Genomic DNA, 138,006 nt, shown 5'->3' with positions numbered 1-138,006 from the left:
TGGGGAGAAGTGGACACGCCGGAGGGCAGGGAACAGCTGCAAGCAGACCTGGACAGGTTGGACAAGTGGGCAGAAAACAACAGAATGCAGTTCAACAAGGAGAAATGCAAAGTGCTGCACCTAGGGAGGAAAATGTCCAGCACACCTACTGCCTAGGGAATGACCTGCTGGGTGGCACGGAAGCAGAAAGGGATCTCGGAGTCCTAGTGGACTCCAAGATGAACATGAGTCGGCAGTGTGACAAAGCCATCAGAAAAGCCAATGGCACTTTATCGTGCATCAGCAGATGCATGACGAATAGGTCCAGGGAGGTAATACTTCCCCTCTATCGGGCGCTGGTCAGACCGCAGTTGGAGTACTGCGTGCAATTCTGGACACCGCACTTCAAGAGGGATGCGGATAACCTGGAGAGGGTCCAGAGAAGGGCCACTTGTATGGTTAAGAGCTTGCAGGCCAAGCCCTACGAGGAGAGACTAGAGAACCTGGACCTTTTCAGCCTCCGCAAGAGAAGGTTGAGAGGCGACCTTGTGGCTGCCTATAAGTTCATCACGGGGGCACAGAAGGGAATTAGTGAGGCTTTACTCACCAAGGTGCTCCCGGGGGTTACAACAAATAATGGCCACAAGCTAGCAGAGAGCAGATTTAGACTGGACATTAGGAAGAACTTCTTCACAGTTCGAGTGGCCAAGGTCTGGAATGGGCTCCCAAGGGAGGTGGTGCTCTCCCCTACCCTGGGGGTCTTCAAGAGGAGGTTGGATATGCATCTAGCTGGGGTCATCTAGACCCAGCACTCTTTCCTGCCTATGCAGGGGATCGGACTGGATGATCTATTGAGGCCCCTTCCGACCCTAACGTCTATGGATCTATGAATCTATGAATAGATATTGTCCAGAGGGGTTCACCAGCAAGGCCTCCAGGTAGATAGGTGGTGTGGTGCTGGCCCAGATGGAGAGGGCATCCCAAGGAGTCAGTCTTCACTACCCATTTTCTGGGGCAGACTACCTATGATGTCCTATGGGGAAGGTGTGTTCAGTCAAGGTCAGTCCTGTCCCAGAGGACTCCAGGTGTTCTTACTGAGCATGTGCAGCCTGGCACAATGGTGGGGTGCCTCATCTTTTGTTTCTGGAATGCTGCGGGTGGTTTCAATGGCTGGGTTGTTGGTCCAAGTATTGGTTTTGATGGTTCAGTCATTCAGAGGGAGTTATTTTTAGATCTACTGCCATTGTCTGTCAAGCACCCTCATTCATCCCCATTCATGCAGGAACCAAGTTAACACAGGACGGGTAGGTATGAGTCCTAGGTTACACAACAGGGCATTGGGACAAGATGGAAACTTGACAAACAAAATGGAAACTTGACATGACTTATGCTAATTTACATATGTAGGCCTAAATCATATAGCACCAGTAAAACAGTTATAAAGAACAGGCAAAATCAATAGAAACATAATAATTATACAATGTAAAGAAGGAGAAAAAACAACAAATACAACTTCCTACCAAAATAAAATGCTGATGGTTATCCTATGTCTTAGCTCACTTATACTTATCTATAGGGAATAGAGAGGGAGAGACTAAGTCAGAAATGGTTGGGGAAGGGGAGGGAACGCATTTTAAAAGAAAAAGAAACACTGGGGGGTTTGCTACACTAGAGCTGTGTGAAATTTTGCCAGCCATTTCATTTCACTAGATCAGGCTGGGGGCAGGGAGACAGCCCAGCTGGTCTGACCCCATCCCTGGCACTAGATCACCGGGGCCAGGAGTGCTAGATCACCAGGGCTGGGGCCCTGATCAAGTGCAGGGGATGGGAAGTCAGCCAAGCTGGGAAGACTCCCTCCCCCAGTCCGATCTAGCATTGGTGATGGGGAGTCAGCCCAGCTGCCCCCCGCCCTCCCAGCCTGATCTAGCAACACTTCAAAACAGCATTTGAAACAGCCTCACTGTTTCAATGAGGCAAAACACAACAGCGGTTTCAAATCGAAATGAAATTCAAAACGGAACGCTGTTCTGTGGAAACCTCGAAACTCAAGGCAAAACAGAACAGTGCCATTTCACACAGCCCTACTGGCTACACCGTGCAAGGCTTTGGTAGCAGAAAGCCCCCGTTGTACGCTTCCCTTCTGGACATGGATATAACAGAAGCCCCTTCTTGCCTGCACCCCCACCCCCATTTTGTGCATTTCTTTTCCTTCTAAGTATTGTCAGAAACCTAACACGCTCGCTGCATGGGTGTGGCAAGGCTCAGAGCAAGCCAGAAAGCTGAAGGGGCGTTCTGTAGGAGAAACCTAGAAACTGCATCTACATATCAGTTAAGCTCAGTGTCCCTAACAAAACAAAAGAACTAAAATATCCACAGCAACAACTAAACATATTCTGGTGCTAACTCACTCACTGTCCCCAGTAACCTTTGATCCTCACTACCTCACACTGATTTTTTATATATTGCTCACAATGCATTTTATATATTTCATCTGTCTTGTCTTTACCATGAAATTTTGTATTTTATACTTTTAAACCCTTAAGGAATGTCTCCATGTAGAATGAAGTTACCCCCTGGACCAATTGTTAAAACTGCATTGAAATTGTCATTGCCCTTGCTTCTCCCCAGACAAGGATATCTCACATTGGCCACCAGCTATGACAAACTATAGTCTTGTTTGTGATATTTCTGGGTCAAATGGAAAAAATACTGTTTTCAATAGGTAAAGTTCAGGAGCAGCACACACCTGCAATCCTCTCTGCACCCAAGGGAAGCTGCTTCATCGAGGGGCAGAGAGATTCCTCTACCACAGAATTAATTTTAGGGTGAAAGACTGATTAAATCCAAACCAACTCTACATTTAATTTTTCCTATATAGACAATGATCATTTAACACCAATGCAAATATAGTTGAATTCTATTAGAAATACACGAATAAAATCCCTCATCACATTGCTTGACACATCACAACCAAAGATAAGTTTCAATAAGTTTCCAAACCCTCCCCGAGTGCCCCTCTGATCTCTTTTCCTTACGCAATCTGCTGCTCTGCTTTCTGCTCCCTGCCCTATTTGCCACTTTGTCAAAGGTGATGCTCAGAGACTCAAAAGATTCTTCTGCAAATATGAATCCTGAATGAAAATCAATTGTTTAGCTTCACTTTTGTTAAAAGCCTACCATTGCCCAGTGTGTTCTCACGCTAACAGATATCTAGGGAGTGCAGACATTTACAGACCTTATGCACTGTTCACTTCCAACAGCCAACAAGACTTTAAGATGCATAAAAGTTATTAATTTCATGCCAGATATTTCATAGCCAATGTTTGTGCTCTTGGTCTCAGAAGTTTTACACTTAAAATGCAGAGAACAATGACCACGGTAACGCTCCTACAGCACAATGGATTTTCCTGTTCTTCTGCCTTCTCCCTTTTCTGGAGAGGTTGGCATCCTCTTTGGTGCCTTCAGGAAAGGCTGCTGTGCTCTGTCTCAGGCTGCAGCAAGTTGTGTCTATTTCTGTGAGCCTGAGATGCCCTTCTGCATTGACAATGCTGCACACCAGCTCTTGACCTCAGACTTTACTGGGCTGATCTGTGCTCTCACAACCTCTATGCTAGAACTTGTGCGGGCTGGGCCCCGATCCCGCCCTCGTCACCATGCGCGGTGGTGATTCCAATCCCATTCTGGCCGCCATGGGCAAGCCGGGGGTGAACCGGGGTCATACCGGACCCGTCTTCGGTGCACGCGGGCTGTGGCCAGCAGCCCGGGCACGCGGGGCTGGAGAGAACTGCGGGGCGGTTTAGCGCACGCAAGTTAGAATTAGTCACGGAGGCGTAATGGTTGATTGAAAAGATTGTTTACTTACACTCAAAGATGGTATTGGTGTAAGCTGGACAGGTTTCCAGGCACAGCTCCCGCTTGAACCCACGTTGGAGGACTCTGACAAATCGATTGCTCCCACGGAGTTTGCTAGGCTCCGCAGGTCCGGTTAAGTTGGATTCGAAAAGTTTCCCCGGAGTTATTCAGGCTCCGCGGGTCCAATAAGTTTTCCCCGGAGTTTGCTAGGCTCCGCGGGTCCGAAGTTATGGGAAAGGGATACGTCTAGGATTGCGCTCGGCGATGGGGAGAGGCGAGAAACGAAAGATCCGTAGGCTCGGTTCTATTGCCTCTCTTGCCTGCTTAGGGGAGGCGCGCCGGGTCCGCGAGGGTCCACAGCGCTTGGAGATCTTCACACAGAATCTCTCTCTTTTCCTCCCTCCTCCGGCTTGGGCGGAAACTACCCAAGCCTTATGTACGGCTAGCAAACCAATCGCTAGCCGCCACGTGTGCCTAAATTAGGAATCAGCCAATAACATGGCGCGGATCCTAATACAAATGGCAGGAACTTCTTTACAACGTGTATCACTACGGTGCAAGAAAGAGATGCACCCTGCAAAGAAGCTGCAATCCGGCGGGAAATCCCCCGTTGCACCAGAGCTCTCTCTAGCAGCAGAGAGCTCTACCGTGCAAAGAAAGCGACAAATTGGCGGGAAATAATTTAGCGGTGCCGAAGCACACACACAAACAAAAAATCACAACTTTGGGTTGTGACAGAACTCAGCAGCATCTTTGGTCATTAATATAGACCTTTCCGAGCCCCTTATCTGAGTGCTCTTTTCTTGCCATGGTCCCCTTTCATGGGACAGAATGACTCAAGGCTTTTGTCCTGATTATCAAATCCCATCATGGGACTGTCCTAATTTACGTAAGATAACTCCTCCACCTGTGTGACTGAAGTTTCCAGTGGAACCTGATAAGAAGCTACCAGAACCCCCAAGAGTTAGACTCCAGAGTAGAGGATGCAGAAGTTTCCCAGCAAGTGGCTCATGAATGTCCAACTCGTTCCAGAAAAGGTCAGGATGGCCCTAAATACAGAGAAACAGATGAGATGCATCCTTCTTTGACTGAGTGCTTCACACAATAGCACCACATTCAAATAAATTTTTTCTTATGTCCAGCCTGAAATGGTCTTGGAGGAGTTTGTGACCATTGGTCCTTGGTTCTCCTTGGGGCGCTCTGGTGAACAGATGTTCCCCCAGATCCTGATGTACACCCCTTATATACTTATAAGCAGCCACCAGGTCCCCCTTGAGCCTGCGCTTTTCCAGGCTGAAGAGTCCCATGGCTCTCAGCCTCTCTTCATAAGGCCTGTTTTCCTGACCTCTGATCATGAACATGGCTCCTCTGGACTCTCTCAAGCTTCTCCACATCCTTCCTGAATTGTGGAGCCCAGAGTTGGATGCAGTACTCCAGCTGCAGCCTCACCAAGGCCGAGTACAAGGGGAGGATGACATCCTGGGATTTGCTTGAGAAGCATCTATGGATGCAAGCTAGAGGTTTGTTTGTTTTACTAGCTGTGACATCGCACTGGGGGGCTCATGTTCATTTTGTGGTCAGTGATGACCCACAAGTCCCTTTCAGCCGTGGTGCTAGTGAGCGTAACACTGCCAAGCCTATAAGTATGCTATGGGGTTTTTTTCCCTGAGGTGGAGTACCTTACATTTATCAGTATTGAACATCATCAGGTTTGTATCCACCCACTTACTAAGTTTATCCAAGTCAGCCTGGTCACTAACCTGTCCTCAGGTGTGGACGCTATGCACCAAAGTTTAGTGTCATCGGTGAACTTAGCCAGTGTGCTTCTGACACCAATGTCCACATCCTTTATTAAGATGTTAAAAAGAATCGGTCCCAGGTCAGAGCCTCCGGGGACACCACTGGAAACAGAGCACCATAATGATTGCTACCGTCGACCACTACTCTCTGGGTCCAACCTTGGAGCCAATTTCCCAGCCATCAGACTGTGGTGTAGTCGAGGCCACAGTTGGCCAAATTTTCCATGAGGAGGTCATGGGACACCAGATCAAAAGCTTTTTTAAAGTCCAGATATATGATGTCAATCTCTTCTCCCTTGTCCAGGTGACATCACCTGGTCATAGAAGGAGATGAGATTGGTCAGGCCAGACCTACCCGCGACAAACCTGTGCCGGCTGTTCCTCAGGATGTTGCCCTCAGCCAGCTTATCCAGAAGGGTCTCCTTGATAATTTTCTCCAGAATCTTACCGGGGATCAAGGTCAAGCTGATTGGCCTGTAATTCCCGGGATCTACTTCCTGCCCTTTCTTAAAGATAGGTATCACATTGGCCTTCTTGCTGTCTTCAGGTACTTCATCTGAGCACCACGAGTTTTCTAATATTTTTGCCAATGGTTGGGCTATGACTCCTGCCAACTCCTTGAGTACTCTCAGGCAGGGGCGGGCAATTGTTTTGGGCAGAGAGCTGCTTAGCCAATTTTGGCAGACAGTTGAGGGTTGCATGGGTAGCCTCGCCCCTTGATAAGTGCCCTGCCTCTTAACAGGTGCCCCGCTCCCTGGTCACCAGCTTGGAACCAATGTCCCAATGTCTTGGGACCAATGTCACAGGGCCAGCACTGGTGGGGCCCAAAGCGGGGCACAGGCTGGCAGGGGTCTGTGTAGCCAGGCTGGGCTGCACCAGCAGGGAAGGGGGGAGCTGGCCTGGCTCCACAGAGCCCTTGCCAGCTGAGAACCTGGACTTCAGCGGGGACCCTGCTCTGGACAGCCAGGCGCGGGCTCTGAGCAGCTGCAACACAGGTCTCCGGGCACAGGGCAAGGGAGGGGCCGCTTTCCCCCCCACACTCAGCTTTTCCCCAGGCCACTTTTCCCCAGGCTCTTTCTCTGCCCAGGGTCCTCCCTGCCCTCCCCGCCTCCCCCTTACCTGCAGTTCTGGTGTGGGGCTCCCCCTGGGTCCTACTGCCCCTGGTTCCTGTCATTTTTTACAGGAATCAAGGGCAGAGAAATTTTAATTTTCTAAATTTTTTAGGGGCCCCATGGGCCGGATCCATCCCGTGGGCCATATTTTCCCACCCCTGCTCTAGGGTATAATCTGTCAGGACCAGGAAACTTGAAGGTGTCCTGCCTCTCAAGGTGAACTTTTCCTAGAACAATGCCAATGCTGGGTAGAAATATGCCCTCACCTTGGCTGTCCCGTGTCTTGCTAGTTGGGGTAGTTCCATTGGACTGATGAAAGACTGACATTATGGGTACCCATTAAGCAGATTGGACTTTTTATTAATTAGAATTAAAGGACCTGGACCTGGACCTGGACCTGGACCTGGACCTGGACCTGGACCTTACTTTTGTGTTTAATCTGGCAACAGAGGTCCTGAGCACCCACAGCCTGTAGTTTTGTCTATCTGGAAGCCAAATGGGCCCAAGTGTTGGGTAGCACAGGGAGTCATGATAGCTGCACCTTAACTGAGTAGCCACAAAAGTGAAAGAGACTGTCATTTCTGGGAAACAGTCTGAACAGAAAACACATGCTGCTTCTGGTGGCTGGGACTCGTCCACTTCTACCACATCCTGCTTGGGTAAAACACAACAACAAGGTCACCAGCAGCAGTGACTGCACTAGCAAAAAACTTTACTAGGGGTTGCATGGTGATGATAAAGTGCATCTTTATTTTCTTGACCTAAAGACACTAATATAGATACCAGGGTCATAGCACGGTGACTGATTAATATGGTGCTGCTGGTTTTAAAGGAAAGCAAAGTTCATTGTGCTAAGAAATAGGCCTGAGGGGAACGCACAGTATAAATTTCCACCTATCCCCACAAACAACGTAAGGGGGTGTGGAGCAGAGCAGTGGGAAGTGTGGCACCATCAGCAAGGGTTAATGCAGAGCACATCTAGACTGGTAAACCCAGGAGAGCTGCTGAGAAACTTACCCACCCCCACTGCTGCCTCTCAGCATGTCCTGGGACAAGGAACTAGGCCAGGCACAGCCAAGGCAGAAACATGGCCAGGACAGTGGAGGGATTTTGCAGGATGATTTCTTGCATTGGACCACCTGCACGGTTGGAACAAGGCTGGACAAGCTTTTGAATGCAAGACATTCTTCACCAACTGGTTGCAATGGAGCACATTAGGCCTGTGTGATTCAGCAGCGATCCAATCCGGCTTCAGATCCAACCTTTTCGGATGGCCGCGATCTGATCCGGAGCTGCAAATCGATTTGCTGCTTCAGAGCCGCTTCAGAGATCCCGCTATATGTTATAATGGGGGATGAATGAAATATCTATAACTTTGTTATTTTAGCTCTGATTTGGGTGCAACTTGCAGGAGTGATAGCCTCTGCTGAGAGCATGAAGCATGCCAGGTTTCCAGAAGATCAGTGCAGGGATTTGGGAGGAACTGCACCTCAAATTCTTGAAAGCAAAACTTCTGCCACATCTATAAGTGACACCACAGGGGGATGAAAACTGCAGGGGTAGTGGTGCCTGGTGAGGCCGTAAAGCCTGCTGGGTTACAAGAAGATCAGTGCAAGGGTTTGGGGGGAACTGCACCCCAAGCTGCTGACGGGCAAAACTCGTGATGTGGGTGGGTGACACTGTGTGTGTTAAGGTGCACCCTTCCTCACGCTGGGGCCTCTGCACAACACGGCAGTGTGCCCCACTGAGGCCTCCTTCTCCCCTACAGCCTCACCCCTGGTCCTCCACTTTACGTGACAACAGGTACAATAACTTAGCTGGCTCAGCACCAGCAGCATCAGCATCAAAGGTACCCACACGGAGCTGTCACAGAGCCTGGCGTTTTATAAAGGAGTTGACAGGAAGAAGTAAAGATCTTGTGTTGTGTTGTGTTGGACATATGATGTTATTCATGGTGTGTGATGGCTTATCTTGTGTTTTTATGTCTGTGTGTGTATTATGAAAAAAAGGAGTACTTAAAAAGAATGTATCTTTGGAAGCTTTAGGGTTGACAACCCCTTTGTCAGGCTGAGGAAGCACCTGCAGTTGGTGTGTCTGCTGGTCCTGGATGGAAGGAATAGTAAAGAAGCCAGAGGCTGGCCTGACCTGCAATGCAGGCAAGAAAGCCAGTCAGGGAAAATGGAAATGGAGGCATCGGGGGGGAAGGGACAGGCTGGGGTGTAGGGTAGGGGGGAAGGGGGATGTAGCAGCTCAGGTAAAAGTGCAGAGGTGCCTGGGGTGTCCGATGTCTGGCAGGTCACAGCGTGCCAGATTTTCACTGTGTATATTGAGTCCATGAATTTCTGTGCCTACTACCGAGGAGGCTGATGAAGTGCAGTTCATAGGCCCGGCTCTGAAAAGTGGTTTGTACATTCAAACAAGCACCTAACCCGAGCACCAGAACTGAAGCCATCTTCCTACAGCTCAAAACACAAAACCTGCCAGCTATCTCCAGCACCCCACAAACTGCACACCAGAATCTAGCAAAGACAAGAAAAGCCAACTCCCTGTGGGGGCACTTTCCTCACCAAAAACACACTCTGCCTCCTGTCTCTGAGGCCTGGTCCTGAGAGGGAACAAATTACAATGCAAGCCAAGAAGGAAATAGGTGCAGACGGAGTGAGGAGGGTGGCACTGAGCCCGTGTGCAGGTGGAGCTTGGGGAACCCCAGCAGCGGGAGGTTCACCTTTAGGAACACCAGCCGCTCCACCAATGCTGGATCAAAGCAGGGGCGGGGGGGTGTGACAACACCCCCAGCAATGCTGAACACCCCCTCGCTTGAAACACTGGTTGGTGGACAAGACAGGTGTTGCCGGGCAACCGTGGCCAGATCCTGCCACATCTGCCTGCGGTTTGCCCAGTAAGTAGTCCAGTGGCTCCACATCCTCAGTGAGATAGGTAGCCAGCAAAGCTCGAGGCTGAGGTCTGGTGCGTTTGGACCCCAGCACTGAAGCCATGCCCACGGCCCACGTTGCCAGTGGCTGGCATGGAGGAGACTGGCTGGTGTTGGTGCTGGTGCCAGTGCCGGTGCTGGTGCTGGGAGTGCTGGCACAGGAAAGTGGATCCCCCTCTTCCACATCCCCTCGCCTCTGCACTTCCTGGCTTCCACGGGCAGCACTAATGTCATGGCTGCTCGGGAAGAGACTGCGTCTGTGTTTGGGGGGTCTTGCAGCTCTAGCTCTCCCCCTACCCCTTCTCTCTCCCCTGCCAGAAGACCTGGCACCTGCCTTTCCAGCACGCTTCATATTGACCTTTCCTGTGCTGCAAAAGGTGTGTGTGTGTGTGTGTGAGAGTGAATGCTTTTGTATTGTCCATTTTATTCCCTCTGTTGTGTGCGTGCACTGGCCTCTTCTTTGAATGTTTTTTTTTGGTGTTAAGGGTTATGTAAAAATCGTGTGCTGTCTGTCTGTCTGTCTGGCAGCCCCCTTGAAAATGGCCAAGGCTGGCAGCAGTGCTGAGCTGCTCATGAAGTCACCCCTGGGGGGGATTCAGATACCTCCAAAAATAGCTAGGGTCACAAGGGAACTAAGCTGGCAACGAGGTCCCTAAATCCCCTAGGCAAAGACAATCCTAGCTGTGTGCACTAGGAACCCCTGTCCAAAGCAGCATACAAGCTGGGATATACTTTGATCTTGGCATGAGCTGCTTTGTCCCCCTCCTGCCGTGTTGCTCAAGGTGCAGGAAGTGCACCAGGCCCATCACTGGCTCCCTGGGCATTCAGCTCACTGTCCCAACCCACGGGAACACAGCAATGGGGCTGTCAGCAGTGGGTCTAGTCTCATTAGTCTGATAGACTTTATGGACTGATGCCAGCAAAAGGAATGACACAAGGCAACGTCTTCAGGCATGTGGCAGTAATTTCAGTAGACACAGTCAGCAGAAGAGTGTTAGTTTACTAAATCAGGAGCAACCCCAGGACTGAGTACAACTGAATGACTGTACAGGAGTGAGTACAACCGAATGAACAACATGCTAGTTACGTGGGGAAAAGAAACCGTGGAGACATGGGTTTTATTATGGCAGCACCAATTTGTACAACTTTGTACAGATGAAAACAGGGAGATGCCAGAAAGTGGATGCTGCAAAGCCCATTGCAAAATGGTCAAGGTGCAACAGAGAAGCAAAACCCTCTGATCCAGCACCTCATCACCTACAGGATGTTACACCATTCTTTCCAAAAGGACTTCTCCTTTCCATACATAGCTTCAGTGTAACACGGTGCTGTGCCGTTTGCCTTCACAACATCGTCAATCATCTTAATCAGCTCAGAAACCTGATCTTTCTTTTCTTTTCCTTCTGCTTTATTGTTAAAGGCAATGTACCGGTTCTCACGATTTTCAACCAGAGTTTTAAACTCTTGACCACTCATCTGTAAGAAATCTTGTAGCGATTCTTCTAGTTCCTCTTTATGAGTGAATAAGAAGATCGTGTAATTCTTTGCAACAAGGTGGAAAGTGTCTTGTATAATCTTAGCTGTTGCCTTTTCCTCCCGGGTGAAACGATTTAGCTGCATAACAAAAATAATGGCATGAATCCCTGGTGAGAGGAGTTTCACACATTTTCCAATTTCATTGGCAGTATCTTTATTATCTCTGTCAGGGTCAAAAAGCCCAGGAGTATCAACAACTATGATGTGCCTCCCTTCAAACTCTGCCTGTGCTTTTTCACATCTCACGGTTACTGTACGTGGCTGAAGTCTGGACTTAAACTGATTCCTGCCGAGGATGGTGTTTCCAGTGGCACTCTTCCCATTCCCAGTTTTACCAACGAGGACAATTCTCAGTGGAGACTCTCCTAGGAGCAAATTCAAGACAGGAGGCTCTGTTATACATAGGGCTGCTGGAATAGTGAATGCATCCGTTCATGAATGCCTTGTCACATTACAACCCAGGGCTGAATCTGGCCTCATTTTCTATGCTGATTGCTTGTCATTCACAAACCAGATAAAGTAGAGCTCTAGAAAAGTTCAGAAATAGGTTTGGAAACAGAAGCTGTGCAAGGGGCATGTGTAACATTCATAGGATTGCAGAATCGTAGAAAAGTTGGGTTGAAAGGCTCCCGGGAGGTCATGGCTAGTCCAGCCTCCTGTGAAAATAGAATCACCCCTATTTAAACCATCCTAGGCAAGTGTCTGCATATCCTCTTCTTACAACTGCCTGAATAAACAACTCATGCAGCCACCAAGAGCCATGCCCCAGACATCAAAAACACCCTTTCACTTGCCCCAGGTAAAGCAAGGGGGTGAGGGCACTGCCGGTGTCCTTGCATTGCAGAGAGATCCAAGGGAGAGAACCGGGAAGCCACTACAAAGGCAGGCAAACCACTACCCCCCAGTCCATGCCAGTCTGACCAGGGGGGGAAATCCCTTCCTGCCCCCAGTGCAGCATTGGTCTTCCCCTGAGTGGTGAGGCAAGACCCTCTAGCCAGGATCCTCCGGCTTTGCTCCTAGCAGGATCATTGGCACAGCCCGGTTGACATCCTCAGCCTTAGCTGCAGGCAACACCTAGCACTTCTGAGGAAGAGGGAAAGAAGACACCCATAGCAATAAAAAGGGATAAATTTCTTTCCCAGCCCCATATGGTGACCATCAAAGTCCAAAAGCCTGGGTTAACTGGACCCCCTCCACTAGAGAAGTGTGCGCGACCTGATATTCAGCTTCTACCATTGCTGGCTGGTCGTAGGGGCGCTCAGTCCTTACTGCAGTCTGCATCTGAGATGCATGTGGACATTTTCATAAAAGAACTTGGTTTCAAAAAGCAGTCTCAATTCTGGCCTTCTTAGAGAGCCCTTGAATATCAGCTCTGTCACTCAGAGTGTACGTCTCCACACGCACTTTAATACTCATTTGCCTATTTTAATGCGCATTAAACCGTCACTAAAAACATGCTATTGAGTTAATGCACATTAAAATAGGCCAATGCACATGAAGTGTCACTTAACCGTGCTCTTTAGTTAATGCGCATTAAGACAGGCTAATGTGCATTTTCCTAGTACCTCACAATGGAGGGCATTTATACACTTGCTCGGTGAGGGGGCAGGGGAGCAGATTAATCAAGTCTGGTCCAACACACTGGAATTCCAGCATGTGGGGGCAGCCTTGGCACCCGTGTATAGGCACCAGAGGTACTAGATTTAATGCAAACTAACTAAAGCATGTTAATGCACATGTAGACACACCCACTGCATACACGTTTTAGGCACAGTGCCATTCAGAAACTCAGCACCAGCCTCTGCTCTTTGGCTATAGGACATGTCATGGAGCAGGCTATACTGAATCCTTGTTCTCTGCTGAGCAGCTATCAGGGGATCTGTTCCAAGCAGAAACACTGGCTACGTAGACTTGGGGGAGCCCCATTCTCAGAGGGAAGTGCTAAGCATGTGCACGGGGGGGAGAAAGTTAATTTAAAAACCCTCCATAGAAAATTGTTAAAAGGAACGAGAAATTATTGTTTCCCCAGATCTTTCACTGGCAAGAGTCCCTAAGTCCCTAAGGCCTAGCACTTTCTCGGAGAATCCACCGTCACCTGGCTAGTCATTCCAGGCCTGTGGCTCAGTAAAGGGATGCACAGGATCTTATAAACTCAGCATCACGGATGTAATCAAGTATCTGTGCAGACACCGCACACAGACTTTACACAGAGCCGGTGAGGACTGTACCTTGCAGAGAAGCAGAAGTACTCGCCATTGTAACCAGCACCGTGGTTTGGTTTTCAGCTCACAGACCTGCTGATGTGAAAGCACAAAGGAGACATGAGGATCATTCAGTAGTGTTGCCTTGTCCCTCATCCAACTAAATACCTTCACTAATACCTTCATTATCTGCCCCCAAGCAGATCGTGCATACACCATTCACCTAACCTCCTAAGTCAACCATAATATTTGCTGAGGTTGCAGGAAGGCTGTTCGCTGTAGCGTGAAAGAGACTGAGTGCAACGTATTTCTTTATCTGCTGGAGAAATTTCTGTGTCCCAGGGTCATTACACCTATAAATGTGAGGGGCAGTGGTAAGGTTTCTCTTAGACATCCAACAACTTGTTCCCAATTTTCCTTCTTTTGCCCTGAGCAGAAGTTGTATTTACCCATATTTTTATTATGCGTTGGTTTTGTACCACATTAATAGCTCATGTCCTTTCTTATTTTGCACGTTTATTTAAAAACATAGTAACCCACATTGTTTAAGACTCATTTACAGTTTTATCTGGTGTATCACAATCCCCTTCCTTTCCATTGTAAACATCCCATCACATTCAACAGGTGCGTAATGTCTGCCTTTTAATTCAGTATTTCATACAGAAATGAAAGAGACCTCAAGAGATCATGTAGTCTGCAGAATTGGCACCTATTTCACAATTTTAAAACAAATCTTTGTACTTTTAAAATAAAAGTTTACTCAATTTCCCTCTTAACTTCAAAATATTTTAGTCAAAGATATATTTTATTAGTAATTGGTGCAGATGTGCTATGATTGAATACCCAAAACTAAACTTGTAAATGCCCTATAAACTTTCACATCGATGTATAACATTGACAAAAACTATTCTAAAAAATTGGTTAACTCATTAAAATGTCTTCTGCCAGTCCCCACTCCCAGCCTGGGCTGCAGCCAACACCCAGTGCTTCTGAGATAGGCAAAAAGGCTTTCTGGTTCCTTGTCTCCCTGTGTCCTAGTACTTCATCTTATACTTCATCTTGTTGCTGCTTTGCAGCTTGGCCCCTGCTGCCTGCTTGACACCAAGTCCTTTAGCTCAGTTTCCAGTTCCCAGTCCCAGGATATCAGCTCCTGGCTCCTGGCTCTGGTCTCTAACCCCCAGCCCTTGACCCCTTGGCTCTTGACCTTCCATGTTCCTGAGTCCAGGCCCCTAAACACTGAGCCCACAACACCCACATCCCAATTGCAGCCATAACAGAGACCATCATCAGTGCCCAGAAGTGCGCAGAGGTGCCCGTCATCAGTGCCCAAAGGTGTTACAAAGAGAAGAAAATCTGCCTGCTACATGCCATTTCCACCCATCTCTCAGTTGAACATTAAATGGCGATGCTCTGTGCCAGAGTTGAAGATGCATAAATGAACAATACCTTTGTCCTGCCTTCTCAGCTCAGAGGACAAGCATGTCTTCTCCCTGAAGCTTCCTCAGGTCCCTGGAAGGGCTGTCACCCTCACGAGTGATATAGTTTAGTGCTAATGCACACACTTTTTCCTCTTAGGTGTTTCTGTGTCTCCGCTGGGGCACTGGCAGACAGCAAAACAGAAAGAAGGCTCTCAGTCTCTCCGAGTGCATGTGCAGCTCTGTGCACGGGGTGGAGCAGTTCTGCATGCAGTGGGCCTTGGAAATGGTACAGATCATGGGTCCGTGCCTATCTCCAATCAGCAGCTGCCGCCACAGAGGAAACATTTTGTGTGCAAAAGCACATAGCTGTGCTGCAGAAGCAGCTGTACCCAGCTGCGTCCCACACTGCCTGCACCCTGCTCCCCCATGGCCCCTCCCAGTCCCCCCTGGCCCCACAATACCCTGCACATTCCTCTACTCCACCCTATCTTCCTTCTTCCCGACAGTGGGAGGCTGCTGTCTGCCCAGGCTTCTTGGCATGGCCCAAACAGAGCCCAGGAGGGTTGAAAGAAAAGATCTGCAAAATTGGTACCACAGGAAGGAGGGTAGGAAAAAGAGAGATCTGCTGGGGGAGGCAGGGGGAGGGGAACTACAGCTGAGTAAGGCATGAGCAAAGAGAGGCAAAGGGAGAAATGATGTATTGGGGGCAGAATTCAGGGGTAGGCCTGCTGCCTCTGCCAATAGAGGGGTGGGTGGGCAACATCCTGGCACCCCCACCCTAACCCTTCCCTGCCCCACGTTGACTCAACCACCCCACTTCTCTTTGGCATCCCCTGGGTGGCACAGCACCTTCACCCCTTTCGAGAAGAGCACTTGGGGCCCAGGAGGGGTGGGAGAATGAGCCAGGTAGGAGCCCCCAGTCTGGGTCCCACCTATATCTACTGAAGTGAGGGTAGCAGAGGGTCTGCGAGCTCCCAGCTGTTGGCACTGGATTTATGACCCAGATACCTTGTTTCAGGTGGACCCAAAACCCTCAGGCCAACCATGACCTCTTCATTTGATAATGTGAATTTTATTGATACACAGTGTTAGCAGATAAGAATAATGCAAGCAATTCTATATCTACCTGTCCCAGGGTTCACAAAGTTAAAATACATCTGGCCAGCACATGAGCTTCACTCTGATGTTCTCTCTTGAATATCAGATGTCAGCAGCCTGAAGGGTGAGGGCTGAGGCTCACCCCCCACCATCCGTGGGGTCGGTGAGATGGGCTGGTGGTGTTCCTTCTGTCCATGGTGCCCTCGGGGTCCACTGTGCTGCCCTGAAATCCCTCCATTTGTATTCTTTCTCTCCTCTAATGACTCTTCATCTCTGGGCATTGCTGATTGGTCTCCCTGTGGTCACCATACTGTCCACGTTCTGACCGGTCAGTATATTTCTTTGTTTCACAAATCCATCACATGCACACATTTTAATTTGGTCTTTTCCCCATGTCTCCTATTTTGGTCCATCTACCAAAACCAGAAATCCCAGGGCCCTGCAGCTGGGCACTGTGACCTGGCCAATGCGGCAGAGTCCCCTATCTCTGTTATGAAGCAGTGTGGTACATGTCTTCAATTTCCCAGCTTGTGTGTCTGCTTGCTGCATGCCTGTGTCATCCACAGTGGGCCTTGAAGGAAACTTTTGTCACAAACAGGCTTTTAGAAATCAATTAACCCTTGCTGTTCCCCTGGACCATTATTCTAATGCATATCTACTTTACCTACAAGCCAATTACCAAAAGAAAACCTCTAGAATATCACTTTCTAGCCTTCAACAGCCACTCCTCACCCCTCCTCTCCTGTGAGCGATGGGTTTGGAGTGGCATAGGGGCATGGGAGAATGGGAGAAGGGAACAAAGCTGAAAGGCTTTGGGGTCACATTCTATTCCCTTCCGGTCATCTAAAGGGACTTTGTGGGATCATCTCAGGGGTACATACACACATACTAAGTTGACTTAAAATAAGGCAACTTAACTAAGTCATCTCAACTAAGTCGACTTAAGTTAAGCCATGTTGAAGCATACACACATATAGCTCCTTGACATGGTGGTAGCCATCTTATGAGCTAAGTCAACTTAACAAATGCAACTCAAGATAATACACCTTGGAGGGGTATTATCTTGTGCTTCATTTAAGTCAACTCTGCTTCACATACGTATCTACACTCTGACAGTTAAGTCAACTTTAAAAAGTTATTTAAGTGGCATAACTGTCAGAAAGTTAGTACATGTGTACACACCCCTGCACAGCATTTTGGCACTTACCACTGCAGGGAATTCTGTTTCTGGATGTGTGGATGACAATGGGCAACTGTGGACACACAAACTAGGGTGTATAGTAGTAGCCAGGATACCTACACCTGCCCCTTGAGGGGATGCAGAAGCTGTGGATGCTGAACATGCACTCAAGGAAAACACATGACTACCAAATTTAGACTTAGGAGTGGAGGAGGGCTGAAAGAGAGCCACCTCCTGTGTTCCCAACTGCTGGTAGTTGGGAAACTAACTTGGGAAGAAGGAGGTCCTGAGTTTTAAGTTCTCCTTTGCCCAGAGGAATTTGAGCCTAGATCACTTTGGCTTCCCAGCCCAGCACTCAGACCCCCACACTGCTTTACCCAAGCCCTTCTCTTTATCAGCAATTTGGATGACGGGGTGAAAAGTAACCTGTTTAAATTTGCTGATGATAACAAAATTTGGGGTGAGGTGGCCATATTAGCAGGGAGGGAAAGACTGCAGAAAGACCTAAATAGGTTGCAGGGGTGGGCTAACAAAAACAGGATGCGTTTCAATACTGACAAGTGCAGGGTGCTGTACTTGGGAAGTAGTAACCGGCAGCACACTAAAATGGGAGCATATAAAAAGTGGAAACAGGGAGAGATTACCAAAGAGGAGTATACCTCCTCTACTCGCACTTGTAGGGAGGCAGTCAGACGAGCCAAAGCTACCATGGAGCTGAGGATGGCAACCCAAGTAAAGGACAACAAGAAATTTTTTTTTAGATATATAGAGAGTAAAAGGAAGGCCCAGGGAGGAAAAGAACACCTACTAAATGGGCAGAAGCAAATGGTGACGGACAGGGGGGACAAGGCTGAACTCCTCAATGAGTTCTTTGCCTCAGTGTTCCTAAGCAAGGGGCACGACAAGTCTCTCACTGGGGTTGTAGAGAGGCAGCAGCAAGGCACCAGACTGCCATGCGTAGACCCTGAGATGGTGCAGAGTCACTTGGAAGACCTGGATGCCTTTAAGTCGGCAGGCCCGGATGGGCTCCATCCGAGGGTACTGAAGGCACTGGCCGACATCATTGCAGAGCCACTAGGGGGAATATTTGAACACTCGTGGCACACAGGCCAAGTCCCGGAGGACTGGAAAAGGGCCAATGTGGTCCCCATTTTCAAGAAGGGGAGGAAGGAGGACCCGGGCAACTATAGGCCAGTCAGTCTCACCTCCATCCTTGGCAAAGTCTTTGAAAAAATTATCAAGGCTCACATTTGCAAGAGCCCGGCAGGACAAATTATGCTGAGGGGAAACCAGCACGGGTTTGTAGCAGGCAGATCGTACCTGACTAATCTAGTCTCTTTTTATGACCAGGTTACAAAATGCCTGGACACAGGAGCAGGGGTGGATGTTGTATACTTAGACTTCAGGAAGGCCTTCGATACGGTACCCCACCCCATACTGGTGAACAAGTTAAGAGGTTGTGACTTGGATGACTACACAGTCCGGTGGGTGGTGAATTGGCTAGAGGGTCACACCCAGAGAGTCGTGGTGGATGGGTCGGCTTTGACCTGGGAGGGTGTGGGCAGTGGGGTCCCGCAGGGCTCGGTCCTTGGACCGATACTCTTCAATGTCTTCATCAGCGACTTGGACGAGGGAGTGAAATGTACTCTGTCCAAGTTTGCGGATGACACAAAGCTGTGGGGAGAAGTGGACACACCGGAGGGCAGGGAACAGCTGCAGGCAGACCTGGACAGGTTGGACAAGTGGGCAGAAAACAACAGAATGCAGTTCAACAAGGAGAAATGCAAAGTGCTGCACCTAGGGAGGAAAAATGTCCAGCACACCTACAGCCTAGGAAATGACCTGCTGGGTGGCACAGAGGTGGAAAGGGATCTTGGAGTCCTAGTGGACTCCAAGATGAGTCGGCAGTGTGGCGAAGCCATCAAAAAAGCCAATGGCACTTTATCGTGCATCAGCAGATGCATGACGAATAGGTCCAAGGAGGTGATACTTCCCCTCTATCAGGCGCTGGTCAGACCACAGTTGGAGTACTGCGTGCAATTCTCGGCGCCACACTTCAAGAGGGATGCGGATAACCTGGAGAGGGTCCAGAGAAGGGCCACTCTTACGGTTAAGGGCTTGCAGGCCAAGCCCTACAAGGAGAGACTAGAGAACCTGGACCTTTTCAGCCTGCCTATAAGTTCATCACGGGGGCACAGAAGGGAATTGGTGAGTACAGGTACTCCTCACTTAACAACCTACCTATTTAACGACCGCGCGGACTTACGACCAGCTCTCCGAGCAGTCGGTACTCTGAGCAGGAGGTCGTTAAGTGAGGAGTACCTGTATTGTGGAAATGGCATGCCGCAGGTTCAGCACCGCGGGGCGGACAGCTCCCGCGCTCGCAACCTGGTTCCTCGCTTATCGACCAATTCGCTTAACGACCGAGTTGCAGGAACGGAACTCGGTCGTTAAGTGAGGAGTACCTGTATTTATTCACCAAGGCACCCCTGGGGGTTACAAGAAATAATGGCCACAAGCTAGCAGAGAGCAGATTTAGATTGGACATTAGGAAGAAGTTCTTCACGGTTAGAGTGGCCAAGGTCTGGAACGGGCTCCCAAGGGAGGTGGTGCTCCCCCCTACCCTGGGGGTCTTCAAGAGGAGGTTAGATGGGCATCTAGCTGGGGTCATCTGAACCCAGCACCCTTTCCTGCCTATGCAGGGGGTCGGCCTCAGTGATCTATTGAGGTCTCTTCCGACCCTAACATCTATGAATCTATGAATCTATAAGATGGGAAACTCCCTTCTTGAGAGCACGGAGGCAGAAAGGGATCTTGGAGTCATTATTGAGCCCAGTTTTCCTCCTGCCCAGGCAGGGGGTTGGACTTGAAGATCTACAAGGTCCCTTCCCACCTGACTTCTATGATTCTATGATTCTCTGGCCCCGCTTTGGGGTGACTCCCTAGACAAACACAAGCCTGGGGCAATGTAGGAGTTATGGTGGCATAGGTGGAAGAAAGCAAGCAAGAAGGTGAATGGTTATGTGGTGGCTTCTGGTGTAGGATGACAGGGGCTCTGGGCTCCGACCTGCTGGCTGGTGAGGAGCTGCCAAAGGGCTTGTCTCTGGTGGCAACATATGACAGGTTTTCTTTGACTGGCTTCTCATTCTTAACTGAGGGAACTGTAGGAAAGTCAGCTGCCAGGGTCCCCAGGAGACCACATCTAATCCAGCCCCCAGCTCCAGGCAGGGTCCTCTTTATCTAAACCATCCCAGCCAAGTTGTCTTTATCTAAACCACTTTATCTAAACCATATTTATCTAAACCTCTTTATCTAAACCATCCCAGCCAAGTTGTCAAGGTTGTCTAACCTGCTCTCAAACATTTCTGAGAATGGAGATCCCGCAGCCTCTCCGCACAGCCTGCTCCAGTGCTGAACCCACCTCAGAAGGTGAAAAAGCTTCAGACTATCTAATCTGCAATTTCATGCCACTGCTCGTAGCCTTGGCCCCTTTAGCCTTAGAGACTAGTCTATCAGCATCATTCATATAACCACCCTTCAGGTATTTAAATACTTATTAAATCCACCCTCCGGCTTCCTTCTCCAAACTAACAGCCCAGGTCTTTCAATGTTTCCTCATCAGTCGTGTTTCCTAGACATGTAGTCAGTTCTGTCACTCTCCTCCTGACTCTTTCCAAGCTGTCCACGGCTTTCTGGAAATGTGGTGTCCAAAACTGGACACAGGACTCTGGACGATGGCTCACCATTGCTGAACAGAGCAGAAGAATCAGTGCCCATGAGCTGCAAGTGATGCTCCAGCTGACACAACCCCGGCTGAGAGAAGACCAAGATGGCAATACAAGGAGACCAGAGGGCCCCTGGAGCAGAGGGGCCATGTGAGTTATCATGAGGATGCGCCTAGCTCCCTTCCTTTGAACTGTGTAAATGAGGTTATGTGGGGCACGAGTCCCAGAGACACACATTTAGTGTTCTCATCGGTCCCAGAGACACCCCTCTTTTCCCCCAAGATCAGGGGAGTGCACATTCCCTGTGGGCCCATGAAGGAGAGTGAATATTTATTATACCACAAACATACTGGATTGATACAAAAGCAGCATCAAATTAACAAATGCTTAAAGGTCTCTCTGGTGTGCTGTGAAAAGCAAAACACAGGGATTGAATCTATTCACACTGTTTTTATTTATCTTATCCAACTGTGAGGTTCAAGGAGATGCTGTGATATAGGGCAGTGGAAGTCAGAGGGCTACAATGCAATGGTATTCTGTGCATGAATATTAATTAACTACATGCTGTTACAAGAATCCCATGAGCTAGGCTGATCACTCTTAACTGAACCAGGCATCATACCATGAAACAATCCCCCTCCATCCTCTCCTCACTATATTTAACATATATTTTACAACTGTTATACATTTTATAACAATCCATGTAAACATAAAACAGCAAGATGTCCACATACAACAGCACGCTACCCTTAGTGCTCTGCATACCCCATAAGGCAGAACTGCTGCCCTGTCCCTTTGTTTTCCCAGGTGCTCTTTCACCTCTTTCCCAAGGATTTGGCACTTCTCCTCCAGGCCTCCCATTTCAGAATGGAGGAGCAGCTCTGCCCTGGCATACAGCTTACTGGTGTAATGAGTGTTTCCGTTCTCCTGCACCATCCTCTCCACCATCTCGACCAGCTCTCTCACCTGCACGGCCTGCTCCGCTCCTGCTGCTTTGTTGTTGAAAGCGCAGTATCGGTCTCCACACTGTTGGATCAGGCTGCGCAGGTCCCTGTTCTCCGAGTAGCGCACGTACTCTGTCAGGGAGCTGCCCCCTAAGTCCTCCTTCCGGGTGAAGAGGACAATCATGAACTTCATGGCCTGGCCTCCAAAAATCTCTTGCACTCGCCTTGCAGCCGCCTGGTCCTCCTCCGTGTAGCGGCCCAGCTGGGTCACCAGCACCAGGGCGTGGGGGCCCGGGGCGGAGAGCAGGAGGCAGCGAGCGATTTCTCTGGAGGCCTCTGTGCTGCGGCCATCTAGATCGAAAATGTCCGCGGTGTCAGTGACAAGGAGATGCTTCCCATTCCAGGCTGCTCTGCCGTTCCTGCACGTCCTGGTCACGGTCTGTGCCCCCAGCTTGGACTCGAACACAATCCGGCCCAGGAGGGTGTTGCCTGTGGCACTTTTCCCTGCTCCGGTTTTGCCGACAAGGATGAACCTCAGCTCGGGCTGCTCACAGCTGCGCCAGCCTGCATAGGACAGGATTTCCAGCGTCACTTTGAGGATAACGGGGTGAAACCGAGGGTAAGGGATGGCTGTCCCATGGGAAAGGGATGCCCAGGCTGCAATCCAGCCTCATCCTGGCTTTGGGGTTCACTAAACTGTCTCCCCTCCCCATTTCTTACTGGCACTGTTACAGCAGAGCCACAGCTTCTGCTGTCATTCAGGCAGAAAGTCCCTTACTATTTAAGAGGTGGCTCGGTTTGCCTTCACTGGGCCAGACCGGAGTAACAGGCTCATGGTCCCTGCCTGGGTCATTCGAGCTGGGCTCCCCTAGGTACCATGCTATTCCTGGGGTGGTTGCAGGGCTGAGTCCAGCCTGACTGTTCTTGACTTTCCCCAAGAGCCTCCCAATTTCACTTGTCTCCCTGGGCTCCTGAGTGGATGCCTGGGTCCCTGCACACACACAAACTCTCTCCTGGTTCCTCTGAGCTCAGCAAGCTGCAGTCTGGGCCCAGCTGAGACCGCAGAGAACAGGCCTATCTGGGGCATCTCAGCCCAATGCCGCTTTGAAGGCTGCGTCTGCGGGAGAGGACCGTCAGGGACAAGGCACAAGCAACAGAGCCTGCAGACAGGGGTAGCAGAGGGCGTCCATGATCCCAGTTCCCGGAAGATGGCCCAAGCAGGTATGACAGCCTCCCTGGTGAGACAGAGCTGCTCCATCCTCCACCCACCGCAGGAACCAGCATCTGCACAGCCCTGGCCTCGTGCAGTGTCTGCGGTGTGTGTCATGAACAGAGTGAACTCAGCAGTTTCCTTCACTGCTGGATCCAGCACGTTTCTCCCACCCTCCCTGCCACGTTGTTGCTTCCTCCTCCCTCCATCCTAGTGTCTGGAGTCTCGACTGTTTAGAGAAGAAGGAGCACGTGGACCTTCCCCTACGTCACAGGAAACCTGGAATGAGAACTGTGGCAGAAGTAAGGGTACATAATACCAGATTTGCTCCTTACCACAGACGGCTTCTTCGTCTTCCATTTGGTCTCCAGGAGTATTTTGCTGAAATATTTGTAGAAAAACAGGGAGAGATAATTAGCCAGGATGCTTTGAAGTCAGGTGGAGTTGCAACTTATGTACTAACTGAATCAGAGATGCAGAAGCTTTCATAAACAACCATTTGCTTGAACAGACTCTAGCTCATGCATCACTGATTCAGTTAGAAAAACAGGATCAATTCTTCATCTAAAGGTAGAAAGTGGAGAAAATCAAAGACGATCTAAAACCAGCACACCCCACCATCTTGAATACCTGTGCGCAGTATAGGCTTTCCTTCTGCTCAGACATCAAGGAGGATTTTGTGGGAAGATCTGAAGGACTTCTCCATGAGTACGTCTACACAAGATGTATACTGAGCATTGGCCTAATAATACTGTGCAGTAGTGCGTCATGGCAAAAACCATGCTAATAGCCTCCTGTGCAGTGTTATTAGGCTAATGCTCAGTAAACATCACTGAATAACCATGTGCCAGTGCTAATGCACAGTAACTTTAGGTACTGCACATTTAGTGCTTCATTAAGAAAGTACTAAACTAAATGTGCAGTATCTAAGGCACATTAGTGAACGTGTAGATGCGCCCCATGTGTCTTTACCCTGGTTGCATGCTCAGCCTTCCTGCTTCGTGTCATTATTTAAATATGGAAGGCTTCCGGCATGCAAATACCTATTGAAGACCCAACGAGGACACTTCCCTGGCACTGGTTGAAATCAGAGGTACTGGATACATGGAGGCCCAGGGGCCTTGCCCCCCCTTGGGAAGATGGCTGTCACCTGAAGTGCATAAAACTTTCCATGCATCCATCATCTTGTGCCCTCCCACAGGAAAAATAAAAGTTGGCACCTATGGTTGAAATGGCCCCCAACTCAGAAGTGCCTGGATAACCGCTCTAACTGCATGGCAAATGGTAGCAGGCAGCCGTCACCACCGCCTTGAGCTGAGCTGGATGACAGCAGCATGAGTAAGGTATTTTGCAAATAAGGTGAGAAGGGTGGGACCCAAAAAGCTATAGAAACATGTCTGCACGTATCTATTCCAAACCTGCCTAATTCCGTACTGCTAATTCCATGCCTGGGACTGCGAATTAGTGCTGGGGACACCCAGGGGAGATCAGATCTCTTCTGGCTGCCTAAGTGCAACACTGACACTGGTGCCTTCTTCTGAAAAATGATATTTTAAGGTTTTTTTCCCCTGTTACCAGTAAAAAAAAAAAAAGGCTTTTACTGCTTCAGCAAATGTGCTATATGTCTTTAGTAAGTGGTATTCTTGTAGCCTTACTGTGCAGTTCTCTCCAGTGTCCAGTCACTTTCTTTGTGGCTATTGGGTATATTAGACCTGGCACAGACGGACCTTTTGCATTCCTGCCTGACAGGATCCATCTATGGTAGTGGTTCTCAACAGTTTTAGACTTCAGGGACTCCTCAGGAAGTGCCAGCTCTTCATTTTCACTGCAGTTTTGATTATGAGAAAATACTAAAGCAATTCTTTTGTTGCAACAAACTCAGAAAGACCGCAACAAGTCAGAATGCTGTTAACACGGGGGCTTCCTAGTGGAAATCCTGCACTCGCTGGAGTCAGGGGCTAAGCTCCCTTTTCTTCAACATGAAAGCTCAGGGCCAAATGAATGCACAAAACAGAGGCAAGTATTTACACAGGTCAGCTCTTTTAGCTCCTTTGGCCTCAAGCAGATATGAAAATATTTCTTGCATGGGAAAAAGGGTCAGACTGAAAGAGATACAGGTCTTATCCTACATGCCAGATCTGGAGTCCAGTGTGCAGTTTTGGGCCCCCACTACAGAAAGGATGTGAACACATTGGAGAGAGTCCAGCAGAGGGAAATGAAAATGGTTGGGGGCTGGGGGATATGACTGGTGAGGAGAGACTGAAGGAAATGGGCTGGTTTAGCCTGCAGAAGAGAAGAGTGAGGGGGATTGAATAGCAGCCTTCACCTCCCTGCAGGGGGGTTGCAAAGAGGATGGAGCTGAACTGATCTCAGTGGGGACAGATGGCAGGACAAGGAGCAATGGGCTCAAGCTGCGTCAAGGGAAGTTGAGGTTGGATATTAAAGAAAACTTTCTCACGAGGAGGGTGGTGAAGCACTGGGACAGGTTACCCAGGGAGGTGGTGGTGTCTCCATCCTTGGAGGTGGTTGAGACCAGACTAGACAAAGCCTTGGCTGGGATGATGTAGTTGGGGCTGGTCCTGCTTGGAGCAGGGGGTTGGACTAGATGTCACCTCCCAAGGTCCCTTCTAGCCCTCCTTTTCCCCAATTCTATGATTCCCCTATACTAGCACTAAAGCTGCCGTCGCGGTGGGTTATCAGCTGTTGTGTGCTGCCGGGCTCAACAGGAGCAGTGACAATGTTACCGATCAAAACAAGCTTCAGGAAACAGTGGCTACTAATCACCATCAGGTTTTTAATAATTGCACCTACTGGACTTCCACGTCCGCTCTGCCATCTACCACCTGCCTCATTCTCCTTTTCAGACATTTAGCAACTGCAAAATCCAGTATCTCTCATGCATTTTCTCAACGAAAGCCAGGAAAAAGCTCATAGAAAATTCTTGGTTCCACAAGCTTGTTTTAAGCATGGAAGCAAATGTAATCAAATGCACAAATGAATCTAAATACCTTTGCCAGGCTTTTCTAGCTCAGAATACAAGACTCTGCCTTCTTCCTTCACTGTCTTCTGCAGCCTCCCAGTTCTGCACTGTCCCCTACAGACGGCCGGCACGATAATATGCCTGACGTGAACTGAAATGGTGTCTCTTCATAAAACGGTCTCAGTTTAGCTCTGTATTGAGTTTCTGTGTGGAAAGAGAAAGAAAGATGCATCCGTTCAATTCTGTAGCAGTGTCACGTGGGCTGGAGGAGGGGAGGCAGAGAGGAGACACACCCCTTCACCAGCAAAAAACTGCCTGAGAAGTAAAGAGCCTTCAGGAAGTGTAACGAGAACTGGGGTTTTGGTTCTTCATTTTGGTTTCATGCTCAAAAGACCTGCCTCCCATTCCTGGAAGAGCTGCACATTGTGTATCATTTGGTGGCCCTGTGCCAGACCCCTATACACATAGTCTGGCTTCAGCTTGTACATTCAGTCCACGGATCGGTCACAGCTCACGAGGACGATGGGGTCAATGCCGTAGCAGAGCCTTAGCATGAACAGCATATGAGCTAATTGGTGCTTGGACTAACCAGGTCTCCAGCGAGACCCCCAAATTCTTCTCATCTTTATGGAGACCAAAATAAAGTGCGGGTTTTCTCCAGGATCCCTGTGCTCCCCTTGGCACAGCAGTTCCTGAAGCACTCGAACATCTCCCAGGGAAAAGCCAAACGAGGGAACATCACAGCTGCACACTAATGGACTGGGAATCACGTTTGGGAGCTTCTGATGCAGCGAAGGGTATGGACTGCTGCACTCAGCCTGGGCCTCGCTATCTTCCATCTCTCTGGTTTCCTGTTATTTCTTAGTTGGGGGTGGGAGGGTTTCCATTTCCTCCCCTATCTTTACAGCCCCCTCTCTTTCTTTTAACTGTTATTTCTTCAGACTCCTGTTGCATTGATAGTCTAAAAGGAGAAGTGGATTAGACTGCTGATTTATGGCTGTTATTCATGGATGTGGGCTTCTGCTGAGGCTTTCCAATGTGCTCTCAGGGTGTGCGTGCCCAGAGGCTGATGCCCAGCTGTGCCATAGGGAAGCATGAAAGAGACCTAGCATGGGGTGGGACCCTGGCCCACTATTTTGTTCAGGAGGGATGGAGCAGGCCTCACGGTCCAGTGCAGGGGGTGTTCAGTGAGGGAGTCCTGGGAGAAAGATTTTCTAAGCTATCACCATGCAAGGTTACACATGGAGCAAGGATACCTTGCTCTCATCCTCCTGGTCCCATGTACCTCCCGCTCTGGGCTGCCCAGGGGCCAGCTCAGCTTGTCAGTAGCTTGTTGGAGGATGACAAACACTAGCAGAGGTGAGGATTTCTTTGGAGGTATCATACATTGGACCAGCTGCAGAGCTGGGATAGAGTTCAACAAGCTTTTACACGTTCTTCTTCAGCTCTGCTTCTCCATGCACGGTGCATTTCCCACCCCAGGGTGCAATGTGGCTCTTGGAAAGTCCTATCTGGTGCTTCAACCACTCATGCTGGTTCTTGCTGTTCACAATTAAGCAGCAGAGACTTCAGTTTCATGCTGAACACACTTATCTTCTGCTGCCCTTTTGCACACCCCCCTCCCCTTCCTGTAGCATTCAGAGCAGCGCATGTAGCAAAGATTAGCGGCTGTTCGGTAGCAGCAGCCCAGCCCCTGTCTGTACATGGATGGGAGTTTCCAACACGACATCTATTTTTTTTTTCATTTTCATCCAGTTTAATCAACGGTTCATGTAAAGCTGTTGTTAAAAAGGAGAAGTAGAAGGAGAAGTCAGAAGAGCCTTGTGATTTCTGTGCAAGGCAAGCTGCTTGGAGCATGAGGAGGGAACTGGAAACACCTGAGAAGCTGAAGGTGAAGCACTGATCTGATCTCCCGGCTCGAGCAGCTCCCTAAAGGTAGCGTGAGGAAGGGGAGAGGGATTGTGGGGCAGAGGCAATGTATTGAACTGGCTAGAAAGCCAAATTGGATGAAAGTACAGCTGCATAACCAAGACTGTTTTGGGTCCCCACTACAGAAATTGGAGAGAGTCCAGCTGAGGGGAATGAAAAGGGTTAGGGGCCTGGGGCACGGGACTTGTGAGAAGAAGCTGAGGAAGCTGAGTGTATTGAGCCTGGAGATGGAGAAGACTGAGGGGGGATTTGATAGCAGCCTTCACCTTCCTGAAGGGGGGTTGCAAAGAGGATGGACAATTCAGGTGGGAAGGGAGCTCAGGAGGTCACATCTAGTCCAACCCCCTGCTCCAAACTGGACCAGCCCCAACTCCATCATCCCAGACAAGGCTTTGTCTAGCCAGGTCTTCAACACCTGCAAGGATGGAGATCCCAGCACCTCTCTGGGTAACCTGTTCCAGTGCTTCACCACCCTCCTCGGAAGAAAGTTTTTCCTAATATCCACCCTCAACTTCCCTTGCTGCAGCTTGAGCCCATTGCTCCTTGTCCTGCCATCTGCCCCCACTGAGAACAGCCCAGCTCCATCCTCTTTGCAACCCCCCGGCAGGGAGGTGAAGGCTGCTATTCAATCCCCCTCGGTCTTCTCTTCTGAAGACCAAATCAGCCCATTCCCCTCATCCTCTCCTCACTAGTCCTGTCCCCCAGCTCCACAACCATTGTCATTGCCCTCCACTAGACTCTTTTCAATGTGTCCACGTCCTTTCTGTAGCATGGGGAGTTCAAAACTGAAACAATTAATCCCATTTCTTTTCCAAACTTTTTTCATGGGTCATGATTTCTAGACTTCTAATAGTTTGTGTTGCTCTTTGTTGGGACCTTTACTCTTTGCCCTCATCCTTCTTGAAATAAAGTGCCTGGAACTGGATGCAGTTCTTAGGAGAGTCCTCAGCTGTACTGCTAATGGATTTAATGCAAACTATAAAAATATCAAAACAGGGTACTTTTATTCTGGAAGTAATGAGACCATACAGAGACCTGCAAAGAAGGGTGCTAAAGGCATACATAAATGACAATTTGGAGCAAAGAAGTAGAGAATGAAGGTATTGAACTGGCTAGAAACTCTCTTAAAAATGAAAGCACGGCTAAGGAGCAGGGAGGCTGCGAGCCAAACCCCCGATGGCTCGGGCTGTGGGACGCACAAAGGGACTGCAAAGCCATTCTTCTCTCAGGCCAGCCCTTGGTCAACTACAATGTGTATGCCATGGGAAAGGGAGATTTTGGGGGCTCACGGGAAGACAGGAACCAGCTCTCAGTCCTCGCTGTGCTGTCCCGATCCTGTGTAACACCATCAGCTCCTATCAGCAGCAAACCCCATAAAGAGCAACCAGCACTTACTAGCAACAGCAGACGGGTGTCTGGGGACTGTAATTTGTCCCCTTGGACCACCCAGTCCATATGATAGGCATTGCCAGCGCAGCCTCTGGTTTGTAGCCGAGCCTCCGTCTTCCCTCTCTCGTGCATTTGTCTCCCTTTGGAGCAGCCCAGCATCATTGGGGTTCCCATCTTGCCCCCGCAGGGACTTTATCCACTGTTGCATTCCCAGGAAGGCATCCTGCAAGCAGCTTTGCCTCGTGTTATGTCCTCAACTCAAACCACCCCCGGACCAAAACGAGACAAGGCAGGGGGAGGGCAGCAAAGGGGAGTGGGGCAAGGAGCCGAGCTTGCACGGACAGGTCACGTGCACAACTGAAGGTGCTTGTTCCACATGCAGGTAGGTGTGTTAGTGAGAAGTCCCCTAGAAGGCACGCAGATTTGCACCATGTTTTAAGACAACGTTTTGCTCTGTCCCTGCGGGTCACCTGCCTGGTGACTTTGAGCCGGCAGGCTGGCGCTGGCACTGGACTTGGGCTCTTTGCAGCAGAAACATGGGTTTATCATGACATATGTGCACCCAAAAACCCACAGTACACCCTAGCATGACACCTTCATGTAGACTTGGGAGGTCAGGGTCTAATTCTCCCCGGCATTCAGTGACGGGCAGATGTCTTATTTGTGCATTCAAAATCCCCATTGTCTTCTATCCTTCAGTAAAATGCCAGGCACTTCTATAAATATACACATGCAAGAATTGCTGGGAGATCTTTGAATGTGCTTTTGAGGATCTAAGGTGAAATTTTTTGTGGTTGAATCTGCTGTTCGCAGCTGATTTTATGCCCGCAATATAGTCTGTGCTGGCCAGCGTGGCATGACTCTGACCCATGCCAGCAGTTTGTACGTCCTGTGGTGAGAAAAAGGACATCCAAACTGCTGGCATGGGTCAGAGCCATGCCACACTGCAGCTGGGGATGAATTCAAGTGCCACAGCAATAAATCTCCCTGTCGCTTGCACAGACACAATGCAGCACATTGGGATTGGAACTAGCATTTAGCTGCCAGGTGCATTGACTAATTCTGTCCATTTTACAGGAGAAATCTCCGTAACGTCTTTTATCTTGGGAAAGAAATGTCCGCTTATGAGTCTCTGGGACAAACAGAGTGGGTAAGTCTCAGGAACAGGCACGCCCAGGAGGTCCTGAAGCTTGGCTTTTCCCTTTTGCCCCATCACCTGGTGGTTAGAGCATGTGTCCAAAATTGGAGCCACCACAGCTAATAGAGAGATCATTTCACATGTACCCCCATGCCAGGAAAGTGCCCTCCCCACCAACCAACAGGCTCGTCGGGGTGAGGATTGCCTCCCCTGCTCTGCTGGAGCTGAACTATTGGGTGGGCAGGAGCATAAGGTGCCTGTCACCAGAAGTAGCCAGCCCCTTGCAGGGCCCTGCTGCCAGGTGAGGAAAAAGCCACACAGCCATGCACCCACGTTCACCTGGGAAGCCGTTCAGCTCGTTTGCAGGCCCTCTGGCAATGCAGGGGTGGTGGAGGCACTGGATCCCCGGTGAAAGGATGGAGACAGCAGGAAAGGTGTTATAGCCCGGTGGGAAGGAAGATGTGGGTCGTGCATGGTTTTGCCTTCCTTTATCCAAGAGGCTGGATCTTCCTCCTGGATCTCTCCAATATACTATAACAAACTCCTTTCTGTCCTCACAATGGCAGGACACTGCTAGTGCCCTCGTTCCCCTGCGTCACCTGGGGCACATTAAAGGGCGTTTGTGATATGTTGGGCATTGGTAGCCGCGTGCGTGGGCTGTTCATGCAGGTTTCAGACATCTCAGATAAGAACTTGTCGAGCACGGTTTAGAGCAGGAAGGGGCTGCCCTGAGCAGGCGGCTGGATTAGATGTGACCTCCTGAGGTCCTTTCTCGTGCAGGTTTCCTCTGATTTTGCATGCACAATGGGAGACATCCCATCTGCGTGTACAAAACACAGCTCAGCCAGACTTATGCAGCTGTAGCAGGTGCCTCTGTAGCAAACTGGAGTTCAGTCCATGTCCTGGTGCAAAAGGTGTGTGAAAACACTAGGGAAGAACACACCGGGCAGGACCTAACAAGGTTAGCAGCAGCCGTGCTGCACAGTGATGGGTTGTATCGCTCTCCTTTGAAGGCCATGAGACTGCTCGGTTTCTAAATCCACCAGCAGTTCATTGCACAGGCCACATTTGCTCTGAAGCAACCAGGTTTAGGCCAGAGGAGAGGATCACCCCGATTGCATCTAGATAGATGACTTTGCGGCGCGATAACAAACTGTCACTTTATTATCTGTATTGCAGTAGTCAGGATCGGGGCCCCACTGTGCAGGGTGCACACACATAACTGGAGACAAGCCCTGCACCAAAGAGCCTGAGATAATTAAAGGCACAAGGCAACAAGTGAGTGACACACGGTGGGAGGGAAAGGGCAGAAGGGATGACGGTGACAACCGTGCCATCGTGTCCCCAGACAGCCCAGTGAGATGTGGCTCAGAGCTTCCTCTTAAACAAAGATGTGCCTAAGTAGCACAGCATGCCCCAGCGATCCCTGTCCAAAACGAGCCTGTCGTTGTGTACTCTAAGCATCAAGGACACGAATAACACTGTTTATTTCCTATATTTCAGGGCAAGATGGAAGGGAAGAAACCCAGAACAGAAGAAGGGACTGTCAGCGGTAAGACAGGCACCTGAAGCGCCACATTATCACTGCTGTATTTTGCTCACCTGGAGGAGGGATGGTCTGGCCAAGTTTAGAGTTTGAATGCCCCGTGGCTGCAAAAAACCCCAGCTCCCATACAGCATGAGGACGCAACGGTGGCATTGCAACCCATGCTACAACCCCAGCATGAGGACGCAACGGTGGCATTGCAACAGCTGGCATCTGTATCCCTCGATACCCATGCAGTTGTCGCATCTGCCTGTTCCAGTGATTCAAAACCAGGGACATGCAGTCTGTAGGGGTGCCAGGAGATCCTTCTGGGGTGCCCCGGGGTCCCACACAATAGCAGCACTGTGAGGTGTTCAAACATCTGCACACACTTCCCATGGTGAACCCAGGGCCAAACACCTCTTGCCCTGCTCTGGTTCTCCTGAGCTCTTTGCAACAGAAGACTTGCTCTAGTCATTTTGGGGGTAATTCAGACTTGTATAGCAATCCCACTCATCACTTCTGCCTGTGCCGAGAGGTTGTGACCATCAGGCTTGTTCCCATCCCTCAGGTGCCCACAGCAGCTCCGAGCTGAGAATCATCCTCGTTGGCAAAAGCGGCTCTGGGAAAAGTGCGACTGGAAACACCCTCCTTGGGAGGAACCAGTTCAGGTCCCAACTTGCGGCAAAGCCAGTAACCACCACGTGTGAAAAAGGGCAAGGTGAGCACAATGGACAGGCAATCGTGGTGATCGACACCCCGGACCTGTTCAACCCCCGTGCCTGCAATGCAGAAACCTACCGAGAAGTCAGGCGCTGCATCGCGCTCTCTCATCCGGGCCCCCACGCGGTGCTGCTGGTGACCCAGCTGGGCCGTTACACTAAGGAGGACAAGGAGGCCGTGAAGTGTGTCCAGGATGTGTTTGGGATGGAGGTCCTGAGGCACACGATCATCTTATTCACCCGGAAAGAAGACTTGGGGGGTGGCTCCCTGAGGGACTATCTGAGATACACAGAGAACAAAGACCTCCAGGCCCTGATCCATACATGCGGAGAGCGATACTGCGCCTTCAACAACAAAGCGACCAAGGCAGAACAGGACAAGCAGGTCACTGAGCTGATGAACAAGATCCAGAGGCTGGTCCAGGAGACTACAGAGGGCTATTATTTCAACGAGATGTATTTGGAGCCCAACTTAGCTGAAGAGAGAGTGAGATACCACATGAAAAGATATAGGACAGTCAGGGAACGAGCTAAGCAACGCATCTCTAAAAAATGTCTGGGGTTCATTTTGGCCACCGTGCTTGGCTTTCTTATTTTTGTCATTTTCCTTGTTTTAATCTGTACACATTAATCGTGTACCATCTCAGTTGTCCAGCCAGCATCGCCCCATCGTTACTATTGTTAATCGTGTTTATTGTGCTAATGCTTAGAGCCAACCAAACAGATGCCCGCTGTGCCTCATCACTGTAACACCTTTGTACCAAACACGATTACGGTAATAAAATATACTGCAGAACGGCTGAACTTTTCTGGGCCAGGTCCTCCCCTCCCTTCAGCTGGGTTTACAAAAGTTATATCTCCTTTGCAGAAAAGGAGGCTGCAGCGGGGTGGAGGGTGAGGTGATAGCAGATCTCCCCGGGTCTAAAGGCGGCCACAGCGATGAGGGGGAACAGCCGCTGTCCCTTGCCACAGAGGGCAGGCATGAGAGGGGGCTTGGTCAACAGCACAGGGAATTTTCTATGATTTTCTTTGAATTCAGATGAAGTCTTAGGAAAAAAATCCCATGTGTGTCAGAGCAGCAGGACAGTGGCACGAGCTGCTTCGGGAGCTGTGGAGGGTCCAAGGAGAGGCTGGACGGGCACCAGTCTGGGCTGGGTTCGGAGCAGGGGGCCGTGCATTTCTCCAGGGATTTGAACTGGGTGACCCTAACCATCCAGGGTCTTCAGTGACTTAAACAGAGTAATGCAGAGTCAATAGCGACATCAGTCGGTCTGTGTAGCAATGCATCTTAATTCACTTCTGGGCAGTACTCCGGATTTACAGCCAGGTGGCAGAAAGCAGAATTTGACCCTTTTAGAGAGCTGTGCAATGTCTTCACTCATCCCCTCACTTCACAACAGCTCTGCAACACCAAACACAGCCTCACTCACTAACAAAAAGACCCCGACACTGCCAAACCCCACCCAGGGGAGCTCCACAGACCTCACTGGGAACTAATGGGACCCTTGGCACATGGCTTCTTTTGATCGGCCAATGTAGGAGTTTTGGTCTGGCTAGGCTGTGGTCATGCTAGACTGTAGTAAAGCGAAGGCAATGCAAAGGACCTTGGGAGGTGCAGACTTCATTGACCGCTACATGTCCTGATAAAAAATGCAGTGAGCAAAAACACACTGATTCACAGCAAGAAACCGGAGCTGAGCAACTAGAGGAGTCACCAGCCAGGAGCACGCTTTCCTCTCCTCTGTGTCTCTTGTCTGTAGAGCTTGGTCCACCATCTGCTGGTCCATTATCAGCTGCTTCCTGCAGCCCTTTCCACGGGAAACACAAATAACTGCTGCCCCAGTGTTTGCACGGGCTCGGCATCACTAAGGAGTGGCGGTGCTCCTGCCACTAGTCACAGAACGGTACTAGCTGTGAGGCTGCAAAACCCACCTCGCTCTCCCAACCCTCCTTTCCGCCCCGGTACTCCAGTAACCATTTCCTCAGCTCCAACAGGCCACCAGCACAGCAAAGGCCAGTCTGTGGGACGCAGAGTCCTGGGCAGAGGCAGCCTGTGCTAGCTGCCACGGTGGTCTGGTGACACGAGCACCTGGTCCACCCAGAGCAGAGGTTCAATCTGCCACCATGTGCACGTGGTCTTGTGGGTCGAGGAGGAACATGGGAGCATTGCAGGGTGCAGGCCCAGATTCCCCCTGACCTGCGGTCTCTCGCCACCTCTGCCCTGCCATCAATGCTGGGGATAACCGAGGACACAGGGAGCCGTGGCCAGGCCCAGCCGGGAGCACTGCACCGGGTTGCACGGAGCAGTGCGTGTGCTGGCACTCTCCGGTCAGTCCACCCCTGCACCTGGACCGCATACACTCACCCGATGGGCTTGGCTCTTTCTCAACCTGATTTTATTGATGTGGCTTTGCAAAGCGCAGCAGATTAGCCTTGAGCACCAGACAGCAGCAAGTCTGGTCCCCGGGCCCCGGCACGGCTGCGCCCTCCTGCCTGCTGCCGTGAGGAACAAGGCAGTGGGGAGGCTGGCAGGACTCAGACAAAGATATTTGCTTCTGCTCCATCTCATGCCAGGAAACCAGGGCACGTCTGGAGGGGAATCTGGTTTCCTTTTTAACTGAGCCCCGAAGCTCAGCGGGTAGGGGAAGGCTCCTGTTTGGGCTGCTCCCTAGCTGCCCCGTGGGAGACACAGAGGCCCCGGTGGCAAGGCAGGAAGGGCAGCGATTAATGTTTGCTCGACCCCTTGCCCTCCTTCCCGTCGGGGGCAGCCGGGGGGCTTCGCAGCATGAGGTTGGAGTAGCAGCCGGCGCAGTAGCTTGCCATTTTCTCCCGCGCCTTGGCCTTGCGCTTCCCCGCTGCGGGCCGCCGGTCCTCCTTCCTGGCCCTGGCGCTCAGCAGCCCCTCTGCAGAGGTCTCTGCCTGCAGGGAGATGGAGAGGGGTGAGCTGTGGGGCCGCGGCACCTGCCACTCACTGCATGCCGGGGCAGGGTGGGGCGGGCAACAGCCTATGGCATTGGGACGTGGCACTTGGTGGGGAGGAAGGGGGTAGAGGCAGGTGGCAGGCACGTGAGCCTGGACCAGGCACTCTTGGCTTCTCACCTGGGCTCTACGGCATGACTTGTAACTGTTCCGTGCCTCAGTTTCCCCAGCTGTCTCCCCCCCACTCCCAGAAGCAGGCTCGGTGGCTATTCTTGGACAATCTTCAACCCTAAAAAGCTCTAACCAGTGCCGTGTTTACACTGCTACCTAGGGTTAGCCTCAAGCCCAGCGGCAGTGCAAACCTGAAAGCTGAATCTCTGGCTGTGGTCCATCCCGGCCCCCTAAATCTGTCTGCAGTGGGCTTGCGGCTCACCAGGAGCTGGTGGCAAGGCGTCTGGCAACAGCCACCTCCCAGCTCCCTGTTCCCAGGTCCAGCCCGTCTGCACCACCCTTCCTCCTCGGCGGCCGCAATGGCACGTGTGCAAGTCTCACTAATAGCAGAGGGTCACGGCCAGGTGGGAGCTAAGGAGCTGCTCCTACTGATGCCATCAGTGTGGCCTAGTGATGCTCCTGGTGCAGGAGGATGACAGGGGGAGGAAGACAACTGTGCCCCACTGGGAAGTGGAGGGGGAGCCAGCATGAGTGGGGGCAGGAACTGGTGGGGCACGAGGGCTATGGTGGAGGGCAGGGGCTGGCTGGCTATCAGTGGGGGGGAGGGAGTCAGGATATGGGCAAGCACGGAGCCAACTCCTGTCCCCTTCCAGCATTTCCCTTGAGTGTGTCCTCAGTCCCTCTCCCCGGGCTCATTCTCCGGCTGCCCGGCCTGGCTTGCCAAGAGCAGCCAGTGCATCAGGTCTTTTCTGATGCCCTCAATAAGGGACGGGGTTTCTTTGCCCGCTGGTTATTCTGCGGCTTGAGCTCCCACCCGCCTTGTCTCTCACCGTACCGAGCCTCTCACGGAGGATTCGGGCTTTCTCGTGGGTCTGGGTCGCTGAGACATCTGCACATCTCTCCTCTGGCGCTGGTCCTACAGGGAGAGAGGGACGTGCTGTGACCTGGGCGGGTCACATACTGTCCCTGCAAGGGGAGGATTTTCCAATATTGGCCACGTCTCCAAAGACCCTCACCCGATCCTTGAGTCGTGTTGTGACAGCCCTGAGCCCCCTCACAGAGCGCCGATGGGTCACTTAGGAGGTGGCTCTTTCATTTTGCCTCAAGAGAGCCCTAAAATCCTAGAAAACCACAGCTGGAAGAGGCCAATAGAGGCCATTGAGTCCAGCTCACCTGCTGCTCAGGACAGGATTATCCCTGTCCACCCATCCCGGGCAACGATGGAGACTCTACATCTACAACCTCTCTCAGTGTCTGGCCCAGTGCTGAACCACCCTCCGAGTGAGAAAGCTCTTCCCATCTCTAACCAAAACCCTCCCTTGTTGACAAGTTAGCCCACTATTTCTTGTGTCCCCTGTGGACACCTTCCTTGTATTGTCTGCCTCATCTCCCTTTCCGAACAGAACAGGTTTGGGTGGGGGGCATGTCGTATGGGTTTTCTAGTCCTCCCCATACAAGAAATCCCGCGTCGTCAGTGAGAAACACCCAGAGCTTTCTGGTGGAGATGTGAAGGATCCTGTAAGGGTATTCATTGACTCCTCTGCTCCCATAAACAGCAGGACTCGTTGTGCCCTGTGCTAATTATTAACCTTGGCTTCATGCGGGTCAATATTGACAGTGCATCGCCAGTCAATACGTTCTGAAGGTCACCTCTGCTGAAGTCCCGGCACAGATTCAGGCGCGAGTCACCAAGGTGCAAGCTGAGAAACTCTGCCACATGCTGCAGAGTGTGGCAGCGGGGCTCCCAAAGCGGCTTTTGTGCAGAGGTGTGGGTGCAGGGGTGGCTGTCACATAGACAACCGGCCCTGGCATGCAGTGCTCTATCTATGCCATTGCTGCAGCCAGGCGGCATGCTTAGGAACCCCTGGAGAGTCTCCAGCTGTCATGGGGTGACCCTGGGGGTGACACTCACCCCACGCCAGGCCTCTGCATGTCCCCACCCCGCTTCTTACCTTGGGGGTGCTCAGGGGGCCGTAGCAGCCGGAGCAGGGGACATGGGATCCGAGACCAGTTGGCTTTGCCCTCGTCACCTCCCTCCTGACTTTCAACGGGAGGTTGCGCTTCTGTGGAAGGAGAGCAGCGGAGCTGGGCCTCAGTCACGCGGCTCATGTCCTGCCCGCGAGGAGCCCTTGACGGGGGACCCACCGCTCCCCGGGTGCCCTGCAGCCTCGCACCCAGACCCAAAGCTTCCTGCTGGGTCCTCTCCAGGGTGCTGGCAGGTGAGACGTACCACACTCGTGTAGCACAGAGAACAGGTGGAGGAGAGGGGTCCTATAGCACGGCTGTAAGGCCCTATGGGAGCCAGCAGCAAGTGCAGCCCCCAAGCCCCCAGCATAGACGTGTGAGTGTTTCCTCCGAGTGTCTCTGACGTGGCCCTAGCCAGCGTCCACTCTCTTCCCCGCGCAGCCCCAGGCTGGGGTGCTCAGGGGGTGCCCGTGCCCTTCCTGCCGAGACACCCACCCTCCCAGGAGCACCCCTTCCCCTCTCCCTGCATCGCTGACCCAGCTTCCCAAGGGCTCCGGGTGCGTGTGCTCCCTCTGCACCCGATCGTGAAGGGAAGGGGCTTCGCTGCTCTCTTCTGGAGTCACGGCCCCCTCCTCCCGCCCCAGCACCAACTCTACCTGGAGGCGGTCGGCAGGTTTCAAGCTGAACATGTGCGTGGAGCCGGGCCTGAATGGCTTTCTGGTGGGTTTGGGTTTCCGACTCTCATCGAGTTCCCTCCTCTGTCTATGTAGTTCCTCCTGAAGCTCCAGAAAGAAACAATTAGAGACCCTGCTCCTCCCGGTGACACTAGCACTAGGGCTCAGGGGTGAGGGTGGGTGCTTGCAGAGGGGTGGGTTCATGAAGTCCGTATGTGCATCAGTAGTGACACATCTCTCCTCTGGCTAAACCCCTACACAGGCTAAATTATCAGTGAAACCAGGTCAGAATAGCAGGTTTTGAGGCTCCAGAAGTTTCTGCTGCTGTCTGATGTGATTTAATACATTTATTAGTGACCTGGGTGCCAGAAGAGAGGGCTTCCCAATCTAGTTTGCGGATGGCACAGGATTGGGAAGGACTGAAAACGCTTTGGAGGAAAGGAGTAGAATTCAAAAGGATCTGGACAGGTTGGAGAGCTGGACTAGATGAGACAGGATAAAGTTCAGGGCAGATAAATGCCAGGTGCTGCACCTCAGGAAGAACAGCCCAATGTGCAGAATGGGAGAGAACAGGCTCGGCTGACAATGCGCTTAACTCGCGATGGAGGACGGCCCTCCAAACCTGGGCAGCGTGTTGTAGGCAGAGATGCTGATTTGTCTTTGCTGGAATAGAAGCATGTAGACACTGTGCTCTAATGGCTGCCAAGTGTCTCTGCCCCAAGAAAGCAGAAGGGACAGAGTCCCGTGTTAGTCCTCTCACAGCTGCAGTGGCTTCTGGCTGGGCATGTATCCTGCAGAAGCAACCGAGCTGGCTTACAGCAAGTTTGCTGACTGCAATCTGTCGTACTTTAATGAGGTTTGTGGCGTGGAAACAGCGCTTGCTCATTTAAAGGGACTTCGATAAATAACTACGAACAGTGAAGAAGTAAAAATCTCAATACTGCCCTTGCAAGAGGCTGGGGCCTAGCCTTGTTTGCTACCCTGCCACACCAAGAAGTTTCGGCTGCCTCTCCCAGACTGCCTCCTTCCTGGGATCCCCTTGACGGGGGACCCACCGCTCCCCGGGTGCCCTGCAGCCTCGCACCCAGACCCAAAGCTTCCTGCTGGGTCCTCTCCAGGGTGCTGGCAGGTGAGACGTACCACACTCGTGTAGCACAGAGAACAGGTGGAGGAGAGGGGTCCTATAGCACGGCTGTAAGGCCCTATGGGAGCCAGCAGCAAGTGCAGCCCCCAAGCCCCCAGCATAGACGTGTGAGTGTTTCCTCCGAGTGTCTCTGACGTGGCCCTAGCCAGCGTCCACTCTCTTCCCCGCGCAGCCCCAGGCTGGGGTGCTCAGGGGGTGCCCGTGCCCTTCCTGCCGAGACACCCACCCTCCCAGGAGCACCCCTTCCCCTCTCCCTGCATCGCTGACCCAGCTTCCCAAGGGCTCCGGGTGCGTGTGCTCCCTCTGCACCCGATCGTGAAGGGAAGGGGCTTCGCTGCTCTCTTCTGGAGTCACGGCCCCCTCCTCCCGCCCCAGCACCAACTCTACCTGGAGGCAGTCGGCAGGTTTCAAGCTGAACATGTGCGTGGAGCCGGGCCTGAATGGCTTTCTGGTGGGTTTGGGTTTCCGACTCTCATCGAGTTCCCTCCTCTGTCGATGTAGTTCCTCCTGAAGCTCCAGAAAGAAACAATTAGAGACCCTGCTCCTCCCGGTGACACTAGCACTAGGGCTCAGGGGTGAGGGTGGGTGCTTGCAGAGGGGTGGGTTCATGAAGTCCGTATGTGCATCAGTAGTGACACATCTCTCCTCTGGCTAAACCCCTACACAGGCTAAATTATCAGTGAAACCAGGTCAGAATAGCAGGTTTTGAGGCTCCAGAAGTTTCTGCTGCTGTCTGATGTGATTTAATACATTTATTAGTGACCTGGGTGCCAGAAGAGAGGGCTTCCCAATCTAGTTTGCAGATGGCACAAGATTGGGAAGGACTGAAAAAATGATCCAGGTGTTGGAAGGCAGTTGTACGAGGAGAGCTTACGAAAACTGGGCACGATGAGCTTGCAGAAAAGGTCATTTTTCTGCAACAGGGCAGGGAGCATGACAGAAATCTTTGCATATCTGGATGACTGCCCTAAAGAAGAGGGAGAATAACTGTTCGCCCTTGCTGCAGAAGGCAGGATGTGAAACAGTGGCTTCAAACTGCAGCAGTGTAGATTTAGGGAAAAATGCCGTGCTGTTTGGGTGTCTGCAGGCTTTCAGGAGGTGGCTGGGCATGCTTTGAACAGGATAGGGTAGCAGTAGCTTTCATGCAAGGTGGGAGCAGTGACATGGCTTTTGGGGTCCCTTCCAAGCAGATGCTCCTATGAGAGGTTATGTTGTGGGGTGATGGCTATGGGGTGGGGCTGTCTCTGCTCTGTCCTTCTGCTATGCCAGCCTGGGCAGTACCAGGCTAAGAACTGGCGGCAGAAGGGTTTGTAGCACAGCTGACTCCCCCGTGCCCTTCCTCTCAAGACACCTCCCCATCCCCTGTCCCGCTGCACGTGCTGTAGCTGCATCGCTGCTGCAGCCTCCCAAGCGGGCCAGGCACTGGGCACTGCCGCTCTCTCTGCGCCCAGCACGCAGGGAAGGGGCTTCATCACATGGCTCTTATTCTGGCACTCGCCGTTTCCTCCCGCTCACCTCCTGCTGTGTGTTGAGGGGCTTAGTAGCCTTCTGAATGAAAGGGGTAAAGCGGCCACGGCTGCTTGTCCTATTAGTGGATTCAGCTGTGTAGAGTGTCCTCCTCTTTCGGACCGTGGCCTCTGAATCCTGCAGACGGAGACCATTGGAGACTGGACAGTCACCTCACTGGGGTTGCTTGACCCCACTTGTCTTCCTGCCTAGAGCGGGGGGGCTGGACCCGATGATCTGCATGGTCCCTTCCAACCCCTAATAAACTATGAAACTATAAAATTGGAGACCCATCACAGTGCGGTCACAGGGTAACCATGGGTGCAGGAGCAGTAGGGCTCTGGGGTGGGCTCATGGGGTGATCTTGAGCATCAGTGATAACACATCTCAGCCCTGCTCCCCTCCCATGCGCCCTGTCCCGGCAGGAGCCCCCGCGCCCTCTCTGGGAGCACAGGCTCTGGCTGCACCGTGGGCTCAGACTGGAAGGACGCTGGCCCCTCAGCTCTCCCTTCACGTTTCAGGTACAGAACAAGGTTTGCTGCCTGGTTGCTCATCTGGAGCTCACAGCTTTCTGTGCCCCTGCTGTGCTGTACCTTGGGGTCTTCAGGTGCTGGGGAAAGATCCTTGCTATACAGGGAGTGACAAGAACCAACCGACCCCAATTCCTTGGGTTGTGGGCTGGGTCCGCACCATCCCCGCCTTTCCCTCCTGGCTGGCTGCTGAGCCTCTGGCCCCTGCAAAGGACGAGGGGTGCAGGCTGCTGCAGGGCAGATCCCTAAGGAACCTCAGGGCCCCGAGGACAGCAAAGGGCACCTGGGGGTGGGGAGAGCTGGGGTGCAAGGACGCCGTGGTGGGGTGGCTCTACATCGGCATCTACTTGTGGCATCTGTGCTGCAGTCTGCAATCCAGCCCGTGGTTTTAGGTCTGTGTGAGACCAACCATGTAGCTGAAAGCTAGTGCAGCTGCTGTGCAAAGATAGCATCATGGACCGCTTACAAGGGAGGCCTCACACTTCCCAAGGAGGCACAACAGTCCAGGAGAGCCCTGATCTCGACAACAGGTCTGACCCGGACGGAAACCCCCGTAGGGAGGAGACTCCAGGAGGAATTCTCCGGTGCCTCTGAGCCTACCTTCACTAGTATTTATTTGCTTTTGTATGTATTTCATTCCTATGCCGCCCTTCCCAACGAGGGCTTAGGGCAGCTTGCAATAAGAAACGAGAGATCACTCACAAACAAGAGAGTGACAACAGCGCAAAACAACTGGAAAAGGAGCTAAAACATCCAGATAAGCAGAGGCAGCCTGAACAACATCTCATCCTAATTGTTTTGGTCAATGCCTGCCCACATAGGAAGGCCTTGCAGCACTTCTGAAAGTCATCCCGGCTCGGGTTCTGGCCAAGGACGTCCCAGAGCGGAGGGGCGACTGCAGCGAGGAGCCTCCCCTGTGTTTGCATCAAGCAAAAAATGATGCAATGAAGGGACGTGCCCGACCCAGGCGTGTGCAGCAGGGGAGCAAGCCTTTACCTGGGGGGTCCACGATAACCCAGATGCAGCCTGGGCTGAGCCTGTCATGGGCCACTTCTGCCCTCTCCCAGTCCCTGCAGCTTAGGGCTGGAGAAGCCCAGTGGGGGCTTTGGGGGGGGTTCACAAATGGGCTGGGCAGATATCTGTCTGGGGTGGTTTAGGGCTGGGACTAGAGGGCCCTCAGCATCCTTTCCAACCTCAGGGTCTAGGCTTATCTAAGCAAAGCCACCCTGAGCCTGGGCCGAGTCCTGTGGGAGCTCTGCACAAGGATGGCTTGTGAAGGGCTCGCCGCTTGGGATAGAGCTTGGGGACGGCTGTCTCCTTGCCAGGCTGTTTCATTCTTACTCAGGTTTGCACTGGCACCAGTTCGGTGGTTGTGTGTTGTTCACTTGCACCTCAAGTCTCCCATTTCCCAGACCCCCATCTAGAGTATCCAGCTTCTTTCTCGAAAGCCCCTGCTATACATTACATATCTCATGCTATTAACTGGTGAACCGCGCACTAAAGTTAGACTGGCCACATCTGCAAATGAATTATCACGGGATACAAATGACTCTCCAGCTATGAAAAGAGCCAACCCGCTATAATGTTAGTGCTTGAAAATGTGTAACAACTCTCTAGCTGGTTTCTACCAAGCTTTCATCTGAAGGTGTAGCCAGGCCCTAATCATTTGACGGTCAACCCCGTCTGAGGTGCACCCAGCACGTGGCCGCCTGCTCCGTCCTCTACTCACCGGTCTCAGAATAGAAAAGCAGCCAGAACAGGGCCTTCTGGGTTTGTGTTTTTCCGTGCTGCTGAGGCCCAGCTGTGAACGTTGACCCTGGGGATAGAAAGAATTTGGCATGAGGGACGGGCCTCACCGTTATCACCAGAGAGCAGCGTGAGCTCGTTAGTGCAGGACGTTTGTCATCCATGAGCCTCTTGTCTGCAGACGAGATAAGGCCGCCAAATGCTAAGGGGGTTGGGGAGCCTGCAGGACTCATCTTTGATTGTCCGGGTGGCGTGGGAGGTCAGGACAGTGTCCGAGGACTGTGCGCAGTGCCGGAGCAGGGGGATGAGACAGCGCTGAAACGGGGCTGGGGTGTTAGTCTGCAAAACTGTCCAGGAGCTAAAGCATGCCTGATCTCAGGACAGCAACAGGGGCAGGGTCCTGCAGGCCAGGACAGAGAGGTGTCAGTGGCAAATAAAACCTGCCAAGTGCAAACAGCTAAAGCCCCTTGGGGTGTGAGAAGGGGCTTGTTAAATCTGACCCCACTGCCTCCTCCCAAAGGCAGCGCTTGGCTGAGTCCACGAAGAAAGGTTTGCCTGTTGCACAAGTTTGGCAATAGACCCATGCCCTGCAAACACCCGGCCACTGCCAAGGGTCACACAAATCTGTGAGCAGAGCCCCCCAGCCCACCTGGGATGGCCCTGGGCGGGGACAGGGCGAGGCCAAGCTTCAGCCAATCGCTGGTGAAGCACTGGACAGCCCACGATCTGGAAGCCCGGTCAGCACCACCCTCCCTCGCCCAGCACCTCCGTCCCTCCACGGCCTGGGTGGACGTGTTGGGCATCTTGCAACCTGGGAAGCCACTCACATAGCAGGGAGCCGGATGGGGCCAAGCTGCAGATAAGAGGGCACTGTTTTGGGAGGGGCAGGGGTACTATCAGGCAGTCTGCAGGGAGGGGTGGAGAGGTGCCTTGTTTCCAAACAGGGCACCAGGCAGTCCTCCCTCTCCCTCCACTCTTCCCATAATCCTCTCACTGGCTGCAAACGTCCCCTCCGCTAAGAAAAACTCTGCTAGGCGCCTTCTCCCTGGCATCGGCCCGTCTCAAGGTCACGCAGAAGCCGGGGAGCAGGTTGGGTTTGGTGATCTCTCTTATTGGACCCACGCTGTAGTCGGGAGCTCAGTTGTCAGTGAAGCCGTGGGGGAATGGCAGGAGGTTTCAAGCAGGCTTCCACAGGTCAGGAGAGATTTTGGGCACAGTTGCAGGCACCAAATGCTCTTCCCCAGGCCTGGGACATAAGCAGGTACAGCCTCAGATCAATACCAGGTGACAAACTTGGGGATAACCCCACTGCAGCAGCGGAAGTGGTCGCTGGGACAGGGACAAGGCCAGCAAAGCCGTAGAGCAGAGAGGTGTCAGCAGAAGCAGAAATAGGACAGCACCCAGGCCAAGACCTGCAACGGGGGTAGGGGGCACGTGCAGCACTAGCCAGCTGGTATCAGAGTAACAGGGGCATAGGGCTGACGGCACAGGCGCACTCGCACAAACACTGCGAGGAGCAGCCGGGGCTTCACCTTTTCTTCGTATCAAAGCACCCTGCTCCCTGTGCCTGGTTCGGTATGGAAAGAGCACCCACCCTCCTCCCTCTGTCTGCCCCGTCTCCCCCTCCCCACCCACAAACCTCCTCCTTGACTTCACCAGGCGTCACCGGGGCATCCCTCCGATCGGTGTCAGCCACCACCACGAAGACCAATGCAGCCGCCAGCCCCCATAGCAGCCAGGGCCTCATCCTGCAGCGCTGGGGGTGCAGGGAGAGCAGGGGGTGATCGTGAAGAGGAGCTCAGGCTTCTCCTGCGGTCTCGCGGGCTGCTGTCCTGGGGAATGACAACACTGCTTGTGCAGCGCCGACCCCTGCGCAGACCTTGACTGCTGGCGTTAGCCCCCGGACATCACCGCAGGGCACGCCTCAGACTGTGCCTCTCGTTACACATTGACCTCCCACTCCCGATATGCGGCCGGATAGTCTGGCCTGCTAGAGAGATACAGGAGAGCTCTGCCGGCAGGAGATCCAGGGGGATTAGACTGAAAACCTGGCTGCTGTTAGAGGGGGTCAGGAAGGGAAACGGAGGCACAGGGTCCTGGGAGCAGGTGAAGCAGGGAGCCCTGGGGACCCCCCACCGTCCGAGTGAAGTGCTCCCCTCTCCCGCGAGGTGCCTGCCCGGGCCTCTTCCTGCAGCAATGACACAAGGATTGCTGCATGGAGGCAGCCGAACCTAGCTCAGCGCACGTCTCAGCCCTGGGCGGCCGGGAGTCGAACCCACGAGGTGAGCCGCAGGCAAGGTCCTGGAGGGTGTTGAACCTTTATGAGATGCCCAGGTCACCTTTACAGGCTTTTCTCTGCAGCCAGGCATGCTAGAAACAGTCTTTTAAAAACAAATGAACGCCGAGATCCCTTCCTATTCATGTGGCTCTGGGTCCTACAGCTTTAAGGAAGTCAAGTTAAAAAGTCACAAGAGTTAGCAACAGCACATTTGTTGCCAGGTCAAAACCCACCTTCACGCCAACACGCACAAGGAATCTCATGATAAATGGTGATGAAGGTGGGCAATAAGTTCAATGGCACAAGCACAGAGACCTCGTGCAAGGCGTTTCGCTTCAGGAGAGGACCCGTCAGCTCTGCCATGGCCTGCGCCAGGTCTGAGACCTGGAATTTAGGCACGGGTCAGGTTTGACATGGGTTTGCAGCACTGCTCAGCAAGAAGAGCTTAGCGATTTTATACACAGCAGGTCAGCTCAGTGCATTTCAGAGAAGCAATGATCGATTCCCTGAGCTCAGATGTGAGAAGTAACAGGGTTTGGTGATATTTTAGGTCATAAAATTTCCCCATGAAAATTTTCAAAAGCAGGTTGGACAGACACTGGGCTGAAATGGGTTAGTCAAAATGATCCTGCTTCACTAGATGGTCTCATGACATCCCTTCCAGCACTATTCTCCTATGATCTTTTATTGGACAAACTGTATAGTTGGGGGAGAAATTAAACAAGCTGTCAGGCACAAAGTGCCCTTCCTCAGGTCTTGGAAAGAAGCTGGTACAGTCTAAGTTAAATACCAGATAAAGCAATGCCTTGTATTTACATTGATTATGTAAATGAAACCAGTACTTAAATAAGTGGCAGAGGACTGTAAAAACACTGAAGAAAAAGAATATAACAGAAGTAGTTGTAAGGCAAGGGACAGATTTCAACTCTTATTAGTCCAATAAATATCACCAAAATACCGTTTTTCTCCCTTATTTCCGGGACCATCGTGGAGAGCTCTCTAACCCTGAGCTCACACGGCTATTTCCACAGGTTTTTAATAGTCATTGGAAACATCTCCCTTGTGGGGGCTAAAGACTGGATGTCTTTCAAAATATCTGCCCAAAGTCCTTAGCTAGTGCAAGAATTAGTGCAGGAAGTTGCCTAGACTGCATTGTGGGGAGGTCAAGCTAGATTACCTTAGTGGACCCTTCTGGCCTTAAAAATGTATTAATTTCCCCCGTTCGCTCATACAGGGGCAACAGCTGATGATGCTTCAGGACATACAGCACTTCATAAGTTCGTATGGACTTAACGTCCTCCATGCGGGTGGTGCGGTTACAAAGGTAAAGTCTTTGCCCGTGAAGAACCGCAGCTGAGTTCAAACCAGACACAAGAGTGGCCGTATGTCGAAGGTGTCTGGTGCCCTAGTACAGTGTTTCCCAACCTTTCCCAGCCCAAGGCACGCCTACATTAATACAAATTGTCGTGGCCCACCTGTTAAGGCGTTCCCCATCCTCACACCTATTGTCGCTCGTTGTAGCTCATTGCCGTGGCAATACTCCAGGGCACACCTATTCACTTCTGATGGCACACTGGTTAGGAAACACCGCCCTAATGCATCTAGGCTTTGCACAATACAGAACCAGGGCTTTGTGTCATCAGCTGAGGACCCTTTGGAGGAGGAGACTGCCATGCTGGGCAGCTGACTTTCCCATGCAGGGTGAAGCGGCTCTCACAAAGTTTTGTGTTGCTTCTGGGGCTGTCTGCAAGAGATCACAGTGTGCCTCTATCCAGGCCAGTGAAAGGCACTCCGATTCAGCTCCACAACCCCTGCCACGCAGGCAGGGAAGTGTTGTTACCCACGTATTTCTGACAGGGAAAGTGTGAAAGAAGCAGCTAAGTAACTCGCCCAAGGCTAGACGGCAAGTCAGAGGCAGACCTGGAAATCCACTTAAAAGGCCACATTGACATGGATTTAATCTGGTTTGCACCCAGAACAAGGTTTCACGTCACAGAATCGCCAGACTCAGGATTCACCTTGCTTTGTTCATGCAGGTTTGTTCTCAAATGCCACTGTCCTTCCAATTAGGAGAAAGCTTGTTTGGGAGACCAGGGATATCCCAGGGTTAATGACCCCCCGGGTGCCAAACTGTCTGTGAGAGGCTAGGCACAGACACGAGTACCAGATAGCTAGGCTATGGGACTGCACACAGTGAGGAAGTGCAGGACTGATCACAGGACAGGGCAGGGGGTCCTGGCACCCCAAGCCCAGCACCCTGCTACAGCAGGGAACTGCACCATAACATCTGTAGACCCTGGCAACACCCATCATAAAGGCAATTCAGTTGCTTAGCCCCTAGCTCAGGGTTTAAAGGGAGCACGGCACTGATGTTGAGCATGCATTTCGTGCTCCTGAGCTGTCTCCCTTCCCTGCAGGTTCCCCCCCGCCCCCATTACACTTCCTGGCTGGGTCACTGATGATCCTCTCTTTTCTGTGAGTTCAGCTATACCTCCCTGCTGCTCAGTCCCCTGCAAGGAGCTCAGACATGGCTCGTCAGCACCACCTGCTGCCACTCTAACCAAAAGGAAGTATCAGCTCTTTGCAAGAAAATAGACCTGCACCAAATGGAGTTGACTATTTAGATGGGTCTCAGCTGGCTCAGCAGCACCATGGTCCTGATCCAGAGCCCACTGACATCAAGGGAAGTGATTCTTCAGTGCTATGGAGGACCACTGGTGAGGCCTGTTGGCTACAAATGTCCAGCTCAGGATCCTTAAAATTCTGGTTTATTAGGTGGATTGAAACACTGTAATGAGTTAAATCGTAAACCTTGAGGCTGGTCCCCGCACACATACACACATGCACACATATACACACACACAGTAGCAGGCTACAGAGTCAGGTATACCTATCCTACAAGCGCTGGAGTCTGTCGCTGAAGCTTCTTTCAGCGTGGTGTTATCCTCCAGAAGGGCTTCGCTGGCTGGTCCTTCTGTCTGGACAGGTCTGGTCGAGTTGGAGATCAAGAGGGCACCACTGAGGGTCACTTTTCACTGCCTTTTATCTGTCCCTGGCAGACTTTGGTGACTCCCCAGTTTTCAGGCTTGCCCAATCCAGGGGTCATTGACCCTCGTGGGACTTCCCCCCTCAGTGGTTACTGGACAGTATCTGTCAGCCCCAAAGGTCATCCGCATGTACGTGAAGGTTTGGGAGTCCGTTGATGAATTAATAGGGCTCTAGGAGCGGTTGATCTGGAGATACTCAGCCCAAAAGTTGGTCCCCGGAGTTGATTAACTCAGGCCAGGGTTTCTAGCCCTTGATCAGTGACGTTTAGAGATTTCCCGGTTGTTACATTGTCTTCTGTTGAGTTCTTCCGTTGGCTGATCTGCAGTGTCCCAGGTGTTAATTGCTGTCTGCTGCTACCGTGTTACACATTCAATCACTGATTCACTCACTCTTTCAGGGGCCAGCCTGATACAGGGACGGACAGTTTGAATCCTGCCCTTGTAAACATTGTTACAATGTATAACTGACTTACGAAACTAAACACATTCAGTTGAAAGTTGAAAGGTGAGGAGTATAAAATATAAACAACACATGCCATGGCACACAAATAGATAAAAACACCAAACTGCAAGGGGAGATACAAAATGCACACATACAAATTTTAAAACACAATTCCTTATCTTAAAGTGAAAGAGAGAGGAAGGAAGAAAAGGTAGAAAAAGAGAAACATATCCAAAGAGAGGAGAGCAAATGCAGGCAAGAGGAACAGGGGGCTTTCTGCTACATCACCTGGAGTACTCTGTCCGATTCGGGGCACCATCATTCACAAAGATGTAGGCAAAGTGAAAAGAATCCAGCATAAAGGGACAAAAATGATTAGAGGTTTTGGAAACATGACTTACAAAGAAAGGCAGAAAGAATTAGAGTTATTCAGCGCGGAGAAGAGGAGTACCGTGACCAGTTTGGGGCACCATACGTCAGGAAAGATGTGGGCCAACGAGGGAGAGCCCGGCAAAGAAAAAGACAAGTAAACAGACCTAGAAAACGTGACCTATGAAGAAAGAGTAGAAGCACAGTGTTTGTTTGACCTAGAGGAACCAGGATATCATCATTCTTCAAAGGGGTAAAATTACTATATAGGGGAAGATTATAAATTATTCTGCAAGACCACTGCAGATAGGATACAAAGTAAAAGGTTCAAATTGCAGCAATATGCACTGTCCAGTGTGGTTTCAGTACAGATGAACCCGCTTTAGGATTACATGACTTCTTGAGCTCTCTTCCAGCCCTGCTTTCTATGATCTGGGGTGGACAGATCTAGGACATAAATGTAAAATAAAGTAAAGCAAAACAATTGTTCGCTGGTGCTGACTTTTTCCAACATCATCTTTTAATGGGCAGTCAGACAAATAACGAGCTAAGCAACTTTACAGCACAGCTCCAACCTGCCGTGCAGCTCCGGGTAAAACAGACACGTGGCAGTATCATTCCAGCATCTGTATAACACAGAAAAGCACGCACCTGCTCTAACTGATCCAGGTTTGTGGACAGGGTGAGGCAGACCCACTCCCATATAGTGAGATAATACAACAGCATTTGCGTTATTTGGACTGCAGTCAGCTAGGCCCTGACTATCCTAGGTAGCACTGGAGCACTGTAATAGGGAAAAAACCAAACAGTGACCACATAACAATTAACAAAGGGGGAATAGGTCACAGCTGGGAGTGATAGCCTTGAAAACAACAGGAAGGGTGAACACGTCCCCTTTCTCCTCTACTCACCACCACACCCAACCCAAGGAGAGAGTGTTGCTAAAAATGCAGGCTGGCATTTCCCTTTGTGCCCCACAGCCATGAAGCCACTTTTGCATTCAGCCACAAGATGTAGAGCAAACAACTTCCTCTACACAATCTCCCTAGAGTGCCCCAGGTTGTTTTGCAGCAGAAGAGACCGAGGGAAGCATCAACTAAAGTCCACCGGAAACCCGCGCCACTCTGTAAGTTTGCAATACATTTTTCCAGCACCCAAAGAGCCCACAATAGGGCAAGTGACTGCAGCTGGGCTGCAGAAGGGAACAGGTGACGTTGCTTCTGCTCTCCCAGCCGGTGCAGGGGGTGTCCCACTGCTAGGAGTGGAGTCCCGCATGGGTGGCCTGATGCCGCACCAGGCTGTGCCTGAACCAGAAGGTCTTTTTGCATCCAGGCAAGAATACAGCTTCTCCCTCACATGGACCGCCTGGTGCCTGTGCAGGTCCTTCCTTCGTCCAAAGCTCTTCTCGCACTCCTGGCACCCGCGAGATGTCTTTTCACAGAAAGGACCCTTCAGATTTCTTTTAAAAATCTTCCTCTTCTGGGACTCATCCTGGGTGAAGCATATGGGCACCTTCCCTCTGGCCAAGGCTCCCACCTTCCAAGAGGGCTCTGGAGGCTTCCCGAAGCTCCCATCGTGTTCCTGTTGATGATCTGGCTCCTCGGCTACAATTCTCCTTGTCTGCTGCAACTTGCGCTGCCTCTGGTAGGTTCCTCCTTGCCTCCTTGGCTGCAAAAAGCATCCGTCCCTTCCAGAGGCATCCGTGGGGTCACCTGGTTTTGAGGCTTTTCATTCATAGATTCATAGATGTTAGGGTCGGAAGGGACCTCAATAGATCATCAAGTCCGACCCCCTGCATAAGCAGGCGACCCCCTGCATAAGGGGGGCTGCTCCTCACTTCCAGTCATGTCCTCTGCCCAAATTCTCACTGGGTCTTCCCTCTCGCCTCCTTTCTGCTTCTCTTTCATTTTCTCCTAAACCGGGACAAGAACCCAAGAACAGACCACAAACTGAACATCCAAGTCCAATGCAAGACGCCCCGTGAGAGCCCATTGAAATGAGCTGCTGAGGTCCTGAGGCAGGAGTCTGAAACAATGGGACATCTTCAACCACAATGACGTTGGACCACTTTATGCTAGAGTGGGCCAGGTAAGAAGTGCAACCCATCGGTGTCGTAACACAAGTGGAGAACCAGCTGTTGCACCCAACCACAGGCCAAGTCCTTTCTACTACCCAGTGACCTTAAATACTACGTATGCGGAAGGATTCCCTGGAGATGCGAGGAATAAAAACCAGCAGCAGCACTAAGTGGGGCTTCAGCTAACGTGGGTTGAAGATCTGGGCACCAATTAGAAAAAAATAGTTTCTCCATGAATGGAGGGGGGAAAGCAACTAGACAGCCCCTCCTGCAACTTGACTCACCTCAATCTCCTGGTACAACCCAAGGAGATATTTTTGTGTGTGTGTGTGTGTGTGTGTGTGTGTGTGTGTGTGTGTGTGTGCACGTGTTGCAGTGGGGGGGGATTCATAGCTTTGGAAAGCACCCACTCAGAGCAGTTATCTAGAAAGGAAGAGCTTTGGTGAAAGAAGCACATTATCTAACCTTTCTATTCTTGCTGCACCATATCCCTAATACGCTGACCAGTTTCCAGGTTACAATGGGGAGATTTCCTACCCAAGTGATGTACAAATGTGCTCTCTCCAAGAGGCAGATCTCTAGGAAGGCTTATATAGCTCCAGATAACACCAAACCCCCAAAGGATGCCTGCAAGGGGGTTTAGTGGGTCATTTATTAGTAATCATTCAACTTACCTGAGAAGGCTACACAATTCAGCCCCAGAAGAGAGACTGGCTTGTGCATCTAGCATATCCAGATGCTAACACAGACACCTGGAATAAACTAGCAGTAGGGTGAAGATGCCAAGCAGGTAAAATAGTAAGAGTCACAGGTGTCCCTGCCTTAACAGAAAGCAGATGTAAAATAAGATGTTAAGGAAGTGGACTGATGGCCTCCATTCTTGGCTGCCTGCTAGGGGGAAGGGGCGAAGCAAAACCATCGCTGATGTTGCAACTCTCCTGCAACCCTGCTGCATCCCCAGATTCCAAACCATGGGGCAAGAGCCAGATTTGGCCCCGCAGCCCCCTCTATCCCATGCAAGCCAAGCCGCACAAGCTGCTAACCATGTCAGGGCCCAGTTATATGAAATGGGGACACCTGCCCCCCCAGATCCCCAAGGGCACATAGCAGCCCCTGTCCTGAATGGAGGTAGACAGTGACCCACAGCAGCCCCCTCCCCACTGCCTGGAGAAATGGGATCAAGCTGAAGGGTTCCTGTGACCCCCTCAGGGCAATCTCTGAACCTAAGGACAATTTAGCTTGCCAGCACGAGATGCCACCATACCAGTTGCCCTGGCTTCATGTGTGACGTACATGCACAAGCGCTTTGCTGAATCAGGGTCTTCGTTTCTTTTCTAATCACTCTCTTCTTCAGACCAGCCATGAGGGAGGGAGCAAAGTCTTAGTCCCCACGTGGGGCCACCATTGCTCTTACTGTGCACACTCCTTTAACGACGCATTCACACCATTAGGGCCACAAATGGCAACTCCTTTCAGGCCACTGCTGCCTTCCCTACAACCATATGTAGCCAAGAAGAAAGTGAGGTGAAAATTAAAATCAGTGTGTGCCGATCCCTTCCAAGATGTCCACCACCAAATCTCCTCCACGTCCGTCAGGCTGCCGGCACCTCCGGGCAGGAACCATGTTGTGTACATCATCGCAAAATAATCAAAGAAAGCATATATACGCTATTATTTGCCTATAATAATGTGTGTTGGGCAGGTGAGCCTAATTTAGACCATATTTCTCTAAGCCGATGCTATCTGCCAGACTGAGTTTGAATTCGGTTTTGACTCCTTGAGGCAGGGACCATGTCTTTTTTCCAGTATTGAACAAATAATAGTACACTGTTCACACTCAGTAAATAGTAAAGACCACTGCCTTTGGGAACAAACTGTATTTCAGATTTACCAGGGGAAAAAACAAAACACCAAAACAAAATGTTGCAGAGAGGTTAACGATAAATATGTGAAATGAGCAGAACACTCCTGGTCACCCAGTCATTTTAATCCTTTAAATTAAATTACATTTTAAATTAATCTTAGAGAATACTCAGGCAAAAAGAAACAAAACACAAAAACAATAATGTGGAGCAGCTGTGATCCAACACACAATCCCAAAGGCATTGTAACTCAAAGTGCCCCGGCCAAAAAGAGTCTGTAGTCCTAGAACATACATATATATGTGAAATCACATTAAAAAAATAATATTACACTGAAAGTATGCTCAGGTTGCAAAGTCCAGTATTTAAAAACCTAACACACGGCAGAGCTATTGTATCCTGTGCAGCTTTAATTCAAACTCCACTGCATGCCAGTCGGCCTGTGGCTTGGCCAAATGTGAGTGTTTTTTGGAGGAACAGTAAAAGGCACATCCATGACTATCTCCCTACCAGTTTCCAAGTCCCTGCTCCAAAGTATGGAGGCCCGAAAGCTTCTAACTTGAAAAGGCTATGCAAGTTTTGTTTTTTAAATATGGGCAAAGCGAAGCCTTTTCCCTAAATCTCATTCTTGAAACTGGATTTATTTTTTCTGCAACTTTCCCCAAATACTAATCTAAGGCAGATACCCAGTATTTAAAAAAAAAAAAAATTAGCCTAGATGGTTAACATCTGATAAAGACATAAGCAACTGATAACAGGGCCTTATAATGGAAAGGACTTATAAAAATCTGTTTATGTGCAGTGTAAAAAGCTCCAGTTCATTCTGACTTTACATTGCAACTTAAGAATTATGATACTGAATCGAAAGGGGGATCACAGAATCACAGAGGATGAGGGTTGGAAGGGACCTCAGGTCACAACCCCCTGCTCCAAGCAGGACCAGCCCCAACTCCACCATCCCAGCCAGGGCTTTGTCTACCTGGGTCTTAAACACCTGCAAGGATGGAGACTGCACCACCTCTCTGGGTGACCTGTTCCAGCGCTTCACCACCCTCCTGGTGAGAAAGTTTTTCCTAATATCCAACCTCAACTTTCTTTGTTGCAGCTTGAGCCCATTGCTCCTTGTCCTGTCATCTGCCCCGCCCTGAGGACAGCCCAGCTCCGTCCTCTTTGCAGCCCCCCTGCAGGGAGGTGAAGGCTGCTATTCAATCCCCTCGGTCTTCTCTTCTGCAGACTGAATCAGCCCATTTCCCTCAGCCTCTCCTCACCAGTCCTGTCCCCCAGCCCCACAACCATTTTCATTGCCCTCCACTGGACTCTCTCCAATGCGTCCACATCCTTTCTGTCGTGGGGGCCCTAAACTGGACACAGGACTCCAGATGTGGCCTCCCCAGTGCTGAACAGAGGGGAAGAATCACGTACCTCGATCTGCTGGCAATGCTCCTACCAATGCAGCCCAGGATGCCGGTAGCCTTCTTGGCACCAAGGGCACACTGTTGGCTCCTGTTCAGCTTCTTGTCCCCTGTCCCCCCAGGTCCTGTTCTGCAGAGCTGCTGCCCAGCCCATCAGTCCCCAGCCTGTCCTGGTGCATGGCATTGCTCCCTCCTAAGTGCAGGACTTTGCACTTGATCTTATTGACCCTCATGAGATTTCTTTGGTCCAAACCTCCAATTTCTCGAGGTCTCTCTGAATCCTAGCCCTACGCTCCAGCATATCTGCTACTCCCCCCAGCTTGGATCCATATAGATTGGTATCCTGGCTGCACAAAAGTGGCCCGTACCTGCTTGCTCACCTGTCGTGAGCAGTAATCTTGTTTAAAACTGGGTCGATTACTTCGGCTTCTCAATGCCTGACGGACAATTATAGAGTGGAGATTCTCTGTGGAAGTTCACAGTTCTCGGTGGCCATAGGGGACAGGACTAGGACTAAGCCTCAAGCTGCAACAGAGCACATTTAGGTTGGTGATAGAAGGAATTTTCTGACTATGAGGGTGGCCAGACATTACGCTACCTAGAGCAGTCATGGCATCTCCATCCTTGGAAATTTTCAAGAGCAGGATGAACAGACATCTAGCTGCGCTGGTTTAGTCAGGGATGATCCTGGCTTGAGCAGGGGACTGGCCAAGATGGCCTTGTGAGGTCCCTTCTAGCCCTACTTCCCCATCATCCTTTGATCTAATGCCAGTATGAGTCATTCCTACATGGACTCACTATTTCACCGCATTGGGATGTAATATAATTTTAGAGAACAGCAACCATGCAAGAATTAACACACAGGGTTAAAAAAAAAACCTGCTTCAAGCAGGTCACAAAATAATTGGGATTGCACAGGACTTGGGGGAGGGGGAATTAGAGACACACACACACACACACACACACACACACACACAAATACCCACTGGAGAACTCTTAGTCTTAGGTCCTTTTCCAGTGTACGACTGTAGGTTTTGCAACTACTTCTTAATACTCTCGCGCCACTGATAATAACCATATCTGAGCCCATGAAACGCCTTTTCTCTTAACACAGACTTGTTGCCATTTGGGCACCTGCACCTAATACTGTACCTGGGCGTGCACTTTGGGAAAACTGAGACACCCATCTCGTCATGCCCCATCAGGAGAGCCAGGAGTCCCTAGAGCCCCATGAGATCTAGGCCTCGTTATACAAGCACTCAGTGAAACAGTCCTGGCCTTGAAGAGTTTACAGTCTGAACAGAAAAGGTAAAGGGGTGTGTAGCAACCCACCATGAGGAGAGAGCGTACCGGAGAATTAGGTCTCGCTGGAAAACACAATCAGGGAGCAGCCGGACTGATTTTTCTACACCTATATTAATCTAACACCAACAACTCAGTCTCTGCACGGCTTTTCCCTCCCTCAGTCGAAACTTCTGCCTCCAGTACCAGAGTGCTTAAAAGAAAAGGAGGTAGAGCAAAGTATGGCCAACTGTGTGATGGATTCATTCATGACATTTAAGGCTAGAAGGAGCAAACAGATGATCCAGTCTGACCTCCGATACCACACAAGTCGAAGGATTTCACTCCTGCACCGAATCCAATACTATGCCCCTGTCGGCAGCATTATCTGCCAGGAAGACATCTAGTCTGGATCTGCAATCATCTGGAAAGTGAGATGCCGTAACTTCCCATGGGGTCTTGTGCCAATGTTTAATCAACCTTAGTGTTAACAGCTTGTACCGTGTCCCTAATTTGAATGCAACAGGCTTCAGCTTCCAGTTGTTGGCTCTCGTTCAGCAGCTCTCCGATGAGTTAAAGAGTGTTTTAGCGCCTGACAGTCTGTCTCCACAGAGGGAGATTCCCCAAAGGGTTTCCAAAAGCAACCCCAGTGTAGTTACCTAACAGTCACTAGAGACCCGATACCTCCCACCCCCTATAAACTACTACCCACACACGCTTCACAATCTGCACATGCTGGGACCAGACCCTATTCACTCACCTGAGCCATTTATTAGCCATATGCAAAGTAAGTACGACTTAGATAAATGGCTTTCAAACTTCCTGGAGTCACAAAGTCCTTTCATATCACTTCTCCCGCTGCAGAAACCCTGCCGAGGGCAGTGTGAGCTGACACAGAGCCAGGCAACCCCCCCACCATTACCCCTAGTCTCTTTGCAGAAGCCCTGGCGAGTCCTAAAATCCCATGGTTTTGCAGAATTTAGTTTGAAAGCCACTGAAGTCATCTCTCCAGTCAGGAGTCTGGCCCCCCATGCTGGGCACTGGATACACACATACTATATCCCGGTCCCTGTCCCAAAAAGTTTAGAGTCTCACTTAGAGCAGACACCATTTACCAGGGTGCCCAAGACAGAACAAGCAAGGCTCTAAGATAAAAATGGGTTATTCCTGGTTTGAACCTACAAAGAGCAGTGTGATGCCCCGTCTGAGAATAAGGAGACACGGGGCTGGAAACAGCCTCATCAATTCTATTCCCAGCTATCACCCCATCCAATTAAATAATCCTTTTCACAAACATATCCAGTTGCATCTTAAAAACAGGTAGACCTTTTGTCCCCGCTACTCCTAGCAGAGCCTCACTGCCCGGATAGTTAGAAACCTACTTATTTCTGGGCTACACTTGGTCACAGCCAGTTTATACCATTTATTTTTGTGCCAATGTTATCTTTTAGTTTAAACAGCTCATTTCCCCAAGCCCTGAGGTTTACCTTCTCATCAGAGAAAGTAAACAGGTAAAGATCTGGTCCTCATCTAGTAAAGGTGGAGTCCATAAGATCCTCCATCCATGCCACCAAGCAGTCTGGGAGATGAGCAGAGTCCCAGCACCGCTCAAGAGCTGGTAGACAGAAATTTCCAACAGGAGCTTATTTGGTTTCTAAGAATCACAAGGTGCAATTAAATTGTGTCACATCCAACGGTGCAATTAAATTATGTCACATGCATCACATCCAATGGTTTTAGGGCAGGGGTGACCAAGATACGGTCCACGGAGCCATGTCACCCAGCCCACGGGGCTCTCCCCGGGTTGTGACAATTCACCGCTGCCCCATGGGACCAGATGAGGAGGGCACCAGTGCCCTGGATGGCCTTTACAAGTTTGGAGAACGATCAGTAAATAGGTTTGAATACTTTCCCTGCCAGCCAAAAGAAACCCACACACCGACCAAGCTTTTGCCACCCATGAACTAAAAGAACAGCAGGATAATTCTTGGGACAGTCCCTGGATCTGTGCACCTGTGACAAAACACCGATCCCACTGGGCACAAATCTCAATAGCATTTAAAATACTACCTAATGTCCAATGAACAAGGAGTTGGTGGGGGCCAGGAGTACCAGGGAAAGAGACCATGGATACCTGGGCCGGATTCCTACATTTTTAAGTGCTTCAGCCAGGAGTGGGAAGCTGCTCTGTGGAAATCTAGATGACCATGCACACTGACTAATCCTTATTTATTCTCCTCTCCCATGCTACTTAAAAAACACTTGAAATGGCACAATTCATTGACCAAGTCAGCAGGGGCCCAGTCATCATTTCATCTCCTACAGCCAAATTCTGCTCAGACATAAGGAAGGGAGAGGGGAAAAGTCACAGTCAAACGGTGACCGGTGTCAATTCAAACAGAATAGGATGCTAATTCTGGAGTAACCACCAGCACTGCTTGGAAATTACAAAAGATTTAACTAAGCAGAATTTGGCCCTAGCAGATCCTGAGTGAAGGGATGGATGTCTTTTGTATCCCAGTGCTGCCCCATTCATTGCATTAAGATTGCCCATCTCAGCTTTCCTAGCATGCCTGCCACCATCGTTTCTAAGCCCCATCCAGGTCAAGAGAGCTCAGCACAGGCATGGGTCCCAGCTCAGGCAGTGGCACCAACAAGGGCAAGTTTCCCCTGGTGTGAGCTGCTCCACAGGCGTGCACAGCGGGGCTGCAGCGTACCATGCACAGAGCTGGCTCCTGCAGGGGAGCAGCACAAGCGAGACCTGGCACGATGCCCGAGACAGAACAGACCCTGGCATAGGTAGGTGCAGCTCCCGTTGAAGCCACGGGGATTTGGGATCCTAGGAGGTGCTAGCCAAAGACAGCATCTGGGCAGGTGTTACCCACTCTCATGGCATAGATGGGACACTCCTCTTGTACATCCTCCAGCCCTGGCAGTGCACAATTGTCGCTCCGCTGCAGCAAAATGGAGCAACTCCTGAATTATGCCAGCCTGAAGGAGACCCGACCTGTACATCCAGGGCCAGTTACACTCAGTGGCCAATTGCACCTATTTCCTGATGGGCTCACGCCCAAAAGGTGAGCTGCACCAGTGCCTCTATTGCACGCTTACTTCTGGCTGGGCTGGGCCAAGCCAGCGGCCTTCAGCTTCTGTGCCGTGTGTGTCCTCTGGTGGGCAAGGAGGTTGGACATGTTGCTGAAGGCCTTGCCGCACTGGCCACAGGGGTACGGGCGCTCCCCGGTGTGGATGCGCTGGTGCTTGGTGAGGTCGTGCTTCATGCTGAAGCTCTTCCCGCAGTGGGTGCAAGAGTAAGGGCGCTCGCCAGTGTGCGTGCGCCAGTGCGTGTACAAGTTGGAGAGCTGCCGGAAGCCCTTCCCACAGTCGCTGCACACGTATGGCTTCTCCCCCGTGTGCACCCGCTGGTGCGTCTTCAGCTGCTGGCTCTGCCCAAAGCTCTTCCCACACTCCCCGCACACGTACGGCCGCTCGCCGGTGTGGATGCGCTGGTGGATGACCAGCTTCTGCTTGTCCTTGAAGCTGCGGTCGCACTGGGTGCAGGCGAATGGGCGCTCCTCTGTGTGGATGCGCTGGTGCCGCACCATCACCTGCTTGACAGCAAAGCTGCGGCCACAGAGGTCACAGGCAAAGGGGCGCTCGCCGGTGTGGATGCGCTGGTGCTTGATGAGGTTAGAGACATGGGTGAAGCTCTGGGCACACTCTGGGCACTGATAGGGGCGCTCCCCGGTGTGCGTGCGCTGGTGCCTGGTCAGGTACTGCTTCTGCCGGAAGCCCTTCCCGCACTCCGGGCACCGGTGGGGCTTGTCATTCACGGGGTCTCTGCTTTCTGCTTCTGCCCCAGGCACCAGCCCCTTAGGGCTTGGCTCACACAGTGAGCACAGGATGGGTCCCACTCTGCCTCCAGGCCCCAGACGGGTGCTGGGGAGCTTCCCCGAGCACCGCGCGCACCACTGTGTGGGGGCTGGCTCACTTTCCTGCAACTCGTACAGGTTCGTGGAGACTCCCTGCAGCTCGGGGCTGGGGGCAGCGCACGCTTTCCACCCCTCCAGAAACACCTGGTGCATCTGCAGTGTCCTTGAAACTTCCTCGGGGTGCTGCCCTTCAGACTTGCTCCTGGAGCCACCATCTGCAGGAGACAACCAGAGGTCAGTGCTTGGGAAAGGGAACGCGCCGGACTCCCCCAGCAGCAGCGTGGGGCTAAACCTCCCCTTCCCCCCAGACGCCAGGTACGGCTTTCTGAAGGCACATGCTCCTAGATCCCCTACCAGGGAGTGGAGGATTTGGGGTCACAGCCAGGGAAACAAAACAGGCCATTCATCTTTGGGAAACACTACCACAAAGCAGGGGCTCACCCTGGTCTTATGAGAGTTGCTCCTCTCTGGTTATTGCCCCATACCCCTCATGTATTCCTGACCACCGCCAAATAAATGTGTTGTATGATTGGGGAGCAAACACCAGAGACCCCAAGGAAACCCTGTTAGGTTTATGGCCCAGCAGCTCCGCTCCCAAATCAGTAAGATAGTACTTTACGACCCCAGAGAGACAGAAGATGGAGGGGGAAAGGGAGCTTGGCTGGAAATGGGCTGGCAGGGGAAGGAAGCTGGACAGGCTCCTGATGATTACAAAAAAAACCCTGCTGGAGGGAGCTGAAGGCACAGGGAGGCGGGGATGGAGTTGCTGCCTTTGTGGGGCAGGGAGTGGAGGGAGCTGTTGTAGCATTGCTCACCTGGGCAGGGGCTCTCCCACACCACGGAGCACCGCTGGGGGCTGGCCCGTGGCTCACGGCGCTGCTCCTCCGATCTGCTCCTGTCCCCACTGTCCCCTGCGGGGAAAACAACCCAGATGCTTTTACCCAGAACAAGTGTTCGCTGGTCGTGCACAGCAGGATCACAAGAGAAGCTGGGAAGGAGACAGACAGACTGCTTACAATGGCCTTGGCCAAGACAACCCCGAAGCTCAGCAGTTAAAGACTGAACAGGCCGGTCTCCCCAAATTCACAGGTCTGAGTGCAAAGAGCAGTGTCCCTCCAACCTGGCAGGGGCAGCGCTACCCAGACACAGAGAAGGGGAGAACCGCATCCGAGTATCCAAGTGGTTTTGTGCCTCAGGGATGCGCAAAAGGGAGCAATTCAGTCAGCTTGCAGGGAGCAACATGGGCCACCCCCTGTCCTGACAGCCTCCAAGAGCAGCAGAGGGAAATCTTACCCCTGGTCACAAACCTCAGTGAAACAGGAGTGGACACCAGGGCCTGAAATGAAACAGGGAGGTGCTGGGAATGAACTTGCAAGGAGAGGAGGTAAAAGGGCTGCCAAGACACAACCATGGGCTGCTGGAGAGAGGGAGCCCAAAACTGCCGCCTGCGATGGGGTCGCTGCCCCCACGCCGCACTACGGAGGCTGGGCTGGAGCTGCTCACCTGGACAGGGCCCTTCAGGGCTCTCCCACACCATGGACCACTGCTGGACACTGCCCCACGGCTGGCGATGCTGCTCCCCAGATCCACTAGCAACCTCGTCACCTGGAAGACAGAAGAGAGAGTCCAGAGCGTGTGTTGCAAGCTGCTGACAACAGGGAACTGCTCTCATGCCCTGGCAGCAGGGATGGAGATGGTATCCCAAGTATATACCCCCAGGCAGCATGCGACTCTTGACCCCAGACCTCTGCCCAGCAGCGGAGCAGGAAAGTCCTGCCGGGGGAAGCAAGCAAGCAGCCAGAGGCAGAGCCAGGCTGGATGGATGGGTCGTGGGGTGGTGAAGGGATGCAGGTTTCCAACCTGACATCGGTGCCTTCCCTCCTCCAGTCGGGGATGTCAAGGAAGCCAAGCCCAGGGCACTTCCCTGCCTTAGCCCACCAGAACGAGGAGAGAACGGCCTACCCGCAAATGCCGAGTCCTAAAGGACTTGGCTCTCTAAGGAGCAAAAGAGACAAGACCCTTGCAAGTGTTTCTGGGGACCAATGACAGCAAACTTGGGCAGGATCAGTCCCCTCAGACCTGCTCTCTGGAGACTGCACAGCACCGAGGGCTTGTGGATGTTACCGTCACTCACCCAGGCAGGAGCTCCCGGGGCTCTCCCATCCCGCAGAGCACTGCCGGGGACTGGCCTCTGGCTCGCGGCACTGCTCCTCCGGCCCGCTCGTGTCCACTACATCCCCTGCAGGGAAAACAACCCAGATGCTCTCACCCAGGAAGGGGAAAGCTGTCTTCTTCCCTGCCGTGGGACCTGACCGAGACAGCTCCACGGCCCTCCCAGAGACGACGCTGCACCGTCCGGTCAGCACAGTGCGCAGGGACCAGGGGGGGATCCTACCCTGGGGAGTGAGCAGTCACCGAAAGGACAGCAGTGGGAGGAAAGAAACCCAAAAAACAAACTTTGTTGGGGCCCTGGCTAGCAGTACCATGAAGCCCCTCAGCTTCAAGAGACAAAGGGTCCTTTAAACGTTGCTCCAAGCGTGTTGAACAGCTTCCTAACATTACAAGGCTATTGCTACCCAAGGTGCAGGGGGACTGAGAAAACGCTGCGAAGTCACTTCACAGTTCATGGTCTCCATGGACTCTGAAAGCCGAGGGGAAGGGAAGGCAGACAGGCCCGCTGCGAAGCAAGAGACCCGCTGAAAGAAAGCAGGGAAGATGTGGGAGGCCTCGAGAGTACGACTGGTCTCCAGCCCTGCAGTAGACAACCTGGCAGTGCCAAGGGCAGAGGCCTTGTGACTCACCGGGGATGGGGCTGTCGGGCCTTTCCCAGACCACGGGCCCCCGCGGCGTGTAGATCCAGGGCTCTTCTCCACGCTCCATCCGGTATAAGATGTCAGGCTTTGGGCCAGGGTAGCCTGATAGTTGAGAGAGACAAGAAAACAGTGGGTGTGTTGCTGCACAAACATTTAGACATCATGCCGGTTCCTGACTATTACTGGAACGGTCCTGAGACATGGTCCAGCATCGCCAAGGGCAGTGACTAAGAGGACAGATGCTGGTGGACCGAAGACATCTGGGGAAAGCCTCACACGGAATAACACTGCACAGTGCCCGAGAAGGACCCTGGGCTGCTGTACAAGTATTGTCCTTAGTGATGAAGTGAATGCAAGCTCGTTAAGAAACCAGCATATGAAAGAAAACGTCGGGGTGAACACAACAGCCACTGCTCGGGCAGCAGATCTGCTCCATTCACCCTCCCAGCAGCTCCTGGGGCTCTCCCCTCGCCCCAGAGCTCTGCTGTGGGCTTTCCCCTTGATCCTCCAAACCTGCCGTGGAGCGACTGCACATTTATTTGCAGCCTCTGAACAACTGCTCCCATTAAGAGGACGCATTATCAGGCAGCCCCTCAGTGGGGCTGCTCCTTTCTAGTCGAGGCGGGGGGCACAGCGACATGGGGACATGTCGGGAAGGGAAAGCACGTCAGTTAAACTGCATTAATCTCCTGTGGGGACCTTAATTCTGAAGTACAGGGGAATTAGGTTGATTTAGGTCACTTCAGTTCTAAGCATATCGAGTGCGTGTGGTGCTACCAGCCCCGCTGGGGCCTGCATCTCCAGCTCCTTTTCCACCTTGGTGGCCTGCTACTCCAAAGGACACCCCATGCCCTCATTTCTGCTGCATCTATCCCCATGGCTCAGGAAGCAAGCTGCTCCCTATTTCCACTCAGCCCCGTAGCAGGCAGGGCAGTTTCTTGTCTGGCCAAGCAGGTACTCCAACTCCCAACACTTCTCTTCTACGTGGGAAATCTCTCCCAGCTCCTGCGTACCTGTGCTCCTTCACTAGGTAACTTCCAAGTGGTTCCTCTCGGCATCTTTCTGTTCCACCCCGGGACTGGGACTGGGACCCGAGACACGTCTGCAGCTTCTCTTCTTGCAGAACATCCCGAAACCTCTCCAGGAGTAATCCCTGTGCTGCCAAATTGCCCACTGGCTTAACCAATTGGTTCTCCAACCGGTGCGGCTGCCCTGACTGCTGTCACCGCCCTCCACGAGTGTGGACTGCTTCCTTGGCTAGTCAGGCCAGGTCTGCGTCCACCCAAATCCTTGGATCCACACCTTATAGCCTTCGTCTGGACCTCCGGCCAGAAAGCCTTCATCTGGGCTGTTGCACATAAGAATATAAGAATCGCCATGTACCGAGTCAGACCACAGGGTCATCTTGCCCCACACCCTGGGTCACACAGGGGCAGACAGTGAACCGGATATGACCAGGGGTTTTCCCTCTCACTGTCCCCCTCTCACTTGCAGCCTCCAGCATTTAAGATCTAGGAGCTTCTCATTCAGAGGCTGCAGCCCTAACTCCCGTGCTCAATAGCTACGGATGCTTTTTTCCTCCAAGCCACATCCAGCAGCAACGATTTCCACCCTTTAGTTGCACGCTGTGGGAGAAGGAACTTCCTGGTGCTAGTTTTAAACTGACTGCCTACTAGTTTCATTTTGTGACCTCTCGTTTTCATATTGCGAGAGAGTGAATAAGAAATCCCAAGTGACTTTCTCTTCACCGCTTAGTGTTTTTTAAATCCATCGCACATCCTCACTCAAACACCTTTTCTCTGAACTGAACGAACCTGGCTTCTTTAGTCTCCCCTCATGCATGGCTCAGCATCCTTGTTGCCCTTCTCTAGTTCTCCTATACCCCGCTGGAGGTGCGGGGACCCGACCTGGGCACAGGATTCAAGGATTTATAAAGGGGCGAGATGATACTTTCCATTTTGTTCACAGTGATGGTTCTTGCATCAGCATTTCCATGGGCTTCCAGGACCGTTTCTGCACTAGAAACTCAAATTCCCCAAGCTCTCATCTTCTAAAGCTGAAAATAAAGCCTGGGATTTCCCCGAGCTCAAAACTTAAATCTTCCCATGTTTAAGTTTGGTCCCTCCCTTGAGATGGTCTATGAACTACCCTACATTTGCTAATTCCTTTCGTCTCCAGCATGATGGTCCCCCCTCTACAAGAGATTGCGAGGAGGGGGGAAAAAAGTGCCCGGTGCAGGGGCGGGAAAAAAGGAAGGGCCGCAAAAAGGCAAGCTGAATTTTTAACATGCAAAGGAAGAAGACAGGAAGGAATCGTTTTTAGAACAGCCGAGCGGTATTTGTACCAGGAAACAGGTTTCCCTGCAGCACAAATTAGCTGTGAAAAATCCTACGCACTTCAAAGGGTTCAATCTAGAGAGCACAGATTTTTGCGGTCAGGAAAACTGACAGATTCTCAAGCAAAGAGGTTACCACCGGTTTTTAATTTTACTGGCTCGCAAACAAAAGATGTCAATCACTACTTAAACCATTTAAAAGACAGCAGGTTGGGGAGCTCTGAGAAAAGGGAGTATTTTCAAATTCACTAAGCCTATAGCATGCAGGCAACGTGCGACTCATACGCTTTAATGCCAAAAAGGCATTAATTAACTCATCTAGTCTGACCGCCTGCATTATGCACTCCGGGAATTTCATCCAGATACTCCAGCTGCAAGGCCAAGAGCCTGCATTTGGTTAAGGGCCCTCCCAAACGGGCAGCCAGCCTGGAGACGTCAGAGGATGGAGACTGCCCTTGCTCCTCGGGAGTTTGCTCCAGTAGCTAGTCACGGTCCTTGCATGAAAAGTGCGCCCAATTTCTGATTCGAGTTTGCCTGGCTTCAGCTCCCAGCAGTTAGCTTTTGCTCTGCACCTTTCCCTGCTGGATTATGACCCCCTTGAAATCGTGGCTTTGACTCTCCGAGATGGCACCTCGATGCTACGAATCAAACCGCCCCTCAGTCTTCGTTTTTGCTAGAGCAGGGTATTAGCTTGTCAGTCTCTTGCAACAGGGCATTTTTCTTTCGTTTTTAAATGTTTTCTCTGGGATTCTTTCCGAGTCCTCTCCAATTATCCCGTTACCCATTTTCCCGTCAAACAGGCGGCGGGCCTGCGTGTGCCATGCTCCCGTTCTAATCTCAACATTTTCTCTCCACGTGCATCACCAAGGCCATGTCTCTTCCTACTCTTCGCCTTTTATCTCCAAGGATCACATCAGCCTTTCCCCCTCTTCACAGCAGTATACAAGAATCTCTCATTCAGCGGCAATGACGGCTCAGTCCCTTGCACACCCACTGATTTCCAGGGCACAAGCCCCTATTTTGTAGGTTGAGCTCTGCTTTGGTCCCTCCTAGAGGTACAAGCCTGCATTTGGTCACATTAAGGTGCCTTTTGTGAGACGGGGACCAGTGAGATCCAGGCGGCTCCGCGCATTCCCCTGTCCTCCTCCTTTGCCACCCATTTCCCCGCCTCAAAAAACGTTCTCTGCAGTGGTTTCCTATTGACGCCCGCGTTGCTGATCAGCACGTTGAACAGGGCCGGAGGAAGGAAGTCACTTGGGCACGAAGTTACAGACAGCAGTTACAAATTTTGGGTGCTGAGCTTCTCGGAAATGCCGAACGTTGTCAGCGTAGACCCCTTGTTGCTCAGAGTTTCGAGGGCAGCCCCTCTCTTTGCTGCGGGTAGCAGAGGATCGGTCAACCCCAAGCGACCAGGCAAAGAGTTAGCCGCGGCCTGAGCAAAAGCAAGGGCTCCTTACCCAGAGAGAGCAGCATGTTGTAGGTCTCCGTCATCACCGCCCGGTAGAGCGCCTTCTGCCAGCCCGCAAACACGTCCCACTCCTCTCGGGAGAAGTAGACTGCCACGTCCTCAAAGGTCACCGGCACCTGCAAGCACAAGCGGTCACCGGCCAGCACCTGCGCTTGCAACCCACGGCACCGTGCCCCCAGCCCGGCTCCTGCAGAGCCAGCTGTGCCACCCCTGGAGCCGGCACCCAACCAGCTGTGCCAACCCTGCAGCCGGGCACCCAGCCCAGCTGTGCCGCCCCTGCAGCTGGCACCGAGGCGGCACCCAGCCCAGCTGTGCCTCCCCTGGAGCCGGCACCCAGCCCAGCTGTGCCGCCCCTGCAGCCGGGCACCCAGCCCAGCTGTGCCGCCCCTGCAGCTGGCACCAAGCCAGCTGTGCCGCCCCTGGAGGCGGCACCCAGCCCAGCTGTGCCGCCCCTGGAGCCGGCACCCAGCCCAGCTGTGCCGCCCCTGGAGCCGGCACCCAGCCCAGCTGTGGCATCCCTGGAGCCGGCACCCAGCCCAGCTGTGCCACCCTTGCAGCCAGGCACCCAGCCCAGCTGTGCCGCCCCTGCAGCCGGCACCAAGCCAGCTGTGCCGCCCCTGGAGCCAGCACCCAGCCCAGCTGTGGCATCCCTGGAGCCGGCACCCAGCCCAGCTGTGCCACCCCTGCAGCCGGGCACCCAGCCCAGCTGTGCCGCCCCTGCAGCCGGGCACCCAGCCCAGCTGTGCCGCCCCTGCAGCTGGCACCAAGCCAGCTGTGCCGCCCCTGGAGGCGGCACCCAGCCCAGCTGTGCTGCCCCTGGAGCCAGCACCCAGCCCAGCTGTGGCATCCCTGGAGCCGGCACCCAGCCCAGCTGTGCCGCCCCTGCAGCCGGGCACCCAGCCCAGCTGTGCCGCCCCTGCAGCTGGCACCAAGCCAGCTGTGCCGCCCCTGGAGGCAGCACCCAGCCCAGCTGTGCTGCCCCTGGAGCCGGCACCCAGCCCAGCTGTGGCATCCCTGGAGCCGGCACCCAGCCCAGCTGTGCCACTCTTGCAGCCGGGCACCCAGCCCAGCTGTGCCGCCCCTGGAGCCGGGCACCCAGCCCAGCTGTGCCGCCCCTGGAGCCGGCACCAAGCCAGCTGTGCCGCCCCTGGAGCCAGCACCCAGCCCATATGTGGCATCCCTGGAGCCGGCACCCAGCCAGCTGTGCCACCCCTGGAGCCGGCACCCAGCCAGCTGTGCCACCCCTGCAGCTGGGACCCGACCCGACCCGACCCAGCCCAGCCCGCGCCCAGCCCCCCGGCGCCGACCCCGGGCGCTCCTACCCGGGCCATGGGGCCGCGCTGCCGCCCGCTCCGGAGCGACTCCGGAGCAACCCCCCCCGGGCGCCGCTGCCCGCAGCAGCCGGATCCATTCATTGCACGGGCGCGGGGCATGCCGGGAGCCGGAGGCGGGCACACGAGCGTGCACACGGGCCGTGCAAAGCCGCCACCCCCCTGCCCGCGGGGTCCCGTCGGGCACAGAGCGAGCCCGGCTCAGCCCACGTGCCCGGGCGTGTGACACGGCCCCGCGGGTGTGCACGGGGAGCGCTGCATCCCGGCGTGCTTTCGCAAAGCCTGCACAGAGCGGTGGGTCTGTCCGGGCCAGACCCGCAAGCGGCCCTACACCCCGCCACCATCCTCCACCCCGCCGGGCTTCACACGTTCCCAAATCCTTCGGCAGGCGTCCTAGCCCGCAGGCTTGGGCTCGCGTGCCCGAGTCCCGCTCGCCCGCAGCCGTAAGGCCCCAGGAGCAGGCTAGGGAGAAGTCTCCCCTTTCCATAAAATGGGCACGAAGCCCCAGCCCCTCGGGGAGTACCAAACCGCACCAGGAGAACAGCTGTCCCAGGGAGGTTTAAGGAAAACTGCCTTCTTGGACCCACATCCGTGGTGTTTCCCCTGCCAGGTAAGTCCTTCTCTAGTCGCCAACTACCGAAATGATTGATCGATGGATCTCCTTGCACAGCTCTGACTCAGTTAATCTATAAGGTGCATCTCTCCCCGGCCTTCGGCCTGGCTGCAGGCGGACGCGGCTAGCCCCTCGCCGCGTTGGGGAGGTGGAACGTGTCCGTCCCTGTCCGAGCTCGTCTTTTGTTGGTGCGCTCAACGGAGAAGTCGGGGCTCTCCAGTCCTGCACAAACACTCCCGTTTTCAGTCGTTTGTGAACATCTTAGTTCTGCACTTATTCTACCGCAGGACTGGGCTCTCTTTAATTGGTTTAAACCTGGAGGGTCCTAGCTAGAGGATCTTGCCCCTCCGCTCACTGTCCGATCGATGCTACATTAGGCGTCAGGGAAGAATTGAACCCCGTGGTCAGATTGGTAGACAGGGGAGGGGGTTGCCTTCCTCTGTAGCAGGGCCACGGCTCCGACCTGGAGCGTGTGTTAACAACCTTGTGCACAGGCAGGACGCTGGCCCCCCTGCTTTGCAGCTGGTCGGTCTGGGTGCGATGCCCGGTGCTGTGTCAGGGCTGACAGCAGTTTTAGCAAGAGTTTACATTTTGGATTTGTCTGGGCCGGTTTGGACGGGGCTGATCCTGCCTCAGGCAGGGGGGAATAGATGATCTCAAGCTCCCGTTCAGCCCCGCTTCTCAGTGATTCTGTGACACCTGTTTGGCAAATCCTGTTAAGGTTTTCATCCTACTTTGAACATTTTTGCACAGTTGCACATCTTTGCACACTCAAGCTGACTGTTAAGGCAAACCCTAGTAGGCCCAAATTTCCTGGCACAGTTCATTATCTTCATATCCTTAGCTGGACAATTTTTTTTCTTACACAAACCAATGCTATGTCTCTTTAAGTTCTCATTGTTAGCATTCCTATATTTATAAGGACCTTTTCTGCACTGATGTGTGGAGTGTCCATGGTCTTCCCTGCCTGCTCAGCACCCTGGGGACAACTAGAGCAAGCCTGGCAGCACACATCTCCACTTGTGTATTTGGAGCCAAAGGGGAGGCTTGGGAAAGGTTAGCGTTGTTCAGCATTGCAGGGACCCCCCAGCAGGCCTCGGAGAGCCTCTAACTGGGAGAGGGGCTGGCTGGGAGCAGAGGAGACCTCACACCGGGGAACAGCTGGAAGAGACGAGCTGCATTTTCTCACTGCACTGAAAGTGAAAGCAGGGACAGAGCTCTGCATTCAAACCCCAGGACACCAGGAGACAGCCGAGAGCCTTGCGATGAGAGTCCTTAACGCTGCGACAGACTGTCTGGGGATCCCAGGGAAATGCATCCACCATTTTACTGCGAGCGCGCTCCCACGTGCGGCTGGGAGATGGAGAACACCACGTCCAGAGCAATAAACAAAGGGGATTCCTGGAGAAGTCCTCTCCTCCAGGAGCCTTGGCTTTGAATGGCCACGAGATGGCACCAAGGAGATGGCTGCGGTGTCCCTTTCCTCCTCCACCTGCCCGTTCATGTCTGCCTGGAAAATAATCAGCCAGAGAAACCGATGCAGTCCACATCCCTCTAGCATCGGAGGCTCAGCCTGCTAAGGTACTGTACACTGCTAAGCAGCCCCTCCGATATCCTTCCCCGAGTTCGATATTTAAAGACAAGGAGTTGGAGTCGAGTACGGCCCGTTGTGCTAGACTCGCACGCTGGAAGGGATGGCTAAGAGATCGTCCCGTCTGACCTTCACCCAGCCACTTCTGTGCCGAGCCTAACAACTGCTGTCTGACTACCAAGGCATCTAGTTGGGATGCAAGGGAGCTCATGCAGACAGTCGATCACTCTCGGTGTTAGCAACCGGTACCCCGTTTCCGATTTGAATTTGCCTGGCTTCAGCTCCCAGCCACCAGTTCTTGTCCAGTGTTTCCCTACTAAGTTAAAGAGTACTTTGGTGTCTGGTATTTTCTCTCCACGTGCATCATAATCCAGACACCCATCAACCTTGTCAACAAACTCAGCACAACGGGCCATGTCAGACTTGCTGTCAGACTTTATTGACCCGGTGCTGAGCTGAAGCATCATCTGTGCCCAGCAGACAGCCTCAGCCATGCAAGCCTACCGCTCTGCAGCTCCCCGTACACACACACAGCCACGAGGGGCAAAACCCAAGGCTAGAAAGCATGCTCCTCCTCTAAGGCAAGCAGAGACCCTGGTCCACGTCTCTGAAACCAGCACTGAGATGCAGGGATTTGACTGCACCGTTCCCAGCACCTCCCACCCCATCAAGGACATTTCCCAAACTCCCCTGACCTCAGCCCAACATGGTCACCAGAGAGCAGACCCCCACCCCGTGATCACCTCCCACCGCCATAGGGAGCACTCTCTTGGCACAAGTCACAGTCCAAACACAGCGGTCATTACCATGATTAGTATTAATCATTCAGATCACAGCAGCACATGGGGACTCTTGGGCTGGGCTCCAACACCCTCATGCCCCACAGAGCTTAGTCTTAAGTTACATGGTGCATCGTCTGCCGTGGGGTCAGTGTGCCCAGGACAGTCGAGCAACACACTGAATGCTTGTTCATCCACATTTGTCAGTCTGGTTTCTGCAGGGAGTGGAGTCTCGCATCCCACTCTGGGCACAGTCAGGCTCCAGCCATCTAGTTTCCTGCCACGGGAGGGTCACACACATGAGCGTCTCTGCTCTGCTCACCTGAGCTCTTCTGAGACCAGAGGCATGGCAGAGAGCAGCAGTCCCAGAGCTAAGTGGGAGCTGAGTAGCTGACCCATTCATGACCAGCTCTTCAGAGGACCTATGGACCTTGAGTGCTGGGCCCCTTGGCGAAGCGGGTGCAGGGACTTGGGCCCCTGGGCCTGTGGGCTTTAAACATGAAGAAACCCAGAGCTTGCAGTGAATTGAGAGTTGGGGGACCCCGGAGAAACCCACTGGGATTGGTTTATGGCATTTTTAACTGGGAGGCTGTTGCTGTAGTCAGTGCCAACCAGCTCCTCAGAGCATGTGCCTCTACCCATGCTCATCTCTGCTTTCCTATAACGAGCTTGGCGTCCCTCGTGCTCAGACACCAAGAGCAGTGGGACTCTGGGCCCCCAGACCCATGGGCACCTGTGTGCATCTGACCCCGAGAGCTTGGGGCAATGGACTTCGCAGGGCTGCTGAACAAGACCCCAGCGAGGGGCAGACAGCACAGGGCATCCGGGGGCAGAGAGACTCTGTTTTGCCCTCCCTTCCCCACCACATCAGTAATAACGCACAGGGGCACAGAGCGTGCCAGGAGACAGGACTGTGCCCTGAGGGACTCAGACGGAGGCCTCTTGACCTGTAGGCAGCCACATCACACGCTCTCCGTGCAAGCGGCACTCATTCCTCGCAACACCCATGCCTAAGATGCCACGCACACCCACCCCTCAGATGCCCTCACTCCCGGCTGGGCTGGGCCACATGAAGCCTTGGCGCTGTGTGTGTCCTCTGGTGGGCGATGAGGTTGGAGATGTTGCTGAAGCTCTTGCCGCACTGGGCACAGGGGTAGGGCCTCTCGCCTGTGTGCACGCGCTGGTGTTTGGTGAGGTCCTGCTTCTGGCTGAAGCTCTTGGCACAGTCTCGGCACGGGTAGGGCCTCTCGCCCGTGTGCACACGCTCGTGCTTGGCCAGGTCATGCTTGAGGCCGAAGCTCTTCCCGCAGCGGGTGCAAGCATAGGGGCGCTCACCGGTGTGCGTGCGCCAGTGCGTGTAGAGGTTGGAGAGCTGGCTGAAGCCCTTCCCACAGTGGCTGCACACATATGGCTTCTCCCCCGTGTGCACCCGCTGGTGCGTCTTGAGCCGCTGGCTCTGCCCAAAGCTTTTCCCACAGTCAGAGCACACGTACGGCCGCTCGCCGGTGTGGATGCGCTGGTGGATGACCAGCTTCTGCTTGTCCTTGAAGCGCCGGTCGCACTGGGAGCAGGCGTAGGGGCGCTCACCTGTGTGGATGCGCTGGTGCCGCACCAGCACCTGTTTGAGGGCAAAGCTGCGGCCACAGAGGTCACAGGCAAAGGGGCGCTCGCCGGTGTGGATGCGCTGGTGCTTGATGAGGTTGGAGACGTGGCTGAAGCTCTTGGCACATTCGGCACAGGGGTACGGACGCTCCCCGGTGTGCGTGCGCTGGTGCTTTGTCAGGTCCTGCTTCCGCCGGAAGCCCTTCCCGCACTCTGGGCACCGGTGCGGCTTCTCTGCCATGGGCTCGCTGCCCTCTGGCTCGCACCGAGGGCACAGGCTGCTCCCAGGCCCTGGGAGTTTCCCCAAGCACCGCTGACATCCCTGGGCAGGGGCTAGCTCGCTGCCCTGGCTCTGGCGTTTGCACACTTTCATGGGGGCTCCCCGCAACTCAGGGCTAGGGACAGTGCCCCCATCCCATCCCTCCAGAAACATCTGGGGCAGCTGCAGGGTCCTTGAAGCTTCCTCTTGCTGCTGCTCCTCAGACTTGCTCCTGGAGCCGCCGGCTGCAGAAGAAAATAGAAGTCACTGCCTGGGAAAGCATCCAAATTCCTCAGCAGCAGCACAGGGCCAAGCTGGCCCCACACCCTTGCCCCAGGAGACAACACATTCGCTCCAGGGAGAGGAGAAGGGCTTGGGTTTTGCAGCCCCACCTCCTCCCTCTGTCGCACAGACATGTGCAAGAGTGTCACTCACCTAGGCATGGGCTCTCCCACACCACAGAGCACTGCTGGGGCCCACGGCATTGCTCCTCCAACCCGGTCCTGTCCCCTGTGGGGGAAACAACCCAGATGCACTTACCCAAGGAGAGGAAACCGCTCTTCTCCCCCTGGCCAGGGTAGCTCCACACCCCTGCGCAGACACCATGACACTGGTCTGTCAGCACAGGGGAAAGGGCTCTGCCCAGCACTCACAATGTGAGAAGCAAATAATAGGATCACAGGGAAGTCAGGCTGGCAGGGCTCTCAGGGGGACATGTCCAGGAACATCCATGGCTAACCTGCTCTTGAAAACTGCCACGGACGGAGACCCCACGGCTGCTCTAAGCAGCCTGCTCCAGGGCTGGGCCACCCTCCGACTCAGGAAGTTCCTCCTCATCACCAGCCTCAACTTCCCCAGCTGCAGCTTAAGGCCACCGCTCCTCGTCCTGTCCCCTACAGTCACAGAGGAAAGCCCATCTCTGTCCTCTGTCATCGCCCTTCAGAAATTTGCAGACATTTATCACATCCCCCCTCCGTCTTCTCTTCTCCAGACAGAACAACCCTAGCCCTTTCAGCCTTTCCGGCAGCGTGGGCAGTCTGTGGGAAAACACAGCAGGACAGCACCGAGTGCTGGGGCAGGGTGGGGGAGTGTGGGAAAAGGGCAAGGACTCTAACCAGCAGCCTCGCTCAGCCCTGCCATTTCGGGTGGCAGATTTATTGGCATCCTCTACCCGGAGAAGGAGAAGGAAAGTGCTGTGAGGTTCCCAGTCTGGCTCCTCAAGGAAATGGTGGGGGAACCAGACTCAAGCTGAGAGATCCCCCACCCCTCTGATTGCTCCAGGCGTCAGGGGTTTATTAAGCCCCTCTCAGAGGCACTGGGTGCTGCCCAGACTGGGGATGGGGACTGGGCTGTGCCAATGCTCCTGCTGGGACTCAAACCCAGAGGCCCCTGGCTACAGGGTCTTGCCATATTTGCCCCAATGCCATATTTGAGGTCAGGAAGGGATTTTACCCCCTGGTCAGACCAGTGCAGGCTGGGGGCAGGGGGTCTGCCCTCCTCTGTAGCAGGTGACACGGCGGAGCGGCCAGCTTGGGATGCTTGGACTGCAGCAGCAAGGGGCAGAAACACCGCACCAGAGCAGATCTGGCCCCACCAGGCTCCGTTCGAGGCTCTTAGCTGACCCCTGCCTACCCCAGGGCCAACGCCGTCCCCACTGAGGTTTTGTCCATGCATCAGTCGTCTGCAGGTCCACACGGATACTGGATATGCCAGAAAGAAGCCCTTGTCCAGACGGTGACTACAGACACCTCCAGGGCAGGGTGCACTTCAAGCTCCATCAGCTCACAGGACAGGCCAGGCAGTGACACTGGAACGAAGGAGCCAGCTGCCTTGGGCTGGGATCCAGGCACTGCCTCTGCAAACGCTGCCGTGACCAGGAGCAGACAGACCGCTGGGCGTGGGGTGGCACAAGGCCGCGCTCATTTATCATTTATCGTTGTCACTCACCTAAGCACGGGCTCCCGGGGCTCTCCCACACCGCGGAGCACGGCTGGGGGCTGGCCCAGGGATCATGGCACTGCTTCTCTGATCCGCTCCTGTCCCCAAGGTCTCCTGCAGAGAAAACAAACCAGAGGCTCTTTTCCAGAAAGGGGAATGCCTCCCCTCCGCCCCCCGTGGGACCTGACGGAGGGAGCTCCCCGTCCCTCCCGCAAGTGATGTCACACCAGGGCGCACAGCAGGACAGGACGGGCATCCTGCTACGGGCCATGAGCAGTCCCCGGAAGAGCCCAGCAGGACTGCACGAAGGGTGGAGCGTGTGTTAGCTTTGCAAGGACCCCGGCTAGCAGCCCCCCTTCACCCTGCAAGAGGAGGCTGAACATAGCAGCTCCCCCTCGTTGCAGCTCCAAGCATGCAGGGACATTGCAACCAGGGGAGATGGAAGATGGGCACCGAGTGGGGCGATTTCATGCATTTCATCACAGTGACCAGGGTCTGCAGGGAACCTGAAACCTCAGGGGAAAGACCTGGTGCTGGAAGGGAGGCAGGCAAGCCTGCTGGGAAAAACAACCCCATCACAGGAAGTAGGGGAAAGAAGGGGAGCTGGGGAGCATGACCAGCCTCCAGCTCTTCATGAGCATTGGCACTGCTGCTACTCACCCGGTGCGGGGCTGCCTGGGCTCTCCCACACCACAGGGCTCTGCAGGGTGCAGACCCACGGCTCTTCCCCCCGCTCCATCCGGTAGAGGATGTCAGGCTTCGGGCCTGCATAGCCTGTTAGCGGGGGGAGACAAGGAGACATTGAGGCTGGTCACTGCACAAGTCACTCGGCCATGGTGGCAATCGGTCCTTCAGCCTCTTCAGCACAGCCTCTAGCTCTCCAAGAGACGTGCTGCAGATTAGGGTTAGGGTTAGGGAGTGACTGAGAGCACAGATGCAAACCAGCCAGCCGCTCTGGGAAAGAAAGCACATGTGCAATGCCACCACACAAGGACACCCAGCGCAGAAACGAGCTACAAGCAGCAACGGTGCCGTGCAAGGTGTGGGGACCGCAGGGAAGAAAGCTGAGACAAGGACACGGTGCAAAAAGCACAGAGCACCTTCAGATGAGGACGACTGGACTACGCCCGAGGAGAGGAAGTCTGCAGGAAACCTTTAATAAAAATCAATAAAACAGAGAAACATGGCCAGCTGGGAACAAAGGAAGCCCCTGTAAAAAATAACCATGGAAACAGAGGTGAGAATAGCTGGAAAGCATCAGCATGCCCACGCTGGCCTCCATCAGTCTCTCAACACCCTTGGGCACAAAGGGAATTAGCTAACGCTGTAAAGCACGGAGGCTGGAGAGCTGTGTTACAATAAGTAAGCCAAGGACTCTTTGCAGCAGGAAACCAGGCTTCCCTGGAGCAGCTGTTTCAAAGACGCCAGCCTAGAAGTCACCGATTTTTGCGGTCAAGGGGACTGCCAGCTGCCCGGACAAAAAAGGAGGCCTCTGTTTTGAACTGGCTCATCGGCTAAAGCTTTATTTTACTCTTTACATTTACTTTACGCTCATCGGCTAAAGCTTTTGCCGCTATTCGAACCTTTAGGGAGAGAGGCAGAAGAGGCAAGAGGGGATTTGGACTATTTTCAAAACCATGACCTTCATGGTGTATTGCAAGTTTAATGCAGGTCACAGATATCAGCGCCAAAAGGGACTGCTTTTAGCTCATCTCGTCTGACTCCCCACGGGATAAAGGCCAGAGAATTTCATCCCATTTCACCAGTGCCAAGGCCGATAACCTGAACTTGCCCAAGACACCTTCCAGACAAGCGAAGACATCAGAAAAAGGAGACTCCCCCACTGCCCTTGGGAGTTTGTCTCCAAAATGCGCACCTTGTTCCTCATTCGAATGTGCCCGACTCCAGCTTCCAGCCAGTTTCCTGGTTTGCACTTCGCCGACAGGAGCAGAGGCTCCCCCGGTACAAGCCTGTGCTCCCCATGCTAGTGCCTGCGTAGTGCAAATCTAACCATCCCTTGGTTTTTTCGGGGGGCTGGACAAATATGCTGAGCCACAGGGCATTTTTTTCCCAGCCTCTGAATATTTTCTCTAGCTCTTTTCAATGCCTTCTGCACTTTCTCTGTCATTTTTCATAAAAAGCGGACAGCAGACATGGGTGCGGCATGTTCCAATATCGGTCTCACCAAGGCCGTATCTCCTCCGATTCACGTCCCCGCCGTTTATACCTCCAAGGATCACAGCAGCCGCCCCAACACTCACGCACCACTACAGCAGCACAGTGGACTCGCATTCAGTCATGCAACTGCTGCAACCACTACGTCTCTCCCGTGCCATCTGCTTGCCAGGCCAGTCTGCGGGTTTGGCACCGTCTCCTTCATTCCTCAGTGTCGGGCCCTGTATCCTGCTGTGTTAAGATGCCTTTTGTTTGAATGGATCCTGCTTACCAAGTGATTGCTTTGTTTCTCTGCCCTTTACCCCCCTGCCACCCTCCACAAATGGTATCTACAGCCTGGTGGCTGAGAAGCATGTCAAATCACACCAGCCCCTGCACAATCCTATTCGAAATACCAAGCCGGTCCTTTGCCTGTCTAGTGTGTGTTGACTGATACTGCATAGGGCTAATTTTTTAATCAGAGTTGCAATGCAGACAGATTTCTGCAAGGCATTTGATTTATATCTATGCAGTCACCTTTAGCGGGCAAGCCTGTAACCTCACCAAAAAAATGACAGCAAGTTTGCTTTCATGAGCCCTGTTTTCCCTAAACCAAGCTGAGCAACATTAATGGTATATCCCTGTCCTTTGCCTAGTAAGTCCCATTATCAGCCTTCCCATGGTGTTGCCTTGGATGGATGCCGAGATAACTGATCTATAGTGACCTAAATCATCTTGCCACAGCGCTCCACAATATAGTAAAAACGAGTTACCAGCGGTGCAGGGATTCCCCCACCTGGCCTTTTCAGGAGTGCTCGCCCTCCGGGTCTGCCAGTCTAAAAACCAAAAAGACTGTATCCCTGCTAGTTTAATTGCCAACAGGCTGGAAGGATCATCGCCAGCCTCACCTGATACAAATGCATGGTCCAGCTCCTTTCCAAACGCAGAACAGAAACAGCTCTTTAGCACTTGTGCCTTTTCTGTATGATTATCTCCAATCGCAACATCCCCATGTAGGAACAGGGCTATGGGATTTCACTTGATCCTAAAGTACTTAAAACCCTCTTATTGTCCTGTCAACCATGGATTCCCCACACAGGTTATTTCTTCACGCATCAATTTGTCCATCTTTCATAACTTCTACCCAGGGGTGTCGGCACTCCTTTCCATTTCTCCTCCAGAAAAAAACCTGAGATCTGCTGCTGGCTTGCAATCTACTCCCCTCCCGGTGCCATTTGTCACGCTCTCCTATTGTTCCTTCTAATTGCGGCTTCCTGCCTTCTGTTAATCAGGATGGGCCTGTAGCCAACAGGTCTCCTCTTTCTCGCCTCTGGATTTCGCAGCTCGTGAGTGCCAGCAGGTCCTCCCTGACACCGCGCTGGGCATCTTTACCCATCTGCGGGGTAGTTGGTTGGAAAGCTTGCAGAAGGAGCTGCTCCCTGGACATGTCCCACAGCTCTCTCGACATCCTCCTTGAAGTTCCCCATCTGCTGCGATGCCTGGATGATGGTTAAGCCAAGTGCATGCTGGGCCTAATCCCTCGGGACTGGATCGTGGCCATAAAAGGACAGACGTCCCACGTGAAGACTATGGTGACGCCTTGCTCACTGCCTTAGCAAAGAGCAGCCGTGCCCACCAGTCCACAGGTTCTGGGCAAGGTAATGCCTCCCTGTTTTATCATCTATTGCACACATGTAAATCCATAGTGCTGTAGGAGTTTTGGCCATGCTAAGCCGTAGTTACACTAAACTATAGTCAAGCTAAGGACCTTGAGAGTAGCAAGCTCCACTGACTGCTGGATGACCAGATAAAAGCTGCATCAAGTGAAAACGCTGCTTCACAGCAAGACACAGGAGCTGAACAACTTGAGGAGTGAAAAGTGAGAACTTGCTGGGGAAGTCGAGACAAGGAGAGAGGAGCTGTACTCAGCAGGTGAGCTGGAGAAGCCCCAAATCAGCAGGGAGTGAGCTCTCAACGCCTGAACGTGGCAGGCGGGAGCTGCAGTGGGCAAGGGATGAGCTGCAAGTGGCCGTACTTGGCAAAGTGATGGGTCAAGAGAGACGTCTTTGCAGAGATGAGCACTGGCATGGGGCGGGGGCATCTAGGTTATCAACACAGGCAGCGCGAGACTCGCCCTTTGTAGTGACTTAGGGGGTGTCGGATGCACATAATGCATCGCTTACCACTGTCTGTGCAGTTTCGCTGAGCTGGGCTGACTGCTGTACAGACAGGCGAGCTGCTGCCCTACGAGACAGTCAACCTCTCTGAGCTTTCACCACCGGACGTGAATGTGAGTCGTTCTTTCTGTATCGCACCTGAGCTTTTTTGCAGGTCCCACCAAAACATTTGCCGAGCAGTGATGTGCCAAGAGATTAACCAAACTCTGCGTACAAAGCTCTTTCCCTTCCTCGAGGGGGGAAAAAATTGCATCTGCTTCTGGCTCCAGCTATCAGAAAGATGGTTACCAACTGGAAGAAGTTTAGAGAAGAGAAACAAAAATGACCGCGGCATGGTTTGAACGACAATCAGAAGAGCACAACGTGAAGAGTGCGCGGTGGGAATGGCTGAGAGAAGGGTCTGCTCGTACCCAAGAGGCCCGACACCAAGGAAAGCCACATGGGACAAAGCGCCATGTCTAACACGTTGGTTTTTGAAGTGAGCAGGGAGGCCATCTCTTCCTGACCCAAACTGAACCCCCAGCTCTTGGCTACATGGGTGGCCAAATCTTTTGCCAAGTCCAGGACCTGGCCCAAGCAGTAAGAGAATTCTTAGCTATTTGTCTGGATTTTGGCATCTTCCATTTTGGACAAAGAATGTCTTTCATGCAAAAGCCTGGCTAACTTTATCCCAACTACAGAGCTAGTCCAATAAAACAGCTCACCCTAAGAAAAAGTCTTTCTTCTCACATAATTTCTGCACCATCGCGGCTACAGCATCACTCTTACACAACCACAGCTATTGTCAGACATAACTCTGCCCTCGCTCTGTCTATAGTTGCACAAATAACCCCCGACAACTTTACTAGCAGTGACTATAAGAGCGAAGAACCCCCGGCACAGCTTTGGTGACAAACTACTTTGTGTTTCTATGTCCTTAAAAACACACTCAATTACTGCACGCTCCTGTGGACCTTCCCTTTGCCTGGGCACCTCTCAGATTGTACAACGATATAAGGTCCTTTCAGCTTCACGTCTGGCTCCCTTTTTTCGTGGTCTGCTTCACATCAAGGCGCTGCTACCTTTACCGTGGGGTTGCAGCATTGGGTGCAAACGTTAAGAGAAGGTGGCATAATGGCAGGCCTTAGAGTCAGGGGAGCTGAGTTTTCTTCCCTGCTCTTTTGCTGACTATTTGCACAACCTGGAGAAAGTCATCCAGGAGGGTTATTTTCAAAAGTACCCATCTATTCTGGGAACTGGCCCAGAGACCCAGAGTCTGGTTCTCAAAACTGCCAAATGGTGCTGGGGTTGCAGATGCTCAGACCAGTAACCTCCTCACTCCTATTTCCTAAGGGCTCATTGCAAACACTTTACTGGCTTTAGCTCTGTCCCTGCCTTTGCTGGGGATAGCGGTTTATCGATGGACTGCAACCCACCAAGAGACACTCCTGGGCAAATAGTTAGCAGAGACCTGAACAAGAGAAAGAAAGGGCTCCTTACCTAGAGAAAGCAGCGTGCCGTAGTTCTCCATCATCACTTCCCGGTAGAGCGCCTTCTGCCAGTCCGCAAACACGTCCCACTCCTCCCGGAAAAAGTAGACGGCCACGTCCTCAAAGGTCACCGGCACCTGCAAGCACAAGCAGTCAGCACCCTCTGTCCAGTCCCAACAAGGGAACGGCTTTTGCTGGGGGAAATTCCCCCTCCCTCCCATGCAAGGAAGCCCAAGTCCTAGGCACCGCTGAAGTCTCAGCTAAACCCGGGCTGGCGGTGTGATGCACAGTGATTCTCAGCAGACTTGCACATCTCAACGGCATCAGCTCAGCACTAAATGCAGCCTGCAGCCAGCAAGCTCTGGACTGCTTGGGCCAAGACAGAGCCACAGGGGTAAACGGCCCCAGCAGTTGCCTGAAGGGGGGAAGACCCTGGGGCAGGCACAGCACAGGGCTGCTGTATGCCCCTTGCACTGCTCCTCCACCATGCCCTGGGGTAAGGGTAGGGTCTCCAGCCCACCCCACCACGGAGAATCTGGGCCTGCAGGAGACTCCTAGTCCAGGGGTATCAGTGATGAAGCACCCTTGGTGTCAAGGAGGTACTGGACTCAAATCTCCCCAGTGCCAAGACCCCAAACAAGCTGCAAAAGGAAATGGTAACTCAACTGCGTGTGAAAGGTGGGTGTCGTTTTCTTGGATTTTAGCAAGGCCTTCAATACGGTATCTCATCCCATTCTCATAAATAAATGAAGAGGCTGTGACAGATTTTCACACAGTCTGGTGGATGGCAAATTGACTTGGGGGTCGCACCTAGAAGAGTGGTAGCAGACAGGTCGGTATTGACCTGGAAGGACATGGGCAGTGGAGTCCTGCAGAGCTCAGTCCTCGGACCTGTACTCTTCAATGTCTTCATCAGTGACTTGGATGTGGGGGTGACGTGCACTCTGTCCACGTTTGCAGACAATACTAAATTGTGGGGTGAAGTGCACAGTCCAGAGGGTAGGGAACAACTGCAGGCAGACCTGGACAGGTTGGAAGAGTGGACAGTACACGATAGGATGCAACACAACAAGGACAAGTGCAGAGTGCTGCACCGAGGGTGCAAAAATATCCAGCACACCCACTGGCTGGGACCCACATCTACTGGCTGAGGGTCCTCTCAGCAGCACAGATGCAGAAAGGGATCTCGGAGTCCTAGTGGACTCCAGGATGAACACAAGTCATCGGTGCGACAAAATCACCAGCAAAGCTAACCGCACTTTATCGTGCATCAGCAGATGCGTGACCAATAGATCCAAGGAGGTGACACTTCCCCTCTATGAGGCACTGGTCAGACCGCAGTTGGAGGACTGCGTGCAGTTTTGGGCACTGCACTTCAAGAAGGGTCATGAACCTGCACAGGTTCGTGGCACGCAGATCGTGCCTGACCAATCTAGTCTCTTTTTATGACCAGGTTATGAAACGCCTGGACACAGGAGGAGGGGTGGATGTCGTATACTTAGACTTCAGGAAGGCCTTTGATACGGTATCCCACCCCATACTGGTGAACAAGTTAAGAGGCTGTGACTTGGATGACTACACAGTCCAGTGGGCAGGGCTCAGTCCTGGGACCAATACGCTTCAACATCTTCATCAGTGACTTGGACGAGGGAGTGAAATGTACTCTGTCCAAGTTTGCAGATGACACAAAGCTATGGGGAGAAGTGGACACGCCGGAGGGCAGGGAACAGCTGCAGGCAGACCTGGATAGGTTGGACAAGTGGGCAGAAAACAACAGGATGCAGTTCAACAAGGAGAAATGCAAAGTGCTGCACCTAGGGAGGAAAAATGTCCAGCACACCTACAGCCTAGGGAATGACCTGCTGGGTGGCACAGAGGTGGAAAGGGATCTTGGAGTCCTAGTGGACTCCAAGATGAACATGAGCCGGCAGTGTGACGAAGCCATCAAAAAAGCCAATCGCACTTTATCGTGCATCAGCAGATGCATGACGAATAGGTCCAAGGAGGTGATACTTCCCCTCTATCGGGCGCTGGTCAGACCGCAGTTGGAGTACTGCGTGCAATTCTGGGTGTCGCAATTCAAGAGGCATGCGGATAACCTGGAGAGGGTCCAGAGAAGGGCCACTCGTATGGTTAAGGGCCTGCAGACCAAGCCCTACGAGGAGAGACTAGAGAAACTGGACCTTTTCAGCCTCCGCAAGAGAAGGTTGAGAGGCGACCTTGTGGCTGCCTATAAGTTCATCACGGGGGCACAGAAGGGAATTGGTGAGGATTTATTCACCATGGCGCCCCCGGGGGTTACAAGAAACAATGGCCACAAGCTAGCAGAGAGCAGATTTAGACTGGACATTAGGAAGAACTGCTTCACGGTTCGAGTGGCCAAGGTCTGGAACGGGCTCCCAAGGGAGGTGGTGCTCTCCCCTACCCTGGGGGTCTTCAAGAGGAGGTTAGATGAGTATCTAGCTGGGGTCATCTAGACCCAGCACTCTTTCCTGCCTATGCAGGGGGTCGGACTCGATGATCTATTGAGGTCCCTTCCGACCCTAACATCTATGAATCTACGAATAAGGATGTGGATAGACTCGAGAGGGTCCAGAGGAGGCCGCTCATATGGTCAGAGGCTTACAGGACAAGCCCAACGAGGAGAGACTGAGGGACCTGGACCTCTTCAGCCTCCTCAAGAGAAGGCTGAGAGGTGATCTTGTGGCTGCCTACAAATTCATTAGGGGGATGCAGCAAGGGACTACAGATGCACTAGGGTGCCTCTTGGGGTAACAAGGAACAATGATCACAGACTGACAGAGAGCAGATTTAGGCTGGATATCAGGAAAAACTTCTTCATGGTAAGGGTGGCCAAAATCTAGACTGGGCTGCCAAGGGAGGTGGTGCTCTCCCCTCCTTGGGGGTCTCTAAGAGAAGGCTGGGTATGCATCTGGCTGGGGGCATCTGACCCCAGCCCTTTTTGCTGCCCAGGCAGGGGGTCGGACTGGATGATCTGTCGAGGTCCCTCCTGACCCGAGCATTGATGAACCTGTGAAAGGACGGGTCAGTCCAGGCAGAAGAAAGCAAGATGCCAACTCAGTGCCGGGCATCTCATAGGATCTTGCTGGGATCCTATGACCCCAGCTGACTTCCTGCCCTTTGGGCGGGGGGCTGGACTCGATGATCTTCCGAGGTCTCTTCCGGCCCTAATGTCTATGAAATCTATGAAATCTCTGCAGCCCTGGCTGCCTGCAGAGCGCCCAGAAAAGCAGGTGAATCCAGACTCCTGGAAAGACCTCAGGACTCTGCCAGAGGGCCGGGATCTCACACAACGGCTCTCAGAGAGGTGCGAGGTGCCCACACTCCTCTCCAGCATTCAGGCTGTCTGAGGGCTTTCCACATGTCCCAGAGGATCACGGCACTGCCCTTGCCAGAGCAGCGGAGGACGAAGGTAGGTCTGTGCCCTGGCTGGAGATGCACAAGTCAGATTGGAGCATCCTGAGGTTTCCCTCCCTCCCCTCTGGAAATCCCGGTCCCATTCGCGTGGCGTTTCAGGGAAGACTCCAGGTATCTGAAGAGCTCGGAGGGGGTGGGAGGAGAAGGGAGGAGTATTTAAACTGCTAGAAGGAAAACCAATACAACTCTTATTAGCAGCCCTCTGAGCCCTGACCCTGAGTTAAATGATCAGCGGCACACAACAGGCTGGATGGGGAGCTGGGGGCTGCACATCATCCGCTTGCAGGAAACCCCGCGTCCCGCCACTGCGCCACCTCTGCTGGGGGCCGTGCCCACCCCAACACAGCAGCCTGGGGAAGTGCCCACGGCGGCGTCTGTGACCTCAAACCAAGGACAGCGCGAAACCTCCTGCGTGCAGCCGGGCTGTCCACTCGGGGCCGTCCATCCAGGGCAACAACCGAACACACCCCTGCGGAGAGACAGGCGGCGAACAGCCGTCCCCGTCCCTGTCCCCATCCCCTTCCACACCGCGCATGGGGACGGGACGGGACGGGGGCAGCTGGCCTGGGGCACATCAGGGAGGGGGCAGAGCAGCAGATCCAGCAGGGAGCATGGAGCAAAAAGCAGAGCAGCAGAGGAGCACAGGGAAGCTCTGCTGGAGGCAGAGGAGCGCAGGGCAGGGAGCAGAAAGCAGAGTGGGAGAGAAGGCAGGGAGCAGAAAGAGGACTGGCAGGGCAGGGAGCAGAAAGCAGAGTGGGAGAGAAGGCAGGGAGCAGAAAGCAGAGTGGGAGAGAACGCAAGGAGCAGAAAGCAGAGTGGCAGGGCAGGGAGCAGAAAACAAAGTGGGAGAGAAGGTAGGGAGCAGAAAGCAGACTGGCAGGGAGCGGAAAGCAGAGTGGGAGAGAAGGTAGGGAGCAGAAAGCAGACTGGCAGGGAGCAGAAAGCAGAGTGGGAGAGAAGGCAAGGAGCAGAAAGCAGACTGGCAGGGAGCGGAAAGCAGAGTGGGAGAGAAGGCAGGGAGCAGAAAACGGACTGGCAGGGCAGGGAGCAGAAAACAAAGTGGGAGAGAAGGTAGGGAGCGGAAAGCAGAGTGGGAGAGAAGGCAAGGAGCAGAAAGCAGACTGGCAGGGAGCGGAAAGCAGAGTGGGAGAGAAGGCAAGGAGCAGAAAGCAGACTGGCAGGGAGCGGAAAGCAGAGTGGGAGAGAAGGCAGGGAGCAGAAAACGGACTGGCAGGGCAGGGAGCAGAAAACAAAGTGGGAGAGAAGGTAGGGAGCAGAAAGCAGAGCGGGAGAGAAGGCAGGGAGCAGAGAGCGGATTGTCAGGGCAGGACAGGGAGCGGAAAGCCGAGCGGCAGCGCCCCCTGCGGGGCGGCCCCTGGCACCGGCCGGGCGCGGGGATGCGGCGGCACTCCTACCTGGGCCGGGCCGGGCCGGGCCATGCTGCGGAGTGACTCCGGAGCGACGCCCCGCGAGCCGGGCGCGGGGCCTGCCGGGAGCCGGAGGCGGGGCACACGAGCGTGCCCAGGGGCCGTGCAAAGCCGCGTGCCCCGGCTCGGTCCGGGCCGGCGCTCCGTGCTGTCGGGCAGGTCCGGGGAGCCGGGCTGCAGCCGGGGGCGAAGGCGGCGGCGGGGGGTGCGCGGGCGGCTGCCCCCTGGGTGCGGGTCCCGCAGGGAGCGGGGCTAGAGACGGGGCAGAGACGAGGGCTCCCCTCTGCAGAGACTCGCAAGGCCAGGCGGGGGTGGAAAGAGATCCGTGGGGGGGCGGACAGGAGAAGTCCCCGGGGGTTTATTGTTGGCACCCGACAAAAAACGAGGCGTCACCGCATAGAAGGCGCAGGCGGGCAGTTGAAAGCCAACGCCAGGCAGCACTTGGTCCCCCGGCGTGGCATTAACGTGGGGACTCGTCCCCAGATGTGGGGGAAGCGGGGAGTTCAGCCGTTCACACGGGGATTAGACGCGTGCTTGGAGGAAAGCAGCACCAGGAGCTTCGGACCACAGGGGCGAGGGGCACGGCCTCTGCATCAGACCTGCCTCCACCTCCAACGATGGGGGCTGCAAGGGAGAGGCCCGGGAAATCCCCTGGCCCCCGCAGGCTCCTAGCTCCGCACCCCGGGGCAGCAAGAGCTACCCTGGCCGTGCAGGCTCTGCCTCTGCTTGCTCGCGGGCACGATTCAGGGCGAAGGGGACGCGTGGGAAAGGCTAGCACCATCAGCGCGTGGGAGCTGCCTGGGGAGCAGGGGGGAAACGTCCAGCGGCCCATCAGCTCCGGTTCTCTCCCAGCACCCGGCGTGGAAGGAGCAGGGCACAAGTCCACGGCTGTCTGAAAGGCCTGGACGAGCAAGCGCCAGGCCGTGCTCCCACTGGGTGCTGGCACCAAGCGCTGCAGACACCCTGCCCTGAAACCCTAGGGCAGCGGGGCTGGCAGGGACCTGCAGAGTTCACGTCGAGTCCAACCCCTGCCTGAGGCAGGATCAGCCCTGTCCAAACCAGCCCAGACAAACCCAGTCTCTAACCTCTCAGCAGTCATCCTGACACAACATCACACCCGACGGTGCCCCAGGGAAAGCAAGGGGCCGCGGCTGCCAAAATGCCCGTCAAAGGTTGGTAATATGCGCTCAAGGGAGGTTGTGCCTTGCTACAGAGGAAGGCAAGCCCCCCAGTCTGGGGTAAAATTCCTCCCAAATATGACATTGGTCTGATCCTGAGCACAGGGGGGTTGATCCCAGCAGGGGCATTGGCACAGCCCCAGCCTGGCTGCAACAGCACCTCTGAGGGAGCCTTAAAAACACCCGAATAATTGTAGCAGAAACCCCCATAGCAGAGCACAGGCATCCTGCACCGAGATCATCCCAACCAGGGGCTGTCCAACTTCTCCTTGCCGTGTAGAGCCCCCTCCCGACACCGGCCCCCTGCTCTAACAGCAACGTTTTGCTGAGAGCCCGTCTCAGCCGCTTCCCCCTCCCTGAGCTCTCCCCCAGTTCTGATTTGGAGGCTGTGCCCCCCACTCCCTGCTCAATAGCGACCGATGTCCCTTTCCTCCAAGCACGTCTGATCCCTTTTTGAATCAGGGGTCCTGGTCCTCCTGGCACGGAGCTGCCTGGGGAATTTCCCCATCGCTCCTGGAGTCAATGGAGCAGCTAGGACTACCCCGTGTCGGAGCACAATTTCTGGCTTATTGAGCTTGTAGAGCAGGGGGCAGGACGTTCAGACCAGGCAGGGAACAGACAAAGGACAAAGCCGCTTTGCAAACCAAGGTTTAATGTGGCTGAACAATGCAAGGTGCGGAGAGCCTGGGGGAGCAGTGACAGCCACCGGCACCAGCAGGACAGAGCACGGACACAGAGATCCCTGAGGATGCACAGCCCCGCTCCCCGCTGCTGCATGCTCCTTGCAGGGGAGCCACACCTGCAACCCCCGGGAGAGCGCGGGGCACGGGCGGGGAGGAGCAGGGGTGCGGAGCCCGAGTGCGCCCTGGGATGACGGGTGTAAGAGCAGGGCTGGGTGCAGTAAGGTGCAAGACGGGGTAGGGGGAAGGGAGGCTGAAAGGCAGGTGTGAGGTTAAGCCCCTTCTCCAAAGGCTCCAGGCGCTGCCCTGCCCAGGGCAGACGAGAGGCCCCACGGCCCTGTCAGGGATTGCAGCCAAGTCACGGGGCCATGGTGGAAAAATGCAGCTGTGGAGATCTACGCAGGAGACAGCGGACGAGGGGGCTTGTCAGGGTGACAGACACGACCCCCAGGGCGAGACCAGCGCTCACGGCCACCCCCTGAGCAGCTCACGAATGAGAGATCGGCACACAAGTACCACGATCTGCCTGATAACCCCAAGACCGCCGTGTCCAAGCTGCTGAGAGCACGTGGCAGGGGGCTCTGAGCTGCAGGGGCAGAGCCCAGGCACCCGGGAATCGAAGCGCTGGCGGCAGGCTGAAACTCTGGGGCTGGTGCGCCCCAAGCCCTGCCGGCCAGGCCTGCCGTCTCCCCGCAGAGCAGAGGCACCCGTCAAAGCGGGGCTAAGCTGAGCGAGTGAGGCCGAGTCCACATTCAGTGCCCAGACGGGTCCCTGCCCTCCCTCTCCTCTCTGTCCCAGGTGCCCGCCATGGGGCCAGGCAGCAGCTCCCGCCGTCCTCGTGGGCAGCCGGAGGGCCGAGGGCTGACACGGAGCTCTGCCGCCCGCCAGATGTGCCCGCCAGCCGTGTGCCGGGCTCTCCTCCTCCGGGACAGCTTGGGACAGACGTCGGGGAAGATGGCCACCCGTGTGCCGCCCCAGACCAGCGGCTCCACGCGCTTCCTCACTGCCCGCAGGACGGCCGCCTTGTCCGCCAAGCGCAGCAGCCGGAACACGAGCGCCCGGGGCCGGGCGGTGGCAGCGGGGTCGCAGCGCGTCCCCCCAGGCACGCGGCGCGCGCTCTCGATCTCCAGGGCCGGGACATCAGCGGGCAGCCCAAGCATCCCGGGCAAGGCCGTCTGTAGGAAGGCAATGGCATCCCCACCCTCCGTGCCCTCGGGCAGCCCCAGCAGCCTCAGGTTGTTGCGCCGGGCGCGGGTCTCCAGCGCGCGACAGCGGTGCTCCAGCCGCCTGAGGGTCTTGCTCAGGCCCTGGCTGCCTTTCCGGAGGGCGGTGGCCTCCCGGGCCCAGCCCCGCGCCTCCTGCTCCAGCCGCGCCATGCGGCGCCGCATGCTCGAGACATCCCTGCAGAGGGTGGCGACATCCTCGGAGATTCGGTCCAGCTTCTCCGAGAGGACGGCTTGGAAGTGACCGGTTTCCACCTGGAAGACCTGCGGCGTGTGGCTCTCGCAGCTGCAGGACTCGCTGGGGGCTGCGGTGGGGCACTGCTTCTTGGGGGACGTGTCCCACTCTGCCTCCGTCTGCTGCTCAGAGGCATCAGGACCGCGGGAGCTGGACCTCGGGAGCCGAGCAGCATCCCCCTGGGCTGCAAGGCAGAGAACAGGAAGCTCTGAGCATGCACAGCAAAGCCACGACCATCGGCATGTCTCCCGTGCTGTCCGTCCCAGCCCCGCACAACCAGAAATTGCTGCCTGCGTTGCTGCTGCCCTGTGGCACCTCCGGAGAGAGTGGGAGCAGGGCAAAGGGTCAGTTCAGGCCCCCTGCCCGCTCCGATAGCACCACACAGCAACGAGGACCCCGAGCACCGTCTGCACCATGCTGACGCTGCCCCAGGTGACAGGCAGTGAATATTTAACATCACCCAGCACCACCATGCAGCGGTTAGGACAGGCAGCAAAGGAGGTGAGAGACAACTATGCTGCAGAGGCAGGTACAAAGGACTGGACCTGGGGTTGCCTCCTCCCTGTTGGCTATTGCCCTGCAGCCAGCTCCCCAGCAGGGACTTGCAGGCCTGTCCCCCGTTGCTTCAGCCTCCTCTAGCTGCTCCCTCTCCTGTAGCCATCCCGCTCGACTGCAGACCTTCCCTGCTGTACTTTTCCTCTTATCATAACAGGGTCCCTGGAGGCCTGTTTCAAGGGGTCATGATCGACTTTGGGGCTTGTTGACCTCCACTCCTACCAAGTCCCAGGGATTTAGTAACGGCACCAGAGTCTCAGTTTCTATCTGACCTCTCCAAGCATCTCCAAGCACTGTGCTGGGGCCGCAGCTCAGGACGGACTCACTCCTCTTTTCCCTTAATGGCTCCCACCCACCAACTGACTGGGCCAAACCTCGGCTGAGTTTGCAAGAGCTGAGCAGATCACAAGCCAAGAACCTGCTTAGCACAAGTGTACACCTTTGTTTAGGGGTGAGTTCAGGCTACAGGGGCAGTACAGCAATACCCTCAGGCTCCTAAATGCAGGCCCGATTCAGAGGGCGCGGGCACCGGGAGCTCAGCACCGGGGAGAATCAAGGCACTCAAACAGAAGTGCAGTTTCAGACCTGCTGCAGGAGCAAAGCGATGCCCTCACCTGCAGGATGCGGTCTCTTCGAGCCCTTCTCCGGTCTCCTGAGACACCCGCGGACCTGAGCGCTGCCGGCAGACATGCCGCATTGCGCGTCAGAGCAACCGGCTTCATTTCCAGGTGGTCTCTCGGCACAGGATGCTGCGCTGTAGCGAGGGGCGTCCGCAGGGCCCACTTCTGATGGAAGGACTGCAGAGAAAGTCCACATTAAAGACAGGCCCCACCTGCCCGTGAGCGCTACGCGACCGAGTCATCACCGGATCCAAAGAAGCCTTATTCCTGCAGGAAACCATTTGTCTAGAGGACACCGCTGTTTTCTGTCCAACCAAAGGCAGCGTCCAGGGGAGGAGGTGTCCTGGCACCTGAATAGCTAGTGTCTGCCTGGGCCAAAGGTTTGCTCTTTTTTGCAGGGAAAGGGGGTGACTGGGAAACATAGCAATGTTCTGCCAAGGACCCAACAATGCTGTTCCCAGGGAGCTCCCGGGAAAGCCCAGTGTCCTCTGGCACATGGAAATGCACAGGCTGAAACCTGGCCGTCCGTACTGGGTTACCCTCAGAGCGGGTAGGGGTGGTCGGAGCAGGGAATCTCATAGGGTCATAGGAAAATCCAGCTGGAAGGGACCTCAGGGGATCACATCTAATCCAGCCCCCTGCTCAAAACCATCCCAACCAAGTGTCTGTCCAACTGCTCTTGAAAACTTCCTAGGATGGAGACTCCACAGCTGCTCCATGCAGCCTGTTTCAGTGCTGGACCACCCTCAGGGTCAGAAAGTCCCTCCTCATCTCCAGCCTCAGTTTCCCCTGCTGCAGCTTGAGGCCGTTGCTCCTTGTCCTGTCCCCTACAGCCACAAAGAAAAGCCCATCTCCGTCACCGCCCTTCAGGGGTTTGCAGACTACAAATCCCCCCTCACTCTCCCCTTCTCCTGACTAAATCACCCCTTCAGCCTGTCCTCATCAGTCTTGCTTCCCAGGCCCCAAATAATTTTTGTTACTCTGAACTGGATTCTTTCCAAATCATCCAGGGCCCAGCATTAGGGGGGGGGGCTCCCCAGTGAAAACACAGGGGAAGAATCACTTCCCTTGAACACATCCTCAGGGGTTACCCCATGGACATGTCTCTGGTGGGGACAGGCAACATTATATATGACAAGGCAGAATTAGACAAGGATGACCCATGCCGGACAGGCCGTGCCAGCCCCTGGCCAGGGCAATGCCAGCAAGGCATCCACTCTTCTCTAGCCTGGGTGGAAATCTCAGCCTGTTTGTCCAGACACTGGTCTCGCCAGGGCAAGAAACCCACTTGCAACCACATCCTCTGAGGGCCAGGTCCACATGGGAACCCTGCTCCCGCTCCTGCTCTGGTCATGAGTGTTTCTGCGCTGGCTGCCTCTCCCCTGGGGCTGGCATCCTCTCCCTTCTCAACAAATTGGAAGATTGGACCAAAAGAAGTATCACGAGGTCCAATAAGGACAAGTGCAAAGTCCTGCACTTAGGACAGAACAACCCCATGCATCAGTACAATTTGGGGGCTGAGGTGCTGGGCAGCAGCTCTGCAAAAAAGGACCTGGGGGTGACCGTGGACAATAAGATGGGTATGAACCAGCAGTGTGCCCTTGGTGCCAAGAAGGCTACCGGCATCCTGGGCTGCACTGGGAGGAGCATTACCAGCAGATCCTTCCCCTCTATTCAGCACGGGAGAGGCCACATCTGGAGTCCGGTGTCCAGTTGTGGGCCCCCCACGACAGAAAGGAGGTGGACACATTGGAGAGAGTCCAACAGAGGGCAGCAAAATGGTTTGGTGGCTGTGGGACAGGACTTGTGAGGAAAGACTATGAGAACTGGGCTGATTTAGTCTAGAGAAAAGGAGACTGAAGGGAGGGCTTAATAGCAGCCTTCATCTCCCTGCAGGGGGGTTGCAAAGAGGACGGAGCTGGACTGTTCTCAGTGCGGGCAGATGGCAGGACAAGGAGCAATGGGCTCACATTGCAGCACGGGAAGTTGAGGTTGGATAGTAGGAAAAACTTCCTTATGAGGCGGGGAGTAAAGCTCTGGAACAGGCTACTTGGAGAGGTTGTAGACTCTCCATCCTTGGAGGTTTTTGAAGACCTCAATAAATAAAGCCCTGGCTGGGATGATGTAGTTGGGGCTGGTCCTGCTTGGAGCAGGGGGTCGGACTAGATGTGCCCTCCTGCGGTCCCTTCCAGCCCCCGGTGTCTAGGATCCTGTGATTCGGAGCAGAGCACAGGGTGCAACTGGCTGCTCGGGGAGACCCAGCACTTCCCTCGGGCTGTAACCTGCTTTGGTTGCACACATTTTTCCACCTTCCTCTCCGCTGAGGGCACATGCATCCCTACAGCATGTACCCCACGCACCCATCCTGCCTATGGCTCCGGCCCACACCGACAGCCAGCGTGCTGCCTGGAGCGTGTCCCTGGTGCAGGCACGGAGGCACAGCCTCTCCACTCTCCTGGCAATCCCAAAGCCTGAGCTGCATCAGAGCCGCTCACCCTCGCCAGACGGGGTCCCGGCCCTGCTGCCCATTCTCTCCTGGGCCCTGTTGCACCGGGTGCCGTGAGCAGATGAGCTGCTGTCTGGTGCGTGGGAGGGAGATGGCCCCGCGGTGCGGATCTCCTTGAGACAGCCCAGCAAGCTATGGAGTGGGGAGGTCTCCCTCGTCGCTTCTGCGGAGACAAAGACTATCACTGCTCCATCATCTACACGTGGCCAGGAGAGGGGTCATGCTCCATCTTGTCCTGGACCTCCCCACCTTTGGCTCCCGGCTCCATCCCAGCATGCCAGGGCTCCCTGGTGCTTCCCCCCTTCCTCTGCTAGCCCCACAACACCCAGGCCAGTTTCTAGCCCTAGAGATCCCATGTGTCATCCCTGAGACCCCCCCTCTAATGCCCCAGGCTAAGTCTTGTGCTTGAGCAAATGCTGAAAGTATCATCATGCCCCCTTGTAAATCCACGGTGCATCCACATCTTGAACGCTGTGCCCAGCTCTGGTCCCCGCACCTCAGAAAGGAGAGAGATGAGCTAAAGAAGGTGCAGAAAAGGGCTGCAAGGACGACAAGGGCTATGGAGGGGCTTCCCTAGGAGAAGAGACTAACGAGGCCAGAGCTGGTCAGTTTAGGTAAGAGGTGCCTGGCAGGAGGACAAGAAAAGGGTTTACAAAGTATTCAGTGGTGAAGAGAAAGTCACTAGGGATTTATTACTGACTGCCTCTCACCAGACAAGAATGGAGGGGGGCACAAAATTAAAGGATCAGGCCGTCAGTTTAAAATGAACACAAGGCAGTTCTTGGTCGCCCAGCACCGCTTTCAAGTGGGGACTCATCTCCACCAGATGTGCTGGAAGCTGAGCGTCCAGCCAGATTCACAAAGGGACTGGACACGTTTTAGAGGAAAGGGGCATCGGTAGCTATTTAAGCACGGGTGTGGGGGGCACAGCCTCTACGTCACAAGTTGCTGGACCTTCAATGCTGAAGGCTGCAAGGGAGAGAGGAAGAGGGGGAAACCCTGATCGTGCCCAGGTCACTCTCCCTTCCAGCCTCCGCTCTCTGCCCGCGTGTGACACAGGAGACTGGGGTCTGACCCAGTACGTGGCAGCTCTGATGTTACGATGCCTGTGGCTAAGGGAAGCTCTGCAAGTGCCAAGGCCAGCTGCGCCTCACCCCTCTACCCCCACAGTTTATGCCCTGACTCTTGCCCATCCCCAATTACACCCAGGCTGAGCGCCAGCAGCTCCCCTTGGCCTTTAGTGCCCTGTGCGGACACCAAGCCCCTCCTGAGCACTTGCTCTGCCTTGCACTTGGGTGCCTGGAGCCGGCTCCTCCAGCAGCCAGCCCCTCCTCTCACCTCCTCTGCAGCATCTCCCGGCTCCCAGCTCCAACCTTCTCAGCTCCTGGTCCTCCGTGCTGGAGCAATGGGGGCTGTGCACAGCACTGTCCTCCACCCAGCTCTTCGGGCCATTGCTTGCGGCTGCCTCTGTTTTAAGCAAAACACAAACCAGCTCCAAAGCTTGCTGCTACCAGGCAAGGCTGGTCGCTCCCCAGCTCAGGGGTGCATGTCCCGTGGCTGGTGTGGGCAGCGGGGGATGCAGGGAGAGGGCTCTGCGGGGCCGTCGTGCTCCCAGGGTTGCTGGAACCAGGTCAGAGGCTGCTGTGTGGCAGCTCCCACTGGGGCGGTGGGAACGGGATTCATGGGAGGTTCCCTCATGCTGGGAGACGAGGGCTGGCCAGCCCCACTCACCCCGAGCCACTGTGCCCCTCGTGGAGGTATCCTCTTCCCCCTGCGCAGGGCTGGATGGTGCCTCACGGCGTGCGGGGCTGGCGGTGGGAGGTCCCTCTGGGCCAGGGCAGGGGCTGCCAGCTGCCATCTCGTACCCGATCTCTGCAACAGAGACATGAAGGGGGAGGCTGCAGGGGCAGGGCTGGCTGTGCCCACCCCTCCGGCCCCCTGCCCCGCAGCACCAGCGGCTGGCCGGAGGGTCCGCGTGTCCCAAGTTGCTCACAGGTGTCTCCCCCAAACAGCTCCATGTGCTGCGAGTGCACACGCTGCCCGAGGCTGCAATGAATGCAAAACACGATGGGGTCTGGGCCTCATGGCTGGCACCACTCTGGGCGCCCAGTGGAGTCAGACCGGGTCCCTGCGCTCCCTAGAGCCACAGGGCTGGGAGGGACCTCGCAGCTCGCCTGGTCCAAGCCCTGCATGGATGCAGGATGCTGCTCCCAAACCATCCCCAGCCGGGCTTCTCCAGCCTCCTCGGGGAAACCTCCAGGGCAAGAGATCCCACTGCTCCCCTGGCAGCAAGGAAGATCTAAGCTAAATGCACACTGCTGCTATTTGCAGCCATTGCTACGGGTCCGGCTCTCTGCAGCAAGGGAGAGTGGTTGTTCCCCCTCTTCTCTAAGGCAGCCAGTCCGGTACTTGAGGACTGCTGTCATGTCCCCGCTTAATTGCTTTGTCTCCGAGCTAAATGTTCCTAGTGATCTCAGCCTCTCCTGGTCCGCTCTCTGCAGCGCTGCGACATGCGCACTTCCAAGCGGACCACGTGCTGCTGCTGCGGCTCTAGCTCCAGAGCATCCTTCAGGGTCTCCCCAAGCCCTCCAGAAATCAGAGCCGTGGAACCGGACACTGAATAATGCAGGGAGGTCTTAGGGCCATCCTACCCCTTATAAGCTTCCTATTGCAGCCAGGCTGGGCCTGCTATTCGGGGTCACCCCACCCTCTGCACCTGGGTGTGCGATGGCACACCCCCTCGGCCTTACCTTCCTGCGGAGCCCACATCTCGGGCTTCGGCACGTCACCGTTGCTGGAGCCAGACCGTCCCTCGCTCACAAGGTCCCTGAGGCAGTTTTCCAGGCCATGCAGGGGGGAGTGCTTGGGGGCTGCGTCTGCGGTAAAACAAGATGCACAAAACCAGCCTGGGCTCGGGGGCAGGAGAGGCTCCATCCACCCCCGCCCCTGCAGATGCACCACTTTTCCCCTTCCGTGCAGCCCCGTTGGCCCCTAGTCCCTGGGGCAGGTGCAGGAGGAGCGGATGCCCCCCTGTCCTACCCGAGCCCCATTCGTTAACACGCTCCTGTGACCCCCCTGGTCCCTACAGCAGCCCCGAGCAGAGCCACCAAGGGAGCCTGAGACAGGATAAGGATGCAGAGAAGGCGCAGCCCCTGCTCTCCTCCTACCTGCAGCATCCAGCGTGCACAGCCAGGGCTTCGGCTTCCTCTGCACCCCACGGCCGGCAGGCCCGTTCGCAGCCGGGGGGCTGGCGGTGCAGCCCGCGGGGGCGGCGAGGTCCCTCAGGCAGTTCTGCAGCCCCTGCAGAGGGGAGCTCTGGGGGCTGGCGCCTGTGGAGGGAGAAGAGGTGGCCACGTGCCACGGGACACAGCGACCGGTGTGAAGGGATGGCAGGAGACTGCTGCACCACCCTGGCTCTGGCTCACCGTTGTGGCACCGACTCCACATGCCGATCCCGGGGCTCCGTGGGTCGGGCTCCGTCTCGGTGCTGCCGGCGGAGGCGGTGCTGGAGGTGCTGGGTCCGCAGACAGGCACCTCCGTCCAGCTGCTTATCAGGCCGCGGAGCAGGGGACACTCATCCCCTGCTGCTGGGGGAGCAAGGCCAGAGCCCCCAGCGTCAGGGCCAAGCCGGTGCATCTCCAGGGCACAGGGAGGAGCCCAGGTGATGGGAGAGGCCGCCTGGGCTGGGGGAGTTGCATTATTAAATAGTTGCAAGATTAAATTGCAAAATTAAATAGGGGGCACTAAGGTCCCCCAGGCCTCTCGCCCCATCCCTCCCTGCTCCCCTCAGCCCCGGTCTCCCCCACAAACACATCCGCATCCCCAATGCCCATCCATCCCCCCATCCTACCTCCTGCACTCGCTCCCCAGGGCCACGGCGCTGCCCTCCGCTGCTCCACGTCCGCCTGGGCCAGGCTGGCTCGTAAGGGGCCAGCTGCTGCATTGGGACATCTGGGCCGAGGCACAGGGATGTCCTTGAGGCAGTTCTCCAGGCCCCGGAGCGGTGGCGTGTCCTCCGTGGCTGCTCCTGCTTTAGCCAGAGATGAGTCAGCCCCCGCCTTGCACCTCTGAGCTTCCCTTGCATCTCGCCAGGCCCCCTGAAGTACCCCAGCCTCGCCGGCCTGCTCTCCAGCCATGCGAGGAAGGGAAATGAGACTCTGCCACCACTGGGGACGGGGCCAGAAGACACGGGGATGAGTGTCCTCCAGCCTACCTAACAGGAGACACCTGCACTGCCGTTACAGGAGGGGGAATACGCCCTTTGGAGCAACGCACATGGTCTTGATAGTCTGCTAATCAAGCTAGCCTTCGCTTTGCAAAGTTGCCATCTGTTTGTTGCTCCTGGTAGCTCCCCTTTCTCAGCCCTGCAGGCAGTTTTTAACTCATTGCAACATTGGTTTTTGCTTCAATCTTAAACTGGAAAATCCCTCCCTAGGCCCCCAGCCTATTAGCAAAGCTTCTAGTTCCTTTGTACCTGGACAAAAATATGTGCTGAGCTATGTGGGATGCCCCCCTTTGCAAATCGTAGGTCTGCCCATGGCAGCATCTATCCCGTGTATCCTAAGGACATGCGCTCAGCCCTGCTGGAGAGCCAAGAAGAGCGGAGCCGAACAGCTGGAGAGAGGAAGCCGGAGGCAATCTGGAGCGGAGCAGGGCAGGGTCAGATCCAGACTCTTGGGAGGTGCTGAGAAAGGCACGACCGCTGTGAGCATTGCAAGGACCTTTTGTTCCCTGCTCTGTTCGGACTGGCATGCCTCGCTGATAGCAGCGAGCAGCTGCTGCTTTGATGGCCTGATACCAGAGAAAGGCAGAGGACAGGGAAACATGGAAGAGCAGCTGCCCCGGGCCCCTGTACTGCAGGCTGGGAGCGCAGAGCCACCGTCCCGGGCCCCACGCTTCACGAAGGACGCGGACCTATTCTTCCAGCTCAGAGCAACATAGATGATTAGGGGCCCGAGAGGCGAGATTGATGAGGACAGGCTGCGAGAGCTTGGGTTATTTAATCTGGAGAAGAGAAAAGAAGACTTGGGGGGGAGTTGATAATAGTCTGCAACTCCCCGAAGAGTGATGACGCAGAGGATGGAGATGGGCTTTTCTCTGTGGCCGTAGGGGACTGGACTAGCAGCAACGGCCTCGAGCTGCAGCAGAGGAATTTAAGTTCGAGATGTGCTGTGAGTGTGGTCCAGCACGGACGGGAACAGGCTGCCCAAAGGGCATGCTCGGGAGCCACCGGACAGACACATGGCCGGGATGGCCTTCAGCCTGCGTAACTAGGTCAGCCACACATAATGCACTAAGCGGGGCAGCTGAGCCCCAGCGCCTCCCCTGCCTGGTCCCCGGGCACTTTGAAGGAGCTCCTTCCACACCCGAGCCCTGCTGCACCACCTCATTGCCCTTCACCCTCTAGAAGGAAGATCTGGGCTCTTTCTAGAGGCTAGCAGGGAAGGAGGTACAAGCAGGGAGCTGGAGTGAGTGTGCGTGTGCCTGGCCAAGGGCAAAATGAAGGACATGGTGTGCTTTGGACCCCAGCGCTGCCCAGCACAACACAGCCGTCCACCTGCACGCGCTTGAACTGATGCATCATCCTCAGCACAGAGTTAAACCCAGCTGCAAGGGTCAGGGACTCACCGTCCACGTACGAGTGCCAGGCTCCAGCATCCGCTGGCCTCAGCCCCAGGTCTCCTTCCACACTGCAGGAAGCCGGCTTGCTGGGATAATGCGGCACTTCTTTCTCAGAGCTCCCCGGGCCGTGGAGACGGGAACTCTCTGGAAGAGCTTCGATCTTAACTAAAGCAACAAAATCGACATCAGTGCAAGGCTGGGAGAGCTGGGAGGCCTGTGGGGCTGTTGCCCCTGCTCGACCAGGGACACGGAGTCCTGTGTCCAGCTGTGGGCCCCCCCACTACAGAAAGGATGTGGTCACATTGGAGAGAGTCCAGTGGAGGGCAATGAAAATGATTCGGGTGCTGGGAGACATGACTGGTGAGGAGAGGCTGAGGGAAATGGGCTTATTTAGTCTGCAGAAGGGAAGACCGAGGGGGATTGAATAGCAGCCTTCACCTCCCTGAAGTGGGGTGCAAAGGAGGATGGACCTGGACTGTCTTCAGATGACAGGACAAGGAGCAATGAGCTCCAGTCACAGCAAGGGAAGTTGAGATTGAATATTAGGAAAAACTTGTTCATGATGAGGGTAGTAAAGCACTGGAACAGGTTACCCAGAGAGGTGGTGCAGTCTCCATCCTTGGAGGTTTTGAAGACCTGGCTTGACAAAGCCCTGGCTGGGATGATGTAGTTGGGGCTGGTGCTGCTTGGAGCAGGGGGTTGGTCTAGATGTGACCTCCGGAGGTCCCTTCCAGCCCTCATTGTGTATATGTCTATGACTCCCACCACGGCCCATGGACAGGAGCAGCCCGGGTGGCAGCAGTGGCGTCCCACCCACAGTCCAACCATCCAGCACCCACAGTGGGGTGGGATCCACGTTGTGGAGAAGAGGACATTTCCTTTTCTGTGGCCTATTGGGTCCTTGCTAAAGGGTCTCATCTGACCCTGGCCCCACAGTCTTTCCAGGGACCTCCCAGCTCATCCAGCAGTGCGGAGGGAGACAGGGAGCAGAGGGGGCTGCCACGATGCCAGGAAGGTGGGCTGCAACTCTTGCATCTGCACCCTTTGTGGGCACGAAAACAAGGGTTGTGGCTGCCAGGCTGGGGGAGGCTGGATTGGAGGTGTCGGAGGCCCCAGAAGAGCCCCAGGATGTGGGAGGGATGTGGGGGGATCCCTTGGTAGCAGCCCAGGCTGGGGTGGCGACTGGGCTCTGCCAATGCTTCTGCTGGCACCAGGCTGCAGGGTCCCGGCGAGAGGGTCTTGCCCCTGCGCTCAGGGGCAGACCGATGCTGCACTGGGGGCAGGAAGGGATTTTACCCCCTGGTCAGACCGGTGCAGGCTAGCGGGGGGTTGCTTTCCCCTGTAGCAGGGGCACAGCTTTGGCTTGGGATCTCTCGAGCCTATATTAACAAACTTTTATAGAAGTTGGATGTTGGCTGACGCAGCCCTCCTTCTTCTCCTGGGGCAGGTTCGGGTGTGATGCCTGGTGTTGTGTCAGGGTTGGCGGTAGTTTAACCAAGAGTTTAGAGGATGGGTTTGTGTGGGCTGGTTTGGGGATCCTGCCTCAGGCTGGGGCTGGACTCGGTGTGACCTCTGGAGCTCCCTTTCAGCCCCACTTCTCTAGGATTTCTCTGATTTCTCTATGATTAGACAGGGCTGCCTTTCAGGGCCGGGCATAAGCTCTCAGCTGCGTGGGTCTTCGGGGTTGGGAGCACACGAGGAGGGGACAAGGATGTGGGACCCGGTCTCTCTGCTGCCGGGTGCTGGTGACAGAGCCACCCGCCTCGGTGGGCTCTGCAGATCACGCCGGGACTGTGTTTGTGTGTGCCCAGCTGCTGTGCCGGCCGAGGAGAGCCCCTTGCAAGGCCTGCTCAACTGCCTGAAGGAAATCCTCGTCCGTGCACCCCGGCGTCCCCCCTCGCCGCCCAGCAGGGCAGCCAGCGGCAGGGCTCCAGGGGAGAGCCTCCCATCCCTTCATGGTGAGTGCATGTCTCCACATCAGCTCTCACGTGTCTTGTAGAGTCGGATATTGCTCTCTGCCCATGGCTGTCTTGCCATGGCAAGTCACCTTCCAGGGACCTGACTGCAGGAGTGGACTGCATGGGGTGAATCAATTACCACCTCTCCGGGAGCCGGTGCCAGTGCTTCACCACCCTCCCAGTGAGAGTTTTTCCTAATGTCCAACCTCAACTTGCCTTGCTGCAGCTTGAGCCCATTGCTCCTTGTCCTGTCATCCGCCACTGAGACCAGCCCAGATCCATCCTCTTTGCAACCCCCTGCAGGGAGGTGAAGGCTGCTGTTCAATCCCACCTCGGTCTTCTCTTCTGCAGACTCAATCAGCCCAGTCCTCTCAACCTCTCCCCTTCAGGTGGTGGTGGTGGCTAGGCCCCTTAGTGAAAACCCACTTGACATTCATTGACAGCCAGTGCACAAGGGCCAGCAAAGCTCATACCAAAGACCCCCCACCAGGCTGTACTGCAGCTGTCTGGGGATGCCCAGCATCGCCAAGCTGACCCCGCTCAATGTCTTCTCGTACCTTCAGCTTTCAGGGGCCGCGTGGCCAGCTCAGGCCCCCTGTGTCCCTCCGGCGTGCTGCCTACCGAGGATCTGCTGGCGGGAGTGACGCATCGGCTGTGGACAGCCACGGGGATTTCCTTCAGACAGTTCTCCAGGCCCTGGAGCGGGGAGGTCTCGGCACCGAGGTCTGTATGAAGAGCACAGGTGAAGCCAGCAACTCACAGCACACGAAAGCCTGCCTCAGCTCCATTTCCCCCGGCATCACACTGTCAAGGCAGCGGGGAGAGCCTGTCTCTGCCTATCCACTCTGTTTGCCTGGCAGGAGCCTAGGATCATAGGAAATCGGGCTGGAAGGGACCTCAGGAGGGCACCCGGTCCCCGCTTTGCTCACGGCAGATCCCTGTGTCTGTCCAACCTGCTCTTGAAAACTTCCAAGGATGGAGACTTCATAACTCCTCCAGGCAGGACCCTGCTCTGAGTCAGGAAGCTCCTCATCTCCAGCCTCAGTTTCCCCTGCTGCAGCTGGAAGCGGTTGCTCCTAGTCCAGTCCCTGCAGCCACAGACCCAGGGATGCTGAACCCGAGTTCAGCTCTTGTGTCACTCTGCTGAGGTGACCTCAGGGATAACCAAAACCCTTTGCTCTGAAGAGACCAGCTCTGGATGGACCCACTCCTCACCCCCGGCTGGAAGACAGGTGGGAATGCTGCATGAAGCCGGTCTAATTCAGATACCTTCTCTGGAAAACTTCTCCACGGAGGGTATCTCCCACAGATACCCCCAGCTGCCATCCTACACTAGGGCTAACCGTATTGGGTTGGGCAAAACCCCACGGGGAATCGTGTGCCTGGCTAGTTATAGAGGCCAGCATTTCTCCAGCCTAAGGCAAAGCCACTACCATGCCCTGCAGGTCCCTGCGATTGCAGACCCCATGGCACATAATCTCGCCCACAGAGCTGCATGCTAGACACCACTGGGTTTTGCCCCCACGGAAGCCAGACCCAAAACCCAACGGCTCCCCTGCTTCAGCGGAGGGTCATTCTCCTTGTGTCTCCTCACCAGCCCAAATGGACCTGGGGCCAAGGTACACTCGCCGCGTACAGCCGGGGTCTCACTGCTCCCGTTTCAGCTCACGGAGCCTGGGGTCGGTGCAGCGGGGGCAATGCTACAATTTCCATGGGCAGGATCAGATCAGGCCTCTGCCTCTCTGCTAACCAGCCCTTGCCTTGGGTAGTTTTACCTTTATGGGAGAGCTAACGGGGCAGCTGGGGGACTGCCTGCAAGTCTAGCCGGATTTATCCCAAAACACTGCGGTGCCACCTCTCAGATTGGTGCCCTGCTTCCCGGCTGGGAGACGGAAATGCGAGCATGGACAGACATAACATTCATAGCCTTGTGTCCAGTGATACGGTGGAAGTTGTCAGGATGTGAGGGTTATCTCAGCATGCTCCTATAACCATAGAAGTGGAGCAAAGCCGTGGTGCTTGCAGCCCTGGCTTCTCCAGGGTTAAAGCCCCAGTGCTTTAGCTGACTGGCATTGCTGTAGCAGTGCCACTGACCTTCTCCCAGTGACCTCCACGCCATCCCGGGAGGCCGCTGCAAGGGGCTGCCGCAGGGGAGGCAGACCGGCAGGTGGACCTGGCGCGGCTGGGCGATGGGGATGTCCTTCAGGCAGTTCTCCAGGCCCCGCAGCGGCGAGCTCTCAGCACTGACGTCTGCTCACACAAAGCACAGACCCAAGCTCTGGAGGCAGCCAGGGCTTCTCCGAGGCTCTGAGCCCCGGAAACCTCCAAGAAACACAGGCATGAACAGACGTAACATTTATACCACTGCATCCAGTGACCCGCCAGCTTGTCACAGCCAAGCATCCCTGCCTGTGAAGCCACGCTCACTCCATTTGGAGGTGAGGGGCTGGCTGTGGGGGGATAAGGCATGAACCACAGTGCGTGACCCCAGGGCCTCACCAGCCCCCTCCCCAGTGACTTTGTACACGTCAGGGGACGGCCACCCAAGCACCCAGGAGAGGTGAGCAAGGGGAAGGCGAGTTGGGAGAAGCACCATGGCCCCGGGAGGACACCAAGCAGGAGGGGAAGGCCACGCTTCTGAGTTGGGCTGCCTGGAGAAGCAACTAGTGAAGGGTAGTAGGTGCTGAAGCCACAGGTTAGCAGGGGCTGTGTGGTTAGCACCTCTCCCTTGCACCTGAGTGTGTCAGCCCTGCACAAGGCAAGACCCCTACAATAGCGGGTTACTGCACCGCAGTGCTGGGAAGCCACGTGTGTGCAGATCACAATCCCAAGAGGCCGTGTGTGTCTGTGCACGGGTGCCCACGGCCCTGGTAGGGACAGAGCTGTGCACACACTGGGACTCACCCTCTCCAGGCCATGCTCTCATCGGTGTTGCCTCAGCTCCGGCCAGGCTGGACAGACTGGCGCTGGGGACGGGTATTTCCTTCAGGCAGTTCACCAGGCCATGGAGAGGGCTGGTCCCCGGAGTCGGCTCTGCTTCAGAAATAGCACAGATCCCAGCGTAGGTCTGGCGTGTCCGCCCACCTGTCCGGAGCCCCCAACACACAGCATGTCCTCAGGGATGCCCCCAGGCTCCAGCCCATCTTCTCCAGGGGTCACGCTTGACCCCACATCCTCACTGCTACAACCCCATGGCACCCAGGACTGCCCCCGTGAGCCAGCACCATCCCTACCTTGAGGGTACAAGTGCCAGGGCCCCAGTGGCACCCTCCACAGTGCCTTGTCCCCATCCGGGCTGTGGGGAGAGACAGGGCCAGGCAGGGCACTGGGGGCACAGGGCCTGCATGCAGCCGCATGCTCCGAGCATTGCAGCCGGCTCTGCCAGGTGGCATCCTCCGTCCCGGCCTCTGTTTTCACTACAGAAGCAATGGGCATAATATCAGCAGATGGGACTCCCAAGCTCTATGGCTCAGGTTGCTATCGGCAGGCTCTCCGGGCTGCACCACCGTGGTGAATGGGTGTGAGTGGGCAAGGGCACGTCCAAATGCCTGCAGACTTCCATGCAAAGGGCTTTGCTCCCTGCAAGCCAGTGACCAGCCCACGACTGGCACAGGTCCACGGGCTGCACTTGTGCTAATGGGGGGGACCTGCAAGTCTCCTTCTGAGTTCAGCTGTCCCAGCCCAAGCCCCGTTTGCTGCTGCGGGGTTGTTTGATCTGTGGATACCGTCCCCTGCCTGGGTCCAGGCCTGGCCAGGAGCTCAGGGCAGGGTAGAGGTGCTGGGGGCAGGAGATGGTGAGTCTGGGGGGGCCAGACAGAGGCTGGGGGGTGGGTGCCAGGTGGCCCCTGCCCTGGGCAGTCGGTCCTGGCTGCATTCCCGCTAGCCCCAGGCACCGCCTGAACTCTGCATGGTCCCACTCAGCGCATCTCCCACCGTCGCTGCTGCCCTCACCCCTTCACAGGCCCTGGAGACCTGCTAGATGAGAGCCTGGCCCCACGCTCCACCCATATTGGAAGCCAGGCCTGGCTGGGTGAGCCTGGCTGTGGCCCCGTCCCTCTTCCCTGCCTGCGGGGGAATCCCTCCTTGCCACAACCCCGCAATGACGCCCCTTCCCGGCTCCTCTCCTCCCCATGGCTGCGTGGGCTCACCAAGCCGACGTGCTTCTGTCCAGCCGCTGGACGGGCCCCGGGGCGGGGAATGCGCTGCGCTGCCTTCGGTCTTCACTGCACCTGGGAACAAGCCGGACCCTCAGCCCTGCCCCTGCATGGTGGAGACAGCCAGGACAGCACCCAGGGCACGGTCTCCTCTGCCCCTGGGCCCCTGAGGACAGCGGCACCCCAATGCGGCTTCCCTGCCCCGCTCTGAGGTCAGCAAGGCTGGGAGACCCCCGAGTCAGGGCAGACAGGGATGTCCCCTGCCCAGCCCAGCTCCGGGCTCCCCGGCTTCACTGCAGGGACCCAGGAGGCTGGGCGAGCAGGTACAAACCCACCTGCCTCCCAACAGAAGGGTGTAGGAACCGGGGTGCACTACCGTGGTATCTCGGTTTGGGCAATGGGGGATTTTCCAGCGGAAACTCCTGTGGTTGGCATATTTCCAGCCAGCCCCAGACTCACCTTCCCCCCAGCAGCTCCTGCCCAGGGTCTCCAGGCACCGCTGTCCTGCTGCCCGGCCCGTGGAGGTGCTGCAGGATGCCAGGGCCCGGTGGCTCCCGGGGCCGTGGGGAGCTCCCAAGGCTGCTTCTGTCTTCACTGCAAGAAAAAAGGCAGAATCAGGTCCAGCAGCAAAGCAGGCTCAGAGCAAGGGTGTATTCCCACCTTGCTCAGCATTCACCTGGGCCACAGGCAGGGTTTGTTCAGCCTCATTGGGACAACTGTGCAGCTGGGAGATAGCTCAGATGAGGCATGCCCTTCCTCGGGGCTGGGAAACAGCAGATCCAGCCACAGCGCGACCCCGGGTGAAATACGTGCTCTGGTTTAAGCCCACTGTGTGAACCAAAATGGTCACAGAAAAAGAGGAGAGAGGAGGTCGCGGGACCCAGCGAAGGGCAGAGGAAAGAGATGAAGCCGTGATGTAAAAGACTCAGGCTGCTCCCATGGGAAGACATGTGATTCACAGCCCTGCAGACTGAGCGAAGCTGGGGGGATACTAGCTCAGGTGTAAAAATGACTGGCCCGGAAGGATTGGAGGCACCGTCAAGACGCACACAGAGGCTAGATGTTTTAATGAATCCAAGCAGGAGGTGCGCATTGAACTAACGACTCTGGGACTAATGACACAATATCTTTGGGCTGTTTGGACTATTTTGTTGCCTAGTTTGTGGTGTGTTTTTTAAACTTCATGTATAATCTAGCGAGTGAGTGTGTGTTCCAGCAGTACTATTTGGTTCTGCTTTGTTCTTAAACAGAATAGAAAATCATAGACTCATAGAAAATTTGGGTTGGATGGGACCTCAGGAGGTCATATCCAATCCAACCCCTGCTCCAAGCAGGACCAGCCCCAACTGCATCATCCCACCAAGGCTTTGTCTTAAACACCTCCAAGGATGGCAAGTCCACATCCTAATAATAAGGTGCCATGCACTCACCATGAAGGGATGGGAGGCTCTCCCCTGGAGCCCTGCCACTGACTGCCCTGCTGGGCGGCGAGGGGGGACACCGGGGCGCACGGACGAGGATTTCCTTCAGGCAGTTGAGCAGGCCTTGCAAGGGGCTCTCCTCAGCCGGCACAGCTGCTGGGCACACACAAACACAGTCCCGGCGTGATCTGCAGAGCCCACCGAGGCGGGTGGCTCCGTCACCAGCACCCGGCAGCAGAGAGACCGGGTCCCACATCCTTGTCCCCTCCTCATGTGCTCCCAACCCCGAAGACCCACGCAGCTGAGAGCTTATGCCCGGCCCTGAAAGGCAGCCCTGTCTGATCGTAGAGAAATCAGAGAAATCCTAGAGAAGTGGGGCTGAAAGGGAGCTCCAGAGGTCACACCGAGTCCAACCCCAGCCTGAGGCAGGATCCCCAAACCAGCCCACACAAACCCATCCTCTAAACTCTTGGTTAAACTACCGCCAACCCTGACACAACACCAGGCATCACACCCGAACCTGCCCCAGGAGAAGAAGGAGGACCGTGGCAGCCAACATCCGACTTCTATAAAAGTTTGTTAATATAGGCTTGAGAGATCCCAAGCCAAAGCTGTGCCCCTGCTACAGGGGAAAGCAACCCCCCGCTAGCCTGCACCGGTCTGACCAGGGGGTAAAATCCCTTCTTGCCCCCAATGCAGCATCAGTCTGCCCCTGAGCGCAGGGGCAAGACCCTCTCGCCGGGACCCTGCAGCCTGGTGCCAGCAGAAGCATTGGCAGAGCCCAGTCGCCACCCTAGCCTGGGCTGCTACCAAGGGATCCCCCCACATCCCTCCCACATCCTGGGGCTCTTCTGGGGCCTCCGACACCTCCAATCCAGCCTCCCCCAGCCTGGCAGCCACAACCCTTGTTTTCGTGCCCGCAAAGGGTGCGGATGCAAGAGTTGCAGCCCACCTTCCTGGCATCGTGGCAGCCCCCTCTGCTCCCTCTCTCCCTCCGCACTGCTGGATGAGCTGGGACGACCCTGTCTGTCTCCGGGTTGGTCACTCATGGTATCAGGGGTGCCTGCCGCAGCTTGCACTGGAACAGACACATTTGGGGGTTTCAATGCCTCCTTACAGCACTGCAAACCCCACAGGGGCTGAGGCTTCAAGGGGAGGCTTTTCAGGGGTGCAATTCATCCTGCGGCCCCCAGAACGCAGGTGGCACTCAGGGCATGGACAGAGGAAACCTGCTGTGACTGGCATCATGGTGAGGGAAAACTGCTGGGCTGGGCATGGGGCACAAACCGAATCTCACGCCAAGGGCTTTGTGCCACCCCCTCTGATGCCATGACACCCTCCAGTCTCCTGACACAACTCTCCAGCTTCCAGACGCTTGGCAAATGCCTGAGATGCAGGAACAGATGGGCCAGCTCTGGAGCAGAAACCGGCGTTGCAAAGGAACATCCATTGTCAGCCTCTACGGTGTTTACTCCAAGATGATCCCCACCCCGGGCACCATGCCGTGATTGCAGAGCTGTGCAAACTGCCTCCAGCCCCAGGGTCCCCAAGGTCCAGAGGAGCCATCCCCCTGCCTCCAGCGGGAGACGGGCCAGGCCCAGCTCTGCCCAGGTGTACCATACCTTCACTGGGGCATCTCCCCGCCCTCAGCTCCAGGCTCCTCTGCACCTGCACCTGCTCCTGCTCCTGCCTGGAGCTGCCATTGCAGGGGCTGCTCTCAGGTGTGCCAGGATGACTGGGCCTCTCCGCAGCAGCCAGGTCCCTCAAACAGTTCTCCAGACTTTGGAGTGGGGAGCTCTCTGCCATCACCTCAGTCTTCACGGCTGATACAGGCCATGGATCAGCCCCCGTCCTGCAGCTGTCATTGCTCCCTGGACAGTGCCGGGGCAGGGGGTCAGTGGCTCATCCTCCAGCAGGACACACAGAGTTTGTTCCTAGCTAATTTCCTAATTAGTGGCATGTCTGAAACCATGTCCTGTGCCCCAGGGCTGCCCTCTGAGACCTCACCTGCACCGAGTCAAGCACTGCGGGGGACATAGCATGGGAAGAACATAGTATGGCAATATATATGTAGTGGTTATTGTGGGCATGCCCATCCGCCCATGGATGGTAGGGGAAGAGCTGTAACATCATCTAAATGCTGCATAAACCCAGACAAACCATCATCTAAATGCTGCATAAGACGACCGTCAACCCTAACACAGCACCGGGCAGCACACCCGAACCTGCCACGGGGAAAGCAGGGCGACTGCGGCAGCCAAGGTCCTGCCTCTATAAAAAGGTTGGCAATACCCAGGCAGAGGCCATGCCCCTGCTACAGAGCATAGTCCAGACCAGTCTGACCAGGGGGTAAAATTCCTTCCTGCCCCTAAATGTGGTGTCAGTCTGACCCCGAACAGGGGGACAAGCATCCCACACCCCGTGAGACACTGCCTGTCTTGTACAGCGTGGTAGAAACACCCTTGAGCTCACCGGTGGCTTGCCAGGCCCTTGTCTCCATCTCCAGCCTCGTCTGTCCCCTGTCTCCCTGCATGTCACTGAGGTGGGTGGGTATCTCCTTCAGGCAGTTCAGCAGACCCTGGAGAGGGCTGTTCTCCATCGGTATGTCTAGGTCCACATTGAGATCAATATTAGCAGGTGTGGAGGCATAAGCAGGACGGGGCAAGGAGATGGGCCTGGAGCCAATTAAGTTCAGTTGAGAGCTGGTCTCCTCCAGTAAACCCCACTGAATGTCCCAGACAGTGGGGACCGTGGGGCAGTTTGGGTCCCGTGGGAAACCTCATGGGCTGAGCCCTCTCATGGCATCGGTGTGGTCCTCCAGAGATGTAGATGGATGCAACCCAACAGGGGTAGATTATCTCCGGGTGTGCACATGCATGTATTTACCCCACAGTCACTGACATCTGGACCCTATCAGCCAGTGTGACTTGCCCCCGCAGAGGTTTCTCTCCATTTCTCCCAGGGTAATTTGCCACCAAACTAGGAAGAGTTACCCTGGGGTAGGGGTTTGTGTTGTCTGCCACTCCACCTTCACACCAGCATCATGACCTTACGCCCACATCCTCAAGTCTAAACCTTTCCACTGCCCTTCAGATGCCCGAGACGGTATCATGCCTGGCACGTGCCAAGCTACCCCAGCAGCTCTTAGCCCCTTGTGCCCCAGACCATCACCCCGACTAGTGCTCCCATGACTCACCTGCATACAGGCTCCCCGGGGGAGATCCCCGCTCGTTGCCTTCTGCGCTGCTGGTGGACACGGAGCTGGCGGGGGTATCTGGGTGGCTGGGCCAGCTGAGAGCCACATCCATTGCCCCGCTCTCCAGGCCAGGGGGGTGAGGGGTCTCAGGGGGCTCCTCTGTTTTTACTGCACAAACACGGCCAGGGTCAGCCTGGGCTCGCGGCTGAGCGCTGGCTCAGCTGGTGCATGCATCCCGTCAGCCTGACCCGGGGCTCGCCAGGGGATGCAAGAACCAGCCTGGCCAGAGGCTTCTGCAACGCGGCTGGGTTGGCAGCATGCTCTTACCGCCAGCAGGCTCAGTGCTCGTCGCGGCATCGCTGCTCCCGGCAGCCTCGGCTGGGTCTGCGGGGGCCTTGGAGGTCCCGAAGAGGAACTCGGGGATCTCCTTCACCAGCTTCATCAGGGCGCTGAGATGCAGGCTGCCCTGCGGCTCCCCTGCGTGAGACATGGGGAAGGTCATGGGAAGCCCCACGTGGTGACCCATCCACTGCTGGATCTGTCCCACACCTGGAAACTTCCTACCTTCCTGGGTGCCGGGGGGGGACCCGTCCTCCTCCACCTGCCCCAGGTCCCAGGGCACATCTGCGTCTGGGTAATCCCCTGGGAAAGCCCGTTCTTCTCCTGCAAAGGCAAGGGGCCTTCATGCATGGTTGTGATTTCATGGACCCCCACTCCGCTTTACAAGGGAACAGGGGGTTCCCACTGCCCGGAGGGAACCCCAAAGGCAGCAGAGCCATCGCCCCCGCTTGCTGGGTGGATCTGCGCCAGCAAGAGGAGGAGGACGCTGGACATGAAACTTCCTCGAATCACTGACAGTGACGGTGGAAGGGCTCTCAGGAGGTCACATCTAGTCCAACCCCTGCTCCAAGCATGACCAGCTCCAACAACGTCATCCCAGCCAAGGCTTTGTCTGCCCAGGTCTTAAACACCTCCAAGGATGAAGACCCTACCACCTCTCTGTGTACCCTATTCCAGTGTTGTACCATCCTCCTTGAGAGAAAGTTTTTTCCTAATATCCAACCTCAACTTCCCTTGCTGCAGCTTGAGCCCATTGCTCCTTGTGCTGTCATCTGCCCCCACTGAGACCAGCCCAGCTCCATCCTCTGTGCAGCCCCCCTGCAGGGAGGTGAAGGCTGCTCCTCAATCCCCTTCGGTCTCCTCTTCTGCAGACTAAATCAGCCCAATTCCCTCAGCCGCTCCTCACCAGTCCTGTCCCCCAGCTCCCCAATCACTTTGTTGCCCTCCACTGGACTCTCTCCAATGTGTCCACATCCTTTCTGTAGTGGGGGCCCAAAACTGGACACAGGACTCCAGATGTTGCCTCCCCAGTGCTGAATAGAGGGGGAGAATCGCTGCCCTCCATCTGGCAAAGCTCCCACTCATGCATCCCAGGATGCTCAGCTTTGCTGCATCTCGGCATCCTCTAGAGTCAGGGCTGCTCTCGCTCCTGTTGCAGGTTGAGACGCTGCCTCACTCCTGTCCTCTAAGCACCAGGAGCCATGGGTTTGCCTCCTCCCACCCCCAACCTCCCAGCTACGCCAGGGTTTGCAAGGGAAATGTTGTACCTGCATTGGGGAGCTCACCCCAATGCCTGCTGGTTGTTAATGGTCCCTACATGCTACCAGAGCAGCGCATGGAGGCAGCGGGAGTGAGACCAGTCCCATAGCAACTTTCACCCAGGGGGAACCTTGTCCTTGGGCTGCAGAAGACTGGGGTCCCTGGGTGCTGGTTGTGGTCTGCCCCCCAAGCAGACTGTCATGCTCCCAGCCAGAGCAGGAGCACGAGGCTGGAGCAGCTGCAGCCTCTTGCTACAGACCCTGTGGCCTCCCCTTCATCCCACCCTTGTGCCAAAAGCCCCCCAGGAAACCTCATCCGTGGACCAGGAGCTCAGATTGGGCATCATGTGTGGCCGGATGTGATGCAACGTGATATCACAGGCACTCGCCCAATGATCTGCCTAAATCCTCGGCCTCGGAGAGGTGCAATGATGCAGCAAACTCCAGTTAATTGGCCTGTGGGATAATCTCCTGCTGTGGTTTCATTTGATCTCCAGGCAGCACAGCCCCCCTTAGCAGCACCTGATAATTGGTCGCTCCTGCACGTTCCCCCATTAGTAGCTTCCCCTTTGGCCTGGCGAATTAACCAGCGTTGCCTGCAGCTGCGGGGAGCCCTGGGGGGGGTTCTTGCCCCAGTAAGGGCAGGACTCACTTACCTCCATCGCCACTGAGGTCTCTCCCCACGGCGTCACGGGCAAACAGCCTCCCCGCCGCTTCCTGATGGTCAGTCAAGGACAGGAGAGCCAGGGCAGGGACGGACTGACCTGGTGGGAACAGGACAGACGGGGCACGGTGAGTCTCGCCCAGCCCGATGGCTAGAGCCGGGCTGGCCAGGGACTCATCAGCTAGGGAATGGGAGCGGCAGGGAGTCAATGTTGCAGAGGACGGACGTGACACCTATTCTTTGTACCCGACCACACGCGGCAGAGCAAAGTCTATGATCAGACAGTCTAAGCGTGGTTTGCTCGCGGCACCGACAGGGACAGACCAGCCTCGTCCACACAGGCTGCGGAAAACCAGGTGTTGCCGGGCCCAGTTTTAGCACCGCTCTGAACCCAGAGGGGACCTGCACGCTGTAACACGGGGAAGGGTTAGCCGGGTGCTGGGTCCCCCAGCCAGGGACCGTACGCGCCTCACCTAGCGAGAGCAGCAGCCGGGCGGTCTCCTCCATCACCTCCTTGTGCAGCGCCTGCTGCCAGCCTGCCAGCGTGGCCCACTCCTCGGCCGAGAACCGCACCGCTACGTCCTCGAACGTCACCAGCGCCTGGGGGAGACACGGGCTGGGGCCAGGGCATGGGGTGCAGACACCCTCCGGGGAGCAGCGCCGCTCGCGCCCTGTGCTTTTATCCCTGTTCCCTGAGACACGGCCGTCATTTGCCACCCACCTGCTGGCACTCCGGTCTCATAGTTTCATAGTTTGTAGGGTCAGAAGCAGATCATCACGTCCGACCCCCTGATGTGGCAGGAAAGGATGCTGGGGCCAAATGACCCCAGCAAGGTGATTATCTCGCCTCCTTTTGAAGACCCCCCGCCGGGTAGGAGCCAGCACCACTTCTCTTGGAAGTTGGTTCCAGATCCTAGCCGCCCTGACTGTGACGTAGCACCTCCTGATGTCTAGTCTGAATCTACTCTCCATCAACTTATGGCCATTATTCCTTGTTACCCCCAGTAGTGCTTGGGGGAACAGGGACTCCCCCAATGCCTGCTGGTCCCCTCTGACTAGCTTGTAAATGGCCACTAGATCCCCCCTCAGCCTTCTCTTGTGGAGGCTGAACAGGGTCAGGTCCCGTCGCCTCTCCTCATAGGGCCTGCCCTGCTGCCCCTGACCATGCGGGTGGCCTCCTCTGGACCCTCTCCAGAGGTGCATCACCCAGAACTGGACGCAGTACTCCAGCTGCGGCCTGACCAGTGTCGCGTAGAGGGGGAGGATCACCTGCCTGGACCTGCTCGAGATGTATCTGTGGATGCACGACAAGGTGCGGTTGGCCTTCCTGACCGTGTCCCCACACTGTTGGCCCATGTTCGTTTTGGCATCAATAATGACTCCAAGATCCTTTTCTGCCTCTGCACTGACGAGAAGGGAGTTCCCCAGCGTGTCGGTCTGCTGCTGGCTCTTCCCCCCCAGGTGCAGCACCTTGCACTTGTCAGTGTTGAACCCATCCCGTTCTCATCCGCCCACCCCTGTAACCTGTCCAGATCCGATTGCAGCCTATTCCTCCCTTCCAGCATGCCCACTTCCCCCCACATCTTAGTGTTGTCTGCGAATTTGAAGAAGGTGCTTTTCACCCCCTTGTCCAAGTCACCAATGAAGATGTTGAACAGCGCAGGTCCAAGGACCGAGCCCTGGGGGACCCCACTGCCCACATCCCTCCAGGTCAAAAATGACCTGTCCACCACCACTCTTTCGGCATGGCCCTCCAGCCAATTAGTGACCCATCTGACTGTGTAGGTGTCGACACCACAATCTCCTAATTTTTTAATGAGACTGGGGTGAGAGACAGTGTCGAAGGCCTTCCTAAAGTTCAGAAAGACTACGTCCACTGCTACCCCTGTGTCCAAGGATGTTGTGACCTGGTCGTAGAAGGCACCAGGTCGGTCTGACAGCACCTGCCTCGAATGAACCCATGTTGGTTGCCCCTAAGCATCATCCCCCATACTGGCCTCTTGCAGATGTGCACCTGGATAATTTTCTCAAAGAGCTTCCCCAGGACCGAGGTAAGACTAATGGGCCTGTAGTTTCCTGGGTCCTCCTTCCTCCCTTTTTTGAAACTAGGGACCACATTGGTCCTTTTCCAGTCCTCCGGCACCACGCCAGAGCACCGCGAGTGCTCGTAAAGCCGTGCCAGGGGTCCCACAATGACCTGTGCCAAGTCCCTCGGCACCCTGGGGCACAGGTCGTCAGGACCAGCTGACTTGAACAGAGGTTCAAATAGCTCCATGCTGTGGCCCAGCTCCCAGGGTCCTAGGAGACCCCTCACCTGTCTGCTACAAAGAAGGGGCAAAGCAGCAGGATGGAAATCAACTCTGCCAGCCCAAGCCCTCTCCCTGCCCCTCTGGCAGCCTCTATGTCCAGCACCCAGCCCAGCCAGGAAGGGAGAGAGGAAGAGGTGTGCATGCCTGACAGGCCCCAGAGACCATTTCTACTGCACGGCCGCGTGTGCCGCGCCACCTGGGGTCACGGGAATCAGGTGCTGCACGCTCACGAGCAGCTGGGCTTTTCCTATACCTGCATCCCCAGAGCCGATTTGACATAAAGAGCAGAAACCCCCAGCCCAACGCACAGAAGTATGGACTGAAAGAGCCAAGCAGCAGCCTCAGTGGGGGTGCCCATTGCCACAGCATCTGGGCACGCCAGACCTGGCTGCAACGGAGCAAAGAGCCCAGGCCCCCAGAGCACGCAACACAGGGTCAGACCAGGAGTCTGTCTAGCATGCAAGGGGCAGCGGGCGCTGGCCGGAGCCATCTGCCTGGTATGCACCCATAACCTATAACCTGTTAAACCTGTAATGCCTGCCCCTGGCTATCATTTATTATTTGAGGATTTAGCTGCTTTACATCTCGGCGCTGAGGAGCGTTTGGAGAGTCTTTGTTGCACAACAAATGGGCGCATCTCCAGCAGGGGCAAGTAGCGACTTGCAAGGCCGTAGGACTGGGAAGGGCTGTCCAGGGCTGGCTTTCACGGGCAACCGCATCACAGCATCCGCTTGCAAAATGGGTCTGGTTCAGAGCAGGGGGGCTCTCACCTTGGGGAAGGGCTGTCCCAGAAGGTGCATGGCCTTGCAGCTGAGCCCCAGTGCCCACGGAGCCGCAGCGGATGCGCGGGAGCTGCACAGAGCAGACAGTGCCTACAAGCCACGAGGCAAGGACGGCATGGGGAGCAAGACAAGCATTGGGGAGCAATGGGGGGCTCCGGCAGTGCTTCCTGCAGGCACTCAGCTGAGTCCCAGGCAGCTGAGCATAGAGACAGACCCCTCCATATGAGTGCAATTCCCATGCAAAGAGACTGCATGTGCAGATCCCCACCGAGCCCAGACTCGGTACAACCATCCCTTGTCCCAGCTGCCTCATGCCCCCTGCTCCAAGCCAGCTCTCCCCAAGGCCTGGCACAGTCGTGGCATGTTTGCATACCCCCAGCCTGGCACTGCCCACTCACACATCCGTGGGGGCACAACGCCTTCCTCTGCAGCGGGGACACGGCCTCAGCCTGGGGTCTCTTGGACATCCGTTAACACCCCTTAGAGCAACAAGACATCGGTAGCTGCAACCCCCTGCTTTCCCTGGGGCAGGTTCGGGGTGATGCCCGGTGTGTCAGGAGTGACTGGGGCGTGCTGCTCGGTGGACAGACACGGGGTTTGTCTGGGCTGATTTGCACAGGGCTGAACCTGCCTGGGGCAGGGGTTGGACTAGATGGGACCTCTGGAGCTCCCTGCCAGCCCCACGTCTCTGTCCAGGTAAAAATCCTCATCGCCCCGCGGCTTGCCTGCATGGGGAGACCAGTGCACGCTCAGCCGGGGTGATGATCCGAGCACCCGATGAGTGCCCGATGAGCGCACAGGTCCAGATGGCATCAGGCTGTCCCTTGCTCGCAGCCCATGGGGAGACTGCAGAGACCAACAGGGACGGAGCAGCGGGGACAGGTCGTCTCCCACCAGCATGGTGAGATCCTCGCAGCCCCTGCCTGAGTCTGGGGAAAACCACCAATGCAAGAGGCGTGTGAGGGTCAACCCCCATTGCAGCTCGGTCTTCCTGTGACGTAGCCACACAGGCAATCTTCCAGGGACCCTGGGTAGCTGAAACGGGGCCACGTGGTGTGGCAAAACCCGGGGGTGCCGGGTGCTCCCAGAGATACCGGTCATCGTGCCCCTCCATGCAGGGTCCAGCTGGGCGCAGGGACAGGGCGCGGCTGCCCCGGCAGAGGGGACGGGGGAGGCAGGACACGTGCAGGGCGACCGAGCTGGGGGGGCTGGGGAGGACACCCAGCTCACGCCTCACTTAGGCAAAGCCTCTGAAAAGGTCGGTCTCTGCTAGCCTCTGAACAGGCGCTGGCACCTGTCAGCTGTGAATAGCCCGCAGGCTTTGCGCCAGGACCTGCAGCTGCTGCCAGCCTTCGCTGCGTCGCATTTATTTATGCAGCCATACAAGGGTGAGAAAGGACCGATGCAGGGAGTCAGCGCGGCGTCACCCGCTTGCCAAGGTGCAAAAAAGATCCCACGGGTCCTGCCAGCAGCGTTTCCTCTAAGCTTCCCGGGGGCCTCTCTGCAGCCTCTTCATGCGCTCAGGAGAGCTGGGCACCCCCAGCACGGTGCAAACTGCAGGCACAGGTTGGCACCTGCTACCGAAATGCACTCAGCTCCTGGCTGCCACGTGGATAGCCCAGGAAAGCTGCGGGGAGGCACTTAGGGGCCCTGGGGGTTGCACGGTGCTTGATGCCATACTGGGGAGACGGAGGAAGTCCTGCCCGATGGAGACTCAGCGTCCCAACACTATGCACCTTCCCCTGCCGGGGTCCACAGGCGCCGGCAAAACGACATTTGCTTCAGTTGAGTTCCTCGCTGCTCGCGGAGCAGGGCTGTCCCGGGCACGGCGTGCAGATGGGCTGTTTCGTGGGCCCTTTGGGGCATCCGCCGGATTCAGCATGAGCCATTCACACAGCTGTGTCCCCTCCGACATGCCATTAGAAGCTGCACAACACAACCCACGAGCCCCCACGAGATCCTACCAGGCAGGGCTAATTAGCTCTAATCACAGTCCCCTGGGCAGTCGCTTAATGGGAGAGGAAAGGCTTTCTGCAAAGGAAGTTCTGCAGCAAAGGACAAATCCGGGGTAAAAGCCAGCGGGTCGCCCAGGACCAGACTTCGCAAGGGAGCCCTGTGCCCAGCCTGGCACAGGTTGGCACCTGCTACCGAAACGTGCTCAGCTCCTAGCTGCCCCGTGGACGGTCCAGGCAAGCCCTCTCCTTGAGGAAGACCTGGCCAGGACCCCTCTATCCTGATCAACTCCAGGGCACTCGGCCTCTCCACCCCTCGGGAGAGCCCTCAAGCCATGCACACGCCGAGCCCTGTCTCTGTCCCTGCCCATCTAGCTCCAGCCACCGCAGGGCTGACAGCCAGGCAGGTGGGCAAGAAGTGACCAGGGTCCTATCCGCTCTTGCTGGGGAAGCTCAAATTCAAAGACACAAACCCCAGGGCTGGACAAGACCCATCTCATATGCCCCGGCAGCACCTCGCAGCCCGTCTCCAGCCTCGCCGGGACTCTCAGGTCCCGACTGATCTGGAAGACAAGACCGTGACTGCATCAGACCCCCGCTCCTCCAGTTCAAGGCATCCCAGTTGGCCTCCGAAGCCAAGGCAGCTGAGCCGGAGGGAGGCCAGCGCCCTGCCTGTTCGCGCCGGGTTTGCTACCCCGCTTCAAAGTGAATTCAGATGAACTCCTCCCGGGGCGTTCAGTGCAAACAGGCCCTTGCTGACCCCCCAGCCCATCCTTACCTGGGCAGCATCCGTCCTGTCAGACATGTTGCTTTCCCAGGTGAGAGCCAGGCAGACCCTCGTGTCCTGCTCGCCGCCTGGGCAGGGAGGGCTCTGCTCGCCCTCCCCTCGCCTCTGTGCACGGCACCTCTGCGGGGATGGAGCCGCTGCGAGCGGAGAGACAGCAGCCCGCGCTCACTTGCTCAGTGCTTCAAACCTGGGCCCCACGACCCTCCAGCACGGCGCGTCTGGGAGCTGTAGTTCCCTCCGCGTGGAGCCAGCTGGCATCCAGCAAGGGGGGACTACAGCCCCCGGCAGCCTGCACGCCGGCTCCCTACCAGCGAGGGAAGCAGGCCGCCTGCCTCCCCTTCCCCAGGCACGGCTGTGCCTAGCCACAGGCAGGAGCTCGCTTGCCTGCAAGGGCTCCAGTGCTGCTGCACTGTGGGGTCGGACTCACAGCGCAGCCAGCCCTGGTCCTGTCGCCTGCAAGGGATGCTTGAAGGGAGAGCGAGAGCCAAGGTGTGCGTGGGGGGAGGCATCCCTGGCCACCCCATCCACACAGCTAGGGGTGCCCCAAGCCTGCCAGACCTGCCCTCCTTCCCGTAGTGACCCATTTATCCCACCGGCCCCCGCACCGTCCTGCGGCAACAAGCAAAGTCCACTCCTGCGTGCAGCGAGGGCATCAGGAACCCTCCAGGCCCGGAGGAAATCAGCAGCTCTGTCTCTCTGTACCTGGTGCTGCGGTTCTTCCCCTTCAGCCCAGAGTCTGGAGGGAAAGAAAAGCAGCGCTTCCCACACCCCGCAAACCAAATGCCATCTCTGATATGTGCCCGTGGATGTCCTGCTGCCCCGGGCCCCGGACAATCCCACAGCAGAGCAGCCACAATGACCCCCACCTGCAAAGCCAGTCTTGCTCCCTGTCCTGTCGGGACAGTTAGGGGACAGTCCAGTGGCTCTTTGTTCCCAAACTTTCTATGACTTTTGTCACTTGTATATTTATTATCTTTGCCACAGTGATTTCTACTGCTACTGGCAGGCTATTTGCATAACAAAGTGCTCACCATTGGGTCGTTATGCAAAACCTTATGTGCACACACTCGGGCTGGTGGACTTTTCTATCATCCTTTTTTTCCTGCGCATTTTATGGTTACAGACGGATGAAGAGAAAGCGGTGTCAATGCCACCTCCGGCTGTGGGGCAGAACGCCGGACAAAGAGACCTGAGCTCCCTTCAACCCTCGTTTTCTATGACTTGGGCATGTTCAAGTATATTTGTTATAGTAATAAGAGTCAGGGTTCCCATCTACCCCAGGGCTCTGTAACAGCGTTTGAACAGCACAATACAATGTGTGAGTGTTACAGAACTACTAAATACCTTGGTAGAGACTGAGTTTACAAGACATTTTCATCACCAAATTTACCTTGCTGCCATGCTGAGCCTTGTTAAATAGCCAGGAGTTAAACTCGAGGTTATGTCAAAAGCCTCACATCCATAAGGGAACTTGCCCATGGCCAGAAATCAGTGCAGATGAATTAGTCCTTAAGACTAGCTAACTGTGAGCAGAAGGGGTCCTAGTTTCTCTGAGCCTAAAATAGCAGCAGACCCACATTCGGCACTAGCTCACCTCCACCCATGCCAATAAGAGGAATTCAGCAATGAGCCGTTTTCTTTGTTCGCGTGGAGCCATGCTAACCGGAGGGAGGACCTACAGCGCTGAAGTCCGATCGCGCATCCATCCAGGGTTATCTTAGAGCAGGATCTGCCATGTTTATGGCGCTCTGTGCCCTGACTGCCTACCAGTCACAGCTGCAGAGCGCCTTCTGGGCACTACCGTGCAATAAGTGTAATGGCTGTACCTGGCTGAACCATTTGGTTTAGCTTAGACTTTAATTTGGCTTCAAATGAGTTTTCATCCCCCTACCCCTTTATCATAGTGGTGGGAATGACTGGGCCCATATTCCACCCTAGGGAGCCCTGTGCAACTGGACAGGGCCGGCCCCGAGCTCCTTCCATCCGGAGCTGCCCCTTTATTGCCCAGGAGGCTGCTCTGATGCTCCAAAGCCAGAGCACACTCACTGGAGAGCGCAAGGAGCTGTGCGTCCCGTCGGAGCCGGGTGCAGCGCTCTGGGAGGAGGCCGAGATCCAGAGGCCTGCTGCACCCCGCCAGCCCCAAGCCTCTTGCCCCATTGTTGCCTGAACCCAACTGTGCTAAGACTACTGCTACCCTGCTCTAGTTCGTGGGAGAGTCTGCACGGTGCTGGAGAATGCTCAACCTAAACAATACACAGCGTGTACAAGCACCCTCAGAGACCAAAAGCAGTCGAGGTTACACATGAGAGAACCGGTCACCCTGGGCAGATTTCCCAAGGGGCATCATTGTTCCAGAAAGGCAGCCCCACATCGGTAGCAGAACCAGCTTTCCTGCTCAGGGCACCAAAACTGCTAGTCATGCCTGTGCCCTGCACTGCACCACCCCGAGCCCTTTGCACAAGCCTTCAAAGCTGCCAACCATGCAAAGACGCTGGACTTCGTAATGAAACCTTGCAGTGATTCTCAACCGGAGGACACAACCCCCTGGGGTGCCTAGAGATCCTTTCAAGGGTACTGCAGGATGAAACACAACATTAGCCCCATGAGGTGTGCAAACACGATGCGCAAGATAAACCCCGAGGATTCATCTAGGAATTGGAAACACTCAGCCTTGCTGCGGGCTTTCTGAGTTCTTTACAACACAAGAATGGCTCTATCATTTTTCCGGAGTCAAAAAATGAGGATGGGGTGGGAGACAGTGTCAAAGGCCGTGCTGAAGTCCAGAAAGACTACATCCACGGCGACACCTGCATCCAATGCTTTTGTGACCTGATTGTAGAAGGCAATCAGGTTGGTCTGACAGGACGTGCCCCTAATGAAACCGTGAGCATCATCCCCGATGCCGGCCCATCACAGCTGTGCTCCTTGATAATCTTCTCAAACAGTTTCCCCAGGATTGGAGTAAAAGCAATTAGCCCTTAAGGCAATGAGGGGGCTCTAGGGGCATCACGGCCACCCAGTGTGGTTACACTTGTGCAAGGCTCTCTGTGGCCAGGTCGGGGTTGATCAAAGAATGACTTCTCTTTGGGGTTATCCTGCCATGCCTTGTGTGATGTAAAGATAATGTAGTTATTTCCCCAACGAGAAATTATGTCATTAACCACTTGACTATGAAAGTAAAAGTGAATTCATTTGATTTTAGTGCTCCCCATGAAATCTGGCAAACTGTTGGCTTGTAACTAAACCGATCCTTCATCTCCCCTGCCCTGCGGCAAATCATCTAAGGACTCATTGTCTGACTTTGTTTCCTCCTTTTTCTTCCAGGCATTTGCATCCCTCTCTCTGGGGTCGACCCTGGGTCCAAAGACAACAAAGGTAAGTGTCCCACGTCTCTCACCTCTCGGTATCCTGTCCCGCCACAGTTATACTATCACCCGATCAGTCCGTCCTTAGGCTGCAGTGCTCCTTTGGCTTCAAGGAGCTCCTTTTTCTTCTCTCTTTGATCTCTGGCCCTCTCATCTCCTCTAGTGCCCCCGGGAACTCTGAACTGCCCCCGCTATATTCGTTTATTGCCGCCAAACACCACTTAAGTGCTGATCCCCTCCTGGTGATAGTATAATGTGGTGCATGGCACTGAAGCTGCTTTGCTCACTCGGTTGTAACCCTTTTGCTTGGCTCTAGGGCAATTTGGATATAGGTTGATGTTGCAGGGCACTGTGGTGTCATTGCACCTGCCATTTTAAGGGGAGAAGCTACCTGAGAGGCAGGTGGCATAGGGGCTGGTTAGAGACTCACCTGACCAGAGGGGGCCAGGGTCTGAGCTGGGCAGGTGGTCTAGCCCTGGGAGCCACGAGGAGAGGAGGTCTTGTCAGCACAGCTCCTAAATGACCACGATGATGCATTATCATTACTGACTCCAAGATGAACATCCCCAGCATCATCGTGGCTGCCCAGTCTGGCGGTCACTGTCCAACGTGGGTCTTGAGTAGCGTGTGACGGCGGTCAGTCACAGTCCTTGGGGGTCCCTCCCGATGGTGCAGTTTTGGGAATCCACCCTCAACTTGACGGACTCGATGGCTGTGTCCTTGCAGGTTCCAGGACTCAGTTCCTTGGCTTGATTAGCTTACAATGGCTTGTCCAATGGAGTTTTGTAATGGTGAATTCCTCTGGCTAGGCAATTAATAGCCAGAGGCTCTTGCTTTGCATTCCCTGCTTGTCAATCAATTACCTACTGACTCATACATACTTGCAGTTCACTACAGTTTCAATATTACAAGGTTATTAGCTAAGGTAGAGTATAAAATAAAATGTAAAGCGTAAATAAAATGTGAGACACAGGATGCTATGGCAAAAGTGTAGAGGGAATATGTGAACAATAAAATACAGACATGCATAATAAAACAGAACATAGAAATGAAGTCAATATTCATAGATGCATAGCTTGTAAGGCCAAAAGGGACTTCAGAAGATCATCGGGTCCAGCCCCCTGCACCAAGCTTGTCCACATCCTCGTTGAAGTGCGGTGCCCAGACCTGGACGCAGCGCCCCAGCTTGGTCTCACCAGTGCAGACTACAGGGGAAGAATCGCCTCCTCGGTTTTGCTGGAAACGCATCAATTGATGCATGCCAGAGTATTATTTGCCCCGTTGGCTACAGCATCATGCTGTCGGATCGTGTTGATCCTGTGGTCTGTTATTACCCCCAGGTCCCTCTCATTCGTGGTGCTGGTCAGTGTGGTGTGGCCAAGCCTGTAGGTGTATTGGGGGTTGCTCATCCCGAGTTGGAGCACTTTACATTTCTCCAAGTTGAACTTCATCTGGTTCCCATCCGCCTGACTTGCCAGCCTGTCTAGGTCCGCCTGTATCTGTAACCTATCTTCAAGCATGATCACGCTTCCCCATAACTTGGTGTCATCCACAAACGTGGCCAGTGAGCTCTTCATCCCCCGTCCAAATCATTAATAAAGATGTTGAAAAGTACCGAACTGAGCACTGACCCCATTGGGACACCGTTGCCTGCTCCTCACCAGGATGACCGCGCAGTCACCAACATGCACATGCACACACACACGCAGCACCCAGGTCTCAGCCTATGAATATGGTCTAAAATATAATCTAAAAGGAAATAATAATATCTTATCAAATACTTATCAAAGGCCTATTATAATAATATAAACAACTTATTTTATAACATATATATTGGACAAATTTATTGCTTTGCTTCATGATAAAGAGAGCTGAGAAAAGTGGGGGCAGGATTTCCTAAGGAGGGGCTTCCTGACAAGAGACAGGGGGTGGGGGCTGGTCTTTGCTACACCAGGAAGCACCAGGGCACCATTGCTGGGATGCTATGGTTCACAATGCACACACATGCATGCGTGTGCACACACACGGCAAGTGCCCTTGCTGTTTGTGCTTCGGGTGCTGCTAACACTGCCTCTCGGGGGACCCTGAAACCTGCCTCCCGCTCTCGGCTAGGGGCTGACCTGGGCATCCCTGCCTCGTGCCCCCTTCCCCAGGGAGGCTTTTCAAGGTGGGCGCGGAGGGGGCAATCATGGCAACAAAGGATATCCTTGGCTGGGATCTGACACCCACCAGGCTCCAGGAGCTCCCTGTGATCTCCCCTGCAATTACCAGGCCACGGGTTTTGGGCCCTCTCTCCTCTCACCCTGGTTCATGGAGGGGTGGGTTAACCAGCCCCTCGCCGCTGCACACTGCAGGTAGGCTGGCCTTCCTCGGCTTGTCTGGCTGCCTGGATAAGCCCCCAGGAGAGCAGGGCTAAGGGGGCAGTGGTAGGGGATGGTCTTGCACTGGGGGTCCGCCACCCCCTTCTGCACAGTGCCCTAATGAAACACCATCAACACCCACCTCCCACCCACCCACCCATTACAGGCGGAGGACCCACCCCATCCCCTATCTTCTCCAGAAGCCCTTAGAGGAGTTTCTCTCCAGCACTGCCCTGGCCTTGACTTGCAGGGAAACAAGCTGGAGATGAAAAGCTTTTACCTTTGCCCTTATCAAGGAGGGAGGAGGGATCAGGAAGAGCTGAGGAGGTTGATTTTTGGTTGCAGTGCAGGAAAGATGCCCCCTCCCGCCTTTCCCATGCTCCTACCCCTCCTGTCTCATGGGACCAAGACATTAAGTGTCCCTAGATGCAGTGTGTGTGCTGGGGGGGGCATTGCCCAACGTACCCCGCAGTCCGAGCTGCTCCAGAGGCATCATCAAATCCAGCCCCAAACAGAGAGGCTCCTCACGGTCCCGAATACCTTGGTGCCCTTCGTGAGGATGGGCTAGGATCACAGCGAGCCCTGTTCTGGTCCAGCAGAGAGGATCAAAGCCCCCGGGGCCACTTGCTATGGGATTTCCAGGCCTGGCTAAGGGGAGGGAGTTGCAAAAGGAATTGCCCTTCCCTGCTGCTTTGGAGGGCAATGAAGAGGGCCTGGGTCTGGGGTTCCCCAACTTTCCCCCCGCCCGGCCGTGGTGGTTGCATGTGTGAGCAGGGGCCCGTCTGCAGTGCTGCACGGTGGCGGCACGGCAGGAGCAAGCATGCATGGGGGGCTGCTCACAGCCCTCTAACGACGCGTGTTGAAGCATGCCTTCCCCGGGACACCGCCACGGCTGGGATAGGGACGGGTGCCCAAACCATGCATGAGGCAAGAGCCAGGTGCGTGGTCATTTTGATTGAAAGCCAGCTGGGTGGGTGGGGAGCGACGCTGGCAGCACTCTGGGAGCCAGGACCCCCTGTTCTCGGGCGGACTCTGTCCCCACCCCGGGCCTGTCATAGCTAGCTCGCCCTTTCCATGATTGATCAAACTTATCGGGCATCAAATTGGGGACCTCATCCAACTCTCTGATCATTACCCCATGGTCCTCATCCATGTGGGTACGAATGACACAGCCAGGGGCAACCCGGACCGCGTCATGAGAGACCACAAGGCTCTGGGGCAAAGCTCAAGGAGACGAGGCACAGGTGGTTTTTTCTTCTATCCTTCCAGTGAGCAGACACGGACGGCGCCACGAGACCAAATGCTCGAAGCATGAGGAATAAGCTGGAGGAAATCGCCCTCCTGCTGGCTAGCAAAAACCCAGGCCTGGTGGGGCTCACGGAAACCTGGTGGGATTCCTACCCACGCCTGGGCAGCGGACATCGAGGGCTACAGGCTGTACAGGCGAGACAGAGCAGGGAAAAGAGGCGGGGGGTGTAGCGCTATACATCAAAGAGCAATACATGTCCTCAATGATCAGGATGGGATCAGAGAAGGGGCAAAATGAAGCTCTCTGGGTAAGAATACAAGGGGGTTGTGGGGAAAGGGACTTGATAGTGGGTGTCTACTACAGACCACCTTGCCAGGGGACAAGCTGGACCGGGAATTCACAGGTCAGCTCGTGGATGCAGTTAAGTCAAGGGACGTGGTCATTATGGGTGACCTAAAGTACCCAGATATCTGCTGGGAGGAGCAGTCAGCTGGGTCCGACCGCTCACGTAGGTTCCTAGCCGAGATACAGGACCTCCACCTAACCCAGGAGGTGCACAGCCCCACCAGGGGAGATGCCTTGTTGGACCTGGTCCTGGCACAAGCGACGACCTGGTGAGGGCTCTGCAGGTGCTCGACCACCTGGACGACAGCGATCATCACCTGCTGGGATTCACCACCCAGCACAGGGTGGTGAAAGCAAGCAGCAAGGCAGCAGCCCTGGGTTTCAGGAGGGCCGACTTCAATGAGCTAAGAAGATTAGTAGGAGAGGCATTGGGGTCTTGGAGCCTCAATGAGATGGGAGTCCGAGACAGGTGGTTGTTCCTCAAGGAGACGATCCTCCGAGCTCAAAGGGAGTCAGACCCAATGCACACCAAGAAGGGCAGGAGGGCTAAAGAGCCCCCACGGCTCAGCAAAGGCATCCAGGGATGCCTGAGGGCAAAAAAGGAGATGTACAAACAGTGGAAGCAAGGGGCTATCACCAAGGAGGATTACTCCTCCATTGCTCGGGACTGCTGGGAGGCTGTTAGGAAGGCCAAGGCAGAGATGGAGCCAGGGCTAGTGACCACAAATAGGGATAACAAAAAGTCCTTTTTCAAATACATAGGAAGTAAGAAGAAGGCACCGGGTAATGTGGGGCCCTACAGGTTTGGCAATCTGGTGATTGCAGCAAATGAAAAAGCTGACCTCTTTAATGAATTTTTTGCCTCCATATTCCTGAACAGGGACCAGACATTTCCCCCACTAGGATTACGGACGGACCCAGGGGAGGCACCGCCATGCCTGGGGTCAGGGACGACCTAGTTAGGGAACTTTTGGAGGGGCTCGACATGTTTAAATCAGTAGGTCCAGATGCTCTTCACCCAAGGGTGCTGAGGGAATTGGTGGGGGTCATAGTGGGGCCCCTGGCACGACTCTACAAGCACTCGTGGGGCACTGACTAGGTCCCAGAGGATTGGAAAAGGGCCAGTGTGGTCCCCATTTACAAGAAGGGGAGAAAGAAGGACCCCGGCAATTATAGGCCAGTCAGTCTCACGTTGGTCCTTGGGAAGACGTTTGAGAAAATTATCCAGGAGCACGTCTGCAAAGGCCGAGCAGGGGAGGTAATGCTCAGGGGCAACCAACATGGGTTCACCGAGGGCAGGTCCTGCCTGACTAACCTGGTTTCTTTTTATGATCAGGTCACAAAGTCCCTGGACGAGGGTGTCGGGGTGGATGGCATCTTCCTGGACTTTAAGAAGGCCTTTGACATGGTTTCCCACCACCTTGTCTTAAAAAACCTTGGTGACTGCGACATTGATGCCCACACAGTCAGATGGGTGGCAAATTGGCTAGATGGTCGCACTGAGAGAGTGGTGGTGGACGGGTCGTTTTCAGCCTGGAGGGATGTGGGCAGTGGAGTCCCCCAGGACCCGGTCCTGGGGCCTGTGCTGTTCAACATCTTCATCAGTGATCTGGATGTCGGGGCGGAAAGCACGCTGTCCAAATTCACTGACAACACCAAGTTGTGGGGTGAGGTGGGCACACTGGAGGGGAGGGACCGAATCCAGCTAGATCTAGACAGGTTACAGAGGTGGCAGATGAGAATAGGATGGAGTTCAACACAGACAAGTGCAAGGTGCTGCATCTGGGGAGAAGGAACCAGCAGCACACCTATGGACTGGGACACCCTTCTTGTCAACACGGTGCAGAAATAGATCTTGGAGTCATTGCTGACTCCAGGATGGACATGAGCTGCCATTGCGAGGAAGGGGTCAGGATGGCCAACCGCACCTTGTCGTGCGTCCACAGGTGCATCTCGAGCAGGGCCAAGGAGGTGATCCTCCCCCTCTACGCGACACTGGTCAGGCCACTGTTGGAGTACTGTGTCCAGTTCTGGGCACCGCATTTCAGGAGGGATGTGGGCAGCATGGAGAGGGTCCAGAGGAGGACCACTCACATGGTCAGGGATCAGCAGGGCAGGCCCTACGAGGAGAGGTGACAAGACCTGAACCTGTTCAGCCTCCACAAGAGAAGGCTGAGGGGGGATCTAGTGGCCGTTTACAAACTCACCGGGGGGACCAGCGGGGATTAGGGGAGGCTCTGTTCCCCCGAGCACCACCTGGGATGACAAGGAATAACAGCCACAAGTTGTTAGAGAGCAGGTTCAGGCTGGACATCAGGAGACATTACTTTACGGTCGGACCTGATGATCTGTTTAGGTCCCTTCTGACCCCAAGCACTATGAAACTATGAAACCTCTGGTCCATACAGGAGCACAACAGACTTCATGGATGTGATGTTTTTAGGTGAGGGAGTGGTCGAATGTGACCCCTAGGTAGGTTGGGGTGTACTCTTGGGGAAGGCAATCAGATTGGTGTACCACTAATAAGCATATCAAACACAAGAAGTGCCCTATAGGTCAGACCAAGGGTCTGCGTGCATTGGCCCAGCCCTGTGTCCAACAGAGGTAGAAGTGGAAGCTGTAGAGGGAAATCAGTAAACCAGGTATCTCTAGAGCAGGGGTGGGTAATTATTTGGGCTGGAGGGACACTTAGGAGTTTAGGGGTCAGCACTCCCCTCCCCTCTGCCGAAACTCCCGAAATGGCCCCCACAAGCAGGGTGCACTTGGCTGGGCAGATCGGGTGGGGCTGCATGCGGGTAAAGAGCAGCATCTGGGAGCAGTACAGGTCGATGGGGAAGGGCACAGAGCCAGGATTGGGATCGTGGGGGGGTGATGCATGAGGCCAGGGCCCGGGGCAGAGCTGTAATCTGCTCCTCACGCAATGGACCGTGACCAGCCCAACCCGGGAAGGGGTTGCAGTGTACGTCCATCAGTGCCGGGTTGTGAGCAGCTGCACGGCTCTGGTCCCAGACGAGGGAAAGGGTCCAGACAGAGGATTCGTCATAGGTCATCATACGGGCATCTGGGACACTTGCACATGCACACACACATAGGACCCAGGCATCTGGGACACACAAACACGCACACACACAGAATCTGGGCACCCGGGACATGCACACACCTACACAAATGCAGAACCCAGGTATCTAGGGCATGTGCATGCACACACACACACATACATACACACACGTGCACACACACCCAAACATCCGACACATGCACACGCACTTGGCCACTGTTGGTAATTATAGCAACCCATTCCTAACCCCGGGTTTTGTATATAGTAAAATCTGGGATCTGCCTGAGATCTCTTACGCGGGTACGAACAACCTTTTACAGAAGCAGGACCTTGGCCATCGCGACCTCCCTGCTTTCCCTGCGGCAGGGACAGGTGCGATGTCTGGTATTGTGTCAGGGTTGACAGGAGTTTTACTAGGAATTTAGGTGATGGATTTGTATGGGATGGTTTGAATAGGGAAAATCCTGCCTCGGGCAGGGGGTTGGATGAGATGTGTGACCTCCCAATGTCCCTTCCAGCCCCTCTTCTCTGTGATTCGACTATATAGAAAAGTCCAAGCGGACACGAAAAGCAGAGCCCTACTATGTGGTACTCTGAAATCAAGAGTAAAGATACCCCTGAAAAAACAGGTAGTAAGTTCACTTGTGACAAACGTGTGTGTATCTGCTCTCCGAATACACGGTGGAGGAACAGCGAGCCCAGCAGCATCCCACAGTGCCTTGCGTCTCAATACAAGGGAGCTTTCCCTCCACCCACCTTCTCTCTACTGCTCCTGGGTTACGGGTGCACCAGAAGACTGTGCTTTGTGCAAAGAGGCGAAGCCACCATTTCATCAAGATCTCCACCCTTTCCACTTCATAGACCGCCCTCGTACCACCACCACCACCAAAGCCTGTTTCTGAGTGACTGCAGAGGGACCCTCTGCGGACATTGCCCCTTAGCCCGGTCAGCGAAGCAAAGAAAGCAATCAATATGTCCAGCAAAACCAGTACTGAGATCAAATTAAACAGAGCAAGAAGCCTGAGAGAAGACATTATACAAGGCCTTAAGACAGATAACCTATCACAGCACATTCTGGTTTTAACTTAGGTCGCCCTTAATGTTAACCCAAGGAATTAGATGCAACTTTTCTTTGGTGCAGATAGTTGTGCTCAGTGTCATAGATAAGCTGTAAAAAAAAAGCAGCCTTGTCTCTGAAGGTCAGAAGCCAAAATGAAAAGGAAACAGGATGGGGACAAGCAGCATTCCCAGGTGGTGAAGAAAGGAGATAAGAAATCCTCCCTTCCAGAACTGCAATTTTCACAACAATAACTCCCAGCTCACTGGCACCTTCCAAGGCCACCGAAAACTGGTGCCATCCAGTTCCCAAAGCCTCAGGGAAAGAAAGACATTTAAATAAACCAACCAGAGAACAGTGGTTAGAATAAGACGTATATAAATGTGGGGTACGGACTGGAGGGAAAACTGAAGAGCCCAGTAAAGCCAGAAAGGCTTGCTACCAGTCTGCAGGCTGCCCCCCTCCCTCTCCCACACCATCTCCCCAGGCAGTATTATGGGACAGTACCTATACCGTGCTGTCTCCCACCTCTGTTATCAGTGGCCAGCCCACCCGCTCACCTGTAACCCAGGTAACACCTGCCGTTGCCTTGCAGCCACCACAGAGCACCCACTGGGTGCATGGTGAAAGTGTGCAGTTTTCTTCCTCTTCCCCCAGACACTCCAGCTTCTCAAGAGCAGGTTTGAGCACCGATAAAGCCAGGGGAAGAGACTCAGGGGAGACTCGGGGGAGAGGCAGACCCCTGCAGCCCCCTCCAAGGTGCAAGCCACAGAAGGCACCTGGGCAGAGCTCTGCATACAAGAATTGCTCTAGTATTTTTCCATAGTCAAGAAAGACATGAAAGCTGAGAGCTGGCATTTTCCAAGGCGGAGTTGAGTCTATAAAGGTAGAAAATCACTGCCCTAGGACATGTCTCCTTCTTGGACCCCAGCCTCAGGACCTTACAGCATGGATTAAGAGGTCTTTGCAGCAGGGTTGGAGCCGTGACGGTCCAGAAAACGTTCCTAAGACAAGAAAGGAGCGGGAGTGGGGGTTGTGCTACCTATTATTGGACTGACTACATAGTTGGGAAAGCTGCTAGACCAGCTTTTGGGCACAAGGTGACCCCCAAAAAACTTGTTCAACACGTCCCAATGATACAGCTGGTCTAGTAAAGACATCAGAAAAAAACACATGTCTCTTGGTAAAGCCCCTGTAGGCTGGTCTTTTATTCTCCAGCCAAGAATTCAGCTGTCAGCCACCCTTTGCCTTACTGCCCATCCCAAAGCGGATATCTGGCTGGGGTATTATGACCCCCATTGGGGCAGGGGGTCGGACTTGATGATCTGCTCAGGTCCCTTCCGGCCCTAGAAATGATGAGACTATGAAAACAATCCTGCGTACTCGCTACTCCACAACTCAAATGCTCCTGCTGATGGGGCAGGAGGGGATTGTAGGTGAGGAAGTCTCCGGACACCTTTCTCTTTGCAAACAGCCCAAAAACCTGGTGTTAAACCATTCAAACAGCCAGCAGCCTCCATGCTCCTGTACCTGAGCTGTAATAAAATGTTTAATGAAACTCCAGTAGGTCCCTGGGCCGCAGACACAGGGGAGGTGTGGAGATCAGCCGCCAGGCTGGGGACAAGGACTTTGCAAAGCACCACTGGGAGAGGGCATGGGCCTCGACGCTCATCAGCATGGGGGCCCAGGGACATGGACATGAGATGAAGCGTGGGGGCTAGTGGCTAGTAAAGCCAGACTTCGCAGCCTTTGCTGTCCCTGCATCCCTCTGGCAGGGCTGCTGCCCCCAGCTCCTGCCAGGGGTCCTGACCTGCTGGGAGGGGGCTGGGTGGAGATGACCCAGCTCAGTCTTGGTTCCTCTGACACCCCCACTCCCCCCAGCCTGTTTGGGGAGGGTGGAGAAGAGGGTGTGGAAGAAGCTGGGAGGCAGGGGGCCCTCCCCCAGCCCCCTCCTGTGTCCACCCCCCTTGCTACAGCTCTGAAACAAACTCCTCTGTGCAACCCCCTTTGACAGAGCAATGGAAAGTTTCCCTAAGGGAGAGAGAAAAATACCTTTGGAAGGAGCAGCTGGGCAGGGCAGGAAGCGGGGAGGGGGTGTTCATGCATCGCTGCCCAGGATTTGTGGGAGGGGGCGATGATGAAGCTGGGCTGGGGCCTTCTGCCCAGAGGAGCTAGGCCTGGCTTGGGAACAGGGCGTGGGTACCCCTGGACCGGGACCCTCCCCCTGCACCCCCTTGCTCTCCTCCAGGCTTATCAGGCTTCCCGGGCAGCCAGCCAAATGCCTGCCGGAGGGACCCTCCCCATCCTCATGATATATCTCCTCTCTGGAAGCACTGGACAGGATGGGGGAAGGGTTGGGATGCTTTGGGTCTCGGATGACAGAGCATCCATTGTCCGAGTCTCCCCCTCCTCCCCGGGCTGGGGCAAGACCCTCGAGGCAGGAGCAGGGGAAGGTGGGTCTGTTTTCGGGATTGTCTTGTTGTCGTCCCCCGCACCACCACCGACCTGCAGTAACCGCCCCTGCCCCCCATGAAGTGTGAGCGGGACGCCCCATCCTTGCTGGGACACAGAGACAGATAGGGCAGGGAGCAGAAAGTAGAGCGGCAGATCAGGCAGGGAGCAGACAGCAGAGCAGCAGGTTGGAAAGGGGATCAAGGGGCACTCCGGGACAGTGAGGAGCTGATATGTGACCCACCAGCCAAAATAACGCATCTAATTACTCTTAAAGCAGCACAAACGACCAGGCCCAGTGCCCAAAACATGGCACGCATGCACCTTTCCCCGGCCCCAGGTGAAGGCAGGGGACGGGGCTCCTGCATGTGCAGGAGGCAGAAGACCCAGTGTGGGCCAGCGAGCTCGACAAGCGCACAGGGTGCAGTGGTGCATATTAATAAAAATCAGGTCACTGGAAGGAATCCGAGCCCCCCGGGCCATGCAGACGATTGGCTTGCTTCTTCATAAGACAGGAAAGAGATCTTGGGGGAAACGTCCTTGATATCAGAGCAGGGAGGCAGCAGCAGTGCAGTGCTGGGATCTCCTGCACTGGAGGCTGGAGAATAAAGAAGCACAGATGATAGAAAATGAGGGTGGGAAGGGACCTCAGGAGTCGCATCTAACCCAAGCCATGCTCCAAGCAGGACCAGCCCCAGCTACATCATCCCAGCCAAGGCTTTGTCTACCGGGGTCTTCAAGCCTCCAAGGATGGAGAGTCCACCACCTCTCTCAGTAACTTGTTCCAGTGTTTCACTCTCCTAGGGAGAAAGTTTTTCCTAATATCCAACCTCAACTTCCCTTGCTGCAGCTTGAGCCCATTGCTCCTTGTCCTGTCATCTGCCCCCACTGAGAACAGCCCAGCTCCATCCTCTTTGCAGCCCCCCTGCAGGGAGGTGAAGGCTGCTATTCAATCCCCCTCGGTCGTTTCTTCTCCAAACTAAATCAGCCCAGATGATAAAGAAGAGAGTGATTATGATTGCCTGACTCTTGCCAGACAAAAAAGAGGGGTCACAGCACGAAACAAGCAGGCCGGCAATTTAAAACTGGCACCAGGAAGTACGCTGTCACCCGCGTGGCATTAATGTGTGGAGCTTGCTGCCACCGGAGGTGGTGGAAGCTGGCAGCTTAGCCAGATTCAAACCAGGATCGGAAGTATAGGTTGTAGCCAGACATAAGCAGGCAAGGTTCTTTGGGTAAATCCTATATCATTTATTAGACCAACTTAAATAGCTGCAAAAGTTCTTCTTTGCAAGCGTTTGTTCATCAGAGATGCATCCTTGGAGGAAAGGGACATCGGTCGCTATTGAGCAGGGAGCGAGGGGCACGGCCTCTGAGTCCGAACTGCCTGGACCTGAAATGCTGGAGGCTGCAAGGCAGAGAGGAACGGGGGAAAACCTTGCTCAGACCCCGATCAGTCACCTTTCCAGCCCCTGTGTAACCCAGGCCTGTTGCTCTGCCACTCTGGATAGTGGGCCAAAGACCACCAGGTCGAAATATAAGGCCCCCTTGGTGATGGGGGCTACTAAAGGCACATGACTGATTTCTTGGGACAACTCAAAGACAAAACAGGGACAGGAGTGAGGGTCACGGGCTCAGAGCGAGTGCACCCAGGGGGGGACACCAAGCAGAGCACGCCGGACAGCGTGACACGGGACACTGGGCAAGATGACCCTATGGTCTGACCCAGTCAGTGGCAGTGCTGATCTTCTTAGGCATTGGACCAGATGCCCCTTGAGATCAAATACCTTCCTGATCCCAAATGCAGCGTTGGCCTGACCCTGAGTAGAGGTGCAGGACCATCTATCCAGGACCCTCTGGGTATAAGTCCCAGTAGGAGCATCGGCACAGCCCCATCCCCAGCCTGGGCTGGAGGCAACATCCAGCACCCCTGAGGGGCATTAAACTGAGTACAGGGTGTGGCTAACACCCAGGTCCTCTGGTTTGAGTGACAGCCTCCAGGACAAAGGTGGTCTGGGATCATGGACACAGCTGGGGGGGGTCCCCTAGGACAGCTCTGCCATGACCTCCCTGCACGCTTCCTCCCAGGCGTACACAGGCTCCTTTCACGGCAGCGTGCACTGTCAGAACAGCTACAGTGCTTCACACCAGCCCCAGGTGTGCAAGGGTGAGTCCCACGCCAGAGCCCCAAGTCCAGCCAGGCATAAATAGGATCCCCAAAAATGAACAGGACACGAAGCAGCTGCATCACCCCCTTGCATGCTACAGAAACCACCGCACCATAACTGTGCAGTCTTTCCCCGTCCTCGCCCCCGGACTCTCCATGGGAGTCTCCCCCGGGCACGGTCACCCCAAAATCCTTGTCCCTTGCACCCGCCTATGCAAGGTCGGTCTGGTCTCTCTCCGTCAGTACGCGATCCCAAAGACCCCATGCCAATCCCAAAGACAAGCCGCGTGAATCCTCCCCTCCCGTTCCTTTCCCTGCCCATCCCACCATGCTACAAATATATGGGAGGTTTTTTCTTTAATTAACTATAGCTGCTATGATAACCGTTATAAGAGTAACAGGGGGCTATGGTATCATAACAGTAGTGAGGGGGTGGGTGTTTGTTGCCGCCTCGGGGATTGGCGATTGCTGTCCATGTTGCTGGTGACGAGCTCTTCTGGCTTTTTTTTCTGTTTGTTTGTTTTTTACTACATTTCCCAGCATGCCTGAGCTCATTCGTACAGTTTCCGATGGGGGCTCCCATTTCAACCCTCCCGTGCCCTGCCCAGGTGCACTGTCAGTCTGTTTGTGTAGTGCCACGTACGGCTTTCGGAGCTGTTGTGAATTGTTTTATACATGTTTTTGGAATGTTTTTCAAAATGCGGCATGCTGTTCAGCTTGGTGCCCCCGAGCTATAATAGCTATCCATCTCACCCACGGGGCGGGGGGCTCATTCAGACGTGGGTGACGGTGCCTCCCCCAAAGCACTCAGTCTGGAAGCAGCAAGCCCCCAGCCCAGTCCAGTTTCCTCCCCTTCCCCTGACCGTCCTCCCTTCTGCCCCCCGTCTGCAACACCGCACGCCCCTGTAGACAGCACAGATTTAAAATGTAAAATAAATGAATTTATTTTAGAACAAAGCATTAGGGGTTGTTGTCAGCAATGCATCCTGCCAGACAAGGGCTGCCCGACCAGCCTCTCCTCGAGGATATCTCCTCGGCCCCCGTGCTGCTGCCCCACGTCCGTTGTCTGTCCACTGCCCGTCACGCTTCTTCTTCCCACGAGTCCTTGCAAACCTCTCCGCAGCTGTCACAGACATTGTGCAGCGCACAAGCTGCCACAATAAAGGCCATTATATTTTCTTGCTCCATCTCGAGCCAGCACGTAAGCACCCTCCATCGTCCTTTCAGTCAGCCAAACGCGCCTTCCACAGCCATCCTGCAACTGCGCGGGCGGTTGTTAAAAACCAGCTTCTGCGGGTCGGTGACGCTCCCTCCATAAGGCTTCATGAGCCAGGGCTTTAGGGGGGAGGCAGCGTCCGCTAATATAAGAGGGGAAATGGCGACATCGCGGACCACTGTCTCCTCCACGCCGGGTGTGTAGTGTCCTTTCTCCACGAGGGCGGGCAGAGGGGAGTTTCCGAATACGCGCGCATCATGTTTTGATTGGCGGAGCCCATCCACCAATCAGGAGGCTGCAAGAGGAGTGAATTCACGCCCCTTTCTGAGCTCACGCTGGACCTGATTGAAGACTGCGACACTGTCAGGTCAGAAGACTTCAGGGGTGGAGCCCTGGAGCATATAAAAGGAGCTGCGTGCCCGACATGAGGGAAGCACATCGGGGATGGAGAAGAGAGAAGAGCGGGGCTTAGAAGAGCTGAGGAGAGCTGCTCGGCAGGGTGAAGCAGCAGCCTGGAAATGCCCCTGAAGACTTCCATCAGCGGGGAATGGTGGACAGCTCCAGCGGTCAAGCTCTCAGTGTGCAGCACGGCTCACAGTGTCCAGACCCTGGGAGCTGCGTGAAGCAGCTCAGGTCTGCAACCTCTGGCGTGCGGCCAGAGACACGGCGCACAGGCCGGTGCACAGAGCAGGATGTTTGGAGCGCTTGGGCACCAAGCCCGGAGCGAGGCTGGGAGCTCGGTGCAGAAAGCGCTGCATGGAGGTCCGGGAGTGGGCCGAGCCTGGTGCTGCACGAGGCAGCCCAGGCCTCTGACCCATAGCAAAATGTTGAGTCCAGGGAGACAGACAGTGACCGGGCTACTGAGCCAGCAGACAGGGCCGAGCCAGAGGCCCCAGAAGCCCTGCATAGCGGGGCCCTGTTCCAGGGGACAGCGACCCCCAAACCCACCTCAGGCAAGAGGGCAGCTTGGGGCAGAGGATGAGGACCACCCTCCAGGCCTGGGAGCCGTGAGTTTCGGGAAAAGAGGATTCCCACAGGGGAGGGGAGTCCCCCCGGTTAGCTAAGGGCTCCTGAAAGTGGAGGTCCCGCTGGGAGGGCCCCCCTGAAGTTACCAGCTTCCTTGAAGGTCTTGGGAAAAGTGCGAGGGCATTGGGGTTTCCCCTTGGGATTAAGTTTATCTTTGGGATTATTGCTGCGTAAGTGGTGTGACGTTGTGCCTTATATTTTGTGAACTCTCGCGTTTGTAAAAGAGTAGATAAGTGGAGTCCTAGGGCTCCGCTGGGCCCCCGGTGCTATTGTTTCACCTGTTGTTTACTTGTATTTTTGTTTATTTGTGTTTTTCTTTCATTGTATTATTTGTGCCTGATTTATTGCTCACCGAGACTGAGCTGTAGTTTATCTGTTAGCTACCTATGTTTAGTGTGGGGTTTATCTCTTTCAGATCAGATACTTCCCTGTGACTTACCTGTATCTGGAGCACTGGTGTAAGGTTTTATGGCATTTACCCAGAGGGTATTGTGTATGTTATTTGTTTAGATATCTTATATATAGAGAGAGAACATATGCTTATATCCACGTTTCTTTCCCTTGTGCTAAGTTAATGTAAATACATGTGTACATAGTTAGTCCCCTGACTGGCCCGGCCTGGTGCTATAGGGACGGAGGGAGACTGAGCGGTCTGCAGTTCCCCCACAGCACACCTGCCAGCTAACAAGCCCCTTCAATTGGAGAAGGGGAGGATATACCCAAGTACACCTGTGCTGCACAGGCATTGACTTCACAATCCTTGGAAGTTTCCCAGACAGACCCTCCTGCAAGCCTGAGCATAAAGGCGCCCCCCCAAATTTGCCAGCCCCCTTTCACAAATCACTTGTGCTGTTGACCATGAACCGCTTCGCTAGGTCTCAGAAAGCCAAGGCCAGCAGCATGGAGCAGGCAGGCCAGGAGGCTGGTACCTCCAACGCCCATGGACCCAGCTGGAGCTGGGAAGAACTGGAGGACTTAATTGACATTTGGTGGGAGCAAAGGATCCTAGACAGGCTGGAAAGCAGGAGGAATAAGCCTGTTTATGTCAAGATGGCAAAAGGCGTGCAGACGCGAGAGCTGGTGCAAGATCAAGTCACTGAGATCAGCGCTTTACAAAGCCAAAGATGCGAACTCTTGTTCTGGGGCAGGCTGCACAATTGCCCGCTTCTATGACAAGTTGCCCATCGCTCTGTCCAAGGATGTGGGCAACACCTTGGATTTGGAGGCTTTCAGCACCAGGGTTGGGCTGGAGGAGGAGGAGGCGGCGGCAGCGGCGGTGGCAGGCCCTCCTGAGAGTGAAACCATCAGCATGTCTCGGCTGTACGGAGACTGCTCCCTGCTCCATGATGACCATGAGTGGCAGGAAGCACCGTCAGTCACCTTACACTTAGTGCCACTTAGCCCCTCTGGTCCACGGGGCAGCACGAATGATGAAGCGGAGGAGGTGGAGGGTCAGGAAGAAACCCACGCAGCCGATGCATCATGTACTGTTCCCGAGACCCAAGAACATGCTGGACCATGTAAGTCTCTTGTAATGCGCCTCTTGCCACTGCCAGGCAACACCCGGGTTTGTGCTGGTTGGGTTTGGGGACCTGGGGGGAAGGAGAAATTCATGTGTTGCTGTAGGGGAGTCGCCACGTCCTTTCAGTGGTGGTGGAGGTCAGGCTTGACAGCTAATGATCTGCTTTAATTAATTTTTTGCAGCTAGCACGGGCAGTGGCAGCCATGGACCTGTTCCCGGAGCGAGTACTCCTAAGTTTGGGGCAGTACAAGTGTTGCGGCGTGTTTCCGTGCCTGCCAGCATTTTGTGCACTGCATGGTGGGGGTGGGGGTAGGGGTTTGCACTTTCCTCCCCTTGGGCTGAAGCCAACCATTGCTTTTTTCTTTATCAGTCACCATGACCCATAGCCACTGGGAACGGCGCCCCGCTCGCACTTCAGCAGAGCACTGCAAGCAAAGACGGTCCTGCGAACCCTCGCTCAAGGCTTTGGCAGAGTCCTTAGTAGCCAGAGCATGTGAAGCTGCCTGGTGGGACGAACTCCGTGAGTCCCAGCATAAGGAGGTTGCCATCCTCGAGGAAGGGCGAGACACCATGCAGAATTTAAAGGACGTGGTCGAGGAGTCCCGTGCTGAATTAGAGGTCACAGGACACTTTCAAGGATACCTTTCAGAGTGTGCAGAACTACCTGAATAAATGGGTACGACGCCCAAAAAGGAAAAGTTGGTCCACTTTCCTTGCTTCTGTGCAAGACAAGCTGAGATTACACCCGAGGCTGTTCCCCCTAACTCAGCAGGGTCACAGCGGGGCCCTCCACCTGCCAGCAGGGCCAGGAGGGTGCCACTGCATTGCAGGGCCGGTTCAGGGTCATGGGGGCAAAGAAGCACAAGTAACTGCTTATAATACTGTGTCGCAAGCAATAACACCACATGGTTTCCTGGCTTCCTGTGACTGCCTCCATATCCACCCTTACCCTGCTTGGTTGCGAAGGTGGATTTTGTTCATTGTTTGGGTTCATTTCCCTCTGTTCGTTTGTCCTGCCGCTTCCTGCATGGTGCCGGGCCCGGGGCAGGGGTTGGCAATCTCTCTTGCACAGGTACACAAGGGGTGATGCCTGGGTGGGTCGCAACACACAAGCGCTGGCATTTTGCAAAGGCTGGCCGGTGTCACCCCCCCCCCAGCAGCCTGGCTTGCTTTTTTGCAAGCCACCAGCCACTTTGCAAAGTCAGGGGCTCGTGCCTTCGTGCTCTTCTTTGGCTCACCCGTCACAGCCCTTCCTTCCTTGCATTTTCACCTAGACAGAAACTTTGAAAAAGCTTTTTTTCAGGATTATTTCCGTGCTCCTTTCCAGCCAGGGGC

At 54.8% G+C, this 138,006-nt stretch overlaps 6 protein-coding genes and 1 long non-coding RNA gene across 27 annotated transcripts; 2 read left to right on the top strand and 5 right to left on the bottom strand.

Moving 5' to 3' along the window:
• Positions 1-10,654: 10,654 nt before the first annotated feature.
• LOC109282728 (GTPase IMAP family member 9) lies at positions 10,655-15,192 on the bottom strand. Of its 2 annotated transcripts, none has more exons than XM_019485632.2 (3): positions 14,858-15,192; positions 13,439-13,504; positions 10,655-11,575 (listed from the first exon to the last, which is right to left on the bottom strand). In XM_019485632.2, the coding sequence occupies exons 2-3, from the start codon at positions 13,464-13,466 to the stop codon at positions 10,932-10,934; spliced, it is 672 nt and encodes a 223-aa protein (XP_019341177.1). In that variant the 5' UTR covers positions 13,467-13,504; positions 14,858-15,192; the 3' UTR covers positions 10,655-10,931. The 2 variants fall into 2 exon arrangements, with proteins under 2 accessions (XP_019341177.1, XP_019341176.1); XM_019485631.2 differs by having other exon boundaries at positions 13,439-13,507; positions 14,858-15,191.
• Positions 15,193-21,262: 6,070 nt separating this feature from the next.
• Positions 21,263-26,220, bottom strand: LOC102567963 (GTPase IMAP family member 3). Its single transcript, XM_019485633.2, has 3 exons — positions 25,995-26,220; positions 23,322-23,367; positions 21,263-22,340 (listed from the first exon to the last, which is right to left on the bottom strand). The coding sequence occupies exons 2-3, from the start codon at positions 23,344-23,346 to the stop codon at positions 21,433-21,435; spliced, it is 933 nt and encodes a 310-aa protein (XP_019341178.1). The 5' UTR covers positions 23,347-23,367; positions 25,995-26,220; the 3' UTR covers positions 21,263-21,432.
• Positions 26,221-26,282: 62 nt separating this feature from the next.
• Positions 26,283-33,469, top strand: LOC102568201 (GTPase IMAP family member 2). Of its 3 annotated transcripts, XM_019485635.2 has the most exons (6): positions 26,283-26,763; positions 27,722-27,901; positions 30,362-30,434; positions 31,602-31,700; positions 31,926-31,974; positions 32,519-33,469. In XM_019485635.2, the coding sequence occupies exons 5-6, from the start codon at positions 31,932-31,934 to the stop codon at positions 33,298-33,300; spliced, it is 825 nt and encodes a 274-aa protein (XP_019341180.1). In that variant the 5' UTR covers positions 26,283-26,763; positions 27,722-27,901; positions 30,362-30,434; positions 31,602-31,700; positions 31,926-31,931; the 3' UTR covers positions 33,301-33,469. The 3 variants fall into 3 exon arrangements, with proteins under 3 accessions (XP_019341180.1, XP_014461124.1, XP_019341179.1); XM_014605638.3 differs by lacking the exon at positions 31,602-31,700; XM_019485634.2 differs by lacking the exons at positions 26,283-26,763; positions 31,602-31,700 and having other exon boundaries at positions 27,619-27,901.
• Positions 33,470-35,048: 1,579 nt separating this feature from the next.
• Positions 35,049-45,231, bottom strand: LOC106738043 (uncharacterized). 3 transcript variants are annotated; one of them, XR_009462801.1, is made up of 8 exons: positions 44,964-45,228; positions 43,308-43,394; positions 41,058-41,186; positions 39,930-40,049; positions 38,381-38,500; positions 37,712-37,822; positions 36,595-36,675; positions 35,049-35,588 (listed from the first exon to the last, which is right to left on the bottom strand). It is a non-coding gene; the product is annotated as an uncharacterized LOC106738043 (long non-coding RNA). The 3 variants fall into 3 exon arrangements; XR_009462802.1 differs by lacking the exon at positions 38,381-38,500 and having other exon boundaries at positions 44,964-45,231; XR_009462803.1 differs by lacking the exon at positions 41,058-41,186.
• An 8,164-nt stretch (positions 45,232-53,395) lies between these two features.
• On the bottom strand, positions 53,396-85,662 carry LOC102568660 (zinc finger protein 135). 4 transcript variants are annotated; one of them, XM_019485642.2, is made up of 6 exons: positions 66,627-67,888; positions 62,823-62,936; positions 62,156-62,260; positions 61,525-61,626; positions 60,837-60,932; positions 53,396-60,236 (listed from the first exon to the last, which is right to left on the bottom strand). In XM_019485642.2, the coding sequence occupies exons 1-6, from the start codon at positions 67,813-67,815 to the stop codon at positions 59,200-59,202; spliced, it is 2,643 nt and encodes an 880-aa protein (XP_019341187.2). In that variant the 5' UTR covers positions 67,816-67,888; the 3' UTR covers positions 53,396-59,199. The 4 variants fall into 4 exon arrangements, with proteins under 4 accessions (XP_019341187.2, XP_059585383.1, XP_019341189.2 ...); XM_019485644.2 differs by lacking the exons at positions 60,837-60,932; positions 61,525-61,626; positions 62,156-62,260; positions 62,823-62,936; positions 66,627-67,888 and adding exons at positions 72,021-73,057; positions 73,248-73,322; positions 74,760-74,864; positions 75,411-75,524; positions 80,561-82,343 and having other exon boundaries at positions 53,509-59,910; XM_059729401.1 differs by lacking the exons at positions 53,396-60,236; positions 60,837-60,932; positions 61,525-61,626; ... (1 more) ...; positions 62,823-62,936; positions 66,627-67,888 and adding exons at positions 70,590-73,057; positions 73,248-73,322; positions 74,760-74,864; ... (1 more) ...; positions 80,561-80,687; positions 85,404-85,662.
• Positions 85,663-87,228: 1,566 nt separating this feature from the next.
• On the bottom strand, positions 87,229-130,436 carry LOC109282729 (protein KRBA1). Of its 13 annotated transcripts, none has more exons than XM_059729380.1 (26): positions 130,342-130,436; positions 111,499-111,625; positions 111,018-111,125; positions 109,328-109,426; positions 109,091-109,240; positions 108,764-108,931; positions 108,040-108,174; positions 107,190-107,438; positions 106,520-106,645; positions 105,577-105,723; positions 104,606-104,740; positions 104,141-104,221; positions 103,226-103,408; positions 102,897-103,076; positions 102,087-102,242; positions 100,550-100,717; positions 98,041-98,199; positions 96,263-96,442; positions 95,838-96,095; positions 95,580-95,741; positions 95,163-95,288; positions 94,144-94,284; positions 93,751-93,879; positions 92,402-92,575; positions 89,901-90,083; positions 87,229-88,915 (listed from the first exon to the last, which is right to left on the bottom strand). In XM_059729380.1, exons 1-26 carry the CDS (start codon positions 130,393-130,395, stop codon positions 88,026-88,028), a joined length of 4,668 nt encoding a protein of 1,555 aa, XP_059585363.1. In that variant the 5' UTR covers positions 130,396-130,436; the 3' UTR covers positions 87,229-88,025. The 13 variants fall into 13 exon arrangements, with proteins under 13 accessions (XP_059585363.1, XP_019341181.2, XP_059585370.1 ...); XM_019485636.2 differs by having other exon boundaries at positions 95,838-95,999; XM_059729387.1 differs by having other exon boundaries at positions 95,838-95,996.
• A 4,030-nt stretch (positions 130,437-134,466) lies between these two features.
• Positions 134,467-137,369, top strand: LOC109282731 (uncharacterized). The gene is made up of 2 exons (XM_019485647.2): positions 134,467-136,669; positions 137,042-137,369. Exons 1-2 carry the CDS (start codon positions 136,192-136,194, stop codon positions 137,341-137,343), a joined length of 780 nt encoding a protein of 259 aa, XP_019341192.1. The 5' UTR covers positions 134,467-136,191; the 3' UTR covers positions 137,344-137,369.
• Positions 137,370-138,006: the final 637 nt, after the last annotated feature.

The sequence above is a fragment of the Alligator mississippiensis genome, chromosome 5 (assembly GCF_030867095.1).
Source record: "Alligator mississippiensis isolate rAllMis1 chromosome 5, rAllMis1, whole genome shotgun sequence".
Classification (NCBI taxonomy): domain Eukaryota; kingdom Metazoa; phylum Chordata; order Crocodylia; family Alligatoridae; genus Alligator; species Alligator mississippiensis.
The sequence above is the reverse complement of the archived record's forward strand: the minus strand, read 5'-3'. Positions and strand labels throughout refer to the sequence as shown.

Excerpts from the sequence above, each read along its gene's own strand:
- LOC109282731 (XM_019485647.2), top strand. The coding sequence starts at position 136,192 with ATGTCAAGATGGCAAAAGGCGTGCAGACGCGAGAGCTGGTGCAAGATC. Across the intron at positions 136,670-137,041 it reads CCAAGAACATGCTGGACCAT|TCACCATGACCCATAGCCAC; the intron begins GTAAGTCTCTTG and ends TTTCTTTATCAG.
- LOC109282729 (XM_059729380.1), bottom strand. The coding sequence starts at position 130,395 with ATGCATGAACACCCCCTCCCCGCTTCCTGCCCTGCCCAGCTGCTCCTT. Across the intron at positions 100,718-102,086 it reads GTGGAGGTCACTGGGAGAAG|ACCTCGGTGCCGAGACCTCC; the intron begins GTCAGTGGCACT and ends CTCTTCATACAG. Across the intron at positions 96,443-98,040 it reads CTGGCACTCGTACGTGGACG|CAGGAGCAGCCACGGAGGAC; the intron begins GTGAGTCCCTGA and ends CTCTGGCTAAAG.
- LOC109282728 (XM_019485632.2), bottom strand. The coding sequence starts at position 13,466 with ATGGCGAGTACTTCTGCTTCTCTGCAAG. Across the intron at positions 11,576-13,438 it reads TACTTCTGCTTCTCTGCAAG|GAGAGTCTCCACTGAGAATT; the intron begins GTACAGTCCTCA and ends ATTTGCTCCTAG.
- LOC102568201 (XM_014605638.3), top strand. The coding sequence starts at position 30,399 with ATGTCCGCTTATGAGTCTCTGGGACAAACAGAGTGG. Across the intron at positions 30,435-31,925 it reads CTCTGGGACAAACAGAGTGG|GGCAAGATGGAAGGGAAGAA; the intron begins GTAAGTCTCAGG and ends CCTATATTTCAG. Across the intron at positions 31,975-32,518 it reads AGAAGAAGGGACTGTCAGCG|GTGCCCACAGCAGCTCCGAG; the intron begins GTAAGACAGGCA and ends CCCATCCCTCAG.
- LOC102567963 (XM_019485633.2), bottom strand. The coding sequence starts at position 23,346 with ATGGAAGACGAAGAAGCCGTCTGTG. Across the intron at positions 22,341-23,321 it reads AGACGAAGAAGCCGTCTGTG|GCTGGCGCAGCTGTGAGCAG; the intron begins GTAAGGAGCAAA and ends TGTCCTATGCAG.
- LOC102568660 (XM_019485642.2), bottom strand. The coding sequence starts at position 67,815 with ATGCCACATATGGGCTGGGTGCTGGCTCCAGGGGCGGCACAGCTGGCT. Across the intron at positions 62,937-66,626 it reads CAACATGCTGCTCTCTCTGG|GCTACCCTGGCCCAAAGCCT; the intron begins GTAAGGAGCCCT and ends CTCAACTATCAG. Across the intron at positions 61,627-62,155 it reads CCCCGGGAGCTCCTGCCTGG|GTGACGAGGTTGCTAGTGGA; the intron begins GTGAGTGACGGT and ends TCTGTCTTCCAG.